Source organism: Macaca nemestrina, chromosome 6 (assembly GCF_043159975.1).
Source record: "Macaca nemestrina isolate mMacNem1 chromosome 6, mMacNem.hap1, whole genome shotgun sequence".
Lineage (NCBI taxonomy): Eukaryota > Metazoa > Chordata > Mammalia > Primates > Cercopithecidae > Macaca > Macaca nemestrina.
The window spans coordinates 162,851,525-162,995,703 of NC_092130.1; the positions used below are offsets into that span (position 1 = coordinate 162,851,525).

General features: G+C 36.3%; 2 long non-coding RNA genes across 11 annotated transcripts; both read left to right on the top strand.

Moving 5' to 3' along the window:
- Positions 1-16,667: 16,667 nt before the first annotated feature.
- LOC105492290 (uncharacterized) lies at positions 16,668-25,341 on the top strand. Its single transcript, XR_011624348.1, has 3 exons — positions 16,668-16,773; positions 19,724-19,877; positions 24,673-25,341. It is a non-coding gene; the product is annotated as an uncharacterized lncRNA (long non-coding RNA).
- Positions 25,342-28,174: 2,833 nt separating this feature from the next.
- On the top strand, positions 28,175-96,868 carry LOC105492288 (uncharacterized). 10 transcript variants are annotated; one of them, XR_011625107.1, is made up of 9 exons: positions 28,175-28,492; positions 47,654-47,745; positions 51,794-51,944; positions 55,576-55,688; positions 58,383-58,721; positions 60,345-60,498; positions 77,265-81,021; positions 93,001-93,134; positions 94,266-96,865. It is a non-coding gene; the product is annotated as an uncharacterized lncRNA (long non-coding RNA). The 10 variants fall into 10 exon arrangements; XR_011625114.1 differs by lacking the exon at positions 28,175-28,492 and adding an exon at positions 67,112-67,215 and having other exon boundaries at positions 47,623-47,745; positions 94,266-96,868; XR_011625111.1 differs by lacking the exon at positions 28,175-28,492 and adding an exon at positions 67,112-67,191 and having other exon boundaries at positions 47,623-47,745; positions 94,266-96,867.
- Positions 96,869-144,179: the final 47,311 nt, after the last annotated feature.

A 144,179-nucleotide genomic window follows, 5' to 3' on the forward strand; every position in this document is an offset into this window, starting at 1 on the left:
ACCTGCTCATTCAAGAACTTTAATGGAGATGTACTCAGAGATTAATTCTGTTTTCCTGCCTGCTAAGACAACATCCATTCTGCATCCCATGGATCAAGCAGTAACTTTGACTTTTGGGCCTTATTATTTAAGAAATACATTTAAGGCTATAGCTCCCATAGACAGTGAATCCTCTGATGGATCTAAGCAAAATAAGTTGAAAACATTCTGGGGAGGATTCACCATTCTAGATGTCATTAAGTACATTTGTGATTCGTGGGAGGAGGTCAAAATATCAACATGAACAGGAGTTTGGAAGAAGTTGATTCCAATCCTCATGAATGACTTTGAGGGATTCAAGACTTTAGTAGAGGAAGTAACTACAAATGTGGTGGACATAGCAAGAAAACTGGAATTGGAAGCGGTGCTTGAAGATGCAATTTAATTGCTGTAATCTCATAAAACTTTAATAGGTGAGAAATTGTTTTGTATGGATGAACAAATGGATGAATAATAATGTGGATGAATAAATAATATTAATCATTTTTATAGATAATTATTTTATATGGAAGTGATTTCTTAAGGTGGAACCTACTCCTGCTGAAGATGCTGTGACCATCGTCAAAATGATGACAACAAATTTAGAATATTACATAAACATAGCTGAGAAAGCAGTGGTAGGTTTGGCAAGGATTGACTACAATTTTGAAAGAAGTTCTACTGTAAATAAAATGCTATCAGACAGCATCACATGCTACAGAGAAATCCTTTGTAAAAAGAAGATCCCATCAATGCAGGAAACTTCATTGTTGTCTTATTCTAAGGAATTGCCCCAGCCACCTCAACCTTCAGCAACCACCACAGTGATAAGCCAGCAGCCATCAACATTGAGGTAATATACTTGACCAGTGAAAAGATTACAACTCACTGAAGGCTGAGATGTTATCATATTTTAGCAATAAAGTATTTTTAAATTAAAGGATGTATATTGTTTTTCAGATATAACTCTATTGTATATATTATAGACTACAGTATATTGTAAACATAATTTTTATGCAACAGGAATCCCCAAAATTTGTGTAACTTGCTTTTTTGCAACATTTGCTTTATTGTGGTGGTCTGGAACCAAACCAGCAATATCTTTGAAATATGCCTGTATATTAAACTTAGGTGAACATATGTTATGTTAAAGTATGATACATTCCTGTGCCTTTATTTTTAATTCATCTATTAACCAAGAAATTTATTTCTGCTTAGCTGATATATATACATATCTACATATATATATGTGTATATATATGAATGTATATACATACACACACACACACACACACACATATATATATGGCCCTAATAGTCATTTTACCATCCTCTCTCCCATTATAAGGAGAGGGAGGGTTATTTTCCATTATCTTGAGTTTTTCCTATCCTTGTCACTGATGTCCATCTGTTTAAATCGTAACTTGGTATCAAGTATCAATTCAAACACTGCCTGCTTAACATTTTTTATTTAATTGTCTCCATCTCTAATTAGATAAACGATTTGATACATGTCCTCAAGCATGCTATTTACCTTTCTGAGCCCTAGTTTTTATCTATGTAGAATTAGAATACTAAAGACATATAATCTGTATAAATGTTTGATTGTTTATCCATTCCCCTTTCACTCTAAACTCGCATTTAGCTCTCACAATAATGTATTTTAACAACCTATTGATAAGTTTTGGATTTCAGTAATTCCAAGGTGTAAATATGTGGCATAAATCTAGAACACTTCATTGTTGAGTTAAAAAAAAAAATGAAATGTTTTCATCATTTATTGGTTGGAGGGTTAAGGTTCCTTCCTGAAAATGATGTGTCCCACCCACCTACATCTAAAAGGATGGAAGACCCAGCTCAGTCTGAGGCTGGGCTAGGAGAGTCTCCTTAGTTTGGGGCAAGTTCTCGTTTTAGAATTAGCTGTGATTCTCCACTAAAGCACAAATTGAAAAGGATCTTTAAGTTTTCTTTTAGCTATAAAGTCCTACGTCTCTATAATTTTGAAGCATTTTGTAAGTCTCCCTTCCAAATTGATATTCTTCCTCTTTGGAACCCAAAGTACTTTGAAATTCTTTGTACTTTCTGGAATTTACCTTACTCCTAAAATGTCAGATTTGGGCAACAGTGTGAGGTAGTAAAAAGCAGACTTTGATAACAGAAAAAAAGCTGGTGTTCCAATAGCCTATGCTTTTGTTACTTTGTCTGTTTGACTTTCTGTCCTAGGACTTTAGGGTGCATGAGAAGCCTCACAAAGGGATGAGGGAAAGAATCAGCATGCATTTGCTAAAAGTCTAGACTTCAGGCACTGTCCTTGGTTAGCACTGGGTTGAAGTGGTATTTCTTAGCTAATTTATAGACCTTTGACAAAAACATTTCTCTCACCTTTAATCTAATCACAAGTAATAATGCCTTCTATATATATTTTTTTCTTTTCTAAGCCACAAATAGGCACACTAGTGCTGCCTGACAAAGAAATACATTTGGAATGTGAGAATGATTAAATATATACACTCATACATTTAAAAAGGCACAAACATTTCATATTATTTCTTGTTTATTGGCTTAGGGTTGAAACTCCTATGTATTTCTTATTGATCAATTTTTTCAGAGGGCTCAAATGTAAAAAGTCATTATTTAAAATATATTTTTAAGAGAACAAAATAAGAGCTGTTTCCCCCCGCCCCCACAGGGAAAAGATAATATCCTTAAACAGTCCACTCTGCGAATTAGAATTTAGATTCTATTCATATGAATTGATTCATGCAGTATGTATTCTATTTTATGTATGTGCTTCTTATTATATTTCAATTATAGCTCAATAAAGCTATTTAAAAATACATACTTTTTTATTTCTTCAAAAAAAAAAAAGAAAAAAGAAAAAAGAAAACCGGATACATGTGCAGAACGTGCAGGTTTGTTACATAGGTATATGTGTACCATGGTGGTTTGCTGCACCTGTTGACCCCTGCTCTAATTTCCCTCCTCTCTGCAACAGGCCCTGGTATGTGTTGTTCCCCTCTCTGTGACCATGTGTTCTCAATGTTCAACTCCCACATATGGATGAGAACATGCAGCATTGGTTTTCTGTTCCTGTGTTAGTTTGCTGAGAATGATGGTTTCTAGCTTCATCCATGTCCCTGCAAAGGACAAGATCTCATTCCTTTTTATGGCTGCATAGTATTCCACAGTGTATATGTACCACATTTTCTTTATCCAGGCTATCATTGATGGACATTTGGGTTGGTTCAATGTCTTTACTATTATAAATAGTTCTGTAATAAACATACATATACATGTGTCTTTATAGTAGAATGACTTATATTTCTTTGGGTATATATCCAGTAATGGGGTTGCTGGGTCAAATGGGATTTCTGGTTCTAGATCCTCGAGCAAATGCCATACTGTCTTCCACAGTAGTTGAACTAATTTACATTCCCATCAACAGTGTAAAAGCGTTCCTATTTCTCTACAGCCTTGCCAGCATCTATTGTTTCCTGACTTTTTATTAATCACCATTCTGACTGGCATAATATCATATCTCATTGTGGTTTTGATTGGTATTCATCTGTTGATAAGTGATGTTGAGCTTTTTTCATATGTTTGTTGGCTGTGTAAATGTGTTCTTTTAAGAAGTGTCTGTTCATATCCTTAGCCCACTTTTTGATAGTATTGTTTGTTTTCTTGTAAATATGTTTAAGTTCCTTGTAAATTCTGGATATTAGTCCTTTGTCAGATGGGTAAATTGCAAAAATTTTCTCCCATTCTATAGGTTGCCGGTTTACTCTGTTGATAGTTTCTTTCGCTGTGCAGAAGCTCTTTAGTTTAATTAGATTCCATTTGTCAATTTTGGCTTTTGTTGCGATTGCTTTTGGCATTTTGTCATGAAGTCTTTGTCCATGCCTATGTCCTGAGTGATATTGCCTATGTTTTCTTTTGGGTATTTATGATTTGGGGTTTTACATTTAAGTCTTTAATCCATCTTGAGTTAATTTTTGTATAAGGTATGAGGAAGGGGTCCAATTTGTCTTCCACATATGGCTAGCCAGTTTCCCAGCACCATTTACTGAATAGGAAATCCTTTCCCCATTGCTTGTTTTTGTCAGGTTTGTCGAAGATTAGATGGTTGTAGATGTGCTGTGTTATTTCTGAGGTCTCCATTCTGCTCCATTGGTCTATATGTCTGTTTTGGCACCAGTACCATGCTGTTTTGGTTACTGTGGCCTTGTAGTATATTTTGAAGTCAGGTAGCATGATGCATCCAGCTTTGTTCTTTTTGCTTTGGATTGTCTTGGCTATATGGGGTCTTCTTTCATTCCATATGAAATTTATAATAGTTTTATTTTTAATTCTGTGAAGAGTGTCAATGGTAGTTTGATAAGAATAGAATTGAATCCATAAACTACCTTGGGCAGAATGGCCATATTCATGATATAAATTATTCCTATCCATGAGGATGGAATGCTTTTCCATTTGTGTCCTCTCTTATTTCCTTGAGCAGTGGTTTGTAGTTCTCCTTTAAGAGGTTCTTCACATCATTTTTAGCTGTATTCCTAGGTATTTTCTTCTCTTGGTAGTGATTGTGAATCAGAGTTCATTCATACTTGGCTCTCTGATTGTCTATTGGTGGTGTAAAGGGATGCTTGTGATTTTTGCACATTGATATTGTATCCTGAGACTCTGCTGAAGTTGCTTATCAATTAAAGTTTTTAGGCTGAGATGATGGGTTTTTCTAAATATGGAATCATGTCATTTGCAAACAGAGACAACTCAACTTCCTCTTTTCCTATTTGAATACCCTTTATTTTTTTTCTCTTGCCTGGTTGTCCTGGCCAGAACTTCCAATACTGTGTTGAATAAGAGTGGTGAGAAAGAGCACCCTTGTCTGGTACCAGTTTTCAAAGGGAATGCTTCCAGCTTTTGCCCATTCAATATGATATTGGCTATGGGTTTGTCATAAATAGCTCTTATTATTTTGAGATGTTTCATCAATACTTAGTTTATTGAGAGTTTTTAACATGAAGGAATATGAATTTTATTGAAGGCCTTTTCCGCATCTATTGAGATAATCATGTGTTTTTTTGTCTTTGGTTCTGTTTATGTGATGGATTACATTTATTGATTTGCATATGTTGAACTAGCCTTGCATCCAAGGGATGAAGCCAACTTGATCATGGTGGATAAGTTTTTGATGTGCTGTCAGATTCAATTTACCAGTATTTTATTGAGGATTTTCTCCTCGATGTTCATCAGGGGTATTGGCCTGAAGTGTTCTTTTTTGTTTGTATCTCTTCTTGGTTTTGGTATCAGGATGATGCCTGGCTTCATAAAATTAGTTAGGGAGGAGTCCCTCCTTTTCAATTGTTTGGAATAGTTTCAGAAGGAATGGTACAAGCTCCTCTTTGTATTTCTTAGGTAGCACTGAGCTGTGAATCCTTCTGGTCCTGGGCTTTTTTTGGTTGGAAGCCTACTGATTACTGCCTCAATTTCAGAGCTTGTTTTGGTCTATTCAGTGATTCAACTTCTTCCTGGTTTAGACTTGGTAGGGCATATACGGTCCAGGAATTTATCCATTTCTTCTAGATTTTTTAGTTTATTTGCGTGGATGTGTTTATAGTATTCTTTGATGGTAGTTTGTATTTCTGTGGGGTCAGTGGTGATATATCCTTTATTATGTTTTATTGTGTCTATTCGATTCTTCTGTCTCTTCTTTTTTATTAGTCTAGCAAGTGGTCTATCTATTTTGTTATTTTTTTCAAAAAACCACCTCCTGGATTCCTTGATTTTTTTTTTTTTTTGGAGGGTTTTTGGTGTCTCTATATCCTTTAATTCTTCTTTGATCTTAGTTATTTCTTGTCTTCTGCTAGTTTTTGAATTAGTTTGCTCTTGCCTCTCTAGCTCTTTTAATTGTGATATTAGAGTGTCAATCTGAGATCTTTCTAGCTTTCTGACATGGGATTTAGTGCTATAAATTGCCCTCCTAACACAGCTTTAAATGTGTCCCAGAGACTCTGGTACATCATCTCTTTGTTCTCATTGGTTTTAAGGAACTTGTTAATTTCCACCTTAATTTCATTATTTACCCAGGAGTCATTCAGGAGCAGGTTGCTCAATTTCCATGAAATTGTGTGGTTTCTAGTGAGTTTCTTAATCCTGAGTTCTAATTTTATTGCACCATGGTCTGAGAGACTGTTATTATTTCAGTTCTTTTGTCTTTGCATATACTTCTAATTATATAGTCAATTTTAGAATAAGTGCCATGTTGCACTGAGAAGAATGTTTATTCTGTTGATTTGTGGTAGAGAGTTCTGTAGACGTCTACTAAGTCCACTTGATCCAGAGCTGAGTTCAAGTCCTGAATATCTTTGTTAATTTTCTGTCTTATTCATCTGTCTAATACTGAAAGTCGGGTGTTAAAATCTCTCACTATTATTGTGTGGTAGTCTAAGTCTCTTTGTAGTTCTCTAAGAACTTGTTTTATGAATCTGGGTGGTCCTGTATTGGGTGAATATATATTTAGAATAGTTAGCTATTCTTGAATTATTCCCTTTACCATTATGTAATCCCTTGTCTTTTTTGATTTTTGATCAAAAAAGTTTTATTAATCTGTAGATTTTAAACACATGAGAAAAATCCTATTTTACAGCAGTTTGACTATGTGACTAAAATAGGAGGAAAACTATTCCCAGGCAAAGACAGAAAAATTTCTCAAGGAAAAATAGTAATCATTATTAAAACTGATTTTTGATATGTAGTACACAGTTAAGCAAATTATGTAATAATTCTATTCTATTTTTTTGTGGGAAAGCATATTACAAAAATTCAATTGGTTTAAAGTCTATTGTGTCAGAGACTGGGATTGCAACTCCTGCTTTTTTTTGCTTCCCATTTGCTTGGTAAAATTTCCTCCATTGCTTTATTTTGACCCTGTGTGTGTCTATCTTTGCAGATAAGATGAGTCCTGGGTATAGCACACCAATGGGTCTTGACACCTTATCCAACTTGCCACTCTGTGTCTTTTAATTGGGGCATTTAGCCCATTTACATTTAAGTTCAGTATTGTTATGTGTTAGTTTGATCCTGTCATCATGATGCTATTTAAACTAATGCAGTTTCTTCGTGGTGTCACTGGTCTTTATATTTTGGTGTCTTTTTGCAGTGAGTGGTACCAGTTTTTCCTTTCCATATTTAGTGCTTCTTTCAGGAGCTCCTGCAGGGCAAGCCTGGAGGTAGTGAAATCCCTCAGCATTTGCTTATCTGAAAATGTTTTATTTCTCTTTGCTTATGAAGCTTAGTTTGGCTGGATATAAAATTGTGGGTTGAAAATTGTTTTCTTTAAGAATGTTGAATATTGACCCCCAAACTCCTCCAACTTGTAGAATTTCTGCTGAGAGGTCCACTGTAAGTCTGATGGCTTTCCTTTGTAGGTGACCTGGCCTTTCTCTCTGGCTGCCGTTAACAGTTTTTTCTTCATTTCAACCTTGGAGAATCTGATGATTATGTGCATTGGGTTGATCTTCTTGTGCAGTATGTTAATGGTGTTCTCTGTATTTGCTGAATTTGCATGCTGTCCTGTCTTGCTAGGTTGGGGAAGTTCTCCTGGATAGTATCCTGAAGTGTGATTTCCAGCTTGTTTCCATTCTCCCTGTTTCCTTCTTGTACTCCAGTCGATTGTAGGTTTGGTCTTTTTATGAAGTCTCATATTCCTTGCAGATTTTGTTCATTCCTTTTCATTCTTTTGTCTCTATTCTTGTCTGCATGTCTTATTTCAGTAAGATGGTCTTCAAACTCTGATATCGTTTCTTCCACTTGGTCCATTCGGCCGTTGATACTTGTGTATGCTTCAAGAAGCTCTCGTGCTGGGTTTTTCAGCTCCATCAGGTAGTTTATGTTCCTCTGTAGATGGGTTATTCTAGTCAGCAGTCCCTGTAACTTTTTTCATGGTTCTTAGCTTCTTTGCATTGGGTAAGAACATGCTGCTTTAGCTCATCGTAGTTGGTTATTATCCATCTTCTGAAGCCTACCTCTGTCAATTCGTCATCTGATCCTCCATCCAGTTCTGTGAACATGATGGAGAGACCTTGCTCTCATTTGGAGGACAAGAGGCACTCTGGCCTTTTGGGTTTTCAGCATTTTTTCACTGATTCTTTCTCACCTTCATGAGTTTTTCTAGTTCTGGTCTTTGAGGCTGCTGACCCTTGAATGGGGATTTTGTGAGGGCCTTTTTGTTGTTGTTATTGTTGATGCTGTTGTTGTCACTTTCTGCTTGTTTCTTTCAATAGTCAGGTCCCTCTTCTACAAGGTTGCTGCAGTTTGCTGGGGGTTCACTTTAGGCCCTATTCCTTTGATTTGCTCCTGTACCTGGAAATGTTACTCAAGGAAGCTGGAGAGCAACAAAGATGGGTGCCTGCTTCTTCTTCTGGGACACCTGACCTCGAAGGGCACCAACCTGATGCTACTAGGATCGCTCCTGTTTAGGGTGTCTGACGACTCCTGTTGGAGGGTCTCACCCAGTTGGGTTGCATGGGGAGCAGAACCCGATTTAGGAAGCACTTTGTCCCTTGGTTGAGAAGGGTGTATTTTGCTGGGAAGAAACCCACTCATCTCGGCTGCCTGGATTCTTCAGAACTACCAGGAGGAAAGGCTAAGTCTGCCATTCCCCCAGAAAGTGCAGACACCCACCCCCCTAGGAGCTCAGCCCCAGGAAGATCCTAATTCTGTCCCTGAACCTCTGGCTGGAGTTATTGGAGATCCTGCCAGGAAGCCCCGCCCACTGAGGAAGGATGGGTCAGGTGTAGGCCTGAAGAGGCACTTTGGCCACAGATTGCCACAGCTGGTGTTGGTGTTATGGGCTATGGGGACAAGTCTTGGGACCAAGCCTTACAGCCTCCCTGGCTCCAGCAGAGAAAAAGCACAGCCTGGAGCTATAGAAACGCGTGCCACCCTTTCCCCACCCAGGAAGCTTAGCATGTTAGGCAGTTGTGAGTCCCATGGCTTAGACAGCAGGCAGCCACAGGGCCTGCTGCTCTCGCCTCCCGCCAGGAGTTTAGTAGGCTTAAGCAGATTCCAGCTGAGAGGCTGTAAGAATCTGCACGTTCTGGGGTTGGGACACTAGGTCCCGGTGGTGTGGGTTCGCAAGCGGGATCTTTCAATCCGTGGGTCACACAGTTCCATGGCAAAAGCGCATGGAACTGCTGGGTGGTGCGCTCACTCACTGCCTCCCTTGGCTGGAGGAGGGGGTTCCCTTTCCTGTGTGCCTCTCAGGTGGGCCCTCTGCACCACACTGTTCTTCCTTCTCTCCATGGGTCATGCCAGCCTTCTGGTCAATTTTAATGGGAGAACCTGGATACCTTGGTTGCTGCTGAAAGCTTCACATGCTTATTATGGTTTTTTTTCGATGGGAGCCTCCCAACGCCGCTGCTTTTTTATATATATGTGTGTGTGTGTATATATATGTGTGTGTGTGTATATATATGTGTGTGTGTGTATATATATGTGTGTGTGTGTATATATATGTGTGTGTGTGTATATATGTGTGTGTGTGTATATATATATATATATGCTTCAGTGCAAGGCAGTGGAAAGTGAGAAAAATAGTTTTGTACAAGGAAAAAGAATGATGGAGGTTGTCCCTATTTCAGTAGGTGGTGACATATTAAATTACATTCTTAAATATTCTGTATGAGTACAGTTCTTAAGGGAATAGTTCTGTGCATTTCTAAATCATATCTATAGCAAGACACTTCTTTGTATCAGTAGGGATTCTGCATTTAACATAGGAATAAAATAGGCAATAATTTTCCATTAGTCCAGTCTATTTATATGTGTGTGTGTGTATGAATATATATACACACACACACATAACACACATGAATACATATAGGCAAGTGTGTGTGTGTGTGTGTGTGTGTGTGTGTGTGTGTATACTCATATACTTAGGGAGAATGTTTGATACATTTAACCTATAAGGGATTTATAATTGGCCTCCAATCATCAAGAAAAGCAACAACTTTACACACACACACATACACACACATATCTTGGATGCTTTGTATACAAAATAATTTTCAAGTGAACTAAAGGTGGAAAGATTGTGCAACATCGTTAGTGTTAAATTCGTCTCGAAGCCATACTTCCTACACCAGCTATTTAGAATATTACATTAATGCCCTCACCTAAATGATGTGCAGAATAAATTCCACCTACTAATTTCAGCAAAGTGTGAAGATTGTTCTTACATTCATTCACCTAGTCATTTAACCAATTCATTTAACAAAAAACTTTCAAAGATTATTATGAATCAGACGTTGGCTGTGATGGGTGGGAGAGGATAGTTACATAATCACTTATGTTTGCTGCACTGCCATACATGCTAATGTAAGATACACCCAGTGCAAGAGAATTCCCAAGACAACAGTTTCATCACTTCCTCTAGAGATCTGAACATTCATTATTGAGAGCAATAAAGCCATTAAAAAGGAGAACATATATAATATTTCAATAGAAATATAAAATTTGGGATTATTAATTCATGGAATTAGAAACAATACCCACTTCTACATATCTAGTGGCAATGTAATTGGGGAAGTGTTGACTAGGCCCACTTTATGAATAAGCAAAGCTGAAGTAACGGATAAAAATAAAATGTCTGACTATCTATCAAAGAAATAAAAATCTCACTTACTGCTGACATCAGAAGCCTGTTAATGATATCCTGAGGTTTTACAAAGTACAACTTTATAAAATGCTGAAGCCATTTCAGACTGCCCACCGAATGACAATGCTGTTTACCTGCTCTTGTAACAACCCCCACACCTTTAAAACATTTATCAGAATTATATTTGAAGTCCATACAAAGAATTTTTGTTTTGTATGGTAGGCACTGGGAATCTTAAATATTATTTGACCTGGAAAACAATATGTTCGTTAAATATAGTACTTGGAAACAATATTCTGCAAGAGATTTGAAGAATGGAATTAAAAAGAAAGAGATTGAAGTTCAGCACACAGTCAGTGGGGGTATTTCCGTACCATAAGTGCTAAGAAATAGAGCATGTTTCATATAGCAAATAGATACTAGAGAAGAAGCATTAAAATCTCTCAGAACCATTGATTCTGGATTACTGATAGAATAGTCAGATGAAAAAATGGGAATTAAAAAGAAAGCTGTGTTTGGATTTCATTGTTATTTCTCTTTTCTCAAGGACAGAAAATAATGAATTATTTTATTTGAAATGATAAACATAAGAGTGTTGAAGTATTTTGAGAATAAGAGTTAATATTGCCACAAACCTGTTTTTCAGATGAGTCAAGTGAAGCCTAAAGAAGTAATGTGTCCGGTGTTAGCCAACTCATAAGCGGAGGAACCAGGACTTGAACCCAGACATCCTTGCTATGAGAGATTCTGTTCTCATCCAAATTACCATCTAAAAGTAGAGCTTAGGAGAAGAGTCAGAGCTCATGAATGCATAGACTTTGGGAGGGAGGAACCATAGGAAGCAGCATAGTCATTTTTACCAGTGCCAGCAGGATGGACTAAGAATCCAAGGATCCAAATATGAGCAGAAACTGGCATTTCTATTTAAAAAGAAGATCTGTACGTGATTCTGATTCATTGACAGGGTGAGAATCACTAACGTGGAATGGGCTATGAAAGAGGGCAGAAATGTAAACCTTGAGAAATGTCTACATGTATTAGGAACACTATTTAAATTTTGTCATTTATTCTGTACAACATCCCCTACGTTTTAAATTTACCAGTGGAGTCACAGGGTTTAAGCCACATCCATAGGTACATACATTCTGAATATTTAACAGGATTCAACTTGAAACCTGATTTGAAAGTCCATATTTGTCCTACTAGAGTGGTATTTCTTTAAGACTGTGTTTTCAGAACCCTAAGGTCTAAAATGTTGCCTTGGGGCTGCCTTCCTGTAGGAAACAGAGAAGACTGAAAGGATGCAGAAGAAGGGTAGCTTGGAAATCTCACTCCCTTCTTATACTCCAGTCACAGAATCTCTGCACTTATGTAGTAGAATTCTGTCTATATTTAATTTAAAAGGGGTCCCAGTGACTAAAAATATTCGACTGTTATGAAGTTAACCAAGAAGACAAAATAGGAGTGATGTGAGCCGAAAAGGATGTTCAGGAGGTAGCCCTGTGATGTGCACGAAGACTCTATCTTTTTTTATTTTATGTTTATTTTTTTGAGTCAGAGTCTCACCCCGTCGCCCAGGCTGGAGTGCAGTGGCACCATCTTGGCTCACTGCAACCTCCACCTCCCAGGTTCAAGCAATTCTCCTGCCTCAGCCTCCTGAGTAGCTGGGACTACAGGCATGTGCCACCATGTCTGGCTAATAGGAAGACTCTATTTTTTTTTTTTTTTTTTTGAGACGGAGTCTCGCTCTGTCGCCCAGGCTGGAGTGCAGTGGCACAATCTCGGCTCACTGCAAGCTCAGCCACCCGGGTTCCCGCCATTCTCCTGCCTCAGCCTCCTGAGTAGCTGGGACTACAGGCGCCCGCCACCGCGCCCGGCTAATTTTTTGTATTTTTAGTAGAGACGGGGTTTCACTGTGGTCTCGATCTCCTGACCTTGTGATCCGCCCGCCTCGGCCTCCCAAAGTGCTGGGATTACAGGCTTGAGCCACCGCGCCCGGCCAGGAAGACTCTATTTTAACTAATTTATGCAAATAATAAAAATTGAAAGACTCACAACTAATATTAACAAAAGTATAATTGAAGAATTAAAGTATTCCCAATAAATCAATGCTATATAAATTGTTCCTTTTTATCAGAGAAAATATTTATACGTTTTTAATATTAACCAACATTTCTTCACAACTTGCTTCAGTTTTAAGATGAGATTTTAGGTAACCTGTCACCATGCATCGTGTTCTGAGGGGAAATCTTAGTACTAGAAGCTACAAACTGGCCCCCAGGTCAAAACAGACTCCTCTGCAATGTTTTAGTAGTGGGGTGACTGTGTGGTCTACCATCTAAACCCAGACACTTTAGGAAGTGAAAGGAGGAGCTATTAACCCATGGCAACAGGTGTGAAACACAACAGTCCTAGGCACACAGAGATGTATGATCATGCTGTCTGTTTAACCACTATGCAGGATAAAATCAATCTGAGTGTCCGCCATCAGGTCTGTCAATTCACCAAGTCCTTTCTACTCCCTCCTGCTCATCTTTGTGTTATCTACCTGATCCGTGTTTTCTATGAAGGAAAAACACAGACATAAAATCATTCCCTTCATAAGTAAAGGCTGGAAAAAGTGTGTGTGTGTGTGTGTGTGTCTGTGTGTGTGTGTTTAATCTATTCATACTTTGATTCTCCCATACAATTGACAATCTTTCCTCTGTGTCTCACCACAAAGATTCTCACTTCTTCCCTCAGACTCCAACTCAAAATCTTTTGTTTGTTCCCAAAGAAGCAGAATTCCAACTGACCACACAATCAATGCTGTTAATATGATTTCTATTACTTTTTATTGGGCATAATAAAATATAGGAATATTTGAAGTCCACATGAATAATTTGTATTTTGTTTGGTAGGCCCTGGGAATCTTAAATATTATTTGACCTAGAAAACAATGTGCTTATAAAATATAGTACTTGGAAACATTATTCTATGAGAGATTTGAAGAATGGAATTAAAGAGAAAGAGACTGAAGTCCAGAACACAGTCATTGGGGCATTTCTGTACTATAGGTGCTAAGTAACAGAGCATGTTTCATATGGCACTTAGAGACTAGACGAGAAGCAATAAAACCTCTCAGAAGCATTGAAAAACATACCTGAGGCCGATGAGTAAGAATCATAGACCAATACACATCTTAACACTTTGCCAAATTTCTACCATCTGATCTATATTGCGCTTTTAATGTGATCTATTAAAATGTCAGTTTTAATGTATGTGTGCTCCACAAAACAAATGAAGTATTATTAGCAAATCAGCCAGTTTAGAACATTCATGCACACAGAGCTGCTAAGGTTGCTACATTAACAAAACCTGTGTCCTGTTTTGGAGTACTAAATGAGCGTTAGCATAAAACCACAAACAAGAGAATAAGGATGAGAATAACAAATTATGAAAATCAGAATTAATTGTTCTTTCAGGGGTTTGATAGATTATTTTTTAAAGAAGGAGGAGATAAGAGCTGGTTTGTTGTTTGCGCAATGCTGAGATGAATTACCCAAGACCTTATATAAACCAAACGCTTGTATTGACCTGTTGAAATGGGAAAGCTTGTAACCATGGCAACAGAGGACAAGTAAAATAGGATTTTGCTGCAGTTATAAATAAGGTAGAGAAACCAGTAGACTTTTCCGCCCTCCATCTGTGATAAAGACAACACAGAAAATAAAAACCACCATTTTTCTGTCTACAGTTTTTCCGGTTATAAAATGCACGTCATGTTTTGGATGAAAATCTCCATAGAGGCAGACTGATCTGCAAGGTGCGGGGGAAGGGAAGTTAGGGGGTGGTGACTGAGGGAATGAAGAAGGGTGAGTAAAATGTAGCTCTGAGGCAATGCCAGTGTTTAAATCATTTATTCTTTCTTTGGAGCACACTATAGATAACTGCAGTTCAGAGTTGCACAGTGCAGAATTTCTAAATATACAGATCCAAGGTGAAGGGGAAAAAAATCATCACATGCTTTCAAACTGTTATGCTATATCTTTCTTTTAGAGTAAAAAAAGACATTAAGTGCAGTATATATTGAACTATATCTATTCTTACTATGTTTTAAAATCTGTGATAAATGAAAAATGATACATAAGGCTTCATGATATAAACCCATGCAGGTTAAATGGCAACTGTGATTAATTCTGTTGATTCTTTCAATTCAAAATTTTCATCAAATGTCTTTCAAAAATCAAAAACGTTTTCACCTAACACTTGGTGGCACTACTACTTCATAAGGCAAGACTGCAAAAGATAAAGATTTCCAAATCATGTGTTTCAAGGCTTTGGAAAAAACCTTGTCTCCCATTCTGCAGTGCAACCATTTGGGTATAATGCCTTGAATATGCCACACAAGGCATCTGCTGTGGCTACTGAAAAAGAATCTGTTACAAGCCCTAATTTTTCTTTTGTTTCTTTTTTTTCTTTTCTTTTTTTTTTTTTTTTTTTTTTTTTTTTTTTTTTTTTTGAGACGGAGTCTCGCTCTGTCGCCCGATCTGGGCTTACTGCAAGCTCTGCCTCCCGGGTTCATGCCATTCTCCTGCCTCAGCCTCCCACGTAGCTGGGATTACAGATTCTGGCCACCACGCCCAGCTGATTTTTCTGTATTTTTAGCAGAAACAGGGTTTCACCACGTTAGCCAGGATAATCTTGATCTCCTGACCTCATGATCCGCCTGCCTTGGCTTCCCAAAGTGCTGGGATTACAGGCGTGAGCCACCACGCCCAGCCACAGCCCTAATTTTTCTTACAGTAGGTTCATTGGGATGAAAAAATGAAGGAGAGGTACTTTTACAGAAGAGTTATTAGGTTGATGCTCTAGGGTTAACACTAGTTGATGAAACTCTCTGAGATGATGAAAATAGGTTATACCTCTGCTATTTAATATGCAGTCACTAGCCACATGTGGCTATCAATCTTGAAATGTAGCTAGTACAATGGAGAAACTGCAAATTTATTATTTTTTTAATTTCAATTAATCTTAACTTAAATTTCAATAGTCACAAGCAGCTAAGACTATTCCCTTGGACCACACAACCTGTGCTGTGCACTGTGTAAGGATCTAAACTGTTGGCTGAAGATGGTTGAGCAGGAAAGGATAGAAAAGATAAAAAATTTGATGACACTACCCTGTTTCCCTATCATTTAGGAAAATATAATGAAATAAAATTAACCAATCACTCATGTAATAAAGTCAGTTCACCGACCCTTTCCATTGTCACCTGAGAAGAAGTGGGGCTGGTTTTCTTTACAGTAATATATAAACTGATTAAGTTTTCAGTCTAAACATTGCTCATTCTCTGTATATTTTTTTCACCAGCATAAAAGTGAAGGGGGAAAAAACACATTTCATGTGAGTCAATTTCTATGGTGTAAGCCTAAGGGAGAGTCCCATGGAATTCCATCTTCAATTACCTAGCTAAATGCCAGCGAGGCTTTCCAAATTCATTCTCTTATCCCATTGAATGCTGAACAATTTGAAGACATAGATGTTATACGGCGAGTTGCACAATAAAGGAAATGATTAAAAGCTACAATCTTATTTCTCCAGAAATAAGAGCATATTGGAAAGGAGAATGAGAATGAAAATGGGATGTGGCCAGTTTTTCTGTGCCCTCGACCATCCTTAATTCTAACACTGATTTCTCCCTTTACTTCCTATGGAGCTTATTCAAATTTTATTAAATTTGATTCTGTCTCTCTCACCAGGAGTTGGGCTCTCAGAGGAAAGAGGCTTTGTTTTCCTTTTTTCTTTTTTTTTTTTTTTGTGTGTGTGTGTGTTACTTCTGGCCCTTAACTGTATACCTCTACTTTTTTTTTTTTTTCCATTAGCAGAGAAGGTGAAGGGATTAGGAGAATTGAGATGTCATAAATGGGAATTCCTCTATTATAAAAGTCATGTGTCAATAACGACCTCATAATAGTGACAATGCAATTACTCCACTGACAGCTATGGATGTGTAGGAATTACTGCCAGAGTCTTGCAAGAAATCCATTCTAGGTACTAAATATCAACAACTGTATTGCTGTGATAAGAAACACTGTGGCACATCAAGAGTGACTGTACAGGTGTCTTTAGTTATTTTTAAAAATTGTACTCTGCAGCTCTATTACTTGCATTTATTTAAAAAAATCTTTTTGAAATGATATTGTGTTTTTCACTCATCTGCTTCCTGTTTCCTTCTGGTGGTCAAAATCTGTACTCAATTCCCACGGACCATATGCCAAGACTACTCCCCCACTTCTATCACATAATTTTTTTCTTTTTTCTCATCCACTTCCCTATAAATAATCACTTCTGTTGATAACTCATTTATGGTTCAAAATGGGTACAGATTGGACTTGATGATTACTTCACATTTTCGCGATTATTTCTCACACTTTCACTAATAGTTTCATTGATCATTTTGTCTTTATCCTTTCTTCAATCATACATATCCGAGAAACGCTGAATTTTAGAACTTATGTGGATTTAGAGATCCACTGGTTACACTTTTTTTATTTTTATTTTTTTTGAGACGGAGTCTCACTCTGTCACCCAGGCTGGAGTGCAGTGGCACGCTCTCAGCTTACTGCAAGCTCTGCCTCCTGTGTTCACGCCTTTCTCCTGCCTCAGGCTCCGGAGTAGCTGGGACCACAGGTTCCTGCCACCAAACCCGGCTAATTTTTTGTATTTTTAGTAGAGACGGGGTTTCACTGTGTTAGCCAGGATGGTCTCGATCTCCTGACCTCTTGACCCACCCGCCTCGACCTCCCAAAGTGCTGGGATTACAGGCGTGAGCCACCACGCCCGGCCCTGGGTTAACTACTTCTTAAGCAAGAATTAATCAGCCTCCTGAAAATTAAAAAAAAAAAAAAAATTTATTTATGAAAGAATATTGATCAGTGACAGTCCAGTTGACTAAAACCACACCAGCTATTTGAATGGAGGGAATTCATCTGAGGAATCATTACCTAAAAATAAAACATAAAAGGTAAATGTTAAGTATCATTTTATCATGGAAGAAGCAAGTACAGAAAATAACCACAACCCCTAGTGCTCAGAAGAAAAAGAAACAATGGCATAAACTTAGGAACTTAAGGGAGGGGCTCACGGACAGGAAGTCCAGGAGAGGCAGATAGAAAGGGATAACTTTCTTCATTTTTATTGGCAAAGCCAAACAGGAAGTCAGTTGCAAAACAGAATGCAGTGGTCTGAGTTCCAGCTCCACAATGGCCCAAGCACAGTGGAGAAGGTTGGGCTTCAAGTTGACAGACAATGGCTTAATAATTGCCACAGATTTTCTACATTTTTATAGGGAGACCATCCATAGCTTTAGTTTCTCAAAGGAATGTGTGACCCTGAAATCATTAAGAATCATTGGGTAGCAGAAAAAAATAAAAAGAACCTCATGCTAGCAAGCTGGGGTCCTTCCCACTGTTTCTTCCATTCCTTGGTTAGTTACACTCCTATTAACGAGAAGGTATCTTAATGTAAATTTCAAAACATCATCATCCTCAGAACACATTAGGTGTAGGATGTGGTAACCAAAAATAAGAAAGAAGAAAAAACTTTATTCACAACCTATGTCCACAAGGAAATCCATACGATTTCCAAAACCAAATCATTATTTTTATTATAATAAAGTCTACAATTTGTCTTTTGTAGTCAAGCATTATTCTTCAGTTTTAAAAAAACATATAAAAATGTATTGGACCTACAGATGATTTAACAACGGCTTGGCATACTGGAATACATTTTAAATTAGTAATTTAAAAATCCTCTGATTTTTTTTCCTGCCTGTTAATACCTGTAAATATTCCTATGTAATGCTTGTTGTTATTCATGCATATATAGCCACTTGGGTATGTTGTAAAGAGAAAATTCAAGGAAAGAGTCTAGGTTAGGAGTGTTCGAAGTTTTCATCATGATCATTATATTAATATCCAAGACGGTTTAGCAACCTTGAACTTTTTTTTTTTTTTTTTTTTGAGACGGAGTCTTGCTTTGTCACCCAGGCTAGAGTGCAGTGGCCGGATCTCAGCTCACTGCAAGCTCCGCCTCCCAGGTTCACGCCATTCTCCTGGCTCAGCCTCCCGCGTAGCTGGGACTACAGGCGCCCACCACCTCGCCCGGCTAGTTTTTTGTATGTTTTAGTAGAGACGGCGTTTCACCATGTTAGCCAGGATGGTCTCGATCTCCTGACCTCGTGATCCGCCCGTCTCGGCCTCCCAAAGTGCTGGGATTACAGGCTTGTGCCACCGCGCCCGGCCGCAACCTTGAACTTAATATTCAAAAAGAGTTCAATAAATAACGTGTAATAAATTCATACTTGACATTCAAATGGAACTAATATAGTATGAGTGTTAAACAAACCTTTCTAGAGATAGAGATGCTCAGTAAGTTGGATGTGCTGTTATGTTTTGGAATCGGCCCATCGTAGGCAGATGCTGAGAGTTCTGGGAATAGGGTTGCCATTAAGGAGAGAGCTGGCAATAGTTAGAAAGTCTATTTGGTCTCAAGCAAATGGATGCTTTATCATAGCTTCTCTCGTCCCAAGGTAGGAACTGCAGAAGAAAGAGGAACTCAAGCAGAAGTGCTGTCACATTGACCAAAATAACTAAAAGGAGATTAAAGCAAAAGTACACTTGGCTCCTACTTAGTCGTCCAAGGCACTGGATATGGATTTTACCATAGTGAGATTCACTATCCACTGCTGGTGAGAAAGGGGCTTCTAATACATCATTACACCTGGTTTGTGATTTAGATTGAGCTGCAGGTAGCATTAAACAGAATTGAAGGAAGAAGGGACCAATGGTCATAGCATGAGATCCATGGAAAAATAACAGCTAGAATGGTAGATAGATCCAAATATAAAATGCAGCATCTCATTAAATGAAATGAAAAGTAAAACACTCTAGTGATGAGAATTAGAGTATTGCTTAGTTTGTTGCATAAGGTAAACTCTGAAACATTCCTTCACCTCAAAGGCAGAATAATTCCACGTGGACGTCATTTTATATGTTCTTCATATTATAGATACAAAGCACATGTACTATACATGTGAGTTTGCCATGGCAATCTCAATCCCAAGATTATGAAGAACCCCAGGGAAGGGCGTCCACTTCCTTCATCTTGGAATCCTCATTACCTGGCACCAAGCCTGGCACACAGGAGGCATCCATACAGTCGGGTGAGTTTGTTGAATTTCAATGTGTTTTCAAAACAGATTCAATTGAATCAAACAAGCAAAAATGTCCACTTGATCCCATTCAATTCTCATTACTCTGAGACAACAGATCCAACTTATCAAACGCTCTATTTTAAGATCTAAAAGGACCTGAAAAGCATCTATTTTACCGGTTCTTGAAATTCTAAGTTCTGTCTTCACCCATATGCATGTATACATACAGATACAGATATAAAGTAAATGTATATACACACATATTTACATTTACAGACATATATATTTATATTTAATTTGCATTTCTGGTGAATTATTTTTCTTAAATTTTCAATGATTTGTTTTATTCATTTGTTTAACAGATAAGCCTTGTGCTCAAATTCATGTTTAAGATGGCACAAAAGTTTCAAAAAGAGGCAATAATTTTCATTAGGCTTTAAGGAAATATCATAATGGCAACAGTTAGTACAGGCTATTTTATTTCATTCTCAAGCCAGAATATGGTACATCTCTTTAAACTCAGTACCCATTTGTGGATGCTGTTGACAACACTGTTACTGAGGATCCAATAAATAGATAGTAACATACCAATAAAAATGTTACTTTGAAAGTAGAAGACCAAATACATTGAGAACAAAAATAAAAATATATGTAAATAATAGTTACAGGCTTAACATTTACTTAAAGGTTTTTGTTAAAAAAAAAAACTTAATTTTATAAAGGAACTAGAAATTTAAAGTACCAATTAATCATTCTTATTGAAAATGCTATTCCCAACAAGCCACATTATGAGCCACTGTTTGGATAACAAATATTCATTCATACAGAAAATATTGATTGATAATCTAGCAAACAATTCATTCAATTCTAAGCATAAAGTGGTAAGCAAGACAGGCAGGGTCCCTGTACTCACTGAATTTACCTTTTAACGGGGAAAATATGTAACAAATAAATCAGCTTTACATGAATTAAGCTTTACATGAATTAAGTTCTGAAAATTATAAGGAAATTAACAGAATGCTATAATTCCAAACACAAGTTTATATAATTTAGGCTCAGGGATCAGCAAAAAAATCTAAGATAGGAAATAATTTGTGAGTATTTGGGTGTGTTGGAAGCTTAGAGGAAAACATGAGAGATGCTATGAAGTGGGGATGAAATGAGCTCAAACAGAGCCTTGTGGGCACTGGAATGGGCTTTGGACTTCATTCTAAAGGGAAACAAATAGAAACTTCTAAGCAAGAGCATGATATAATGTGATGGATGTTTACAAATAGGATTGTAGACATTTTTTGGAAACTACATTATAGGAGAACAAAGATAAAACTAAGGAGACCACACAGAAGCCTATCTCAGAAGTCTGGGTAAAAAGTAATTTGTCTTTCAATAATGTTCTGGCAGTGGAGATAGAAGTTATTAGTGGAACTGAGATTAGCCAGGTGATAGTGGCACACACCTGTAATCCCAGTTACTTGTGAGGCTGAGGCAGGAGAATCGCCTGAACCCGGGAGGCGGAGGTTGTAGTTAGTACAGTCAAGATCACACCACTGCACTCCAGCCTGGGTGACAGAGTGAGACCCTGTCCCTGCACCCCTTCCCACAAAAAAAAACACCTAATAAATGGTTAATTTAGCATGGAGTTACAAAGAAAATGAGTAATCAAGGATAATTTCTGATTATTAACAAGAGCTGGGTGAGATGGTGAATACAGTGAAACATATAGGTTTAAATGTTAGAAGATAAGATAGAGATATTATGTAAGAAGTAGGACATAAAAAATCAGGGGTGTCAAAGTCTGGAATGAGATAAACACTTACAATGTTTAAGCACATAGAAGATTGGGCAAGAGGATAGATATAAAAAGGATGTGATCCTAAACCTGGTCCTAGCGATTCCAAGACCTAGAAACCAAGTCATGCAAGATGCTCCATCACAGGAACTTGAGAAGAGAGAAGGTCATTGAATTGTAGTTAAAGCAAGGAACTATGGTGTTAGAGGATCCTGAGGAATAGAAGGTTTTAAGAAAAATAAAGGTTGAGATGAGGGGTGAATAGTCACAGCATGTGACGACAAAGTAGTGTCATTGGAATTGGAACCATTGGGATCAAATGACCTTTACAAGAACAGTTTTGGCAGGGCAACGAGGAGAGGCTGAACCTTGAGTGTTGAAGAATGGATATGAGATGGAAAAGTGGGGAGAGGAGTGTAAGCAGCTTTCTGGAGGATATTTTTGGTGTATAGAAAGTAAAATTGTGCAGGAGACGGAGAAGAGTGCAGGGTAGGGAAAGGGACACCGACTCCGTGTTCAACACAAAGCTCCCTAGTGAGGACACTGCGTGTAGCTCACATTCCAACCCCAGGCTATAGTTTTCAATATTTGTTCATATTGTTCTTTACAAGACCCCAAATATTGTGCCAAGTACTTTTCTGCTTCTCTGCCTCCTTTATCTTCTGGTAAAGGCTTATTCTGGCTCTGCATCTTAAAATACTATTTCATCTCCTAACCGCCTGTACTACTCCCAAACTCAACTCTCATCTCCTGTGCACCATGAAGGCTTCCCTGGGATTCCAATAGGTCATGAACTGATGGGAAATAATTGGTGAGTATTTGGGAAGCCTGGGTGTGTTGGAAGCTTAGAGGAAAACATGAGAGATGCTATGAAGTGGGGATGGAATGAGCTCAAACAGAGCCTGGTAGGCACTGGAATGGGCTTTGGACTTCATTCTAAAGGAAAACAAATAGAAACTTCTAAGCAGGAGCATGATATAATGTGATGGATGTTTAAAAATAGGACTGTAGACATTTTTTGGAGAAAATGTTCATGAACTGATTGGAATAATCAATGAACTCTCAACTATTCACTGCTTGCACCTCCTGGAAGTTAAGGTCTCAGAGAGAGAACTGTGCTCACAATTCCAGGAATGTCCAAATTCTACACTGCCCAAAACTTCTCTCTTTCTCTTTCTCCTTTAGTTGAGAGAGAAAGAAGATTGAGATATTTATTTATTATACTCAAGAAAAATTGTATAAAAGATCAAAATACTGCATTATATCTCATTTCAAGGCCTCAAAGAAACTTTGTAAGAGAATACTCCTTAAGTTCAAGAATAAACAGGGCCTCCTCTTCCCCTAAATTGAGACTACCTTACTCAGGATTTTCTGAGGTACGCAGAGGGAAAGAAAGAGATGGCGAAAGGGAGAGAAAGAAAAAGAGACACACACACAGAGAACACAAAAAAGAGTGAACCAGCTTTAGAGAATCCTGACTTTTTTTTAATCACCCCAAAGAGGTGGAAAATAGAACAAGAGACATTTCCTAGGTATCTTTAAGACATGGGAGCAGAAAATGTGAGATGGTATTTGCAGCCAAAAATACAAGTAGGAGAATAGAGTTTATGTACTTTGGAGCTCAGATTTTGATTACTTCTACTAGTAATCTCTGCCAAATCCATTTCTCCATTTCTAACCAAGAACATTAGCAAGTTTTCCTCTCTTAGTAAATGGCCAAGCCAAGATGGGTCTGCAGTAAAAGAAGAAAGAAACCCCCACCCCCATTCCTCTTTCTTGGCGACGTCCTCAATCTGCACCAACAGTCCTTATGGCAATTCATGTCTAATGTACTTTAATGTTCCATGTGTTTCTCTTTTCCTAAATATGATATAAACTTATCATAAGAAAAAAATACTAGATGCCTGCCTGTATAAGCACTTTTGTGTATTTTTATTTCTTTAGCACTATGTAAGTGAACGTCAGTGCAATCCATCAACATAGTTAAAAGATACAAATTATTACATGCTTGAAAACAAGAAATAGTTTCCAGTATAGTACTGGATGATTTATACTAGACTGAGTTTAAAGATCATACCTCTAGATTACATATCTCTTAGTCAAAGATCATACCTCTAGACTGCAATTATTTCCCTGGAACTACTTGAGAAGCAAGTTTTTTAGCATCCTCTACTTCCATGAGCTAGTAACTCAGGCAGCGTACCAATGTGCATAGATTGAGGGATGAATTGAAATGCTCCCTCAAGTAGGTTGGATCTCCTGAGATAAATTATATATATAAAGGTTAGCTATTCTAATATATTTTCTTCACAGTGTTCATCATCTCTTTCTGGGTAAATGTATCTACATGAATTAAGATTAGATGATTAAGAACTGTGGTTATAGCATATCAACCGGTTGAACACCCTAAAATAAAATTTAGAAAAGCATTTTCCAAATTGTAATTTCTAGGGATATTAGGTAGTCCATTAAGAAAATAAAAATAAAAAGGCTGTACATAAAAAATCACCCACCCGTGCTAGCAGACTTACAATGTACATTAGTATAGCACATGATCTGAGAAGAAATTGTTAGAAATGTTGACTTGGGAAAATCTCTTGGCCAGGTGTCGTGGTTCACACCTGTAATCCCAGCACTCTGGGAGGCTGAGAAGGGAGTGTTGTTTGAGCCCAGGAGTTTGAGACCAGCCTGGGAAACATGGGAGACCCTGTCTCTACAGATAATTTAAGAAAATAGTTAGGCATGGGGGTACACACCTGTGGTCCCAGCTACTCTGGAGGCTGAGGAAGGGGAGGATTGACTGAGCCTGGGAGGTCAAGGCTGCGGTGAGCTGAGATTGCACTACTGTACTCCAGACTGAGTGACAGAGTAAGACCCTGTCTAAAAAAAAAAAAAAAATCTCCACTGATAATCCCACTGATATTTAGATGGGGTCTTCTCGTCATTTCTAACTTTTCTTTGTCAATATTGTTCTCTTCATCTGGTCCAACTTCTCTCCCTCTCTGTATTTCTCAGGAGGAGTAAGTCTGTATCAGTGGCCTAACACCATATTCCTCTGCCAGAGAGGGTGACTCTCCAGGAGAGCTGTCCTCCCTGCGGCATTCCACAGCAGCAGCCTCCACACGACTCACCTACTTCTACCTCGTTGCTTGGCCATCTGACCATCAGACCTCCATTTTTGTCATGGCACTGGAAGAAGAAAACATAGAAAATTGCTTTGGAACTTTCAACTGCCTTATCTTGAAAGAGACACATACATTTCTTCTCACTTTTTCTGGAAAGAATTAGTCCTGTGGCCCTGCCTAACTTCAAGGAGACTGAAGTTTTCCTCCTTTGGCTAGGAAAAGAAAGTGAACCAGATATCGGTGAGGATTAGAAATGTTTACTGCCATCTACAAATCTTGCCCGTGTTTCCATGATTAAGTTGCCAATATATGCAACTAACTAATTTATTCCAGAAGCATCCTTGTCATGAATGAGTTTTGAGCTAGTGCTAGAAATGATTATATCATTTCTGCTCTGACTGGGTATAAAACTCTCAGCACTCACAATCCTACTCATTTTAGTTACTGCCTGAAGTACAAGTCTCTCCATTCGTCTACCATCTCTACTAATGTTATCCTATTTTTGTAACATCACTACTAATGTTATCCTATTTCGTAGTTACCCCCAGATCAAAGCAAATCTTCCACTTTTTAGAACCAGGTGAAATTGTAGCTAGGTCTGAAGTCAGAGGCCCTGATTTTGAATCCTGGCATCAATATTTACTAGATATGTAACCATGGGAAAATTATTCAATATTTCCATGCTATGAGTTCCTCATTTATAAAATTGAGACAATTTAGCATCTGCCTTATGGAGTGATTATAAGAATTAAATAAGAAAATATATGTAGATATTAACGATATTAGGAAGGGTGTTATATTTTAAGCCCTAAGATAGTTCTTCCATCTTCATATGTTAACCAAAAACTGGTATCACTCTATGAAGCTTGGATTTTTGTTTTTGTTTTTTTTTCATGTCCCTTTGTACCACGAGGACAAAAAGTTTGTAGAGTGTTCTTGCTCTTAGTTACCTCATCTAAACAATATTTTCTTCCTCTTCTTCCTCTAAAGAAAAAAAAAGTCTTGAAAGAGCCATATGCTTTCAAGAATACTACTCTTCTCTAATCTTTCTGTTTACCAACATCTTTGTCACTTTTCTTACATTAAAGACTAACTTGTGACTCCTAATACTTCCTGGGTGACTCTTTATCATGTACCTTTTCTCAGTCCTGTACCTCTGGATGTCAAATGACTTTTACTTTCATTCAGCCTCAAATTCTGTTCCCAAATTTATACCATAGAGATTTATATGCCTTAACTTGGAATATTTCATTCCTCTGCTGTCACCTCGGGTCTTTCTGATTCACATTTATATGTATCTACGTATTAGCAATGCTTTCACTTTACCAAGACACCCAATCCATTGATCATACCACTTTTTAAAAAATGTCAATAGCCTCATCCTATCTTCATGTTTCTCCTTGCCCAGGTTATATTTCATGCTCAAATATTACAATTGAGCCCTTGAAGGATCCTTAAATCCCTTACCTCCCTTTTCCTCCTTTATACCCAAGTAAAAAACAATCCTAGATGAGACCAAATATCCTCCTTTTTCGTTGCTACATGAAAACATCTACACATTTCTAAAGGAAATCATACAACTGACTGAGCAGTTTCACTTGAAATCCTTGATGAAAAACATCACAAGGGCTTCAACATTTCTTGGAAATGGTTTGTTAGCTTTTTAAACTATTATCGTTTTCCTATTCTCCTTTAAAATAATGCATCTACCACCACCATCCCCTACAGACACATTCAGTTAACAACCTTATCTAGTCCCAATGCCCCCAATTACAATAGCATGTGTCCCTTCTCTGAAGTTTGGTCAATATTTATGGGGTACAGTGTGACTTTTTATACATATATACATTGTATAATTATATCAGGGTAATTAGCATATCCATCACCATAAACACTTATAATTTCTTTGTAGTGAAAACATTCAAAAACTATCCCTTGTAGATATTTTGAAGTTTACAATATGTTATTGTTGGCTATAGGCCAACAACTCTGCAACAGATGAATTTTTAAAATGTAATATGTGTACACAATACAATGCCATTTAGCCATAAAACAGTGAAACTGTATCACTTTCAACCACATGGATGAAGCTAGAAGACATTATGTTAAGTTAAATAAGCCAGGCACAGAAGAACAAGTACTGCAGGCACAGAAGAACAAGTACTACATAATTTCAGGTAAATGTAGAATCTAAAAATGTTGACCATTGACCTCATAGGAGTAGAGAGAAGAATGCTGGTTGCTAGAGGTTGGGGAGAGTACGGCTTACAGAAGATTGGGAGAGATTGATCAATAGGTACAAAGTTACAGGTAGATAAGAGAAATAAGTTCTGGTGTTCCATTTATGTTTTTGACTCCTAATTGTAATACCCGACCTAGCCATTTCAATAATATTTAGATTAATATGCCCAACAGCCCTTTTGCCATCTCTACCAAACTGTCTTATAGATATTTCAATCTTATTATGTTCAAAACAGACTTTTAATTTCCCCACAAAATCCTGAGAATATCCCATTTTCCTCACCTGAGTTGTACTATGTGACTATCCAGAGATTCTCAAGTCAGAAGCCTTGGAGCCTTCTTGTTCTTCTCCTTCCCTTACTCCAACATTTCATCTATCAGCAAGCCTGATTGAATCTTTCTGAATGATATTTCCTGAATCTCCCTGCATTTCCCTAGATTCACTGTCACTTTCCCAGCTCAAAATTTCATCTCTTCCCAGCCCGGCAATAACATTATTTGTGTGCATTGTTTTATTCTCACACCTCTTCTAATCTATTTTCTTCCCAATATCGGAATGCTGTTTTCAGTATATATCAGATCTCATTGCTCTAATATTAAAAAGCATCTTTTAACTTATTAGTCCTCATAGGATAAAATGCAAGCTGCCTCATGTTCTACCAGGCCCTGCTTAAATGGGGCCAGATTATATACAATTATATACCAGTCTATCTGGTAAAATTATTAGCTTGGCTCATTTCACTCCTGGTGCATTGACCTTATATCAGCTCCATATCAACAATCAATTCCTTCTCAAGTCAGGATCTCTGCTAAAATCTAATTCTCACTCTTCCCTCACGTCTCAGTTTAGATGCCATCTCCTTAGAGGGGAAAAGGCAAATGAACTGGCATATGTTGCTAGAAATTTATGCAGTGATCTTGTTGCAATGATCAGTTTATTGACCTCAATAGAAAACAAATTGCTCAGTTAGGATTCATCTTATTTTTGGCATATTCATCAACTCTGTACCTTAAACTTCAATGCCTCAACTATGCTCCCTGATAGAAACTCTAAGAAAACCTTGACCTGAACATCTTTTGGTTACGTAATAATTGAAAACCCCATTACCAACGTGAGCACTGGCAGAATTAAGATATAGCACAATTCTAGGTGAATTCACATAATGATCATCTGGAGCCTCATCTAACTAAAGGCAGACAATTTTCAGACATCTCAGAATATATCTCAAAATATACACATATTTTAAATAGTTATTTGGAATGTCAGTGAAAAGAGTGGGAAAAAAATTGTAACCAATAAGCCTCGGCTAACTCAAAGTAGAGATAAAATCTGCCTCAACATTTGGATCCTCAGAATCAAGGAAAAGGAATCTTCTTTTATATACGCTAATCTAAAAGACATTATTTGGAAAATAAATCAAACGCTACCTTCTTGAACAAGATTTCAAGTCTGGGGAAGTATCTGCAAGGTGAGAGAACATTCTTGTCAGTATAAAGCATAATTTCGACCTATCAGATTAGAAATAAAGTGAGAGACCCAGAGTGAGGAAGAATGTTTATTTGAAAGAGGCTTTATTCCATCTTTTAATTTCTGATGATTAATCTCTAAAAGTAGTACAGATAATGTGAGCAATGCATGCTACAGAAGGGAAGCAGTGTTTATAATTTCAACATTGCATTTTGTGGTAAAGGAAGAGAATAGGAAAGAGTGATTTAGTAATTTTGACAGGCGTGCCAATAATGATTCTGTGGCATGGAAAGGGATGAGAGTGGACGGAGAAATTGATGATATAATAGAAACACCAGACAAGCTCTCATTCCTGTGTTTCTGGCCAGAGAAATAGTCAAATTCATTCTAATATTTTAGGAAATCTGTTCAGAAAAAACAGGAGGATATGAAACTTGACAGAGTTTACTGCCCACTACATAACAAAGTAGTTTCCTGAATAGCACAGAAGTGTTATGTGATTGAATAGGAAAAATAATGTCATTATTAAAATGATTGCTAAGGCACCACAGAGGTTAAATACAATTATGAAATTACCAGTTTCCACCCACTAACCTCTGTTCATCTTGAGTTAGCTTCAGTACGAGTCTACGTTTTTATAATCTCACAAGTGTGGCATGAGCTTTATTTCTGAAGTGATAGCATTGCATGTAAAATTTCATTAATACCAAATACTCCAGATGACATAGTGTGACAAAAGTCTTGGATAGTCAAGAGAATGCCTGAGTGAAAGAAATGACAGCTGAATACAAATGAACTCAGCAAGAGGTGTCTAAAATTTCAATACGAAAGAGGGCAACGTAGAGAAGCTAAAAATCAGAAAGAAGACATTTTGCTACTGTTTCATAATAAACAATGATAACCAGCTGCTGTTTACAACATGCATGATTCTATGAAAACTAGTCATTTTTTCATTACCTCTGGCATTTATTTCAACCCCTGCTGTGGTGGTGTGACATATGGAGGCACATCAAGTCTTGTTTTTTCTGTGATTTTGAGTCATTAAACATTTGAGTGCTAGTTGTTACTCAGATGAGAGCAAAAGCATTTGGCAATTAATAGCAAATGGATTTGGAAAGGGGTAGGGCCTCACTAGTGTAACTTTCTAAACCAGTATGTATAATACATGTAAATTTCTCCTGAATTGTAACTGTTTACATGGAAATCTAGGGTAGAGCAAGATCCTAAAATGTCCAAATGGAAAAACCCTAGAAAGACATCAATTCAATAAATAATTGATATTGATTTTTTACATTTTGTTATTGAATAGGTTTTGTAAGCAATGGATGCCTAAAACTGTGATCCTGTGATACAGTCCCTCAGACCCAGGCTCCTTTTAGTTACCAAGGAAACCATTTCATAGACATTCACATAAATAAACTGTAGACAGTGGGAGGAAACACCATAAATACAGAAACGGTTTCATTTGATTTTTTATTGCTATGAGAAAAACTCTCTCTTCCTGTGGCCATACATGCAACAAAAAAATACAGAAACATGAGGGCAATACCTTGTACATGACACATGCAGGTAGGGTAATTACTGCTTTTATTCAAAATGTGAAAATTAACATCGGAAATGTCACTCAAATTGCCAAAGTTTTCCAAATCTGACATGACCATCACGAAGACTTATTTTCATTTGAATGTTAATGGTTTTCTCACCTATATATTCACAAAAACAGGCCTTTGTATTTTACTTCTTTTATACACCTACATCTCAGGATAAAACAAGTAGAGACCTTTTTTTCTCTTGGAAATTTTTGTAATATTAGCCTAACAAAGAAAAGCTCAGGAATGTTGCAAGGTTGTATTCGCAAATTGTGTCTGAGTTGGCTGCAAGACATGATCTCAGGCTGTGATGATACGCAGACATTTCTATCTGATCTCTGAGAATTATCAGACATCTAAATATAAACCAAGCCAAATGGAAACAAAAACAACTTTTTAAAAAATCTGCTTTTTAGGTATAATAACAATTACATGAATTGATATTTTATCCCGCTCTTCAGTGATTCTGTGCCATTAGGTACCTACCTCAACCTATTGAATTAAAGGGTAGAGTGGACTCTTGTTTTGGCTGGCTTGCCACACTATCCATGTCCAGTGATAGTATATTCCTCTGTTTTCCTTCGTTGTACTAGCTGCTTCTTCATCCCAGGACATCATCCGGCAGGGCTGATCAGATGCACTGCCCCCAGGGTGTAGAGGTGAGCCTTGATCCAGTCTGCTTCTCCATCAAAGTGACACAGTTAGACGTTGCTTGGAGCCCAGTTCCTACTGCGAAAATCCCCGCTGCTTCCTCAGGACCCATCCTTCCCGAGGTCTGGCTTTCAGGGTTTTAAAAAATTCTACCAGTTCCTTTCCAGCCTTCCAATGTATTCACCTTTTCCTTTAAATTTACTAGAGTAGGTTTCATGTAAGTTGAGCCAAAGAACTCCAAAGGATAACCCAGCAAGGTGCTGATCACTGCAGGAACAAATGTTTTGTTTTAATCACAGTTACCATAGCTTCCTCATAATCATCAATGCAGAAAATGTTCTATATTCACAAAACTTTCTTGAATGACTTCATTCTAAGTCAGTGTATTATTTTTAACTATCATCGTATCCAGAACTAAATAGAAATTTTATTTAGTTTTAAGGAACACAACCTATTTCTAGAAGTCTAGTTTTGGAATTAAGATATATGTTCAGCCTCTTTATATCATTTATTACATTAAATGCTAAGATTTTACTTACATTCAATAGTGAACAGAGTGACAAATGCCCAGGAAACTTCCGATTGAGTCCCACACAGATTTCAGGGAAAAGAAAACCTCTCTATTTAGAAAATATTTATAAATCTAGGAAAAGATAATGCAAACTTATAACTATGCTGTGACTATATAATATATCCAGAGAGAATTAAAACAAGGTGATGTTTGCATTCGTTAAAACCACATATAGCTTTAACAAAAAAAATGTGTTTTACAAATATTACCTTATGTTCTTCTTCTCTCAATCATCAGGTATTTATCAAATGTCACTATGGGCCAAGCATTGCCTAGGCAGTGTCTAGACAGAGCAGTGAGCAAAAGGAACAAGATTTGTGTTTTATGCTTACAGTTTACAAAGAACTACAATATAGTAATAATATATTTACTTGTAGTAAAAACTTATAGTAAGACTTACTATATTTTTAGACTATACTATATATTTGTGATATAGTAAGAACTATATTATATCACTATAATATAGTAAGGACTATATTATATCCCCATAATTTAGTAAGGACTATATTATATCCCTATAATATAGTAATGACTGTAATATAGTAATAATATACTTACTTAAAAATATTAAGAACTTATAGTAAGACTTACTATACTTATCATATAGTAAAACTATATCTATCCTTATAACATAGTAAAACTATATTATATACTTATAACATAGTAAGACTATACTATATCCTTATAATATAGTAAGAAAATTCTATTTTGCTTAGGAGTACAAGCAATTACCAATATAGGAAGTAAAATGATCGCAAGTCCTAAAGGGGATAAAAGCAAGGAAGAAGCATGTCAGAGATTGGTCAAGGAAAGCCTCAGTGAAAGGGACTTTTGATTAAAGATCTGAACTAAGAGAAGGAGAGAGCCATGGGGACATCTGACTACAGATGGAAGAGAACAAACTTTATCATGCTATTTTACAAAAATCTGTCCTAATGCCAAATAAACTCAGTGATTTAAAAGAACACTGGAGAGATGCTTTTGACAGATAGAATGGCAAGGCCCTGAAGTCTTGAAGAGTTTAATGTGTTTGAAGGGAAAAGGGTCCAGGTGTGAAAGTGAGGATGGCATTTTAATAGAGCAGAAGGAATTTGAGCCTGAGATTAAGTGGGGAAGGAAGAAAGGGCCAGATTGCAAAGAACCCTGAAGATCTGTTAGAATACTATATTGCATTCTAAATGAAACGAGAAGTCATTAAAGGTTTAAAAAATAGGTAGGGGACACAAGGAAACATTTAGAGGTGATGGATATGTTTATTGTCTTGATTATGAGTGATGGCTTCACAGGCGAATATATATGTTCAAACCCATCAACTTTCATACGTTAAGTATATGCAGGGTTTTTGTTTTTTGTTGTTGTTGTTGTTGTTTTTTTGTATTTCAAATACATCTAAATAAAGCTGCTAAAAGTTTTAAAGCAAGGAAGTGATATAATTCAATTAATATTTTTAAAAGCTTGTTCTTCACCTTTCAGGAACTGGAAGTGAGTAGTTTAACAAAAGAACTGTGCAACCAGTTAGAAAATGTTCTCTTCAAGTCAGAGTTGCTCAGACTCACGTTGGATATTTAGTTTTGAGGGAAAGGTGTGGATGCAAGCTCCTTTTCTGAGAAACAGTCAATCTTGGTTCAACTTTAGAACACCAGAGAAGCCTTCTTTAACCATGAAATTGAGGAGCATCCAGCCAAACTCAAACCATTATCTATCAAGACAGATACTTTAATTTTCACAGCACTTATCACTACCTGTATTCATCCTTTTTTTTCATTGTATACCTCCCTTCACCGTAATACAGTCAATATAATGGTAGGAGCTCGTCTGTGTTATTCACTTTTGTAAATTAATATATTTCCTTTAAAGCAGTTTTACATTTACAGAAAAACTGACTACAGAGTACAAAATGTTCCTGTATACCCCCAGCACACAGTTTCCTCTATTATTAATATTTTGCATTAGTATGACATATTTGTTGTAAGTTATAAGACAATATTCAGTCCTTATCATTAACTCATGTCTGTAGTTCATATTGGGGTTCACTCTTTGTGTTATACATTCTATGGGTTTTAACAAATGTGTAATTACCTATGTCTACCATAGCATAATAGAGAACAGTTTTACTATACTCTGTTCCATCTATTCATCTTTCCCTTTGTCCTACCAACTTCCTGACAACCAGTGATCTTTTTTATTGTCTCTATAGTTTTGCCTATTCCAGAATAGCATATGGTTGAAATTATACAGCATGTAGTCTTTTCCGATAGGCTTTGTTCACATATCAATATGCATTGAAAGTTCCTCATGTCTTTTTGCTTCTTGATAGCTCATTTATTGTTATAGCTGAAAAATGTTCCATTGTAAGAATGTACCACAGTTTGTTTATCTCTTCATGTTTTGAAGAACATCTTGGTTACTTGCACGTTTTGGTAATTGTGAATAAAGCTGCTACAAACATTTGTGTGCAGTTTTGGTGTGAATGTAAGTTTTTAACTCATTTGGGTGAATATCAAGGTGTGTGAGTGATTGCTGGATCATATGGTCAGATTATATTTAGTTTTGTAAGAAACCACCTACCACCTTCCAGAGTTGCTATAACATTTTGCGAGACGGAGTCTTGCTGTCAGGCAGGCTGGAGTGCAGTGGCATGATCTCGGCTCACTGCAACCTCCACTTCCTGGGTTCAAGTGATTCTCCTGGCTCAGCCTCCTGAGTAGCTGGGATTACAGGCGCGTGCCACCATGCCCGGTTGATTTTTGTATTTTTAGTAGAGACGGAGTTTCACCATGTTGGTCAGGCTGATCTTGAACTCCTGACCTCATGATCCGCCTGCCTCGGCCTCCCAAAGTGCTGGGATTTCAGGCGTGAGCCACCATGCTCAGCCGAGCACTTTTTGTATGCTTGTTGTCTGTGTGTTTGTGTTCTTTTGAAACGTCTGTTTTCTTTCATAAGTAGCATTCCTAGTGTAAGACACCTGTCAAATAATTTGCATTTATGAATGTATCGCTTCCCTCGTATATGGCAGGATGACCCTACTAGCACAAAGATAACACTTTGAACTTCCTTTGTGCCAGATACAGAGCTAAGTGTTTTGGCTCCATTATCTGACTCAATCTTCATAATGATCCACTATCTCAGTTAATCTTTGCAATAATCCTAGTTTTCGTTACCCCTATTTTATATATAAGAGGATTGATGCCCGTGGAGTTTAAGTTGCACAGAAGCACACATAGAATGTGTTACAGTCGGAATTTGAGATCAGATCTGTGAATACTGACTTTTTTTTTTTTTTTTTTTTTTTTTTTTTTTAGCAAATACATCCATAAGAGATGCAATGAAATACACAGAAAAACATTTGGATATAACCTTTAGTCTCAAAAACTTGCCAAATGCTGCCTCCGTGTATAGCCTATTTTGTTAATCAGGGACAGAAAATCCATTTGTAGAAATTATCTACAAATATTAGGATTATTTGCCTTCCAGGGTTCCTTTATACAATTCCAACAAAAGAAAAATGTCACACTGCCAAAGGCTTGACGGGGCCCGGCAGATCCAAGAGGAGCTGGTTCTTTTCTTGATTCACATCTGTGTCTAATAATTCATGCCTGACTTTGATGTAGTCATTGGCAAACAATATTTCTCAAAGCCCTGAATTTAGCCCAAGAATAAAGTTTCATATTTTATGTTTTTAAGAACTTAACCCATTTCCCCATTATATCTCTTAACACAACTACATGTGACTAAAAGGACTCAGCATAACCCTAGTAGCAATGTATTTCATTTGTGCAAGTTGTTCTCAAGCCCTCTCTCCTATATTGGCTCTATTTATTTTTGAATGCTCATAGTTATTCTTCAACTTATTCTTGTAATATTTTACCCCATGAGAACCTTCGTAACAAGTAGCATTTTATTATATTTTTTTATCCAAACTCTACTCTTGTCTAAGCTTTATACCATCCATAATTAGGAGCAACTCACTTTCATACATTTATTCAGTCAGCAAACTTTTATGGAAAGCATAGAATTTTTCTGCCACTGAAAGGTACAAGAGATATAAAAGTAGATCATTTCAGATCGTAGAGGTGAAGGGAAGAAAAAAGCACGACGGTTAATAATAATAGCTGTAAAATGATAATACCCTATCATTTATGGGATCCACTATGCTTCAGATATATGACAAGGGTCAGAACTGCAACCTAGATGTTCCAGAATCCAAACATAGCTTCTCAGTTTCTTTGTGCTTTGCTCACATTCAGTAAACAGTAAGAAAATGAGAGTTGTAAGAATATAGGACACCTGAAAGGGAGCTATCAGGACAGGGACATGGGGATGTTGAAACCCTTCTAAAAAAGTTCTCACATTCGTGGAGCATATTTTAGATTTTTTTTCTCTATGTAATTTCTGTATATTCATTTTAATCTACCTTTATGTTTTTACTCCACTGTACTTTCATGATCTTTTCCATCATATAGTACAATAAATTGTAAGTAGTGTACAATGTTGACTGAAACAAGGTCTTCCAAATGGCACAACAGATCTCTCTACTGTTGCCATCCAGAAATTATTCTCCAGGTGTTGAGTATTCTTGCAACGGCACAGCATTTTATTCTTTATCTGAATTATACATGAGTATAAGAAACCTTGTCAAATCACTTGCTTGTACCTAACCTATGACATCCCATTAGGTCTTTGGCCTAATAAAATAAAAGTTGGGTTCCCAGCAACTAACACCTTCTCATTTTATTCCCATAAAACATTTCTTCACGAATGCTTATAATTCAAGCTCTATAAGGCTTTTTGTGTTTTGTTCAATGCTGCATCCCCATACTTATAAGAGAGTCTTGCACAAGGTAGGTGCTTGCCTACTGTTCATTGAAGTAAATATTTCCTGCAGTACATTTATTCCAACATGTAAAAAACGAGTTTATCTAATATTACTGCAATACGCCTTCTTGTTCATTTTTAATATTAGAATTAGTTGTCATTCTAGAATACTCTGATTCAGAGGAATAAGAGAGTTAATTCAGACTCGAATCCAGATAATATAAAAGCTTAGTAGGCGATGCAAGCCCTTTTGATGGAGATTGTGGACTAATAGACAAGCCAAGGAAATCAGCTGTGAACCCAATTCCAGTAGCAATGAGAAGTCTCATTTTTCTGAACTCTCTACTCGTAATAAGACTTATAAACATATCAGATTTGAAGTTTTAACCTCTTAAGCAAAGTTCTTTATTGGGGTAAAAGAAAAAGCAAGCAGTGGAACCAAAAGCCACCCTCCAATCATTTTTTTCCTGAGATTCTGAAGCAAGATGGTTAGCCACATTGTGTGTACTTGATATTAGGTGACACATAATGACGTCTCTCAGACTTTGCCTTTTTTACTCTTTCAAAGAAAGTCAGGGTCATGTTGCCTTAAATCATCATCTGAATAACAGACATGTACACTCAAACACCCTAATGTGTAGCAAGGGCTCAGGCTTTCGAATTGTGTTATCAGAAGTAGACATTCATGTTTCAGTGACCCACCTCCTGAAGGTGCTGGAACAGAAGCGAATCTTCCTCTCTTTTTTGGTAAAGTTGACTCTTGTAACCTTGAACGCAGCACATTTTTCAGGTAATAATTGTGGATGAGCATAAGATTTTGCTTATTTTCTCAAGAGAGCGCTTAGAGAAATGATATTTGCCCTCTCTAGTCTATTTCTAAAGAAGAAATAATCTCAGGCAGAAATCTCGTGTATATTTTTCCATTTGCAAGTGTCCTCTAATTTACAAAGATCTTTGAAGAGCGCTTATAATGGTTAGTATTCACATTTTCAGTTCCTCTCACTAAGGAAATAGTTAAATCTTGGTTCTCAGAACAAACTCCTTTCTCACATAATCTCAGCAAGGCTTGCAGGCATTGATTTCCAGCAAACAGTGTTCATGCTTCCTTTTATAATATGAAAATACCTTTCCTACAAATAGAAGAGGAAGAGCCACAGAAGCTAGAGAGGACTTCGTCTCTGTCATCCATCATGTCATAGCACTGGTGTGGTTGTCCACTTTTGAAATTTGTAAGATGTGTTGTTTCCTCATAGTCTTTTTTCACCCCAAGTAATTTTTAAAGCATCAGTTTGTTTTGAAATGTAGTGTTTCTAATGTTTTTTTGTGTATATAAACTACAGTACTATTTTTTTCCTTGAGCTAGAGTCTGAATTTCCACATTATAGATTGAAAAACCTGAAAACAAAATACTTCATTTCAATCCCTGGAATTTCTGGGGGGGACTCTTCTCTCATCTCAGTGAACTCTCCCCTCCTAAATTGTCACTACAGACTATAATGATACATTCTTATCTCTTCCTGGAAATCAGTTCTGATAGTCTGCCTCCAGCTCTGAGATTTTAAACAGTTTTACTCAATATATTGTTTAAAATGTTTTATCATATAAACAAGCATCAACTGGAAAAGACAATAAATTAATACTGAGAAACAAGTAACAATATATTTTTAAATGATATAACCAAATCAACAGTTTGAAAAAAATTGTTTTATAAAATTTTATAAATATCTGATATATTTTTAATCCATATTCTTAGTCTCATTGCACAGTTACATATACAGTTTTATAAATAATACTGCAAACTCAGAGGGTCACTTTGATAGAGTGGAGAGCTCTGAAGGGGTAGAGTGAAACATTTTGATATCAGAATTTCTTATTAACTATCAGTACTACTGCTCACTTGTTTGCCTCCTACCAATATAGCTCTCTTGGCTTCACTATATTCACCTGCTATGATCTGAATGTTGGTATTCTCCTAAAATTTGTATGTTGGAACCTAATACATGAGGTTCCACCCTTGTGAATGAGACTAGTGCCGTTAGAAAGGAGGCTTGAGAGAGACTATTTGCCCCTTCCATTATGTGATGACACATAGAAGTTTCCATCTTTGAGGCAGAGAATGACTCCTCACAAGACATCAGATCTGCTGACTCCTTGCTATTGAACTTTCCAGGTCTAGAATAATGAGCAATGAATTTCTGTTGTTTGTAAATTACTCAGTTTAAGATATTTTGTTATAGCAGCGCAAATGGACTCAGACATCATATGTAAAACATACTTTACAAACTGTCTTTAAAAAGGTAAAATATGTGAATGTTGTTTATTAAATTATGGAGCACGATGCAATTGCTCTTCCTGTATTCTCAAAAAATGTTCACTTGTAAATATCAAGTGTGTCTTCCTTGTATTCAACATCGGTTATAAATTGTTTTTCCTTTTTTATTTTTCCATATACATTGTAGAATCCTTCTATCACATTATACGAGAAATTCTTTGTGGCTTCAGTTGCAGTTGTGTTGGATCTGTAGATCATCTCCATTTTGGAAAACTTGGTATTTTAACAATATTGAGTCTTTCAATATGTAAAAAGATCCCTCTCCATTTATTACACCTTCTTTGATTTATCTCATCGGTATTTTTTGGTTAGCATATATACAAATCTTATATATATTTTGTAAGAAGTGTATTTCATTAGTGGTATTGATAATTGTCCTGATTTCATTTTAATTCAGTGACTATTGTTAGCATATAGAAGTATAATTGGCTTTGAATATTAATCTTGTAACTGGCCATCTTGCTAAAGTCACTTTTTTGCTTCAGTATTTATATATGTATTCTCAGGATTTTTTTGGTATATAATTTTGGAAAAGTGGTTATTTCTTCAAATATGTCTTCCTCATTCCTTTCTCTTTCTTGATTTCCAATTACATATATCTTGGTGCTATTTATTGCTTGATGTTTGTCAACCTCTTGGTTAGGCTAGGGGAGAAGGAAAAACATGTTCACTGTTGTTTTGCTTAATCTTAGGCACTGAGCCCTGGGTTACATGAGTAGGTTATTCTATCTTATACCTGGATGTAGCTCTGGTCCCAGCCTCTTCAACTGTCGCTCGCCAGTGGTAAGATTGTTTTGTTTTTCTGTTCTATTTTCCGAAATGCAGTTAAGTTTCACTTGTGCTTTCAAAGCACCATGTTCTGTTTTTCTTCACAAATTGTTTTAAGTCTCTATTTTGTCGGAAATGGGGGGAGAAGGATTGAAGCAGGGCTTAATGTCTTTTACACATTTACTGGAATTCCCTACAGTTCTTTTCTTCAAGGGCAGTGATTCTTTTGCAGGACTCTTACCCTGCCCGTAAACTTATTTGTGAGCACTGGATGAATGAGGTCCATGAAGAAAATCCTATAAGTAGGATATAATACTGGGGCCACATGGGATTCTGTATTCTTTTACTAGATCATACTCAACTCTGTGATTCATTAAGCTTTTTAAATTCTTACGAGTGTCTGGCAGTATCTGCCCCATGTAAGCCAATGCTCAAATTCATCATCCTGCAAGGCCTTTGCTTGGATTTTGCAACCTCAGTTCTCTCATGCATTCAAGAAAAGTTGTGATTAACTCAATTTAATCATTCCACAATGAATACATATGTCAAAACATTAAATTGTACTCCATCAATATATACATTTTAATTTGTCAATTAAAAATTAATCAATGTTTGAAAAATTAAAAACAAACTTGTGGTTCTACCGACTGTCTAAATGGTTCCCATTGTTGTTTTATGAAGGTGGGAGTAACGGTCTTTTCAACTTTCTACTTCCCAAGCTGAAAATGGAAGTTCCCATGAGGAGGAGTTTTGCAATCTTTTTTTTTTTTTTGAGATGGAGTTTCACTTTTGTATCCTAGGCTGGAGTGCAATGGCGCCATCTTGGCTCACTGCAACCTCTGCCTCCCAGGTTCAAGGGATTCTCCTGCCTCAGCCTCCCACGTCGCTGGGATTACAGGTGCCCACCACCATGCCCCGCTAATGTTTGTATTATTAGTAAAGACTGTTTTTCACCATGTTGGCCAGGCTGGTCTCAAACTCCTGACCTCAGGTGATCCACCTGCCTCGGCCTCCGAAAGTGCGAGGATTACAGGCATGAGCCACCGTGCCTAGTCAAGTTTTGCAATTGTAAAACCAGTTCATTTATAAAACAAAACAAAATTGGCAAAGTAACAAAACAAATAAATGGTGCTATTTCTATTTGACATAGCCCTTCCACATGCAGGTTCATTTCTTTCCTGTCTTTTACAGCTGAATATCTTAAGAGTGGACTGTTCTCATTCTCTCTATTTCATGTCACATTTACATCAATTTGTACAATTCAACTCCTCATCTCTTCCATTTTGCCACTAAAATAATTGATGTAGTCACTACTAAAATCACTACACACAATGGACACTTTTTATTCCCATCTTACTTGAACTCTCTCAAAAACATTAAGAATGTGACTTTCTTAATTACTTCCTTCTTTATAAAACTCTTTCTTCCCTTCACTTCCTGACCCCAACCTCCAAGTTATCCACCTACATCTCTGGTTTCAGCTTCCGAGTCTCTTTTTCAAGCTAATTTTTATCCTCTGCTAATATTTAATATTTAATTAAAGACATTAAATATTAGATTTCCACAGGGCTGGAATGAAGGTCCTGTTCATTTCTCATTCATTCACCCTATGGCTTCAAGTGCTCACTCTGCAACAAAGACTTTCAAATTTATATACCCAGCCCAGGCTTCTCTTCAGAACCCTTATTCTAATCACAATTCCTTTAGAATTTTGATTTAAGACAACATGTTTTCTTAATTTTACTTCCTTAATACCTTAGAGTTTGTCCTATTTACTTAAATTTTAAGTTTCATCTTATGAAATTCAATGCTCCCCATTACATCTCCAGTTCTTTTTACTTGATCCAGACAAGCCACCCATTATTGTCTCAAAACTATCATTCTCCCTTTATTTATAGAGCCTTTACCTATCCTCCTCTTTCTACATGTAGTATGCCCCTCCCTTTGGCCTCATTGCCTCATCATTGTATTCTAGATGAATTTTATTAAAGAGAATCTTTCCAAATACAAAGTCTAAATCAGGTTTTCACTTGCTAGATGGTCCCATAGAAAACTAACACTTTTCTTCAGAGACTGTATCACAATTTGTAACTGAACATTTAATTCATGCAATTAACAAATGTATGGCTGTCTTCCTCACTGTAGTGTAAGTTCCATGAGGGTTATCTAGAATCATCCTTGAGAAGCATTTATGGAATTTGCACTATCACAGAATATAACAAATACTTAGTATTTAATAAATGCTCGTTAAATGAATGCAGTTACCAATTTTAATTTAGATATAAAGAACTCCTTTTGGCAACAACAGTTTGGAAGACAATGTAAATTTAAAAAAGGGATTCATTGGATTTATTCTTGAGAATTCCATAGTATTGTCTGTGTGGTTAACTCTAAAGTATCACAGTAAATCTATATATAGAGCCCAAATGTTGCAGCCCTTGGGACAAGTCCTTCTACGCCCATTTATCTGCACTTTCTGCACTGTTGCTTTTGCACTCCATGACAGAGTTGAGAAATATGACCCACAAAGTTGACAATATTTACCCTCTGCTCTTTCATAGAAAGAGTTTCCCACCTTCTGCTTTAGTCCATCAATGTAATAAATATAAATTGGCATAATAAACTTATGTAATCATCCACAACAGTCATTAGGTGTTAAACATCTCTCATTAATGAGGTTTCTAAGCTCCTGATTTACTAACCCTTTCTAAGGAAGCAGCTGCTGTACTTGTCCAACTACCATTAAAACTAGATATTGGAGAAGCAGGAGACATCCTAACATGGAATCAGAACATGAAAACGACGTTTTTGACCCCTATTATATAACATCAGCTTCCCTTCCTCTATATGAGCAGGGTCTTTTAACTCTGCCACTATGGAGTACCTTTTTTTTTTTTTTTTTTTTTTTGCCTGTAGTCTTTTGAGACAAGGAGCCCAAAGTGACTTGGTGACAACCATAGCTTATAATTCAATGCTACTCTCAGTCTCCTTGACAGAAGCATTCCTCCTTTGGGAACCAGAATCTCTAAACCACAGAACCTAAAATTCTGGGGACTGCAAGAACAAAATCTCCAAGCAGGAGAGATGGTGAGCTGTGATACTTCTTCATCCACTCTTATTTCTGGGATCCATGCCATGCCTTCTACATAGTGAAGACACAGTACCATACAAAGGACACAAATTCACCACACACAGAATGTCCCAGAGGATGATGTCACCTTTCAGTCTCACAGCATCATCTCAAATAAATTACATGTGGTGTTATTGCCCTGTCCAGCTAACATATTCTGGGTGGTATTAAGTATGATAAGAAAACTGGATTCCACAATCATGTACCCCTGCCTCATCTCCTTTGCAATAAAATGGGTTTCTTATTCCTGGGAAATTATATGTAGAATCTCATGTCTAGGAACCAAAAATCACTATCCCCTAAGAAAAGCTCAAATTAACCAATTTTCTAACTGTCTTGTTAGTCATCTCAAGAAATAGTGCTACAATCAGAGACTCGGTGTTAGTCTCTTTGGATAGCAGATTGGTCAAAGAGCAGTGGCAATAGCTAATTAACCTCATGCCGATGGGAGCGTGAGGAGCTTATGAACGGGAGTTCATGCTAATGGGTCTGTTTAATGGATGGGTCTATTTCTATCCCTGACATTGGTGTATTGGTCTTTTGTATATTCATTGTATCAAAAATGGGATAGGTAATGACAGAGGCTGGTTGATGTCAATAGCCCATTACTCTGTCTACTTGGTTGCTTAAGACCTCCTCTTTTTTGGAGGTTGCTTTCGGTGGATGCTGACAAACCATACAAAGATTTTCACATTTTATGCTCATTCCAATAGCTTCATCTCATGCCTCTTGCTCAGCATTTCTTGTTTTTAGTCTTCTGATTTTTCTTCTTTCAGTCTTCTGATCAGTCAGATAAGACATTTGACACTAACAAACACTACCAAGATTTTCACACTTTGCTCACTCCAATGGGCTCGTCTCATCACTCCTGCTTAGAACTCCTTGTTCCTGATCCTCCACTTTTTCCTCTTTCAGTCTTTTGATCAACCAGGAAAGACATTTTGTACTGTCCATAAGCCAATGGGTATCTATATTTTGGCCATTTTTCTTTCCCCATAAAGTTAAGGAGAAGATATACTTCCCAGAGCTTTGTCTTATAGGCCCACCCGTTACTAGGGTTATAGTATTAGCTGTCTACTTTCGGATCACATTAACATACTGAGCCCACCATTAACAAACCAAACTCAGCCTTCTCCTCTATTCATATATCACTCATGAGGTAAACCTCATGCAACCATAAGATAGAGCTAAGTGAGAGTCCAATACAGGGCTGATTACCAGATGGCGGTCTGGGTCACTGTTTGGTAACTTACTTACACCTTCTGGATGTGCTCATGTCTGATTCTTGATATGCTTCTTCCATTTGTGATGATTTACTACTAAGGCTACCTATGTTGAGAACCTTGTGGGTCACTTATCAAGTCACTTGATAAACCATAATCAAATATCCCATCTCTACTAGGACCCAGAAGCATACCAACAACTGGTTTTCAAAAGCTATAGACTTTTTGATGACATGGCTTTGTCTTATAACTCTAAGTTCTATGTTGTAATTCTCCTATTGGCACTGGCTCTAAAATCAACACAGCATCTTTCTTCACCATGGGCAGGTCCAGTACCAGAGTGTCCACCTGATTTTATAACCCAAGCAACAGTTCTTATTGTTCCACAGCTTGGACTTGCTGCAGAATTGTTTCCCTATCTGGGTCCAATTCAAACTGGCAGAACTCCATGTCACCAAGTAGATGGGTTGGAGTTCTGCACTATATGCCACCTTCTGAACTAGGGTGTGCTTACCAAGCATCAGGCTTCATGGTGGTGGGAGGAGTGCAATGCAATAAGGTGTTTTGGTTTTTGTGTGGTTTTTTTTTGTTTTTTTTTTTTTGAGAGGTTGTCCCAGCAGACCTCATCCCGATGAATCCAAAAGTACTTAACTTGTGTGGCAGGCCCTGAACCTCAGTAGGGCTTATCTCTCACCTCTACAGATATGTTTTCCAAGGTTTTTTATATACTCATCATGTATTGCTCAACTGTTGTTAACTTGCATGATAGCAGTAATTGAGTGAAATAATGTGTTTTCTGCAGAATACCCAGAAGGCCCAGGTCATTTTAAACCACATTACAACATAAGCCAGGAGAGTAAAATAGCTCATAGTGCATATTAATTTGGAATCAGAGTTCAGCAATCATTGAAAGGTTTGTATATTCCCTTTCTACCATACACAATTATATGACTAAAAGACAATAGATCCCTTGGGAACATGGAAGAATTAATAGTGAATTTACTATGATGCTGCAAGGTCTTTTCTCATAGAGGTTCAGCCTTTCCTTTAGTAAGTGGATTCTGAGTCTGAGAACTTATTTAAAGCTGTACGTGGGCTCAGGACTTCTGATTTTCATTGTATAAATTATGGATAAATGAATTGTCTTCTGGATCCTCTCATAAAACAATCAGCTCAGCTCATGAGTGTTCTAGCCTTGCATGGGATATCACCCTGGAATGCCCAGTTTTAAGCATGTCCTTTCCACCTGGCTTTTCTATTTTACATAGCATGAGCCATTGCTTTTGCCACACTTTGAAGGGTCATTCCAGCAGCATATTAGTAACATCATCAGGGGTCCTTGTCAGAGTATTAAATCTTGCATCACAGAAGTATGCCTCTTTTTATGCACTCTCCCTTATTTATATTAATATTCTGCTTCACTTCATCAACACCTCCGAATTTCTTCCCATATATGCTCTCCCAGCTTTTGCTAGCACTTAATAGACATATTCTGAACCTTCTTCAATGTATAATATTCCTTTTCTCTTAGAATATCTCCCATCTCCTCATCTATACATTCCTGAGATTTGATCCCTATTATTGATCTGGTTGCCTGCAAGGGAGATAAGGTAGATCCAGAGCGGTGTGAGCATAACCTTGAAAGGTACCTGCCAAATCTGAGTACTTTCCATGATCTTCAAGTAAGACGTCAAGGTCAGGACTAGGGTGAGAACAGCGAGGTGCCTAGAGAAGCTTGGCACCCTAACGGCCCCTGTACTTGCACAACCTTGAGAGAGAGTGCCTCCTTAATGTTGTTCACTGATCACCTTACTTACTTCCCCCTAGTCCCAGCTGTGCAAGAAAAGAAGCACCGTCATTTACCGGGGTGTATGTATCACTTCTGCAAGCCTAGTTGGTTCAATGGAATCTAGGAGAACAAGGCTCTCAGCTGCATCTACCCAAATGTCTCCTTCTCAAGCTCCATGGTCCCACTGCCTCCCTGTTAGACTCCCAGATTTGGTGTAAGAAAAATGCCAAAGCTGAGAGCTCAACCTGCCCTGAAGCTCTGCTATTTTATTATTAAATCTTGAGACAAGTTCTCCATTTTGTATGCCCTCCAGCTGCAAGAAATTAAGGTTTCCTTAAATACTACCCAAAAGACTCTCTGCTTTCAGTTGCTCTTGAAATGTTGATTTATCACCCACACCCTGTCATTTTCTCTCTTCAATGAATCAGTGGTAGTCAGCAAGAGTTATCCAACTCCATTGACTCTAAGTTCAATTTCTCTTATATTTACCGAATACCAGAGATATTGTGCCAACAAATGAATTTCTTTTCACTTGCATCCCATGAAAATTTACCACCAAAGAACAGTTTAACAATTTTACTGTTAGAATATGTCAGGCACTATCCAAGTCCCACTGACTATCAAAGATGAGTCCTTAGTGTCATCCAAGGGCTAATATAGCTCTAAAGATCTATTCTCTAGGTCCGTTTTGTACTACTTTTGGTCGAGTTCCCCAGAAACAGAAACTAAGAAGAATTTCATGCAGGGGGTAGTCAAGAGTGCTCTTAGAAGCGTCATTTAAGGAAACAAGGGACTCAGAGTAAGCAAAAGGAAATTGTTAAGATACAACAATCCTAACAGATCACCTAGGTTGACCCGGAAGTGATATAATCTCACCTTACAGCTGAAAGTAATTCCTAGTGAGGAACAGCATTATGAACCACTCCAAACTCATATTCCCAGCAGCACCCTGAAGGTTAACTGTGTGAGTCCTAAAGTGGAGGTGGTCTGAGCAGACCACCTCAATTTCTATTTCCGGGAATATTTCATTATACAAAATAAGATTACATTTTGAATAATTTTGTACTTCTTCTGGGAGAAAAAAAGTTTATATTTAGAGGTAATTACTGAAAAATTCGATAAACTTTGAGGCAAATAGATGGGCAATAGGTAAACATTTTTCAAGTGTCAAAAGATTCAACTTTTGAAATCACAAGACGAGTATCAGCAGAAGGGTCGGGGGGTTGTGCTTGGTGAACCCTCAAGCAGGTTTCGGATTTGAACATGTTTCAAGTGATCATATCAAACTGTTCTAAGCAACTAGAAAGTGCAGAAAATGTGAAGCAACCTCTCAACTGTGGTATCCCTCCAACATGACAAACCTGTAGATAAGACAGTTAGACAGATAGCTCTCTAATTTCTAGTTTTGATACAACAATTTTTTTCAGTCTACCAGATAATTCATACTAAGTGTATAAGGTTACAGTTTGTCCATCCAGGATTATGCTTCTGTGAGAATAAAGGTCATAGTATTGAATAAAGTTGAAGCATCCTGTCCTGAGTTTTCCACCTAGAAATCCAAGGATTACTACTATCAATATGCCAGACTGAAAAACATAGATCAGAATCAATGAAAATGATATGTTGTTTTGGATGAAAAAAAAAAAAAAAAAAAGTGGCTTCCTTGATCTTTTGGAATAAACCACACATTTATGAGAAAGAATGCTGAAATAATCCTATTGCTAAACATAGCACTCATCTGTGACACTTGTTCTAACCAAGATTTAGGGAGATTAAATCAGATTAAATAACTGATATACAGTTCTTAGCATATACAAAGGAATCAATAAATATAGAAACCTCTTTCTTTAAAGAAATTCTGTCTAAATCATGTGTTAGTTAATGTGTAATTCCTGACAGTTACTTCAAATTGGGAGGGAAACTTCTGTGATTGAATCACAGCCCTTCTTTCTCTGCATTGAGAACCAATTAAGAAACAGAGGTATGAGGTGGGGATCCAAATAACAGCTTTGTTGAGCAGCTCGTGATTTGGAGATGCAGCTTGGATCAGATGGGCTTGCTGTTGCTTCATCCTTCATTTGGATTTAATTCAGTTTTAGGGAAGAAATGCTTTACCCCCAGTTACCTGATGGCACAAGCAAAACAGACCCATTCTAGAACCAAGAAGAGCCAAAGGAGGAAAGCCACAGGCCCTAAAAGCACAGCAAACATCACACTTTGCCTAAGAAGAACTGGACCAATAAAGGTCAGACTCCTGCCATCATGACAGTCAAATTCGTTATTTCTCTTCCAAGGAGGAGTACATGAAAAATGTAAAATGGCAAAGTGTTACTCCAATACTGTTCCTTCCTGGAAAAGAAAAGTTTTCTCATGAAAACAAGAAAAGGTAAGTAAGGTTTTTCCTTAAAAATGATCTGGAAAATGAAGCTGTCATTTGTTTCTAAAACTGAGACAATATGTCTATGAGCATCCATGCAGTAATATATCAGAAATATTCCAAAGTATATGATGAATGGCAAGTGGAAGGCAGATACAATTTTAATATAGGGGAACTCATGATATATTGTCATTTTAATTGCTACGATATTTGTGTCATTTTCTTCCCTTAATTTGTGTTTTTAAAAATACTTCCAAGAAAAAAACCTGTGCTGCAAGTTTAACATTAACTAAAAGTCACAGGCTCATATTTAAATCTTATCCTGTTGGAAAAATAATCCCAACTTACATAGTGCATGATGGTGAATTATAAATATATTCCTGACACAACATTACTAAGTTAGAAAAATTGTATGGTTCATTAAAAATAGGTCAATTTATTTGAATAGATAGATTTTTTAAAGAAAACTATAAAACATGGTATGAAGTTAGATTAAAATTGAATAACTTGAATAAAATGTTTATTTAAAAATTATTTTTAGAATACAGTAATCATAATAAAAATAACTTGGAAAGCTACCTCACTGACGTAGTCAAAATGATTTTAGCCAAATTCGCAATGAGACCAAGGCAGGAAAATATATCAAGAAAGAACAAATTTAAGAAAGCGTGAGTTGCTCTTGAGGAGGCCAGGATTTCAATGTGGACTTCAGGAGACATTTACTTGGAGGCATCTTAATTCTTGAAGCAGAAAGGCCCAACTTTGCCCTCCATACTGAAACAGAAGGTAAATTGTGACTGTTAAGTCAAACCTAACTTAGGATATCCATCCTCGAAAAATTTCTTTTGCATCTAAAGCTATGTAGACAGTTAACTTCTATTTCTTAAACATTTGTTTATTGAATTTGAATTTCAAATGTAGAAACAATCTGTGAAAGTAACAGGAACTCTCATTCATTGCTGGGAGGAATGCAAACTAGTACAGCCACTTTGGAAGACAGTTTGGCAGTTTCTTACAAAACTAAATGATCTTACCATACGATCCAGCAATCACACTCCTAGGTATTTTTCCAACTGAGTTGAAAACATACGTCCACATAAAAACCTGCCCATGAATGTTTATATCAAATCATAATTGCCAAAACCTGAAAGCAACCAAGATGTCCTTCAATAGGTGAATGGAGAAACAAACTGTGGTACATCCTGACAATGTAACATTCAGCTATAAAAAGAAATGAGCTATCAAGCCACAAAAAGACATGCAGGAAACTTAAATGCATATTGCAAAATAAAAGCAGTCAGTCTATAAAGGCTACATCCTGTGCGATGCCAAGTATGTGACACTCTAAAAAAGGTAAAACTATGGAGATAGTAAAACGATTAGTGGTTGCCAGGGGCTCGGGAGAGGGACGTATGAATAGGTGGAGCACAGAAGATTCCTAAGGCAGTGAAACTATTCTGTATGACACTGTAATAATAGACACATATCATTATACATTTGTTAAAAACCACAGAATGTACAACACAAAAAGTGAGCCCTAATGGAAACTACAGACTTTAGTTAATAATAGTGAGTCAATATTGGTTTATCGATTGTACAAAGGTACCACACCAATGCAAGATGTTAGCAACAAGGAATCTTTGTGTGGTCAAAAGAAGACATATGGGAACTCTCTGTACTGTCTGCCCAATTTTTCTATAAACCTGAAACTGCTATAAAAATATAAAGTATAATAATATTTTTAAGTAGCCATGAAAACATTCCAAGACAGTTTGCCGTTTTCCTTGTTCAAAGACAAAGATAACCTTTCACATTTTTATAGATATTATCTTATTCTAATATTCTTTGTCTTTTAAATTCAAATTATAAAAATTTCTGGCTTTCATATTCATAAGGATCAATAAAATGAATATAGTAGTAGAGTGTTCAAGTAAAAATTAATCTATTTTTTTCAGCCGAAAGCTATGCACTGTCCTCTCTACGGATAAAGTCTCTTGAGCTGTTCTTGAGAACTTCATCCACTATGCAGATAAAATGTGTAAAGTGACCTTTTGTTCAGGCCAGGAGAAGTTCAGCATAACCATTGTCATGAAGTGTTTGGGGGAGAGTATAGACTAATTTTATATCCAGGTTAGTGGGTACAGTAGGTATTAAAAATCTTCCAACACTTTTTCTCAGAGATTCACTGTTATGGAACTCTAATGTGATGGGATGTCATAGTTCCCATCCAGGTCTATGACACAAGAGCAGGGAGGACTTAAAGAACATCTACCAGAGAGCCCAAAATTATGGCACTTGGGGATGGATCCCGGCATTGAGTTAGAAGGGATAATGGGAGACGTTGATCTAGGTCTATGATGTGCTTGATGCTAGAACTTGTCTTTTATTAACCTTGAAACTGATTATATGTGAATCTTGAAAAAGCTGATAAAGCTGTCACACTTGGTAACTAAACCACCTAGGGTGTTAATTCTCCCACACTACAAATTACACAGGGATTGTTCTTGCTTGATGGACTGCAGCAACTGAAAGAGTTAGCAGTTACACAGCAGGCTTTCTTCACTGCAGCCAGACTCCCTGCCACCACAAGCCCATCAGTAGACAGATGTCCCGCTCATGCTACCTTGATCTTGTACTCTTCAAGTGTGGTTGGCTGAAATATTGACTAAGCATTGACCTTGAGGGAATTCATCCATTTAGCAAGAAGCACTTTCTTCATTGGGACATGAATTTGAAAAATTAACACGTATGAAAAGGGCTGCAAATGTGGCAAGATTTTTCCTAGCAACCATGGTAGTGTTTGGAAAATGGAATTCATCTAAAGCTTCAAACGGAGGTCTGTTGAGAACTACCTCTACTCAGCAAATAATATCCCTTAGCAAGCAGTGCATGGAAGTAAGACCCAATTAGACTGGGCTCCTCTCCTGTCCAGATGCTAAGGAGCTAGAGAACTGGGCATTTAAAGAAGCAGGGCTGTGTTAGTCTGCTCTTGCCTTGCTATATACATACATGAAACCTGTGACTGGGTAATTTATAAAGAAAAGAGGTTTAATTGGCTCACAGTTCTGCAGGCTGTACACAAAGCATAGTGCCGGCATCTGCTTCTGGCAAGGGCTTCAGGAAGCTTACAATCCCAGTTGAAGGTGAACAGGAGCCTGCATGCCATATGAGGAAAGCGGGAGCAAGAAAGAGAGAGGAGGGAGGTCCTAGACTATTTTAAACAACTAGATTTAGGGCCAGGCATGCTGACTAACTCCTGTAATCCCAGCACTTTGAGAGGACGAGACGGGCAGTTCACTTGAGGTCATGAGTTCAAGACCAGCCTGGCCAACATGGTGAAACCCCGTCTCTACTAAAAATACAAAAAAAAATAGCCAGATGTGATAGTGCATGTCTGTAATCCCACTTGGGAGGCTGAAGTAGGAGAATTCCTTGAGCCAAGAAGGCAGAGGTTGCAGTGAGCCAAGATCTCACCACTGCACTCCAGCCTAGGCAGCAGAGAGAGATTCTGTCTCAAAAACAAAAAACAAAAAACAAAACAAAACAAACAAACAAACAAAAAATACTAGATTCAGGATGAACTGAGTGAGAACTCATCACCAAGGGGATGGTGCTGAGTCATTCATGAGGGATCCACCCCCATAATGCAATCACCGCCCACCAGGCCCCACCTCCAATATTGGGACCACATTTCAACATGAGATTTGGAGGGGACAAACACCCAAACCATATCAAGGCATTATATCATTTTAATATAATGACTGATTTTACTTTGTTTACTCAGTAGTGGGATTGCTGGACTGAATGGTAGTTCTATTTTTAGTTCTTTGAGAAATCTTCATACTGTTCTCCATAGAGGTTGTATTAATTTACATTCCTACCAACATTTTATAAGCATTCTTTTTTTCTGCACCCTTTTCAACATCTGTTATTTTTTGTCTTTTCAGTAATTGCCATTCTGACTGGTGTAAGATGACATCTCACTGTGGTTTCGATTTTCATTTTTTTGGTGATGTTGAGCCCTTTTTCATATGCTTGTTTGCCATTTGTATCACAGCACTATGCACAATAGCAAAGATATGGAATCAGCTTAAATGTCCATCATTGGATGACTGGATAAAGAAAATGTAGCATATATACATCATGGGATATTATGCAGCCAAAAAGAATGCAATCATGTTTTTTGCGCAACATGGATGAAACTGGAGGTAATTATCTTAAATGAAACAACTCAGAAACAGACAAATACCATGTGCTCTCAATTAGAAGTGGGAGTTAAATAATATGTACACATGAACACATGGTGTGGAATGATAGACAATGGAGATTCAGAAGAATTGGTGGGTGGGAGTGGGTGGGAGGGGGTGATGAGAAATTACTGAATGGGTACAATATACATTTTTTTGATGATGGATACACTAAAAGCCCTAACTTCGCCACTATACAATATATCCATGTAACAAAATAGACTTGTACCCTTTAAATCTTTACAAGTTAAAAAAAAGAGAGATTGGGGGTTTGAAAGTGTCTCCAGTGACTCTCCAGTCCTACATCTGGAGAAAGCTCAAGGATTGCACCTGGAATTGGACGAGAGCACTTTATTTGCACTCAACGCTAAAAATAGATGGCCCATGATGTACATGAACAGAAATATATTCAGTGTGTCAATACGGTTGGCACCAATTTAAGACAAACCGTGTTGAACAGATTTTCTACTTTTAGTCACTAATGACGTAGAGTACTAAATCAGGGACATTGTTTTTAGAGAATTTTAGTTTAAATTTTCCTATTATCTACAATTGACGCTTTCCCTCAACCCATATGGAAGACAAATATATCCTGATAGATCAAATGAGTGACATGTTTCTCTAAAATTAGATTCAGGCCAAAAAGTGTATGCCAGTGAGGAAGAATTGAGATCAAAAAGTCCTGTGTGGTCTTTGGAATGAAAGGTAAAATAAAATAAAAAATAAAAAAAAGGACTTGGAGACAAATGTTCATGAATGACTCCTGATGCAGACAACTGCGCTGAGAATAAATGAAATTAGTCAAAGTAAATTTTCAGTATTTCACTTTGGATATATATCACTAAGGATAATTGACCACATTTACTCACAATTATTTATGGGAACAAAAACACATTGTAAGTCCTCAATCGATCAGGTCTTCCTTAGTGTGCTATTTAGACTGGGCTAAATAGATACAGGATGGCACTGAAAAGGGTGAAAACCAAACCTTAGCGTAAATCTGTTTTTCTTGTTTGTAGTCATTTGTTTTTCTCCCTCTGGACAGCACCTGAAGCTTCCAGTAATGTCACCAATTTGTATTAGTACTGCAGATCTTCTTAGACTTTACACCCGTACACAAAAGGACATGGGGTATTTAGGAAAACGTGTACTTCCAAACCTATTTGTTTTGGTACTGGCAGTAGAATAAACAGAGATATACCTGACTAACTGGGAAGCCTGGAGCACATTGCCAATTTTCTCTGGATTTCAGGCTCCTCACCTATTACATCTCTCCATCTACTCAGAGATTAGACTGAATAATGATTTATAAGACAATTTTCAGTTTTAGCGATCTGTGATATTTTGAATATAATCCAGGCCTTTGAGTCTGCCAGTAGGCTTTTTTTTTTTTTTTAACTTTGAAATGAATCCAAATTTCTCTTTCCTCTTTTCCACTCTGCTCCCAAAGTACTTTGTTTTTCATTGCTGGCTGAGATACTGAGAAGATACAGCATATGCACAATTTAGTTTTGAAGACAATTATTCAAATTTTCCAATAGAAATCTTCTATTTTAATATTTTAAAAGTACTTTGGAAGTAGCATTTCAGATATAAATGGAAAACTGGTAGTGTAAGGATGAATACAGTAATTTTAAAAATTTCAAAGAAAATGATTTAACTTATTCATGAGAAAGCAATTATTTTAAATATATTTAAGTTCAAAGATGTCATTTACTATCCATAAATGTGAATCATGTATTCATAATTATTATTTAATGAACATTAATAATAAAGCACATTATTCTGAAGTCTAATCCTGTCTCTAATATGAATAAGGAAAATGATAGCTATAGCAACAAAAATTTCACATTGTAAATTTATTACCGATACATGAAGCATTTTGAGATTTTCAGTCCCAAAACTGTGTTTATCTAAATTTGAGCAGGGTGTTTCTTCTGAAAGGATCGTTGGTTAACAGAACAAGGGACTCCTCTGTTCTAGATTCAAGGAATGCAAAGGTAAACATAATTCTGATTCTAATTCTCAGTGAAAAAATTCCTGTCACTGTTGCCTTAGTTTCCATAGAGAATCTGACACAATTTCCATAAACTCCATCCTCAAACACACAGATAATGTTGACTTTCTCTAGCTGTAGCAATGTGAATTTTCCCTTAGATTGGAGAGATCTCAACCCTTACGTTAGGTTCTGTGTTTCCATGGCTTAGAGGTGGCTAGGCAATGGAAACTTCATATTGCTGTTTTGAAGCGGTAAGTACACCCCATGAGTGTATTAAACATTATACCCCTGTACTAGGTCGAATATTGTCTCCCCTAAATTTATGTTTCCCAGAAACTCAGAATATGAATTTCCTTGGAAATAGGGATTATATAGATATAATAAATTAATCTGAGGTTATACTGAATTAAAAGGGGTCTTAAATCCAATATGACTGCTGTCCTCATAGGAGGAAAATTGGGACACAGAAACACAGACATAAGTGGGAGACGGCCCTGCAAAGACAGACGCAGAGATCAGTGATGCCGCAGCAAACCAAGGAAGGCCGAGGAGTGCCAACCATCAACAGAAGCGAGGGAGGGGCAAGGAAAGCATCTTCTCTAAGAGCCCTCCGGAAAAGCATGGGTCACTTGACATTTGATTTTAGATTTCCAGTCTCCAGAAATGTGGGAGAATAAATTTCTAATGTTTTAAGCCACCCAGTTTGTAATATTTTCTTATGACAGCTCTGGAAAACTAATACACCCTCTCTCAATAAATTAGTAAGTTATGTGTTATACAATTAAAATTAATTGTATTTATAAGTTTTTAAGTATTCACTAAGAACATACAAACAAAGGAAATACATAGCACATACAAGACAAAAATAATGGACAAGAGATATAAAGTGAATACTAGAGAAATAAAGAAAATAGAATGTTGCCTGCATTTTGGAAATTTCTCCATCATATCTCCCTCACCCAGATATAATTGCTTTCCTGAGTTTTATTTCAATTATTTCTTGGATATTCTTTAGTTTAACACCTTAGCATGTATTCCTAAACAATATATTTTAGTTTTAACTCTTGGATGACTTCATGTAATTGAAATCATAAAATACAGTCATGTACCACATAACAATGTTCATTCAACAATGAATCACATACACGATGGTAGTCCCATAAGATTATCATACTGTATGTATTTTTACTATGAATTTTCTATGTTTATATATACCAATAACATTTTATTACAATTGCCTGCAGCATTTGGTACAGTAATTTGCTGTACAGATTTGTAGCCTAGGAGCAATAGGCTATACCTATTATACACCTATAGCTTAGGTGTATAATTGGCTATGCCATCTAGGTTTGTGTAAGTATACTCTGATGTTGAAACAGTGATGAATTTATCTAAAGACGTATTTCTCAGAACATATCCCTGTCTTTAAATGACATGTGACTGTACGTGTGTGTTTTCACTGGTTGACTTTTAAAGTTTATCTATGTTATACATGCTGCCATATGTTCATTTGCATTAATGTACTATAATTCTGAATGAAATGTACCATTATTTTCTTATCCATTCTACTGTTGAACATTTGGTTTGTTCCAGAGTACAGCTATTATGAATAATACTACCATGAACATTCTTGTACATGTCTTCATATGTGCAGAAATATATAACTACTTACTCCATACCTAAATTAAAACTACACCATCAGTGAGGTATGCATAACTTAAAATTATTTATCAACACTCTTATACCAGTTTTCACTCCTCTCAGCAGTACATAAGTCTCCATTGTTCCATAACCTTTCAGACACTTTACATTGCACAATATATTTCACTGTGTGTGTTAGGGTTCTCTAGAGGGACAGAACTAATAGGATAGATACATAAATAAAGGGGAGTTTGTTAAGGAGTATTAACTCACACGATCGCAAGGTCCCACAGAAGGCCATCTGCAAACTGAGGAGAAGGACAGCCAGTCCAAGTACCAAAACTGAAGAACTTGGAGTCTGATGTACGAGGGCAGGAAGCATCCAGCACAGGAGAAAGATGTAGGCTGGGAGGCTACGCCAGTCTCATGTTTACACATCTTTCTACCAGCTTTATATTCTAGCCATGCTGGCAGCTGATTAGGTGGTGCCAACCCAGGTTAAGGGTGGGTCTGCCTTTCCCAGCCCACTGACTCAAATGTTAAACTGCTGTGGCGACACCCTCATGGACACACCCAGAATCAACACTTTGCATCTTTGAATCCAATCAAGTTGACAGTATTAACCATTGTACTGTGGTTATGATTTTAATTGCTCTAAATTAGTAATACGGTTATGGAGATATATAACCTTTGCTCATTTATTTGCCTATTCCAGATTTTTGCTCATTTTTTTCTATTGAATTTTTTGTTTCCCTTAATGACATTTGGAGTTATTTCCATATTCTAGATACCAGTTCTTTATTGGTTATACGTATTGCAGCTACCCTCTCTCGCAATATGAAGGGTCATCACATACAGTGGTATGTGTCATGCCAAAAACAAGGGCACCCAGCCAAGCTGGTGAGTGAGAGCTGAATCTCATCTTGTGCTTCACTCATGGAGCTGCTCTTATGAAACTGTAGTACCCAAGGAGGTTGCCTTTTTTTTCCCCTCACTCTATCGCCCAGGCTGAAGTGCAGTGGCATGATCTCAGCTCACTGCAACCTCCGCCTCCTGGGTTCAAGTCATTCTCCTGCCTCAACCTCCTGAGTAGTTAGGATGACAGACACACACCACTAAGCCCGGCTAATTTTTGTATTTTTAGCAGAGACAGTGTTTCACCATATTGGTCAGGCTGGTCTTGAACTTCTGGCCTCGTGATCCACCTGCCTTGGCCTCCAAAAGTGCAGGGATTACAGGTGCAAGCCACTGTGTCTGACCAGAGGTTGCTTTTTTAATCTATAGTGCTCTTATCTCACCGCCTGTCCTTTCACTCTTAGGTCTTTTAACGAACAGCAATTGCTAATTTTAAAGTGGTAAATTTTATCAATATTTTTCCTTATGGTTAGAACTATTTTGTAGCTGGTTTAAGATGCTTCCCTGTCTTAAGGGATCAAATAACTTCTCCTGGATTATTTCAACTTCTTTATTACATTTAAGTCTTTAATGTAAAATTTTATTTTAATTGGATACCCAATATTCCCAGCATGATTTAATAAAAAGCAACAATTGTGTTTTCCATATTACTCTATAGTAAGACATTTGCCAGAAATCAAATGCCAATTATTGAAGATATTGTTTCTGTATTTGATTCTCATCGATTGGTGTGTTTGCCCATGAAACAATTCTAAACTAGCTTTATTACTATTTTTTATATTATGTTTTGATATATTTATAAAAAATATAAATATATTTTTTATATTATGTTCTTCCAACTTTTACTTCTCCAAGACTGTTGTGACAATATTTGGTGCTTCACATTTCCATATAGATTATAGACTGTTAGGTTACACAAGATCACACACACACACACACACATTTGAAATTCTGATTTTAAATCCATACACATATTTGGAGAAAATTGAGATAATGCAAATGTCCCACTTTCTATTCTGTAAACATGGTATATTTTTTAATGTATGTGAATTATTTTATGACCCTTCTCTCCAGGCCATGAGTTTGCAGAAACAGAGGAGGGGAAGGTTCACTTCTGGTTCATGCTTAGTCTGAATAGCCTCTGATTTTCAAGTAAATGTGGGAAGGATCTCTTATAAGTCTCCTTACCTTGATAGTTCTGGGCCCTGAATAGTTTCTACTTTCCTAACTGAAACTCCATTGTGAGGTATTAGAAAATGATCTCAAGACAAAATCAGCTGCGATGCTCTCACATTTTTTGTTACCTGAGTTCATAATTTTCTACAAAACCTGGCACAATTATTCTGCACTATTTTTAAGCACTTCTATGCCATTAAAAAATTAAAGAAAATATTTTGAGCATTTATAAAGCAAGATAATTGATCCTACGAAACTAGCTCATTGCTACAGGAAATGGAATGTCAAATATACATTTTATAAAAGACTATTTTAGGCATTTATTTTTAAATAATAAAATATGGAGGGCATGTAAAATAACTGGAGAATTCTTAGGATGTTTAATGTTAACCTGATGTTTTAAAATTATTTTATATGTACTATATATCAGTTAATTCATATTTCATGTTATTTGTCAATATATTAATAATTTAAAGACAGAAAGCACAAGCTTCATGAAGAAAAAGTTAATCCCTCAAACGTGGGTTTTAAACTTCATGTTTTGAATGCCTTCATTTCTCTAAAGATCTTTCAAGCATTGCTATGTAGGAATAGGTGAAGAATAAATGAGCCCAATCAACAAAGCTCACTTTACAAACAATAATTCTGTGTTTTTTTCTCCTTATTAGGTTGGAATTTGTAATGAAATTTAGTTGAAAGAATAACTGCCAAAAAGAAATACTTGAAAACCACTGGTCTGTAAAAATAAAGAAGATTCTCAAGTATGCTGATTAAATAGTACCTGAGCTATTGTATTATAATCTGAAAGCCATACCTCATGAAATGTATCCAGTGGAGAGTCGCCTCAATTAATTCTAAGGAAATCTGAACTGCATTATATAAGAGATTATCATTCTTTCAGCAAGTATTTATTTACCAGATTTTCACTAATCCACTGGGCACTGCTGATACAATACTGAAGAAGAGGAGAAAAGGTTTTATGGCTGATGAAGCCGACATTTTAGTGGGTGAGACAGGAAAAAACATATAATAAAATAATGGTCAATACAGTACTGGCAACGATAATCCATATTTTTCAAGTTGATGAGTTCATAAAATGTGTCAGAAAAAAGTATAAAAATTTTAACTAATACATACAATTGAAATACATCTGAAAGCCTTGAAAGCCAAGCAGCCAACTCCTATTCTTAATTTAACAAGTACATAAAATTTACTTACATAGGGATGTTTTCAATTGGCAATTGAATCATAAGTTAGTATAAAAGATTAGTAGCAAAAGGGAATCTCCATCTCTGTATTCCTTCTTTAACTTTATATTCAAGATCTTCTTCAGATCTTTTTCTTTGTATTTTTTCTTCTCCCTATCTTTGGACATTTATCATGTTGTCTCTGTAATGCCCTTAAATGTTTAAACAAAAATGGATGGTGAGAGGCAAGGGACTGTGAAGCTCATTAAAATAACCCACTCTTCCATTTTGCAATTTGCAAAACATAGGGACATCTTTTGTGAAATTCAACACTTCTGCCTCTTTCGATTTATTAGATCTTGCCTCTGGCCTGTAACAAAAGTCAAAGACACTGGAGAAACCATAAAAGACCCCTCCACTGTAAAAGTCAATGAAATTGTTCCAGGGCAGGGAATTATGTGTCAAGGCAAGCTGGCAGTGGCATCTGCTGCTGTATTGACTGTCCGCGTTTGCTCAAATGCTCTGGCCAGCTGAATGGTGTCTCCTTTCTCCCCCACCTAACCACATGTGTTCCCCTAAGGCCATCTTCTAGCTGAAGGCATACGTGGCAGAAAACCAAAGTAGCAGTCTTCTTTAATGTGAGGACATTACTTGTGAAATTTTCTGCTACCACAGCTGCTGGCATAATCAGAGAGAGAGGTCCGTTTAGTGCAGATAGGAGGGGCCAGGACAGAGGGAAACATAGAGGAGATAGGAGTGCCCTGATGCTCTGAAGGGAGCAGCCTGCCCACATTGATGTTTTTTAGATAGTTTTGATTTTTCATTTATTTTAATGGCTATACAAAAAAATATGTTTTTTCCCTTTTTAGTTTCTCACTCAACTTTGGTTCCGTCTTCAAAAAATCACTATGTATATACAAATGTTCAGCTTGTAATATTTTGTCACCCATCCTTTTAATTCTGTGAAATAAGTGTTACCATTTTCAGTTGATTTTAAAAAATACTATAATGTTCTAGATGAGTTTGTATTTTAAATATTATTTCAACAGCCTTACTGTATTTTTAAACTTTGACCAAAAATTGTGCTATTGAACAACTCAGATTTTTGAAATTCTACATGAGTTTTTAATTAGTAAAAGATAAACAGGTAGTTCTTAAAGACATAAATACAAAAATATTCTGTGATGGACAATTTAATCCTATGAGACTTTTTATTCATTATATTAGAGTAAGCATGATACTGATGAAGTCTATTCTATACATGCTTCTATAGATGTATGCACATAGATATGCATTTGCATATTTTTTACTAGCCTGAGGAAGAATTTATGGCTCATCTGTTTTCCTCTTCATTATTACCAGCACAATTTGTATTTTAAGGATTTTAACTTTCTACTACCATGTTTCTCTAGCTCATTCTGATTTATGATTCCATATATACAGGTTGAGTATCCCATATCTGGAATGCTTGGGACCAGAAGTGTTTGGGATTTTGGAATATCTGCATATATATTATGAGATTTCTGGGAGACGGGACTCAAGTCTGAATAAGAAATTCATCTATATGTCTCATACATCTTATATGCATCACCTGAAGGTAACTGATTTTTCCTTTGGTGACACTGAATAAATTGTGTTGTATGTGTGCACTTTGACTGCCACACCTCACACAGGCTCCAGTGTGGAATTTTTCACTTGTGGTATCATGTTGGCACTCAAAAAGTTACAGATTATGGAGCATTTATGACCAGATTTTCAGATTAGGAAATGTTCAACCCGTAAAACCTATTAACTTCCTGCTGTTAAAGACAAGGATTTATTTCACTTCTGCCACTCCCAAAATACTCTACCTGCCAATTATACCATTGTTTCTCTACCAGCTGCCACCATAATTTTAAATAATATGTATAGGCTTCTACTTTTGATTGCATTAATTGGAGACAATAGTTTTTGACTCTACCCTTGATGATAGGATAGATGAGCAAATCAGTTCTGTAACCCTTCTTTCTCCCTGCTTGCTTGTCATTCCCAAATCCTATTGAAAATAAGTTTGCTTTTATGTTACCATTGCTGGTATTCTTCTCCGTCACATAGTTTCCTCACACTGTTTTCTTAGGTTGTGTATACAAGTTTAAAACCAATAGAACAATATAAATTATTTTAATTGTATCTAATTATAATTGTTAAACTAATTAATTTTATAGTATGTAATTATATTAATTATCAGTTCCAACATTTTAGTCTTGTGCAACTTTAAACTAAAAATCTTCAAAAACATTTTTGTATGCTCCACCAATTATTTACAATCAGGCTAACATATTAGTTTGCTTCTTACCTGAATTACACCTTTCTCCACAGTTAGGAGTTGCTTTTGCTTTTTCTTTTTTGCTGAAGTCACTATCCTTTATTGAAGGTAAATTTTTTAAATTTTATAACAAATATCTTCCAGCTCTTCTTTGTCTCTTGCTGAGAATCTGATGAGACTGATGTAAAGCTCACCAGCATCTGATCTTGAGTAAATTGTTTTGTATCGGGGGAAATACATTTTTTGTTGTTGTTGTTGTTGTTTTTTGTCTCTCTTTTTTTAAATCTGGAGTACCCAGTTACAGGTAGTTTGTTCATGCAGTTGGTCTTAACAATATAATAAATTTCTTATTATTGTCTATTGTAACATCTGACTTTTGTTCCTGAGTCTGCCTTACAATTCTGAACTGGACTTAAGCCTCTGCAAACCAATGGCCCAACTCCATTCTTGGACCCTTGTTCTCTGTTTTCCTGGATTGGGGCCACCACCACCTCTGACTTTCACTCCATATTGCTGGATCACTTTCATAAGGAATTTCCTAAGAGCACATGGTAAAAATGTTCTGAATCTTAAAACGTCTGTAATCTCTCAGCATTGACTAATATTTTGACTGGCTGAAGTACAGGATGAAAGTAACATTGAAAGCACCCTATTCTATAAGCTTTTCAAAACAAATCTTACATAAAACTGATTCTTTCAGTAGGCAGATGGATAATTTTCTATCCTTCTACACTACAGCTTTTTATCATCTATCTACAAGGTAATAAATTTCCAATTGATGTGCCTCAAACTCTTGTTGTTTACCATTCATCATTCTTTGAATTTGAAGACAGATGCATCCTGTGAACTCTATAAAACTTTCTTCTTTTATCATTATGGAATGTTTCTCTCTCCATTGCCACCGCTTTATCTGTTTGCAACTCCTACCATGGCACCTCATAGATTATCTCTGTTGTTCTTCCAGCTTTCTATTGCTGCATAACAAATAAACCCCAAGTTCACATATTACTGAGGTTGTGAAGAAACAGGAGTTCTCACACAAAGTTGATGAGAACGTTAACTGGCACACTATTTTTGGAAGGCAATTTGGCAATTTAATATGACATACCCTTTGATTACTATTGTACATATTTATTTTACAAATATATTTTCATAAGTGCTCAAACACATATAAGTATAGGCATGTTAATTAGAGAAAAATCTGGAATACTAAAATTCTTTTTTTTTGAGACGGAGTCTCACTCTGTCGCCGAGGCTGGAGTGCAGTGGCGTGATCTCCGCTCACTGCAAGCTCCTCCACCTCCCGGGTTCATGCCATTCTCCTGCCTCAGCCTCCCGAGAAGCTGGGACTACAGGCGCCCACCACCACGCCCGCTTAATTTTTTTTGTATTTTTAGTAGACACAGGGTTTCACCGTGTTCGCCAGGATGGTCTCGATCTCCTGACCTCGTGACCCACCCGCCTCGGCCTCCTAAAGTGCTGGGATTACAGGCGTGAGCCACAGCGCCCGGCCCTAAAATTCTTAAAAAGAGATAATTCAATAAAATACATTTAACCAATAAAATAACTTATGGATATTTAAAAATGAGCCTATAACTGATGTAAAAATTAGTAAAAATAAGATTACAAGCAAAATTAATGTTCTACATTCTTATGAATATACAAGCATGTATGTATATACACATGTATATGTATATATATATCCCCCTGAAATTTATGTGTACAAAATAAATTGTAGCTATCACCCTGTAATTTACATGTACATAGAAAATATATAAAAGAGTAACTATTAAAAGTTATTTCTTTTAGATATGAGGTTAGATGAGGATAGAAAAGATGTAAGAAACATTTTTTACCTTTTTATGACCGGAATTATTTTGTTTTGTGGATTATTTTTGCAATTAAAAACACAGTAAATAATTTTTAAAAGGGAAAGTGATCAATAGAGGAATAGGGGATGAGATAGCATGCTAAATAGGAAGCTATGGAAGCATTGAGAAGGTAGACTCAATCTGCTTTGAAGGGAAGAGTGCCTGAATTGGTTGCATTGGCAGAAAGGATTTATTCACGCAAATAAAGAAGGAATGTCCTGATCAGACGTGCATTTTATAATAATCATTCTAACTGAATGTGGTTGATAGAACATAAGGTAAGATTGAACTTAGGCATTTCGCTGTTCATTTGTGGTAATAATTAAAGTCTAAAATAAGTAACGCCTTACCCAAGATTTATGACACAGTGGGAACAGAAAGGACCAGCTGCTTGAATGGATTGCATGTGGAATGGGAAATACAGATATGGCCTTAGTTTTCTATCGTTGCTGTAGCAATTTACCAATAACATAGTGGCATAAAACAACACCCATTTATTATCTCACAGGCATCTGGGTAGACTGTAAAAAGTCAGGCATCGGGTATGTTAGGCACCTGGGTAGACTGTAGACAAGGTGGATCCTCAGCTAATCTCACAAGGCCAAAATCAAGGTGATGAAATTTGTTTCCAGAGGTTCTGGGGCTGAATCTGCTTCCAAGCTCACTCAGGTTGTTGACAAAATTTAGTTCCTTGCAGTTGTAGCAATGAAGTCCCTATTTCCTAACTGTCACTTGGGGGCCATGCTTTGCTCCTAGAATCTGTCTGCATTCCTTCACACACTTTCCGTGAGCCCTTCCTCTAGCAATGGCAGGCCAAGTCACTCTGTCATTTTGATTGTCTATGACTTTTCTCAACTTTTTTATTATTTCCAGAGGAAGTTTACCACTTTTAAGGACTCATGTGATTGGGTTGTGCCCAGATAACCCCCGATTGCCTCCTTATTTTACTGCCTATGATTTAATTACATCTACCAAGTCCCATTTGCCATGTTACATGACATATTCAAAGGCTCCAGGCATTAGAGTGTGGGCATCCAGGTATTAGGGTGTGGGACATCTTTGGATGTTCATTATTTAACTTATCACAAATGTAATGTTCCTGGCACACAGCAGATAATTGATAAATGTTGGCAAAGCCAATCACTTTTCACTATCTCGACTTCTACAACTTATCCCTCTAGTCCGAACCATCATCTGTTACTAGACTGATTAAATAATCTCTAAACTGATTTCTGTTCCCACTCTTGCTTTCCTAGATTTTATTCTTCACCTAGCAGGCAGGAGGAGTTTTTTAAAACATAAATACTAGTCTTAGCTTAAAACCATCTTCTAGTGTCCCATTGCAATTAGAGTAAAATCTAGTCTTGTTACGGCTTACATGATGTGAACACTTCTGTCTGACACCATGTGGCTCTACTCCTGCTGTGGCCACTAAGCTTTAGTCACAGGAGATTTCATTTTATACTTTACCAGACACATATTTAATTTGTAAGATTTTTATCTCCTCTTCCTTTTATCTAGAATGGCCCTTCACCAGAATGTTCTCCATTAAGATTAGTTTCAATATTCCTTTGTCAATGAAGTCTTCCTCACTTTCCTTATCTGAACAAGAACATCCTTGCCTTACTCCTGCCTATAGAGTAATTCTATATCCCATTACCTGGTCTATATTTTCACAGCACTTGCCCCTATCAAAAATCCTCCTTCTATATGTTCATTGTAGATGTTACAGTTAGGATATTAGCTTGGAAAGACCAAAGGCCTGATCTGTCTTGATCACAGACTTCTCATCAGGATCTTAAACAGTGCCCAACATAAACTAGATGCAGAATAAATATCTGTTGTATGAGTGGGTAAATTGTTGAATAATTTGCTCTTTATGTTCCCCTTCTACTTTAAAGAAAAATTAAGAAACAGAAGTAACAGGATTTGAGGATTATGTCTTAAACTGTGTCCTCCCCCAAAAATAGGTTCAAATTCTAATCCCTGGTACCTGTGAGGTAAGGCAACCTGTGAAATGTTTATCTTATTTCAAAGTAGGGCTTTTGCAGCTATAGTCAAGTTAACATGAGGTTATATTGGAGTAGAGTGGGTACTTAATCCCTTATGACTGGTGTTCTTAGGAGAAAAGAAGAAAAGACATAAGGATAGAAAGAACACTATGCGACAATGTAGGTAGAAATTGTAGTGATGTATCTACAAGTCAAAGAAGACCAAGGATTGCCAGCAGCACTAGAAGCTGAGAGAGAGGTATGGAACTGATTTTACACTGGAGTCTTCAGAGATTAACACCCTGTTTACAGCTTAATTTAGTACTTCTAGGATCCAGGACTGTAAGCATAAATTTCTGTTGTTTAAGCTACCCAGTTACAGCCCAGATGCCAACTTCACTACAGCAGCCCCAGAAAGTAACACAGAGCTATTTATTGAGATGTATGTTTGCAGGTCTGAAATGATGGCTTCAGTTTTAAATATGTTAACTTTTAAATGCTTGTAGGACACATGTTGAAATATAACAAAGAGTTAACTTGTTAAGGCAGATTCCTAGGACTCATAGACACTATCAAACACTAAATTGTACTAATGATTCACAATGGGTATAAGCAAAACCCAGGCACAAATGCAATATTCATCTTTGAAGGAGCCCAGGCCCTGTCAGAGGCAGGTCCCTAATGCTGTTGTCTTTCATGGGCATGCATTGGTATTGGAGTAACAGAAGGGCACTGACAGTATGTCTATGAGATCCAGCTGGTCCAGAGAACATTGCTTGGGTTCAGGTTTTCTTAGTTATTAGTTTTCTAGGGCTGCCATAACAAAATGCCACAGACTGGAGGCTTAAACAACAGTAATTTATTTTCTCACGTTGGTGGAGTCTGGAAGTTCAAGATCAAGCTATTTGAAGCTTTGGCTTCTCCTGAGGCCTCTCTGCTTAGCTTGTAGATGGCTGCCTTCCTGATGTGTCTTCACATGGCTTTTCTTCTGTATGTGCACAAGCCTGGGGTCTCTTCCTCTTCTTCTTATAAAAAACACCAGTCACATTTGATTAGGGCCTCAACATAGACAACTTCATTTAACCTTAATTTCCTCTTTAAAGGCCTTATCTCCAAACACACTCAGAGTAGGGGTTATGTCTTCAACATATAAATTTTAGGGGGGATATAATTTCTTTTATAACATTTTGTTTTGCTTTGGTTAGTCATTCATGAGTGAAAATACTGCATAAGTAACTTCCATTGACAAGTTAGTTATATCTCACAAGTTCTATTTTTTTTTTTTTTTTTTTTTTTTTTTGAGACAGAGTCTCGCTCTGTCGCCCAGGCTGGAGTGCTGTGGCCGGATCTCAGCTCACTGCAAGCTCCGCCTCCCGGGTTCACGCCATTCTCCTGCCTCAGCCTCCCGAGTAGCTGGGACTACAGGCGCCCGCCACCTCGCCCGGCTAGTTTTTTGTATTTTTTAGTAGAGACGGGGTTTCACCGTGTTAGCCAGGATGGTCTCGATCTCCTGACCTCCTGATCCGCCCGTCTCGGCCTCCCAAAGTGCTGGGATTACAGGCTTGAGCCACCGCGCCCGGCCACAAGTTCTATTTTTTTTCTGTTTTGTTTTGCTGTTGTTTGTTTGACAGTTTCACTCTTGTTGCCCAGGCTGGAGTGCAATTACACTGTCTCGGCTCACCACAACCTCCGCCTCCCGAGTTTAAGTGATTCTCCTGCCTTGGCCTCCCAAGTAGCTGGGATTACAGGCATATGCTACCATGCCTGGCTAATTTTGTATTTTTAGTAGAGATGGGGTTTCTCCATGTTGGTCAGAGTGGTCTCGAACTCCCAACCTCAGGTGATCCACCTGCCTCGGCCTCCCAAGGTGCTGGGATTACAGGTGTGAACCACTGTGCCCTGCCCAAGTGTTTTAACAATAAGCAATGTTGACAATGGACATTTCTAGAAGGACAAATAGTCAATATCGTTACTACTTCTTGCACCCAGAGATGAAAGGAAAGGAGTTACACACTCACTGTGAACTCTCTCCTTCCTTTCTAGAATCTCAAGTGGAATAATCCAAAAACATTTGGTAGGAGGATTTGAAGTTCAGGAGAGAGATCCAACTTAAATACACAAATGTAAGAGTCATCACTATCACTGTGGTAGGTGAAGCTATAGGAATGGACAAGCTCATTCATAGAATTCATCTAAAAAGTGCTTACTACTTACAGTGTCTTGCACATAAGCACTTGATTAGTGTTCACTGAGTGAACTTACAGGCAGCTCCACTTAAAACTGCTAAATTATCAACAAATTTGGAGAAATTATGTAACAGAATACACATGGGAATTCCAATTTTTAGAATTTCAGCTAATTTGGAACAATAATCATTGGAATCTCCATAATCTAATAAGCATGGTAAGAAGCTAACAGATGTCTGCTCAACGGCTTACTAAAGGAGACAAAAACAGACCCCGTGATGTGCACTGCACTGCCCAGGCAATATGTAAGGTTGGTGCAAAACTAATTGTGTTTTTTGCCATTGAAAGTAATGGTACCTCTACAAGTACTCTAAGTCCCCAAAGCAGCAGAGTTAGGAGAAGAAAAAGTCAATGAACAGCATCTGCCACTTTCCCTACTGAATCAGGGAAGGGAAAAAGTTTTGAATGAATAGGGAGAATGGAGGCAAAGGCTGAAATTGTGCAGAAAGAAATTGGAAAGCTATAGAATCTGACTATGTTTCTATTATTGTTAATAAGACTACATGCAGAAGCTTATGTGTTTGTAGTAACAAAATAGCAATTCAAGTTCAACAAAAATATTACAAAGCAATGATGTAAATATTTTGCACGAATACATATATATGCATACACACACCACATATACACATATGTATATGTCTGTATTATAGGTGTATGTATACATACAAATATGCATTTGTAGAGATATACTATGTATTATACATATTATATATATTACTTATTTATGTACATGAAAATATACAATATCCATTTAATTATTTTAAGGCCAATCTATCACTTTCTTTTGATTACTGTTTTTTAGGCCTTTTTTAAAACAATTTATTTTTCAGAATTCAATTTAATTTAAACATTATTTGAATGACTTATGAGCAAAGACATTTTCTATGTATTATATGCAAAGATAAGTGAAACAAGACTTTTCTTCAAGAATTCAGGCACTGAAATGAAAGCAATGATACAAACTACTGAAATTCAACAGAAGTGCCACAAATGTATAAAGCAATGTATAAATATCAAAACAGAAAAGCATGTCCAGTAGTTTGGAATTAGCAAAAATTTAGCGCAGGATCAGGAGAAAAAATCTATTTGCAAGGATGACAGAAGTAACATTTGGAGAAAAGAATTAGTGCATGAAGGTCTTCAATCAGAAAGTAAGGTTATTTATGCCTTAAAAAAGGTCTCACTGAATGTTAGACCACTAAAATGAAGCTGAATAATTTTTTTTAATCAAAAGGGATTTTCAACAAAATAATCTTTAATAACTTGTGATAAGTATCATCAAGACAACTTATAAAGGAACTCACTAACTTTGTTAAGGCACAAGTTCAGGTATTCACTATACTCTCCCAAGGTTTCAAAACTTTATTGAATTTCAGGAAAATGGAAGGGCAAAGACTGATCTTGAAGGGAAAGTAACATTGAAACAAACTCAATTTCTGTAGGTTCAACTACATGAAATTTTCAATATCTAGACATTTTACCTATGAAAGCCAATCTTGTATGGTTCAATCAATAAATAAAATTCCATTTATAAATTATAGTTGTGCTTTCCAAAATATTGCATTTAGGATATATTGTAAGTTCTACAAGCAGTTATTCCTTGTAAAATGTCTAAGGCAGTAACAGAGCAATTATAATTTGAAACAAAATCCTTGTGATTTTAACATGCTGATGTTAAAGTCATCTAAAATATAATACGGTATGCATTTAATGCAGTGTAACATTGACTGGTTTTTACTGTATTCTGAAGGATAAAATGTGGGTATAATGAAAAAATTGAAAAAATAATACATCTTAGAGTAATCATAGACTGGTACAAAATTTTAACAGAAGCAGCTTTCATTCTCCACCATTGCCTGTTATATTTTTAGCTAGCTCATGTAAGAACTGACGACATCTCAATAAAAATATCAGAGGCATGGTGTTCAAAGTACATTAGCGTTGTGATGTTATAAACCAATTTCTTTGCTGGGTGCACATTAGTCTTGCAGGATCGTGCAGCTGGCAAAGGATGAGATGCTATGAAACAGCTATTTAAATGTGAATTGCTCTTCAGGCTGCCACTGGTAATGGTGAAGTCTAAAAGAAATTTTCTCCATTTCAGAAAATTAACAATCTCTGGGGAAAAATATTCTCCAAGAGTCACTTAAGATGCAGGGTACTTTCCTTTAGTTTATAAAAATTATCACATCTTTTAAAGCATAACACCCCACAGATATATCCTTGAGCCTTTATATTCTCATAAACTTTATTAAATTCAGTGACTTCAAGATCTATTCAACCATACAACCTTAAAACAAAGAAAGTGATTTGTTTTTTCTCCTTTGATACACCTAAGCATAGGTATAGAAATATTGCTAGACGTAATAACTCTGGAAATTGTAAGCAATTTTATAGTCTCTACCTTTCACAGCCTTAAGAATAGGTCGTTGTTAAAAGAGGCCAAATTCAATAACACATTTTTAAATCTGAAAATATGCATTTAAGAAAACTAGTGCTATTTGAATCTATATGATTAATTTACCACGGGAAAGAAAAAAGTAAACATAAAGAGGAAACCCTGAATAATTCATTTATATTAATTCATAAATGGAGTAGGTGTGCTATCATTGTACTTTCACCGCCTTTTTTAGAAGCTAGTTTTGAATTACCATATAATCAATCGAATATTGCTGTTCTTATTTAAAAGAATATATTAAAATTAGTAATGCCTTATTTGAATCAATTTTATGTTAAAAGTGGACAATGATTTCTTTGAATTTGAAAATACTCCTTAGTGGTCACTTTGAAAGGCTGCCCAATATATTTACCCTTTTTTGAGTTTGAAGAATCCCCCTGCCTTTTACTGCCTGGGCAAAGGACAGAAAATGTTTCTCTTGTAAGTGCTAAAAATACCAGATACCTGTTTTCCCAGCCTTCACTTGGGATGCAGGCATGTGACTTTAGATCCTTCAAGCAGGTAAGGCGCTAAAGACACAGGTGGAAGGCACTCCGTCTCTATTTCCCTCTGACACGTGTTCTCTCTCATTGTCTCTCTCTCTCCTTCTCTCTCTCTCTACTTCTCTGTCTCTCTCTCTCTACTTCTCTGTCTCTCTCTCTCTTCTCTGCCTCCCCCTCTCTCCCCTTCTCTGTCTCCCAGAGAGATCATCAGTCTCCTGGAGAGGAAAAAAAAAAAAAAAAAAGATGTGTGAATGCATACGCAGGTGCACTGGCATTGAGTTTCTACAGCAGATGAGGTAGCAGGGTAAACTAGCATCCAGTGTTTAGGGAACTGAGCAGCTATTTCCCTTTCAGAATGTTTTTTGGTGTGCTTAGAACATTGGTTTGGAAGTTGTGTACTTCACCAGTTCTTTCAATTTCTTAGTGACTCAGGAGTTACCCAATAAAATTCCTTTTCTGTTTAGTCAAAGAAGTCTTCATTCCACATAGCTATGAAATCTGAATAAACAACATGTTTTTTTTTTTTTTCTATACATTCTTTGCCCATTATACTCTTCTGCGTTTCCTCTTTTATATAGTAACCTATTGGTTCCCAGCAGTGGCATGATTTTTGTTAGCTTGCTTAATGGTGGACATTTTAAAATCAAGATCTATAAAGGAGTTCAATATCTAATGCAGATTTTTAAAGAGCTTCTCTGGTTAAAGCTAGAATGGTGGCTTTGAAGATCTGGTCCCTTGGCCACTTCTTGACATACAATAGCATTTCTTAAGAAATGTTACTGAAGAGTTGGGTTCAGGGTAGCATCTTAAGAAACCACTGCTAACAGCATCCTTAGTTTCTACCCAGTAAATGCAAATAGACATCCTCTCACCCCACCTTAGCCAGCTGTGGTCTCCAGATATTGCCAAATGTCCTGTGGGAGGAAAATCATCCCGACTTCGGAACCACTGATTTAAATCATCAACGATGTATGGAAGTCAATTGCTTACAATGGCTCTGACCCCATTCATTTACTTAACTATAGTGAAGACATGGAAAATGAGAATGAAAACTCAGTTCCTACTCTCAAAACTGTACAATCTTGTAAAAATAAGAATGTAACAGGTGAAAATCTTAAGCAAACTCTTTTTTAACAGTTTAAGGTAACAATAACAGACCAGGATACAAGAATAAATAATTATCAGCAAAATATTATAAAGAAATAGTTTCTTGAAGGAGGTAATCCCATCAGGTAAGAGAGGTCAGGGAATTGCTTTGTGGAAAAGGTGGAATTTGAGTTGAGTTGTGAGGAATTTTTCATTCCTGTAGTAATGAAAGATTGAGATAATATTTTGGGTAGTACACCAAATTCAAATGGTTCAGGAGACAGTGACAAACTAGTTTGACATGTAAGTACAGTGTTAGTGGGGGAATGTAGAAACACATAGCTAAAACCTTGGTTTAGGGTCAGATTAAATACAGTACTAGAGTTTTCTATGAGAAAGGAAGGCAGGAGCCCTAACCTCCATCTGAGGCTGCGTTTGCCTTGCAAAACCTTGCTTTACTTTGATAATAGTTTGGCTGGACAGTTTGAAGCATCAGGTGGCGAATTAAAGAGAATGAGACCCATCCTCAAGCCTCCTCTTGGCACACTGCTTTTGTAGCAGGTGGTGACAAATTTTGAGGGCCAGGCTAAGGAATTTGAATGCAGGACAGCAATTTAATATTTTTGAGCAGAAGAAAGACATAGGCAGGATTTTAAAAATGTGAATCTGATTTAGTGTGGAGGGGATAAGAGGAAGAAAGAATGGACATTCAATGTCCATTAAAGAGGTTACAACAATCATCTAGATGGAGACAAAAGGAGCCTGAATTAGGAGCATTACAACCAACAGGGAGAAAGGATTGAAATGAGAGAGAATTAAAACTAAGAGTCAACTGAAGTTGATAATCCATAACAATTATGAATATAGAGAAAAGGCACTAAGGTTGCCACTATGTCTTGAAGGTGAGCACCACTAAAATATTTATACCATTAAGCAAAATGGATCAATAAATAATAGGAGTTGATATTAGGGGAAAAAAGAATTAGATAATGTATCTATGAAGTCCTGGATGACATATAACAAAATGCCCACCAGTCACATAAAAACATGAAGCTGAGAAGACAAAGCTAAAGAAATACATTTGAGATTTTTTGGTTTTTTTCCAAGACAGAGTCTTGCTCCATCACCCAGGCTGGAGTGCAGTGGCAAGATCTTGGCTCACTGCAACCTCTGCCTCCTGGGCTCAAGCAATTCTCCTGCCTCAGCCTCCCATGTAGCTGGGATTACAGGCTCCTGCCACTGCACCCGACTAATTTTTGTATTTTTAGTAGAGACAGTGTTTCACCATGTTGGCCAGGCTGGTCTCGAACTCCTGACCTTGTGATCCTCCTGCCTCAGCTTCCCAAAGTACTAGTATTACAGGCGTGAGCCACCATGCCCAGCCGGGAATATTTTTGAATGACACATTCAGTGATTAGATTTTAACTCTTTAAAGTTTCCATAAATTTAAACTAGTAATGAACATTTAACATACTGAATTATGAAAACACTAGTCAAAGCAGAACAGTATATTATAGTTGGATCATGGAGAAGGTCCGGCAACACATGTCAGTAAAATTGCATTGCTCAAGAATATTCCAAGCTTCAAGATGAAGTATAAAGCAGCTCCATAGAATCAAAATAATTTTGTCACACGTTCTAACCAACAGAGTATCCTTAATATTCTGCTCTCTTGAACAACCATCATGACCTCTTTAGAGATCTTGAAACTCTTAAACTCTTCTTCATTCCCATTACCTGACTTTCTTTGCAAATATATAATTGAGTTTTGTTTGAGCTATACATTTTGCCTCAATTACTGTGACTCTTCTTGTTTTCAGATTCATATTTGAACATCCTTTCAAATGTAATAATCTTTTGAAGTTTATCTACGTGTGTACCTCTGGAAGGTGTGGTGAATACATTTGGGAGAGGAGAATGAGAAGCTTGACTTGTTCTCTTGTGTGTAACAAACTGTAAAATGGATCTGTCAAGGACTGAATTGTGGTCTCTGGCCTCAGGCCTAGAGTTTCTCTTACTTCTTGCATGCAGATTTTCAGTAAATGACAAAAGCCATATTACAGATTTATAATTCCAACTTTTATCCACATAAAAGTCAAATTCTGTTGCTGTACTCTATTGATTGCTAAAATCACACCCCACTTTATTTGATCATTTTTTCCTAAATTTTATAATTGATTATATTAGTATGTTGAAAAATAGGCTATATGCCTTTTTCATGAAATTCCTAAGATCTTTCAGTTTCCTAATGATACTGTTGCCCTTGACTTCTAATGGCTTCTTTTACAGAGCTCTCACACTTTATCTCTAGTTTGGACAGATTGCTTTCTAGGACTGCAGCACAGCTGTCATCCTAGCCATTTGTTTTCATTGCATATTTTAGTTCATCTTTTCTTAGATTTCACATTTTGCTCCCTCAAGAATTTGTAGTCCCTTGTTCCTAATAGCTGTGATTATTCCCTTTGTTTCCTGAGTTTGTAAAATGTTGACCTGTAGAGATTTTGCATTTCTGAGAATACAGTATTTTACCCTATTGTTAAACGAAATGGTTGGCTGGAGAAATAGAAACCTGTGTATGTTCGTCCCCTGACTCCCAAAACTTGAACTTTCTAGTATCCAGCATTGGTAATAGCAAGTGTGGGAAAAAACTGATTATTGATCCTTCCTGGATGATCTTTTTGATTGTTTCTTAATGGAACCCTCTTTTGTGCGGTGAAATTTTACCATTTTCAAATTTTACAATTTTGTGTTCTGATATTTTACAAAGAAATGCCTAGGTGACAGTATTTTTATTCCATTTTGCTACGGGTTTTGGTGCCCTATCAATATCAAAACTCATGTCTTATTTTAACTCTCAAACTTTACTCCATTTAAACATTCTCCTCCCTTATTCTTAACATTTTTTGATATTTGAAATCACCTATATTAATACTCTAGTCTCACATTTTCCATCTTTGACTTGTTGGTAAATGTTCTAAGAAATAATATTTTTTAAATCTTCCTTCCAGGCATTCTTGGTTATTTTTACCTCTGCAATCAAATTTCTGACATCAGAACTCTATCTCGATCTCACTTTGTATTTTTTCAAAGCTACCATTTTACTTCATCATCCTGAGTTCTTTGTAGTATACTAAATAGGAGAAGATAAATGTTACGTTCTATGAAATGTCTATTTGATTTGAATAATATTGTTTTTAGGTTCATCTTGAGCCTAAACTTCTAAAATGCTAGTCTTTCTCAAAACTCTGGCTATCCTGGCTGATTTCTCACTTATACAAATGGAGATTTAGGCTGATTCATGTTGCTATTGTGTTGGTGTGTTTTCCTACACTGCTTCTCTTCTGAAAGAGAGAATGGAATTAAATATTTGTGTACAGGAGTGGCTGAGGACAGGATTTATGTTGAAGTGTCACAAGGGTCAAACCAGTATTGTGTGCTGTGGAGAAGCATCAAGTCAATGAGTGTCTTACATTGGAGTGCCAGCCAGACTATTAATGACCCTGTTCTTCTAAAAATTGGTTCAATTTCTTTCTATAAAAGTTCTCAGGCTATAATGGCAGAGATGAACACTTATGGTAGATAATCACTCCTTGCACCTGGGGGATGTGGTAAGGGACCAGTTGTCACTCACGTTCCCTAGAATATTTAATTATGCATCCTGATTACTTGCCACATCCCAAATCTGCTCCCAATTTCTCTCACTCTGATGCTGGAGTCATTCTATGGTTCTGCCAACAAAACCATCTCCTACATCTATGGTAGCCTTCTCTGAATATTCTGGCTGTGGCTGCCTTCTTTTCTGTCAGATATATCACCATTATTCCATTTTTTTTTAATTTTCTATTTTTATCTATTTCTATCCACATATTTCATTGTTTGATGGTCCTCTTTCTGTTCACGTTTCGATCATTCTTTTCAAGTTTTTCCTGTCCAAAATGCCAGTTAAAAACCACTTACTGGGAAAACAGAGAAGCTCAACATTATGTTTGTTGAGTTTGAATCCTGAGTGGAAGGTAGTAAAGGTTGTTTTGTAACTCATGGCAAAAGATGAGCTTCCAAAAATAACTGGTATTTTGAAAAACCAAGACATGCATGCGCATGCACACACGCATGTATTACCGGACAGGAAACAAACCTGCTTATTGCTCCTGAGGGAGACACTAGCTCTATCTCCCAGGCTGTTCATCATGCAAATATCTTTGAAGAGACTCTAAGAAGATACTGGAACAAAGACACACATGCCTCTGTAATAGAGACAAACAGTAACAGGAAGTCTCACAGAAAATTGTCTCCCAGCAGTGTTTTGGCCTAAGCACTAATACATTTTTCTATTGAAAGAATATGGACCCAAGTATCCACCAGGACCCTCTCTACTGGAAAAAGAGAGCCTGACTTAGAACCAGTGCAAAGTTAGCAGCCTATTGGGCCTTCTGCTCCAGGCTGAGCCTGTTTTACTTTTTCACTTTAATAGGACAAAACATCAGGCTCAAATATAAACAACCCAAGAAATGAAGGGGGAGAATAAGGCCACATGCCCCAAAAAGGTTTATTGACATCATTCTCGTTAGTCCTCCCATCATCTTGAGGTTTAAATGTGCCAGCAAACAAGTGTCTTTATCGAGTCCTGATGAAATGTGGAAAGGATACGTAACTCTTCTAGAAACCAATTAAACTTTTTCTTTTTTTATTTTTTTGCACTGTCCTTAAAGGATGCATCAAATTTGGCTTTGTATCATAATTATCTGAGTTGATGCCTTTATCCTCTGATTTCTTAACTTCTTAAAAGCAAAAATGATGTCTTAATTATCTATCAGAGCTATGTCCTAAAAGACACTGTTTGGAAACAATACGTTAAAATCAGTTAAAGTGAAAAAGTGCATCTCAAATAAAAGATGTCTCTAATAAAAGACAACTTTTAAAACTTGACTGGCAATCAAAATATACATTCTTTTTCAATATGTATCAAAATATTATAATGATATTAAATAACATTTTATTATGCTTAGTCAGCATTTCATTACATTAAGATAAATACTTATTTGTTGAAATTTTATTCTTCACTATTTAAATATAGAAAAGTAAAATTTTATGAGAATCCCATAACCTTGCAGGCATCTCAGAACAGAATATGGATTTTATATCAGTGTGCTTCAAATATGAAAAATACTATCCTTTGGTCAATTATATCATACAATTTGAGAAAGAATAAAATCTAATACAGTTTTCTGAATATAACTCATAACGTGTGATATATTGAAAATGACCATATATTGTTATATAGAAAACAAGTATATATTCAATGATTTGATTCAATGTTTATGAACAAAAGAAATTTATAACATTTGTGGTTATATTATACAAATAAAATTGTAAACCAATATGCCATAGAATCACAGAAATTAAAGAAGTGTGTTCGTTTGCTTAATGCAGACACATTGCTTTGAAAATTGAAGAAATAAGCACCAGAGAAGCTGATGATTTCACCACAGTCCTCCTACAAGAACCCAGCAAAATTAAGACACTAATCAAAATCTTGTGACTCCTAATAAATTATTTTGTCATAATAACATGAAGTCTCTTTTGCATAGCTAATGAATTTCAATAGATGTTGAGCCTATTTTCAAAACTAGAAGGGGAAAGGGAAATATTTTAAAAGTTACAAATATGATTAGGTCAAACAGTCACTAAGAGGGCACATCTATTAATAGAACAGGAATATAGGATGCCATATGCATCTCAAAAATCCCAGGAACTTTGGAAAACAATAGCATTCTCTACACACCTACTTGCAAAAAAAAAAAAAAAAAAAAAAGTTAGCATTGTCAACAAGTATCTACTTCTTTTTTGCACACGTCTTTTAGTTTAAAGAGAGTGTTTCTTTATTGTGATAGAAACAGCTCAAGTAGTGTTCTCCCATATTACAGATTAAGAAGATGAGATCCAAAGAGGTGAATGACCTACCAACAAGCCCAAAACTAGCAAATGCAACTGCAACAACAAATCCTGATAACAGGCTAAGTATTAAATCACTAAACTAATAATTAAATCACTTGCTCCATAACAACATAACTATTCTTAAAACTTATAAATAAATTTTCAAATTAAAAATAAGTGATAGTCAAACAGATTCCTTTCTATCCCTCTAAGGATGCATATCCATAATTGTTTAAATTTATTTGATTTTACCTTTTGCTATATGCCTTCTCTTATGTTTGGACCTTTCTCAGGTTTTCTTCATAATAACCTTGTTCCAATCACAGCACAGTAACCTTTACCACTGTTTCAACAACAGAGTCTCATCAACCATTTTCATCTGATAAAAGGAAGCCCTCCTAGCTGACCTCAATATTTACCATCTTTACTGAGTGAAAGCTGATGATCTCCAGCCTATGTTGACTTTGCTCCAAAGAAGCTTGTGTACACCTGCACTGTACATTAGCACAACCTGGGAGCTTTATAAAAAATACCGGTGCTAGAGCCTAAAGCCAGAAAAGTCAGATGTTTGAAGATTTAATTTTAAGCCTCCCCACTTGATTTTGATGTGTTACTGAAGCCACTCGGTCTAGGGTACTTTGTTATATCAGCCCTAAGACACCTCCTCTTTCTTACAGCTCTTCACTTTAATATTCCAAACTAAGTATTTTCCACACATGCACCAAGCCCCTACATTCAAAATTCCATAGGCTAGAACAGAAGTGTTAGGGCCAACGATGACATTCTAAGAAAAGAAACCCCAACATTTCTTAAGAACAATGAACCTATAAACCATTTGTATGTGTTTGACTGCTAAAGAGCAGGTATTCAACAAACAAATATTGAATAAGGGAAAAATAAATGCAGTAATAAATGAAAAACAGAAAAACAGAGTAATATACCAACCGATAAGGGGTCCTTAAAGTAAGTGTGTTTAGAACTACACCTTTAATTGAATACGGAACATGAGATGTAGGATGGGATGCCAGATCAGGGAACTATGTTGAGGGAAGAGCTTCATTAACAAAGCATTTATTAGATTGAACCATAAGAAATCAATAATATTTGACTACTATGAACTACAAAGATGGCAGTTTCATTTTACAACCTAATAATTTCTTATGAGTGGCTCATGGGTATTTCACACTGTTCATCATTTTCATTTATTTGATTTACAATTAGTTATTAATATTTATACTTATGACATTTTTATGGAAATCAAACTAAGCAATGGAGCTTAAAGCACAGAGATGGAATATTTTACTTAAAATTTTAAAACATGTGTAGATGAAAAACAGAGTAATACATGTATGATTGTAAAAATTTAAGGTTGTTCTTCAGGGGTAAATCTCAGCATATTTTTAACATATGGTAGTGACATAGCCTCAGGACATTTTAGTATCACATTTTTCTGTGACTATATGAATTTCACAAACCCAATTGCTACAGTAAACCAATTGTACCTCTGGGCAATTAGAAAAAAAGTGGCCCTGCCTGCGGAGGACATAGCTTTAATAAGGTCAAACGGCTTGAAGAGCAGAGTCCAGGTTTCATTTCAGCTCCCACTTGCCACCTTGCCCTAGTGCACTTATGCAGTGAACAACCTGCACAACCATATATGAAGAACATATACTGTTGACTACCGAACAACATGGGTTTGAACTGCAGGGTTCCGCTTATATGCAGATTTTCTCCCATCTCTGTCACTACTGAGACAGTAAAATCAACACATCCTCTTCCTCTTCCTCCTCAGCCTACTCAGTGTGAAGACAACCAGGAGGAAGACCTTTATGATGATCTACTTCCACTTAATAAGTAGTAAATATATTCTCTTTTCCTTATGTTTCTCTTAATCACAGTTTCTTTTCTCTAGCATATTTATTATATGAATATAGCATATAATAATATAACATACAAAATATGTGTTAATCAACTATTGATGTTACCAATAAGGCTTACAGTCAACAATAGGATATTAGCAGTTAAGTTTTTAAGGAGTCAAAAGTTATAAATGTTCAACCGTGCAGGGAGTCAGCAACCCTAACCCTCACATTGTTCAAAGGTCAACTGTGCATAATTGTCTAAATCAGAAATTATTTCATTTTCCTAGCCAGTCATGACTTTATTGCCATAAGAAATGAGGCAGACATTACAGGATAAGAACATGTTTAAAAACCAAAGTATCACTTTACTAGTTAATGATTGCTTATATAAAGATCCACTGAACAGTGTTCAAGTAGCACCACAGGAGATTTAGGCAGTGAAATTACTTGTGTGTGTGCTCATGTATGTGATATGCCCAAGCATATCTAGAGCCACTACTTTTTGATATATGCATGGTATGGCTAGACAAGAAGGACTTTACCTGCAGCTTGGAGTCTGCTTCAATTGTGACCCCTTTAAAACCTCTCCAAGGACAAAAGTAATTGGCCATAATGAGATCCAATAATTACTTCATTTGAAGCCAATCAAATGAACAAGTACCTGCCCACAATTTAGCTGAAATATTGAAATCTGACCATTGATTTTGATAAGAGAAGACTCCCAGGAATTCTGTGAAATACATTTCTTTTTGGAAAGGAAGACAGAGATTTTTGAAGCCACATACTTGAAAGCAATCATAAATGAACACAATATGTCACTCCCAAGTTTTCCCCAAGACAGGAAAAAATAATTAACTAAGAAAATAAATAGTTAAATAAATATAAGCATTATACAATAAGTACGAAGGAACTTCAGGCATTAAAGACATAGGAAGGTGAGACTCTGAACTGCCTGGGCCAACATAAACAAGTGTTCTTATCCATAACACTGAATTTTGAAATGGTCACTGTAATTTTGGAAGTCTAATGTGCTTTGAAAATTAATTTTTTCACTTTTACTAAAAGTTATGTATTACTCAGAAACTATAAACATTTGTCTCTGGCTAGTGTTAATTTATTTTCTTAATGATACTTAATAGTCTAATATCTCATTCAGCTAAATGAGTTTAAACTAAACTTTAATAGTTTAAAAGGGGATTATGCTATTTCAAGTAATACTAAATATCCAGAGGAAAAGCCACCATTCCAGAAAAACTTCACAATTTTAATTATATTTTATGACTATAATATTGTCATACACATTTATAGCAGAGATATTGGTTTCCAGGGAAAAACTCTGCAATCTTAATTTTAAGAACTAACAAAATGCACCTGCTTGTCTGCAAGAAAAAATCAATGTGGTCGTATGTTATTCTTGAAGGTATTGCTAAATTTAAATTATCTTTTTATTTTAAATATCAACATTTCAGGATTCTAAATAGTAAATAGTAAATTCTAAATAGTAAATAGCTTTGCAATCAAAAGATATTTAGGGAAAAACTGATTTCAAATATCTTTGAATAGGAATGTCTGGTAGTGAAGTCCTAAACTTTCTACAAAAAGTTACAGTCCACCTACAACAGTTCTGGTACAAAGGTAACTTCTTGAATAATTAGACTGGCTTTGTTCTTTCCTGGAATCATCTATTAGGCAGCTAATTACCAGTCTAGAAAATTCTTCAGGAAGCAAAGCAATGGCCAGTGGGTCTTATCTATAGTATTAGAATGTGATCACGCATGCCTAAGAGGTGATTTGATATTTAAATGTTTATATATATTTCTATATCAAGGTGACTAAAATGAGGAGGAAGCTTCATATGACTACAATATCATACAAGCCAAAACAGGTATTTATAAAACGGCATATAGAGATGAAATCTGATCTCCATACTAGTCCCTCTATTGTGCAATTGACATTGGTATTATTTTCCTTTATCAGAAGAAAACATTTGGTTCTCATGTTGACTATGAAACTTTTAAGACCTAATTTTAATTTTGCTCATTGTGTGCATGTGTACAGTTTTGGGTTGGGTATTTGTAAAATGTATGTAATTTGTCTAGTCTCTAAAAGAAAAAAAACTATTTTATGTCGTTTTACAGTTTTTATACAATAATTTACATATGTGTTATCGAGTTCATATACTAACATATACTTAACATGAGAAAAATCAAGCTCTACAAAATAAGAATTTTAGAATATTCTACTAGAAAAATTACAAAAAGTTGATTGAGCAGAAAAACAAATGTTATCTTGCCAATAAATCAAGGTAATTTTAAAATGTTCCTGGAGTGATGGTTTTAAGAGTCAGTCATATCAAACCATTTTGGAACAGAATATTCCACTTCTGTTGATAGCATTTCAATATAGAATAAGAAAAAAATGTTTCAAAACCATTTTATGAAGCTTTGATATCAGAGTTTATATGATGAATGTCAAAACCCAATGAAACTCCCAAATATAGATTTAAACCTTAAAAATAGAGATGAAAAACTGCTAGATAAAATATAACCTGAATATGTTGAAAGATATAGTCCAAAATCACAAAGGGCATATTCCAGAAATGAAAAAAATGAGTGATATTAGAACATCTATCTATATAACTCATTACACCTCTAGATTTAAAAATTTTAAATAGTATTTAAATATATAATAAAAGGCATTTGAAATTTGAAAGTACATTCTAATAATGATTTTTGTAATACCCTAGGTAGAAATATGTTTTATTTTTATTATGAAGGTGTTTATCTCCAATTAATAGCTAAGAATATTTATAAAGATGAAACATTACAAGCATTTTTAGCGATGGAATCTCAAAAAAATGAAAAGACAATGAAAAAGGAGAGGATGGGAGGGGAGAGAAAAGAGAAGGGAAAAGATCAAGAAATTTAATTATGTAAATCCTAAACAAACAGTGCTGTCTGGGCTCACAGGAGAAAACACATAGGGTATCACTAAATCACTTAATCTTGCTTCCTAACAATCCCCACCCACAAGATGGCCCTGAGTAATCCGAGGGTTAATTCCATTCCCTGTTTGTGGCTGATTCAGGAACACAGGTGTAAGCCTTATGCCAAAGAGTTCATTAAAAGGAGAGTAATTCGGGAAGAAGACTGTCACTGGATCAGGGAGCATGAGGTTAGCTGAGGAAGGGTTCCACAAACCAAAGACAAAACCACAGGAAGGAACAGCTTCTTTATCCTCCCTCTGGATATTACCATCTGCGCTGTGAAGCCTTGAAATCTTGAAGCCATCTTATTGTTTGAAGATAAAGTTGGCCCACAGAACTCAGCATTGCAGCATTAAGACAATCCCAAAGCCATTTTCCTCTTGGATGTCTATTTATATGAGAGAAGAAGCCAGCTTTCATTGGGTTTTCTATTCCTTATAATCTAAGCGGGGGTCTGCAAACTTCACAAAATGTCCTGTTAGTAAATATTTTAGTTTTTAGTAAAACTAAAGGCTCTGTGGATCACACAATCTCTGTTATTGAGCTCTACCATTTCATTGCAAAAGGCAATACGTAAACAGAGTCACAACTGTTTTCCAGTACATCTTCATTCACAAAACTAGGCCATTAGGATATGCTCCCATGTTTTCTTCTGTAACTTTTGTAGTGTGAAGATTTACATTAAAGTCTTTGATCCATTTTGAGTTAATTTTGGCATAAAAGACAAGGTATGGGTATGATCCAGCACCATTTGTTGAAAAGACCATTCTTTCTCCACTTAATTGCTTCTGTCTTTGCCAAAAATTCATTGATCATATGTGTATAAGTCACTTCTGGATCCTCCATTCTTGTACATTGATTAGCCTTTTAATATTACACTGCTGATTACCATAGATTTTTTTTAAATCTTAAAATTAGATCGTGTAAAAGCCTTCCAAATTTGCTCCTCTTTTCCAATAGTATTTACTCATTGTCATATAAATTTTAAGATCAGTTCACCAATTCCTACCAAAAAATTGAGAATTTTGATTGGAATTGTGTTGAATTTATAGATTATTTTGGGGAGAACTGTTATCTTAACAGTATTGAGTTTTTTGATCCAGGAACATGATATAGCTAACAATTTATTTGCATTTTCTTTTATTTCTGTAGGTAGTGTTTTATGGTTTTGAGTATACAGGTCTGACACATCTTTTGTTAGATGTGCCACTATGTATATAATATTATTGATGCTATTATAAATGGTATTTTAATTTTCAATTTCTGATTATTTGTTGCTATTATATAGATTTTTTATATGTCAATCTTGTGTTCTATGATCTTGCTAAACTCACTTTTTAGTTCTAGTAGCATGTTTATACATTTCACAGAATTTTCTACATAGATGATGATATCACCTATGAATAGATTATTTTAGCTCTTATTTTACAATCAGGATCCTTGTAATATCTTTTTCTTACCCTACACACTGTTTAGGACCTTCCAGTACAGCATTAGATTTTCTGTATCTCTCTTACATTTGCACTTCAAAGATATACACATTCTCCAAAAGAACCCTACACTTAGAATTCAGAAGATTTCTGTTGCTGAAACTGACCAGTATTAATTGGGAATTAATTAATCAAACTAATTTTACCTGGGTGTAGCTTATTTGAAATTTTGTATGTTATTAAATGAAAAACATTGTACCACAGAAATACTTATTTGTGTGTGTGCATGTATGTACAGAGAGAAACTTATCTCTATGTTTTAAAAAACATGTCTGAGCATGTTATGCAAGTATCACTGTGGGCCTGTGTGTGCTCAAGCTCTGTCTAGCTGAGTGTGCCAAAATGCACTCTACATTGTGAACTCTATTTACCTGAAGAGAAAGAAGTATTATTAGAGGTGGGGCATAGAGAAAAATCTCATATTTTACAACATAAAATTTAATATATTTTGACCTTTTTATAATGAGGCTTATCAGTCCTGCAATTTAACATAGGCATTTAAAAAACAAAAGCAACAAAATAGACGGAAGTTAAACAAATAATAGAGAGTGATTTTTAAAGAGGGTGTCTCAGGAAAATATGTTATGGTATATTTCATGTTCTTCTATGTGATCCTCTGCATTTTTTTGTTAAAATGAACATGTATTGTGAAAAGAAAAGGTCTTTTCCTTAATTCTAAAAATGTGCCCATGAGAAAGTGTCAATGCACCAAAAACACTACTAAAGATAAGCAATATTATCCAGATTGCCAACACGAGCTGATTAAAGAAAACTAAATTCTAAGCTACTGGAATAAACTGCCAGAATCTATTTCCAAAACCTGAAATGCTTTCTCTGAAATTCAAAGTAGCAAAACGTCATCCTAGATTCTTACGGGGATTTAATTTTAATAAAACACACTGACCTTCAGTCAGCATTCATTTCTACACTGACTCTTTTATAAAGGTTTTAGAATAATATCAAAAATATCCAAGCAAAATTAACATTCATTTCTCGTGTATTTTGAGTAAAGCTATTCATGTCTTCTAAATGCACAATCCTTGTTATACATATAACATTTATTGCTATATGCCTCTCTAAAAACAAGTAAAAAATAAAGATTCTACTTTTCATTATATGGCTACTCTTTAATTTTTTTAATTTAAATACACACACACATTCATTAGTCTTATTGATTAGGGTCAATCAAGGTTGTCTTAGGCCATAGTAATGCAAGGTGTAATGTTATTGCTATTTTTGCAAAACCTTTAGAAATGTTACTCTTTCAGTCCTGTCTTTAAACAACACATTTCCTGAACTTCATGTGTATTACTAGCATTGCTTTTTAATGTTCAAAACTACATAGAACCAACACAAGGAACTGTTTCTGGCTCATTCTGTACCTGCTCTTGGCATCCCAGGCTACCCTTTCCTTCAATGTAACCTTGACATTGGCTCATATGCATAATGTTAGATAATTTTTAAATTAGGAGTCTTAGATCTCAGGAATGGTTTGAAAGTCAAGATCAAAGTGTGGATTTTATTCCTTTAAATACCCAGGATTTCTAAGCCAGTGCTGGTGTGAAAGCTCTCGTCTACAAAATCTCTGGGGATCCTGGCTCCTTTCAGGTCACCGTGCCACCATCCCCAAGGTTATCCCTCTGTCTTGGTGTTCAAATTTGGCAGCTTCATAGTCCAACCACCCAGAGGAGAGGGAAGAATGATGGAGTGGGACAAAATGTTTGCTAGAAAGTGATATGACATTTTCTCTGACATTCCGCTAGCCATAATTCAGTCACATGGCCACACCTAAATGCCAGGAAGACTGAGAAATATAATCCTTATTTTTGTTGTAAAAATTAGCGAAAATTCTACCAAAGTGAAATGAGGTACTGATTAGTATCAGGGGGAAATATTACCCTGCCCCTTTGACCCACTTTTACTTCAAGACTTAAGCTTATCCATCAACCTACTAATTCAGTGATTCAGCCTGTCATCTTTCACTGTGTCTTATTTATTTATGTTCTATGTGATCTGACTTGGTGGTTCCACAATGGGTCCTGTGTACCAGGACTTTCTAGAGATTTTTAAAAATTATTATTATTCAGCTTCTTGAACTGTCCCCAAACCTGTTGAATCAAAATTTCTTGGGATGGGGGAAGACAGTTTGCATTTTTAAAGGGTAACCAAAACGATTCCAAGGTAACCAAACTCCCTGCCTGGCATGGACACATACAATAACACTGTTCTAAATTCCAGGTGGTTAGGCTCAGCTTGATGAATAATATCATCATACCTACATCATGATACTAAAGAAAATAAAATCTCAGGCTACCGTCTTTGCATCTATAAAGTTTGCCTAATATGACCCAAAACTGAATTTTTATCTCCCTTGTTTTGTTCCCCTTTTCTCTATGGAATTCTCACTGAACTTGAGGAGTTTTTCTTATGTTCATGTGAATTACTTCCCCAAGAATGTTCCCTTTCCCTTTTTAAGACTTGTCTAATAGTTACCTAGTTATCTAGGGCTGGCCTGTCTCCAAGGTATCACAGATATGTGCCAGAACATGAGAAAATACTGACATGTGACCACTTCGGTGGCCCCTAAAACCCTACCAAAAATGATCCCTGTAATTAAAGTCCGATATATCATGAATGTGGATGTTTTAGTATGACAGCTCCTTACACAAACAAATACCATTAGATGAAAGTCAAATGCTTATTATAAAGCAAGAGTTAGGCCTGCAGTGTAGACCTAATCTAGCTCCTTATAAAATTTAGACCAAAGGAAAAAATTTCCTGAAGATTGAATAGACATTTGTTAAGCTATTCACCATACATAATTCAATATAGGAGAAGTTTGCATTGAAAGTAGATATTCTCTGCTACACCACTACTAAAAACAACATAAATAATTTAGTATGTTTTTTATGTGGTCATGTATGTTGAACTGGATCTACTTTGCTGTTCTCAGGTCCAGGTGAAAAAAATTTCATTTATTGAAAATTGGTATTAAATTATACCAGGCCACTGTTCCCAATGAGTTATACTAACTCCTTGATCAAGGAAGCAGTAGGAACTTTAAAAGGGTCAAGAAAGATTTTCTTCATTTTCTTTGTATCCCATGCTGGGGTTTACTGAAAGCACTCTGTGGACCTCTTGTTATTTTATTATTTTCAGGAAAATAAAAAGCAGCAGAGTTCTCTTCAGGCTTTATTTCTGTTTAACTTTTTAAAATTATTTTCTTCTGTGAATTGCTTCGGGGCCCAAATGCTTAGCCCAGCAATGAACTATTAGAATATTTTAAATGATATTTTAATACCAGTAATAAGGAATACCAGTAATAAGGAATCACCTTGATTTAAAAAGCCAACCAAACTCATCATTAATTTGCTATCAATACAATATATATTTCTTTCTATATCTAATGATCCCATGGCCTATCTTCAGATTTTCCTTCGTTCATGCCCCTTCCTTCTCTGATTTTGGAAGAGAAACTATAAAAAACAAAGAAAGTATGTTTAATCTTGTAGCTAGATGTTGCAGGTAAGATAATAAAACTTGGACTACTAACAAAATGAATGGGTTGTGAAACACAAAGACTCAGATTCTTTGGAAGAAAACATAAGGAAGATCAACAGTCCTGAAACTTTTGGGGAACAAGGACTGGTTATGTGGGAGACAATTTTTACAAAGGCTAGTAGTGGGAGGATGGTTTCAGGATGATTCAAGCGCATTGCCTTTGTTGTACACTTTGTTTCTATTTCTATTACACTGTAATTTATAATAAAATAATTATAACAACTCTCAGTCATCTAGAATCAGTGGAAGCCCTGAGCTTATTTTCCTGCAACTAAATGATCTTGTCTGGGGGCGATGGGAGACAGTGACAGATCATCAGGCATTAGATTCTCATAAGGAACCCACAACCTAGATCCCTCACATGCACAGTTCACAATAGGGTTTGTGCTCCTATGAGACTCTAACGCCAACTCTGATCTAACAGAAGGCGGAGCTCAGGTGGTCATGCAAGTGACACGGAGCAGCCGTGAATACAGATGAAGCTTTGCTCGCTCACCTGCCCCCCACCTCCTACAGTGTAGCCTGGTTCCTAACAGGCCACAGACCAATACCAGTCCATGACTTGGGGGTTGGGGACCCCTGAGGTATATAATCCAGGAAATTTGGGAAACCCAGTTTACTATCTTGTATTATTGGAGACTATCAGTGAGTATCAGCTGATAAGAAGAGGTGACATATTTTCCAAGTGGTTCAGAGTTCAGACTTCGATTTTGGTCTGCTTTGGACCACCTACCTCCTTCAGAAGTTAATGTCTATGTAAATGCAGGCAAATAGTTTTAACCTTTCTAAGTATCTTTACCACAAAATAAGATAATAATAACACCAACCTCATAAGACTGTTGTAAAGAGCATGTGCAAAACTTAACAGTGTCCTAACTCACAGCAAGCACTCAAAAACATTAGCAATTACTTATTTAAAACACTGAGAAGTCTCACAGTTACACAATAAAAAAAAAAAATTTGTTTGACCTGTATTTCCCAAACTTACAAATAACAATGCCCACTCTGTTTTTTAAACAGAGCATCTAATAGCAACCAATGGAATACACTTGATAATATACTAGATTAACCTAACTCCTGGATATTTTAGAAAGTCAGTCAACTTAGTAAATCAAAATATATTTCCCCAAAAAAAAAAATTCAATCCCTACTCTTAACAATTGCAGAAGATCTGTATATCTTTTTCCCTTAAGTACCATGTATAGAAGTATATTGTTTTCAGAAGGAAAAAAATCCCATTTATATCTCGTAATCTATATTTGGCAATTGAGCATCCACACTTTCTAGACAGCAGCATATGCAAACTTGATTGAATTCCACAGATTTTTTTTCTCTCTCCTTTTTTTAAAACCAAATGTCACATTTCTGAGTTATGTTTTCAGTCATGCAGCCTGCATCTTCAGAAATGTATGTTTTTAGTCTAAGAAAAAATACAGTCTTTAATTAATACCAGTACACTTCCTAAAAATTTAAATTCACAATATCTAACGGTTATTTTTTTAGTGTCACAAAACTGACACATGCAAATTCTTGACAATAGCAGATTTGGAAACTTCTATAGCAACCAAGTGGATGAGCACACTGCATCTGTTCTAATAAACATATGAGATCACCTTATTCTGCTCAACATACCACAGAATTTAAGTCATGTGTTTTCAAAAAATATTGAAGAAAAAAATCTAGCTAGCCATATTGGCTGAATTTTGCAGAATGATAGAAGAGTACTTGCAATATTTTATTCCATCCAAACAAATACATAATATAGAATTAATATTTTTATATACTTTCCAGTCTTTATTATAAAAAGATGTACGAAATACATATATGAAGATATATATGTGTATGTGTACATTTATATGTATGTCTCCGGATATATAATTATATATTGTTTATACAAGTTTGGATATATAATTATATATTGTTTATACAAGTTTATGTCTTACATTTATATAAACACTATCACAAATGATTTCCTATTATACTGAAATTTACAAAACCAACATTTTAAAGGATGCAGCATATTTCCTCATATAAAGATCATTTATATCTACCCTATTTTTAGGAATCTGAATTGTATTTAGTTTTTAACTCTTATAGAGGAGAACATTTCAGCACACAAATCTTTGGTGTAATTACTGTTCTTAGGGCTGTATGCTAAAACAGTAATTACCATTTAAAATTACTTACCAAATGAAGTTAAATTTCATAAGCATTTGTTGAGAAATTGCTTTCGAGCAATGATAAACTTATAACTCCATTAGCACTGAGGTATTTGCAGCTCTTGTCACCTTTAGAAATATTGAAGGGAAAAATCTATTTTTAATGACTTCAAATATTAGAGAAAAATCTCATCCGTTTTGGTTTTCATTTTCTATTACTACCACATTTGAATAATTTTCTAAGTTTATTATTTGGTAGTGTTTCTCCTGCAAATTGAATTTATGTCCTTTCTCTTTTTGGGAAGGTAGAGGAATCTTGCTTTTTTCTCTACCATTTCTATTAATTCTTACAAACATAAAAATTTGGAGTCTTGGTTATTATACATATTTATCCAGCTGTTATATTGCTTTGTTTTTAAGCATGACAAGATGACCTGGAAATTCTGCTGCCTCTTTGTTTCTAATGTGATAGAGTTTATATCCTTTACTATCACCTTCTTTTATTCCAGTTTACTAATATACCCATGCAACATCCCTAGTACGTTCTTACCTAAAAGTGTAAATGCCCTCTCCTAATCACTAGCTCAAAGTTGCCCCAGAGCAGACGATAGTGTAAATCAAAGCCTAGTTATCTATATTTGTCTGTTCTTGCACTGCTATAAATGCCTGAGACTGGGTATTTAAAAATTTATAAAGAATTTATAAAGAAAAGAAGTTTAATTGGCTCATGGTTTCACAGGCTATATAAGAAACAAGACTGGGGAGTCCTCAGGAAACTTTCGATCATGGCGGAAAATTTAGGGGAAGCCAGCAGGTCTTACATGGCTGGAGCAGGACGAAAAGGAGGGGGTGAAGGGGTTATACACTTTTAGTCAAACAGATCTCGTGATAACTCACTACCACAAGAACGGCACCTAAGGGAAATCATCCCCATGATCCGATCACTTGCAACCAGGCCCTACCTCCAACATTGGGGATTACAATTTGACGTGCAATTTGGGCAGGGACATAGACCCAAACCACGTCAACATCCCAAACCTGTTTGCATTATGATTTCACCAGTTGGTTTCCAAATGGGAGTCCAAAATCCCTTGTCTAGGCACAAAATGTTAATAGAATAATTAAATTCTAAGTTTTTTTATGAACTCAATATCAGTTATAGAACATTTTGTAGTACAGATCTTTGTTCCCGTCTCTTTCATGAGTCACTTGTGATGCGTATTGACTAAACGGCACATGTTAGGATGACCAGCAAAAACAATGTATCTCAAAAAACCAATTTTGCATCATTTTATCTTAATACTGAGAGCAAACCAAACTCGTTCCCCTAAACAGAAATAGCCTCTCATTCAGCCATAGAAAAGGACATTCTGCCACTTGCCACAATATGGGTAGATGTGAAGAACATTGTGCTAAGTGAAATGTGTCAAACATAGAAAACTATTGCATGATTTCACTTACATATGGAATCTTTTTTTAAAAGGACAAATATACACAGAGAATAAAACAGTGGTGGGAGACAGGAAATGTGGAAATATAGTTCAAAGAATACAAAGTAGGAAATATGTAGATTTTAGCTGCTCTTGTCATACACACCAAACTTGGTGAAATTATGGATATGTTCATTTGTTCACTGTAGTAGCCATTTTACTATCTATTTGTATCCCATGTTATAAACCTCAAATACACACTATAAAATGTATTTAGAAAAAAATGCCCACTCCCTTTTGCATCTTTTAAATATTTTGAATATCTTTATACTGATACTGAGGATTATTAGACTTTCAACTGACTTTTAAAGTCCTCATTGTGTTGTATTCTATTTGTGTCAATGTCCCCATGGATCTCCTGTCTACCCTACTTTACCCTGAACTCTGCCTCAAGTGGCTGCACTTTGAGATTGCATCCCCTGGACCATCTTGCTCCTGGTTCCACTTTAGTTTGGCCAATGGGAGGCAGGAGAGAAACTGGGGAACTTCTTGGTGAAGTTCCTTCGTATCTGCTGTCAGCTACCCTCTTCTACAGGACTCAAGGATATTGGCCAACCAATTCTGTTCCTGGCCCCTTCCGGCTTAGGGGTGATAACAGTTTCCTGCTGCTACTCATCCTTGGTGCCACACCATCTTTTGATGGTTCAATTAATTCTGCCCAAGTCATTATGAATATCCTTTCATTAAACTCTTCAATAACTCCTTAGAGGAGCCACCTGCTTTTTCCCTGGCTCCTGATAGGGAGAAAGCAGATGGCTCCTCTAAAGAGTTATTGAAGAGTTTAATAAATGATATATTCAGATGCTGATGTAATAAAATATACAAGTTTATTAGGTGCTAGAATTTATCAATGTCAAGGACAAAAAAAGTATTGGTTGTGTACCCCCTGATAAGGGGATAGAATTATCAGAGTTTTATATTTAAATTTTCCACCATTTAAAACAATTATTTATGTGACTTGAGAGATTCTGGTCACATATTCTTATCTTTACTATTACTATTCTTACAAAATAATTTGAGAATTGTGTAAAATATTTTCAGTCAGTTGGGTACCATCAATTCACAGTTATTACTATTTAGATCAAGCAAGATGTTTAACTAGCTTCAATATTTGTTTTGACTCCCTTATAAGGCTACTTCCTCATTCTCGACTTTCTACTTTCATTTGCCCAGCCGGTAGACTTCAATATTTTTTTGAGGGGTAGGGTATGTGAATGGTATGTTATATGGACTTCTTTAAAGCAGAGAAGAAAGTTTTGTTTGCTTCTACACATGCTCTACAGAGCTTGCTTTCATACCACAGATTTTTGTCTCAATTTTTTGACCACCATGCCATAGTTCTTACATGTTGGTGTTGTGACAAAAAAAAATGTATATATCCGAGCATTTTGACTTGTTTTCATAAAAATGTTGTTCACAAGTAATTTTAAATACGTTTTTGAAATATGATATGGAAAAATCCCCAGAATATGTTTAAGATGGGCTCAGTTTTACTTATTTTGATTAGAATCATGGTTTGGGCACTTTCATACTGACTATCTTTATGTAAAATGTGATCTAAGAAAGTTATAATTAGATCTGTATTTGCAATGATTTCTTCCCTTATATGTGTTCTCAAACTTCCCCAAAAGTTATCTTCTGATTTTCTATGTTCTGTGATCCTTATATACCATCTTCTTCATTATTTCTATTTTTTAATTATTCAAATACAACATAAAACTCTACTTTATTATTGTTTGCTTGTGATATGACCCTATTTCATGTTTTGTGTTTTTCTCTCAGCCTAAAAATCTGCATTTTCATCTAAAGTTGTATTTTTTGGCTATTTTTGTATTAAGACAACTTTCCTAATGTTTTACATCTCAAAATTCAGTGATTTCTAAAGTCTATTTTCAAAAGCAGTCTTTTTCAAAAGTGTTTTGTATTTATGCTTCCTAGCTCTCATGCTTTGTAATATTTGGTAGGTTCTACGTTGGCAAGTTTGCATTTACTTATTTGAAGTAAGACAGGTGTAATCAAGCCATTCCCTTCCATGACCTCTAGTTAAGGGGTATCAGTCTTACAGCCAGAGTTCTAGTCACTTGTCCTTGCAGTGAATCAGTGGATTCAATGGAAGATGTTTTTCTCTGATCTTGGAATACTAAGTATATTTAGGTGTCAAAAATTTATTCATCCCAGGGAAGAGCCAGTTTGGATCTGAATTGATGTCTCCATGAGGATCAAGAGGCAGCAAACACAATGACCTTATTTGGCTGACTGACATGGCAAGAAAACACCTTTGTGCTGTACACTTTTATGCTTCTCAATATCCGGTATTAACTGTATGCTTCAATTTTCAACCCCTGTCCATGTATGTGTCTAGATTATGTTTCACGAATAAGACAGGCAGCCGGGCACAGTGGTTCATGCCTGTAATCCTGGAGGCCAACGCAGGCAGATCACTTGAGGACAGGAGTTGGAGACCAGCCTGGCCAACATGGCAAAACCCCATCTCTACCAAAATACAAAAATGAGCCCAGCATGATGGCACGTGCCTGTGGTCCCAGCTACTTGAGAGGCTGAGGCACGAGAATGGCTTGAACCCGGTGGGGTGGAGGTTGCAGTGAGCTGAGATCCTGCCACTGCACTCCAGCCTGGGCGACAAAGCAAAATTCTGTCAAAAAAAAAAAAAAAAAAAAAAGAAGCGTGATGTTGCTCTTGTTTGATGAGTTGGTGGTGCGTACTTACCTGTGTTATTTTATGCCACCGTCATTTCAAAAGATAAAAGAAATCAAAAACCGCAGGTTCTCACTTATAAGTGGGAGCTAAATGGTGAGAACACATGGACACATAGAAGGGAACAACACACACTTGTGCCTATCAGAGGGTGGAGGGTGAAGGGTGGGAGGAGGGAGAGGATCAGGAAAAATAACGTAATGGGTACCAGGGTTCATACCTGCGTGACGAAATAATCTGCACGACAAACAGCTGTGAAACAAGCTTGCCTATATAACAAACCTCCACATGTACCCCTGAACTTAAGTTTTTTTTTTTTAATGAAAATTGTTAGGCAATCAAATTTTAAGGGAACAATTTACATTTGTGTAGCTGAATAATAGATTCATCAATTTACGGTAAAAATTTGTATAGAAAAATAATGAGACTTAATGTTGGAAAGGTATAGGGAAACATATGGCAATTTACAAGTGCAAATTTAAGGAGCCTGGACTTTATTTTTCTAGGAAAAAAACATTTTGTCTTGTGTGCATTTGGAAGTGTTAGGATGCAAGAACAATTTCTTGGGAAGCAGGGACCTGAAAAAGAGGCAACTGGATGCATGAGAAAAGAGAAGAATGGGCAATATTTGGAGACATAGAGAGGTCGTGACATTGGTTGGAGTTAGAATAATATAATCTGTAAATTGATGCAAATTACAATAACTTTTTTTTTTTTTTTTGAGACAGAGTTTTGCTCTTTTTACCCAGACTGGAGAGAAATGGCACAATCTTGGATCACTGCAACCTCCGATTCCCAGGTTCAAGCAATTCTCCTGCCTCAGCCTCCTGAGTAGCTGGGATTATAGGCCTGCGCCACTACACACAGTTAATTTTGCATTTTTAGTAGAGATGGGGTTTCTCCATGTTGGTCAGGGTGGTCTCGACTGCCAATCTCAGATGATCCGCCCAACTCGGCCTCCCAAAGTGCTGGGATTAGAGGCGTGAGCCACCATGCCCAGCCTAACATATCATTTTTATAGGAAGTTAATAGTACTGTTATTCTTTAAAGACTTTTCAAAAAACTGAAAGCATACATTTTTCCTGTGGCTCTTATTTCATATATTAATAATTCTACTTGGATGTTAGTGCTCGCTACATGAAGACAATAAGCTCCTCAGGGAGCAAGGCTGTATCTAAATCATCTTTGTATCTTCTAAATTTAACAAGATGCTTTATAAGAGGATCTTTAAAAGTAATAATCATATATAATTATATTAATGGAAATAAGAGCTTGTTAGTAATGATCTAATCTAACCCCTTCATACCAAGATAAGGAAATTACAACTCAAAGAGTTTTAATATTTTCTTCAAGGTCATGAAAAGAGTTTACTGAGCTGGAATTGGATGTCAAATTTTCTAATTCCTAACAGAAATCAATTTCTATTATAGCTTGCTTAATTATTGAGAAAATAATAAAGCTTTTAACAAATAAAATACAAATATATTTGAATATAATTATAAATTACAAATTATTTTCTAAAGTCTGGATGTTTGTCTAAAAACAAGTAGCCTTATTAAAAGAGCTGTAGCATGAAAATATTCTTAAATATTAAAAGCTATGTGTGATCCCAATGCACAGGATTGAGGGTAAGTCATAGTTTAAAATTTATGTGCAGTCAAAAAATATTAAAGATGGAAAAATATTCAAGTTGGAAGGCCTTAGACACTAGGCAGAATTATCTTGAGCAAAATACCATTACTGCTTTCATATTTACCCATTCAATGTGTTTAAATCATGGCACATTATATAGATCATTATATACCATTATATGTAAATATATACGTATTAGTTGCCATGCTGAGAAATTACTCAATTAAAAAAAGGTTTTCTGAGCACTTTTTAATAGAGAATTATATTTTATAATTTAAAAAAAAATCTTTTGAACCTAGCCATTATTGTGAATAATGACTTAATATTTGGTTCAATGTTTATTTTAATGCCACTTTTTAATAATAAGAGCCTAAATGCTACAAATTAACAAATGCATTTGTGAGGTAACAGTAATTATATTTGACTCATATTTATGAGGAATGCTGCAAGGATATGGTGGCAGAAATCTAAATACCATAGTTTTAAGTTCAAGAACATTCAATAGTTCCTGTAACCCTGCTAAAGGATACAAATACTTTAAATCGGTCAAATTGAATGGAAATGTTAACCCCATTAAGTTCCTGACAGAAAAATTTGTATTATGTTTACCATAAATTTCTTATTAAATACACTCATAAAATGGATGTTTAACCACCGTACAATTTTATATTTCAATTACTTAGTATACATTTAATGTAAAACAATCTTGAAGACAATACATTCAAATATAATTTTTATTCAAGAATCGGTATTGTAACTAGAGGTAATAAAATGAACCTGATATCCCTCAAAAGAGAAGACAGTGGGCTGACAATCGATATCCCCAAGCCCAATCTTCCCTTTTGAGAAATTGCATGCCTCCCATTTTATTCTTTCTTCTTGTATAAGCTAGATTGTAAAAAAGAGACAAGATCCTAGGGAATGGAAGAGCAAGAAGAGAGAAGCTGCCGGGTTTCTGAATGATCACATAGAACTGAGTTAACTGTTTCACCCCGTACCACCTAGTTGGCTTTGAATTAGTACATAAGAGAAACATTTGCAATGCTACGCATCATGGCCATTTGTTACTGCAGTTTGATCTCTACAATAAATAAAACAAGCAACGACAGTACATAAAGTTGAATATGCCAGGAAGTCTGGCAAACATAGGGTATGTGATAACTAGTAGCATAAAAAACTTAACATATATCTGTTTCCTTGAAAGTAGGCAATAGATTACATTAATAAATACTAAGACTTCTTCATATGTAAGAATGCTCAAGTTGAATCTATTCAAACTTAGCAGGACTATTACTGAGAAAACTTAGCGAAAGCTAAAATTGTATTCTTATGGGGACAACCATAATGGATTTCACTGCTGCAAAATTCAAGACAGATGTATCTGTGATCACCATTAAAAGCCGCATAATAGCAATGTAAGAGATGAACTAAAATTCATTATTTCCTCCCTGAGCTACAATCACAAGAGGTAGGGGTAGCAAAGGTCAAACTTTCATAATGACTATAGTCATAGAAAACTTTTTAGGTAAAATTTTAGATGATTTGCAAGTCTCCAAACTAGTTTTATATTAATGTGACTGACAAAAATGTGCATCATAAAGAGTGCAATAATTTATCCAGTTAGTCTTTTTTGTTAGTTCTAAAATATATCTTGGGAAACTGGGCATACTCATAATTGGCTATAAATTAAGACACTCTCTGTTTGAAAGCCATTCATTTGCAGAAAATTTATTATAATAAAATTAGAAAGGCATGAAAAAAATTCAACATGTGTTCCCAGAAGTCTAACAGATTCTAACTAATCCACTCAGTTAAACAATTAGTTTCAGTTTGTAAAATACATAGTGGTTAATCCGTTTTTTTGCCAATGTATCATTTTAGATGTGCAAAGATGCATTAATAGTGTCATAAAACATGCATATCTAATGACTCCATGGAATGCTTTATGATCAGATAATTTGCATAAAGGATAAACAATATGTGAGGAGGATGGATATAATAAATGTTTTCTCTTGAGGGCTGAGGTTACCTAAAGTACAGCAAATAAAAAATGGTTTGTTTCACATCCAAGTTTTAACTTTTCACATTTGGGCTGTTAATTATAAGCCATTAAAAAATTAAACTAAAAATGTTAAGAAGAGCATCCTCATAAAGTTGAAGACTGAGCTATAGTAGTATATGCTTTTTTTTATTAGTGTGACTATTCAATAAGACAATGGATGTGTGCAGCTCACAAAAAATTGGACATAAATTGCTTAAATAATATCCTTGAGCCTTTGCAGCTCAAGAAATCATTGAAAAATGTCATCACCCTAATGTTTGTGCTCAGGAAAAGCTCTGGTTTCAGCTTTGGTGTGCGTTATTGTCCACCAAATAATTAGCAAAATAAAACAGCTTGACTCAACAGCTTGGAAGATACTTAAAATATGCATGAGGTTGATATTGCCAAGCCAAACCAACAAATCAGAAACATACAAGCTATTTCCAGATTTGGGGTCTTTAGGAGTAGGTTATTGAGGACCCGTTTTGAGAGCTACCTTGGAAATATTTTCAAAGACTCAGTGTTTACTGTAGACATTGAACAGCTGCAAAAAAGACAGGAAAATTTCCCTCATCTTGCTAGAGAGGTAGACATCCAGATACAAGAAATTCAGAGAAGATCTGGAAGATACTATACATGATGAACATCATCAAGGCATGTAGAAAAAAAACAATGCCATCAAAAAGTGGACTAAGGACATGAACAGACAATTCTCAAAGAAGATATACAAATTATCAACAAACATATTTAAAATGCTCAATATCACTAATGATCAGGGAAATGCAAATCAAAACCACAATGTGATCCATCTTATTCCTGCAAGAATGGTCACAATCCAAAAAATAAAATAAAAAGATAGATGTTAGCATGGATGCAGTGAACCGGAAACACTTCTACAGTGCTGGTGGGAACGTAAACTAGTACAACCACTGTGGAAAACAGTGTGGACATTCCTTAAAGTGCTACAAGTAGAACTACCATTTGATCTGGCAATTCCACTACTGGGTGTCTACCCAGAGGAGATGAAGTTATTACATGAAAAAGATACTTGCACACACATGTTCATAGCAGCACAATTCACAATTGCAAAATTGTGGAACCAACCCAAATGCCCATAAATCAGTGAGTGGATAAAGAAACTGTGGTGTGTGTGTGTGTGTGTGTGTGTGTGTGTATACACACAATGCAATACTACTCAAACATAAAAAGGAATGAAATAACAGCATTTGCAGCAACATAGAATAATAATCTCCAATCTCATCTAAGTGAAGTAACTCAGGAATGGAAAACCAAACACTGAATGTTCTCACTGATATGTGGGAGCTAAGCTATGAGGATGCAAAGGCATAAGAATGATACAATGGACTTTGGGGACTTAGGGGGAAGGATGTGAGCAGGGCAAGGGATAAAAGACTGCAAATAGGGTGCAGTGTATACTGCTCAGGTGGTAGGTGCACCAAAATCTCACAAATCACCACTAAAGAACCTACTCAGGTAACCAAATACCACCTGTACCCCAATAACTTATGGGGAAAAAAACAAAAAATACATGAACTCATTTAAAAATTAAGCTATGGTTTTAAAATATTTTCAGTGTACATTTCTGAAAAATAATTATTAGCCACAATATATAATAACCAAAAAAAAAAAAGCAATTTTAAAAGATAAATCTTCCAAAAAGAAACTGGGAAAAAGGTATATGAAAATAAAATTTAAAGCATAAAAGATCAATATGGCCAATTGACATAGAAAATATGCTCACCCTCAGTAACAAGCAGCAAATTAAAATTGAAAGAACCATGCTCGGTAGAACAGACCCCTGAAGATGCCCAGGTCCTAATCCCTGGAAATTGTGAGTATGTTACCCTACATAGAAAAAATGATTTTGCAGATGTGATTGAGATTTTGTACCTCAAGACAGGGAGATTATAGCCTGGATTATACAGGTATGTCCAACCTTAATAAACAAGACCTTAAAACCAGAGAACTTTCTCCAGCTAGAATGATAGAAAGAAGATAAGTAAAGCTTGAGAAGTTCAAAGTGTGAGAGGGCCTTGAACCTCCATTGCTAGAGGTGAGCCACATGGAAAGAATGAGAAGAATTACAGACAACTTCTAGTAGCAAAGACTGTCACTGGCTGCCAGCAGAAAGAATTTGAATTCAACCAATAACCTGAATGAGCTTCCAGAAAGAAAGAAACCTGTAAATGCCTCCATTTTGCCCTTCTATGATTCTGAATGCAGGACCCAGCTGAGCAACACATTATACCCAGACTTCTGCCCTACAGAGCTATAGAAAATAAATGCTTGTTATTTTTTCTTTCTTTCTTTTTTTCCAAGACAGAGTCTTGCTCTGTCGCCCATGCTGGAATGTAGAAATGATTGTTATTTTAAGCCACTAAATGTGTGGTAATTTGTTATGGCTGCTGTAGAAAACTACTAAAGGAACAGTAAAATATTTTACATCTATCGGCTTGGCAAAAATCAAATAAAGTGTTAATGAAGATTTGAGGAATGGGAAAATATACACCAGTAGTACATTGGTCAGTATAAGTTGATACAAACACCCCAGACAGCAATTAGTCTCCTTCTGGTAAGATTTTTAAAGTGCCTATCTTTAGACCTACAAATTCTACTTCTAGGGCTCTGTCCTGGAGACTGAGCATGTGATCATGGAGACATGTTATAATGTTTTCTCCCTTACTTTGGCAATAACTAGAAAGGTAAAAAATAAACAAAACCTAATGATTACTTGGAGAATTTAAAAAGTGGTTTATCCATTGAATGGAATGCTAGGCAACAGTTGTGACTGCTTCACATCTCATTTAATAAAAATAATACAAAAACAGAAAAACATTTAATAGCATTGAGCGCATACTCCAAAAAAGGCAGTGTTCTAAGCACTTGATATATATTAGCTCTTAATCTTCATAGCCATTGGAAGTAAAAATAATTACTCTTATTTAAAAAATGAGAATATCAAGACCTGTGGAGACTAAATAACCTGCCAAGATCATCAGTAATGGAGACTCTAGTGTTGACCATTTACCTTTTGGGTTATATAAATCGTGCTCCCTGGAGTCAAGCTGCAGTTAAGCCTTGGGGTCCTATGTGGAGGTTCTGAAGGCTTTCACAGTTTACAAGCATTAAATCCTGGACTCCAATCCAATCAATGTGGCTCCAGAATTCATGCTTTTAACTGTCTATGATTGTGTGGGGAAAAGAGAGATCAGACTGTTACTCTGTCTATATAGAAAGAAGTAGACATAAGAGACTCCATTTTGTTCTGCATTTGAGATGCTGTTCATCTGTAACCCTACCCCCAACCTTGTCCTTGCAAGAGACATGTGCTGTGGTGACTCAAGGTTTAATGGATTTGGGGCTGTGCAGGGTGTGCTTTGTTAAACAAGTGCCTGAAGGCAGCTTGCTGGTTAAAAGTAATCACCATTCTCTTAATCTCAAGTACCCAGGGACACATACTATGCGGAAGGTTGGGTCACAGGGACCTCTACCTAGGAAAGCTAGGTATTGTCCAAGGTTTCTCCCCATGTGATAGTCTGAAATATAGCCTCGTGGGAAGGGAAAGACCTGATCGTCCCCCAGGCTGACACCCATGAAGGGTCTGTGCTGAGGAGGATTAATATAAGAGGAAAGAAGGCTTCTTGGCAGTTGAAATAGAGAAAAGCATCTGTCTCCTCCCCGTCCCTGGGCAATGGAACATCTCAGTGTAAAACCGGATCATATGTTCTATTTACTGAGAAAGGAGAAAACCGCCTTAGGGCTGAAGGTGGGACGTGCTGGCGGCAATGCTGCTCTTTATGCACTAAAAAGGTCTATGGAGGTGTTTGCATATGCACATCAAGGTACAGGACTTTTCCTTAAACGTATTCATGTCACAGAGATCTTTATTCACATGTCTTACTGCTGACCCTCTCTCTACTATGATCCTATTATCCTGCCACTTCCCCTTTTCCGAGATGGTCAAGATAATGATCAATAAATACTGAGGGAACTCAGAGACCGGTGCAGGCGCGGGTCCTCTGTATGCTGAGGGCCGGTCCCCTGGGCCCACTTTTTCTTTCTCTATACTTTGTCTCTGTGTGTCATTTCTTTTCTCAAGTCTCTCCTTCCAACTAACGAGAAATGCCCACAGGTGTGGAGGGGCAGGCCTCCCCTTCAGCTTGCTTCAGTACAGTGTTGCTAAAGTCCCTGCTGTATTCCAGGCACTGTGAGAATCCCTGGAATGTCACAAGCAGCATGCAGGTGAGGGCTGTGCCATGTTGGAATATGTGGTCTGGGAGAGGCCAATATGCCGTTATAACACTAACACTGTATGACGGTGTTCACTCGAGGATGTAGTGAGTGTAAAGGAAACACAAGGCAGGAGAGATCCCAACCTAGGCACAGGCAGAAGGTTGGAAAAGGCCTAAAACAAACATACTGCAAAGAGTTCCAGAAGAAGGCAGCTTCACAACAGACAGAAAATACACATTTGTAGCTTTCATTTAAAAAAAAAAAAAAAAATCAGTCAGATATATTATTCCCTACAGACAGACATCCAAACGAATCACACATAATGTCAAAAGGAAATAATTGACATTAGCGGCAGGTGCTTCCTGAAGACTTTCAGAAAACCCACAATCTCAAAGACAGACCATCACCCAGGGCTTTTGTTTTTAGAAATGGTTTAAGCTAAATTGCATTACTTTTCCCACCACTGGAGCTGGAATTATGTGTATGTGTTGAGGGGGATAATTTTAACAAAGAAACAAAGGCGGGTTTTTTTTTTTTTTCTGCTTTGGGTTTTTTGTTTGTTTGTTTGTTTTTAGGTTCAGAAGAAAGAGCACCTGTGTAGACAGAAATCAGGCACATGTAATGAGTACGCCTGGTGGGCAGCTAAGTTCACTCTCAAATACGTGCCTCAAAACACTTATGAATATAGATAATGGACAATAAACAATATCACTCATGAAAACCTGAAGCCCCAAATAGTAAATCTGCAAATACCAAGAGACTATAGAGTAATATTCAGGACTTTTAAAGGAATCATTTTATGTTCTAAATATAGTAATTATAATAAATAAAAGATCCGAAATTGTTGCACAATGATAATATGAAGCAAAACCTCACACTTGATAAGTGGGGTAATTTTTTATTGTCTAAGATAGGTATTTGAGTTTAACAACATTTCAAAAATGGTTATGTAAAATGACATCACTGCAAATACTTGGTTTTGTTTTATGTTTTAATAATGGATGTGGGGAAAAGAGCTTTGGGACTGTGGTTTTCTTCCATTGCCTAGCAACATGGACAAATATGGATCTGTAGATGCAAAGCCAATGACCTTTCTGTTGTGTCTGCCTCTAATGTGTTTAACTGGTTTTGACTGTGACAGCATCACCTACACATTTAAGGGGCACTCTAGACATGGACAATGTATTGTATTGTCTCATAGTGTGTACATTAAATGAACCAATGAGCCCATCTATTCTCAAGAAAAAAAAGTAATAGAAAAAAAGAGGCTGGGTGCAGTGAGTCACGCCTGTAATCCCAGCACTTTGGGGAGGCTGAAGCAGACGGATCCTGAGGTCAAGAGATCGAGACCATCCTGGCCAACATGGTGAAACCCCCATCTCTACTACAAATACAAAAATTAGCTGGGCATGGTGGCAGGCGCCTGTAATCCCATCTATTCAGGAGGCTGAGGCAGGAGAATCTCTTGAACCCGGGAGGCAAAGGTTGCAGTGAGTCAAGATAGCACCACTGCACTCCAGCCTGGAAACAGAGCGAGACTTCGTGTCAAAAAAAAAAAAAGAAAGAGAAACAAAAAGAGTATACTTTAAAAATTAGCATCCATAATTATTATTGCAGTATTTTTTTTTTATTTTTTTTATAGAGACAAGGTCTCACTTTGTCACCCAGGCTACAGTACAGTGGCATGACCAAACGTCACGGCAACTTTGAACTCCTGAGCTTCAGAGATTCTCCCGCCACAGCCTCCCAAGTAGCTAGGACTGCAGGCAAGTTCCACCACACCTAGCTAATGTTTTTAATTTTGTAGAGATGAAGTCTAAGTTTTCCAGATTGGTCTGGAGTTTCTGGCTATTGCAGTAATATTTCTGACTTTAAAAATGTGGTTATTACACCATGCAATATGAGAGGCAAATCTGCAATATGGATTTTTAGGACAATGTGTTAATACTCTATTTTACTATGAGAGTATATTAGTAAAAGTCTTTCCCAGAAAACTGAAATATCACAAAGAAGTCTTAGTAGAAGATTAATGATTCAGTTAGTACAAGATTAGTGATTCAGTATTTAGTTCTTTTTCTGGGAAAGTTGGCTGGTATTTTGCATTCATATTTAGTCATTAGATATTTTTTGTAATCATGAAAATATATTGTTTTTCATGATCATGAATATTTTTGTGAAAATACAGAATTAGCCAAGAAAAATTTTCATGATTTACATTCATAACACCTAGGTAGGATCAATAGCTTCTTATAGTTAGTTGTGTGATCTTGGAACAATGAGATTTTTCATTTTTATTGCCTATTGAATTCTACTGAAGCACTCAAGCCGTGTATATATAGTAAATATTCTTGAACAATGGGATCTTCCTTTTTTATTACCTATTGAATTCTGGCCGAAGAATTCAAACGAACTCAATGGAAAATTTGCATATGCAAACTGGTCAAAAGTATGCTGTGATTAAACTCATGGAAAGATGTGGGAGGGGGGCCGGAGTGGGTAAGGGCCCGGAATTCCATCGTTTCACCACTTCCACCAACAGCATCTGAGTGTGCTCTTCCTCCCCCGCCCCCCATGCAAACCATTGCTCCATCACTTGATACGTTACTTAAAGTGGCTTAAATGAACATCTGGCATGAGAATTTGCTTTCACTGTTTGTCCACCCCGCTAGACTATGAACACCACTTATCTATTCATCTTTCCACCTCTAGCACTCACACATTCTTGGGGCTGACACTTGGTGTCCTTTAACATTTCTTACATGTAGTACTGATAGTTTCTTGGTGGAATTAGGAACCAAGACACACAAAACACCTTGACGGTTCAACTGGGAAAAAAAGAATAACCTCTATTAATTTAACAGTCTTAGCTCCTGTTAGCCACGGTCGGTCAGAGTTGGGAGGCAGGAAGGCAGGAACTCCGAAGGTTCTAAAAGAGGACTCTAGTAAGTGTTGCCATTTAGAGAGGTTATTCCACTGGACATATATCCAGGAAACTCCTTTTTGTTTTTTTTTTTTTTTTTTTTTTGAGACCAAGTGCCTCTCTGTTGTCCAAGCTGGAGTGTAATGGCATGATCTCGGCCTCCACCTCTTGGGTTCAAGCAGTTCTCCTGCCTCAGCCTCCCAAGTAACTGGGACTACAAGCAGAGGCCACCATGCCTGGCTAATTTGTGTGTGTGTGTGTGTGTGTGTGTGTGTGTGTGTATATATATATATAGTCAGGCCTCTGAGCCCAAGCCAAGCCATTGCATCCCCTGTGACTTGCACTTATACATCCAGATGGCCTGAAGTAACTGAAGAATCACAAAAGAAGTGCAAATGCCCTGCCTCACCTTAACTGATGACATTGCACCACAAAAGAAGTGAAAATGGTCAGTCCTTTCCTTAAGCGATGATATTATCTTGTGAAATTCCTTTTCCTGGCTCATCCTGACTCAAAAAGCTCCCCCACTGAGCACCTTGTGACCCCCACTCCTGCCCACCAGAGAACAACCCCCCTTTGACTGTAATTTTCCTTTACCTACCCAAATCCTATAAAACGGCCCCACCCTTATCCCCCTTCGCTGACTCTCTTTTTGGACTCAGCTCGCCTGCACCCAGATGATTAAAAAGCTTTATTGCTCACACAAAGCCTGTTTGGCGGTCTCTTCACACGGACGCGCATGACATATATATGTATAATTCTTAGTAGAGATAGGGTTTCACTATATTAGCCAGTATGGTCTCGAACTTCTGACCTCAGGTGATCTGCCCACTTTGGCCTCCCAAAGTACTGGGATTACAGATATAAGCCACTGCACCTGGCCAGAACTCCATTTTGAAACACACGGTAGCAACCTGACTTCCCCCTCTTCTCAATTCAGCTCCTCTATTTTCATAGCATCAAGTCAGCTTCTTTGTTTCCCCCAGGGCTTAAGGCTACCCACTTCATCACTCTCTTCCTTTTCATCTTTAATTCTATTAATTTCAAACCTCTGCTTTTATTTAATTACCATTTTTAAATGAAGAAATGAGGGAGGTGGTATATTCAAGTAAGTCTCACTTAATTCAATTAAATGACTTAAAAAACACACTTCTACCATTATAATTATTCCAGCATCCCAGACCCAAGACCATACCCTGAGGAAACATCAAAATGTAGTGTATTCATCTGTTTTCATGGTGCCAGTAAAGACATACCCAAGACTGGGTAACTTAAAGAGGAAAGATGTTTAATTGACTCACAGTTCCACATGGCTTGGAAGGCCTCACGCTCATGGTGGACGATGAAGGGGAAGCAAGACGAATCTTACAGGGCAGCAGGCAAGAAAGTGTGTGCAGGCGAACTCTCATTTATAGAACCATCAGATCTCGTGAGACTTATTCACTACCAGGAGAACAGTATGGAGGAATTGCAGCTCCCCTCCCCCACCCATTGATTCAATAACCTCCACCTGGCCCCACCTTCGACAGGTGGGGATTGTTACAACTCAAGGTGCGATGCGGGTGGAGACATAGCCAAATCATATCATGTAGGGAGTGAGATTTTTTAAAAATATCAAGAATAGCACGGGTATTTTAAATTTCACAAAGAAAAGCACATTTTCACAGGACTCAATAAAAGGAAAATATATTTTTATCTTATCATTATTGTGAAATTCTAATAGAAATCAGGAAAGATGAGGGCTGAGAAAAGATATTCCTTACTTCAAAATGTGGACTTAGTTGCTGCTTCGTCCATGTTCCCATTGCAGTTTGTTCATCCCATCGTCATAGCTTGTACAATGTCATCTTTTAAGAAGTCAGGCTTTCTCCTGAGTTCCTGGCTCCCCAGCTGGTCCATACTACTCTTGTTGTTTCAGTCTTGTGACTCAGTCCCGGATCATGGAATGAGAGCAGAAGAGAGGTTTGCATCTTCCAGATCACTTTCTTCTTGTCCACAGGCAGGGCCATGGCATGATGGTGAAATGCTATCTTCATCCACTGGTGTGGCCAAGGCCAAGGGCATATCCTAGAGGATGCTCAGTCCCTGATTTAATCACCCACCTGCCCTGGGCAGTGCATACAACCCCTTGAGTTAGAACAGCTTGGTCTGTACCACAAGCAAAATAAATTATACACTACTTCACTTTTCTTCATGAGCTTTGCTAATCATTACTATAAGTCAGAACATAACATGTATCAGAAATGTTTGCAAGCTGAAATTGTCGCAACAATTTCAAAGGCAATTCGAAAAGATCCATAATGATGGAGTCAGTCTCTGTGCAGAAAGTTTACACACAGCATGTTATAGACCACTCAAAACAACACTATCAAATTGACACTTTTCTCTAGATTTTATGGGAAATAAAAACAGATTCTGAGAATTTAAGAGTCCTCAATATCAAAGAAAATAAAAAATAGCAAAGGCACTAACCACATAAAGAAACTATAACTTTAAGATTCCAAAACGGCTGTGCTTTTCCACTCTGCTACGCTGTCACCTCCTCCAAACATTAGATGTCTACAGTGAATGATACTGGTCTACTGCTACCTTTTTCCCAGTTGCACTTATTAGGTGGCTTCATGGGAGAGCCCTTGAATTTCAAAACTGGAATCAGCCACATCGTATCCTCTGTGGGAAGAATTCAGTCATGACATTGACAAGTTACTCCAAGTTACATTTGCTTTAGCAATGCAGCAGGATGTAAGGAGGTCTGTGGTCTTTTGCTGAACCTGGTTATCAATCCGTTCCTTAGATGAGTGTTCAAGTAACATTTTAATCCTTTAGGAGAAAAAAGAACTTACATTGTCTATCTAATAACATTCCTTCTTTGTTATTTGGGCTCCCTCTAACAATCCTTTACTGGTTCCTCCATACCTTCTGAAGGTATGAAAATCCTGACAAATGAAAGGCCAATACTTATTTTTGATCCACTGCATGAGGAAGGTACTTTCTTTTTTGCTCTACTCCGTGGCCTCATCCAAATTGTCCCTGGACTTCAGATTTTCCTGCCCTAATCTTGTTGTCACTTCTTCTTCCCTTCCACAATCTGCCTGCAGTGTTCCAACTCTCCAACTACTGACAGTTAAATCATCCCCCTAGTAGATGCCTCAGCTAGTTCTGTTCCTGGTTCTCATAGGAAACAAAGCAAACCATGCTCTTTTACATTAAAATACAACCCCAGCTTCTCTGGTATCTGCCTTTAATTCTTTCATTAAAGAGGCAGTAAAGACTGCAGATTCTGTAACCAGAATATCTATATTCAACTGGATCTACCAATTACTACCTGTTTGACCTTGAATAAATTACTTAATTTCTCCGTGATTTGGCTTTCTTATCTGTAAAATGGGGTGATGTAATCATGCCTAGCTCATAGCATTTGATAAGAATTAAATTGTTTAATTCATGTGCATTACTTTATTAGAAGAGTGTCTGCACATACTTAGCCCTGCTCCTTTCTACTGCATTAACCTCATTAAACAACTCGCATCAGACTGCAGGCTCCTATTCCAAAAACACTCCTGCTGAACCTCACATCCTCAGCCCTTTTTTACATTTTAATCAATTCTTTTCATTTTTATTGTTGGCAGATGTTTCTCATTCTCTCATGATTCTGTGATTCATCCTTGATTTTTATATTCTTCCAGAACTAATAATCACTTCCAATTTCAATTGACTAAGAATACACAGAAGAAATGAGAATTATAATGTCCACCTTGGCAAGAGCAACATCATCCTCCAATACCTGTCTTATAGCAGACTGCATAGAGTTAAATTGGCTTGCCTTGCCTGGGTTTTTACTTTCTATCCAAACCAACAGTGCTAGAGAAGGAAGGCAGACAACTGATAGATAAGCATTTATCTCACCTGTCTCCTCCTTCTGATCCCAAGAGCTGCACATTGCAACCAGCTGTCTTTATGACTTAATGGTAACAGCTTACACCTGGTCTGCAATAGTAATTGAAAATGTGCTTCAAATCAATCTCAAATGTAGTTTGCTTTCAATTATTTATTTTACTGTTATCCTCCTGATTTCCTTGGACGTGTATATAGTATATTAATGCCACCACATTCTGAGTGACTGAAAGGCCATTTTAAAAATTCTTATGCTTCCACAGAATTATAAATACCCAGAAGTTAATTTAATCTTTTATGACCCATAATTATCAAAAGGACAGTAATACTAAACACATTTATTCTACACTAAAAGTAGAGTGTAAACACTATGATTTAGAGTAATTGACATCTTAGTGAAATCCAAACTGTCAAGTAACTGAAATTATGATTTAAAATGCAATATATAATTAGTATGACTTTTTTAAAAAAAATGGATATAGTCTTACATCTCAGAATCCCAACAAAATGCTATTTTTAAAATATTATAAATCATGAATGTGATTACTCTGCATGTTTTTTTTCTTCACAGTATACAGTTTCTTAAATGTCAGATACTATTGGTGGAAAATAAATATTGGAATTTCCTATTATTTATTTTCTTCAGAATTTACTTTCGCCTTGTCAAAAAAATGTTTTGTTTTTAGCAGCACATTTATATACTATTATCATCACAAAGGCAGCCACCAAAAATAATATACCATGACAACAACAACAACAAAAATACCTAAAACACATACATTGCTGATATTTTAGTAACTCTATATATTATACTTTAATCAATATGAACATAATAGTTTCTCAGCAGCAAATGTCAGATTTTTCTTTGTAAATTTAAAACCGGTCTTAGAAAACACAAACTAACCATAAATGATATACAGAAACATTGTTATAGATTGTTTGTTACTAATGTGGTAGAAACCAATAGTTGTCTCCTTATGGCCACTCTCACATTTTCTATAAAAATAGGCTCAAGTTTTACCTAAACATATGACTCCCTAAAATGAAAATTGCATATCCCAGCCTCCCATGTATCTGGATGTGACCAAATGATTCAATTTTGACCATTGGGAACAAGTGAAAACAATGTGAACAGCTTCTAGAAAATGTCTTTAAAAGGGTGTGCCTGCCTCCTTCTTTCCACCTTTCGTGCTGTCCAGAATGTGGATCTAATGGCTGAATCCTCAGAAATCATCTGAAGCCATGAGATATTTTTGGTAATAAAAATGATACATAGCAAAACAACAAGAAAGAAGGCAGCCTGGCTGATTTAAAATTCCACATTAGGCCGGGCGCGGTGGCTCAAGCCTGTAATCCCAGCACTTTGGGAGGCCGAGACGGGCAGATCACGAGGTCAGGAGATCGAGACCATCCTGGCTAACACGGTGAAACCCCGTCTCTACTAAAAAATACAAAAAACTAGCCGGGCGAGGTGGCGGGCGCCTGTAGTCCCAGCTACTCGGGAGGCTGAGGCAGGAGAATGGTCTAAACCCGGGAGGCGGAGCTTGCAGTGAGCTGAGATCCGGCCACTGCACCCCAGCCTGGGCGACAGAGCAAGACTCTGTCTCAAAAAAAAAAAAAAAAAAAAAAAAAAAAAAAAAAAAAAAAAAGTAAAATTCCACATTAGCTTAACTATGAAATTCTTTACATTTTCATCATCAATAGAATATATTAAAATTTTGGTAAATGTACAAAATGGAATCCTAAATTTAAAAATGTGCTACAACTATATGTATAAATATGATTTTTTTCACTAACAAAGCTGAGCAAAGCAAACAAAAACAGTGTAATAGAGTATGATTTCATTTCCTATATATTTTTCTAGAGTTTGGATTACCAACATATATAACAAACATATAAAACAAAGTAAGAGGGTTAACAAAAATTCTATAAATAGAAAATATTTCCATATCTAAGTAACATGTAGTAACAGAAAACCAATTTTCCTAGTTCAATTATTAGAAAGAAATAGATACATTTTGAAAATTCATATTTTAGAGATATTAGAGATCTGTGGAAACAAGAAGAATGTGATAAACCAAAATCTCAGGCAAGGGAGACCCTTATATAGCTGATAATCACTGGCTGCTTTCATCCTGTAGACCTTAATTAATTTGGTGCATGGGTGAGGCTCAAGCTAAGCCCTAGTAGACGTCCTCTAACAGAAGACAACAGGATCCAACAAAGCTATTTCTTATCTCATGAGGCTGACCTGAGACATGGGAAACTAAAGGAACTCCAGACAGTAAGTTTTCCCCACAGGACATGTGCTGAAGAAAACGGAGACTGGGGTATAGGTAAGAGGTTTTTTAAAAGGAGAGTAAAATATCCCACATCCCCACAATGCATAGGAGAAGAGTTGTACAAGAGAATGGAAGACCACTACAAATACACAGTCAGTCTCCCCCTTGATACACGTGCTACAATTTGCGTAGGAAAGAAGACTAAAGAGTTAAGCTGATAGTTATGTAGTTAAGTTGTAGTTTTTCAGCACTGAGGAGAAAGAGATCAGCCAGAGTTTTAATCAAAACCCGGAATGGCCACACCCCACAAATATACCAGAAAGAATGTGAATCTTTTTAAAACTGCAACACAACTAAAAACTTAGCCCAATCTGTGCAGCATCCAATGGTTCTTTTAAAATATTTTGGAGCAAATAATGAAAAATTAATAGATATATGAAGTAGTACAGAAATTTGACCAATAATATAAAAAACAAAACATGAATCATACAAACAGACTCACAGACAATCCAGATACTGGTGTTGGAGGATGAAGAGTTTAATATAATTATTATTAGCATACTCAAGACAAATGAGGAAAAGACAAATAAAATGAGTGTAAATGTGGCAATTTTAGCAGAGATTCATATACAATAGAAAATGAAAATTCTAAATCTGTGAAGCAAACACAGGATCCTCTGTATACTCCAATTAAATAGTAAAGATTGTTAATCTAAATGACAATAACAAAACCCAATTATATGCTGGCTTTAGCACAATTTAAACACATGCTTTAAATCTTAGGACACAGATAGTTTAAAAATAGAATTATAAAACATAATGTACTATACAATTCTATCACCAACAACAATGAAGAATCTCTGGCTGTATTCCTACTAGACAAAATAGATTTAAAACCACGAGGTATTAGAAAAGATTAAGAGAGACAATTCGTAATAATAAAATGATCAATCTTTCAGGAAGGCACAGCAAATTAAATACACATTTACCTAATCATATAACTTCCAAATTTATGACGTAAAAACAAGGAAGTCTTTAAAAAAGGAAATATCAAAGTTGAAGATTTTAACATTTCTTCTTTAGAACACACCACATTGACTTAATAGACATATATAGAACCCTGTATCCAACATCTAAAGAATACACATTTTTTAAAGTGAAGGAGGAGTATTTAGCAAAATTGAATGTATACTGAATAATCCCAAAATATTAAGAAATTAAGTTAAACACTTCAAAAATGTTTGGGTCACAGAAGACATCATAAAGAAAGCTTATATGTAGGTGAATTGAATGATAATAAAACGTATTCAAACTTTTGGCATATAGTGACATAATATCAGACAAGTTTTTAGCTTTCAATTATATTTTACAAAAGAAAAAGATTGAAATGAATACTATATGTTTTCATGTCAATAAACCACAAGAAAATCCAGCAAATTATTCCCAAGAAGAAAGAAATATCAACTATCAAAAATCAGTGAAAATACAAAGCAGACATAGAGAAAAATTGACAAAGCCAAGTTCTGATTCCTAGAAATTATTAATAAACTGATAAACTAGTAGCAAAACTAATTACAAAGAAAAAAATAAGGAAAGCTCAGAATAGTAGCCTCAGGAATGAAAATGGGGTATCATCAGTGATCTTTTTAAAAAGATAATAAAAGGATACCATATTCATCAATATATTAAAAGAATAATAGTATGCTCATAAATTTGACAACTTACTTAATATAGGCAAATTTCTTGAAAAACATAATTTAACAAGTCGGACTTGGTAAGAAATACACACACACACACACACACACACACACACACACACACACACACACAGAATTTTTTCCTGCTCAAACATTTGAAAGTAAGAAGTAGGCACCATGACACTTCATCTCTCAATATTTCATCATGCACTTCTTAAACTGGGACATTCATCTATATAACGACAATAACATCATCGCACTCAATAAATATTTAGATAATATTATTTTAAAAACAGCTCACGAATTTCTTTACTCATCTCAAATTTTTTCTTAACTTTTTCACTATCCAAGATCCAAACAAGGATCACACGCCACATTCTGTTTTCCTGTTTAATATTGTTTGATCTAGAATAGACAGTCCCGCTTTCTTTTCATTTTATACAATTTTGATACTTTGAACCATCATGGCAATTGTTCTTGTCGAATATTCTATAATCTGGAATATGTTCACGTAAATTGCATCGGGTTAAACATTTTTGTCATGCTACAACACAGGTGACAATACCAGGAATGATACTTCACAATGCCTTAAACTATGAGCCATACAATATCAGCAAATCACATGTTGTGATGCTGAGCTTGATGACTTGCTTAAGATGGGCCTGCCAAATCTGTTTTGTAAAGTTTCCATTCTCTTCGTAGCTGTTAAATAATCTGTGTGGGGCCGGGCGCGGTGGCTCAAGCCTGTAATCCCAGCACTTTGGGAGGCCGAGGCGGGCGGATCACAAGGTCGGGAGATCGAGACCACAGTGAAACCCCGTCTCTACTAAAAATACAAAAAATTAGCCGGGCGCGGTGGCGGGCGCCTGTAGTCCCAGCTACTCAGGAGGCTGAGGCAGGAGAATGGCGTGAACCCGGGAGGCGGAGCTTGCAGTGAGCCGAGATCGCGCCACTGCACTCCAGCCTGGGCGACAGAGCGAGACTCCGTCTCAAAAAAAAAAAAAAAAAAAAAAAAAAAAAAAAAAAAAAAATCTGTGTGGTAATATTTTTAGACTTTCTGAATTATTTTTTCTCCATCGACTTTTCATCCAATGGTTACAGTAACCACCGGTGGATCTTGCAGGAAACAATTAATACCATGTTGTTTTCAACATGGCAATCTTTCTAATCCGACCACCCCTTTCCTTTTGACTAGCCAGTAAAACTTATCAATTCCTTGTTATTTGATGTGGTATAATTCATTACCATCATTTTTCTTTTCTGATGTTCAAATTAGATGCTCAGTGTGGGAGCCCATTCAAATCAAATCCATGTTGTTTCAACAGGAATTCATTATTCTTTGAACACCTCTTGTTCTCTGGCATAATAAGATATCCTAGGCTCACCTCATCATTTATATGTAATGTATTTGGAATCAGATGCTTCTCTAAGGTGAGTGGTTTCTATTAGCGGAAGCAGATTTTTAGAAAACACCATCTGCACTAGCTGTGTTTATGTGGTTGCTACTGTGGTTATCGCTTCTAGGCACTTTCAGTGAACATAAATGATAAATATATTGTTCTAAAAGTAAAGTGTTCATTCATGTTATCTCGACTGAAACCCAACACCGCAGGGTTCTTCAATTTCACCCACTCCTGATTTGCATAACCTTCTCCCACAGTAAGAATCTGATTTCAAGCATCAGAACACATTCATTTTCCATTAGGTTGGTGCAAATGTAATTTCAATTTTTGCCATTACATTCAATGGCAAAAACTGTAATTAGCAACCTAAATATATCCATATCATACATAAACTGATAATTTCTACATAAATACCACCATCCTCAAACCCACTAAGAATATTTTAAGAGTTCTTTGCAGTTATTTTTGTCCCCAGTTTATATTCTAACAAATCTGTAAAATTAGAGTAATGTGATCCAATGTTACCTTAATTAGTTTAATTTTGTTTACTTATGTTATCTATTTGATATAGTGCTAAGATGGATTTCTTGAGTGAGAGAGAAATAATCTTGTATTTTTCAGGTCACTATTGTTTGAAAGTTTTCTCTTAAAGTTAAAATTAATCCTACAGTTTACATTAGGCATGCTGCCTCAAATAATTGCTCTATCTATCTATCTGTCATCTATCTATCCGTCTATCTATCATCTATCTATCTACCTATTTATCTATATACTTTTTAGGATAATATAATTATATTGTTATAAATCTTTGATTTAACTAATTTTTTTTTTTTTTTTTTTTTTAAACGGAGTCTCACTCTGTCGCCCAGGCTGGAGTGCAGTGGCGCGATCTCGGCTCACTGCAAGCTCCGCCTCCCGGGTTCACGCCATTCTCCTGCCTCAGCCTCCCGAGTAGCTGGGACTACAGGCGCCCACAACCGCGCCCGGCTAATTTTTTGTATTTTTAGTAGAGACGGGGTTTCACCGTGGTCTCGATCTCCTGACCTTGTGATCCGCCCGCCTCGGCCTCCCAAAGCGCTGGGATTACAGGTGTGAGCCACTGCGCCCGGCTGATTTAACTAATTCTTAAAAGCAAAAGGCTAAGTGACATTTTGACTTCTGCTTTTCTGAGAGTTAGCTAATCAAATTCTTTATTTGAATATCTCCTTATTTCATAAAGTGCTGGGAGGAAATACGTGTGATTTTAACATCTGTGTCTCAGTTACTTTGAGTCACCCATAAGAGTATTAAAGTCAAATCCCATTTTTAAAGAAACCTATAGAAGTAGCTTCCTTAAAACGAAGAAATAAGTAATAAAACAATCTGAAAAACTGGAGATTCAACATGAGAAAGCATTGAATGGAGTCTCCAGTGTCACGACCTTGAAAAGGCCTTGAAAGCAGTCAGTGCTAGTGTAGACTCAAAGCAGGATGATGAAAGACATGTAGGAAAATATTGCTAGCAATAAAAAGGATCAGATACATTGTCAGAGAAGTTATTAGAAATATTTTATTGAGAAGAACTTGAAAAGGTGGTGGAAGGGTTAGAAAGGCTTGTCTAAAGGCTCAAGGAAATTGAAAAGTTACATTACAGAAAGTTCTAAAGAAAAAATATATATAATCATACTACTTTCATCTAGCCATAATAATGAAAATACTGAGTAACATTTTAACATTAAACGAACATATAAATTTAATGGGAGAAAGAAGGAAAGAATGTAGTTTAATTGTATTAAAATCCTTATCTATCCTAAGAGGAAGTCAATAGTGTTCACCATTTGTAGATCTATAGATTGTACTGTGTGCATAATATTTCGAAAGATGAAGTTAAGTGTCAGGGGAAAAATACAACTAACAATGTATTTTAGTTGTCTAAACTAAATGTCTCAAGTTCTTTCTATTGAGAATCAGTAATGGGACTACTGGTTAGTATATGAATACTTTTAAACCATGCCTCCATTTTAATAAAAATTTAAATTAATTTTAAAAAATAAAATATTTTACTTCCCTTCTTCATTCTGTTTCTTTCCTTATTTTCAGCTTTTCTGTAGCTGTGGTACAATGGCAGCCACCATGCTATTGATTTTTATCTAAAGCATCATTAGCATGAACATTGCTCTCAGATGCCATACGTGAAATAGCTTTGACATATTTCTCCCCTAAAATGAAATGAAATCTTGTGTCACTCTTTGAGTTAAAGACTGTGATTGCTTTCAAGAGATTTTCTTCTCATTTTGAGCCCAAGGTGTATACAGTGAAGAGAAGAAGGGTGGATGGCTGAGTTGCATAGCTGGCAGACTTTATGGAGTGTTGAGTCCACACTCACTTCTGAAATTTTGTGAAATGCACTCATTCTTCCTAGTAAGGGCTTTATGTTTCCACCATGTTGGGATGCATTTGGACTACAGATTGTTCCCACAAATCAGTGGCAAGTCCTGAAACATTGTGAGCCCCTAAAAGTTTCTTCTTTTATTGAAGGATTGTGTGACTGGTTTATACTATAGAATCTTTTACGGGCCTATTCCCCTGGCTGATTCTTTTACTCTTCAGCTTGCCTCTATTCCATTTAGAAGGTTTGAAAAGCAACAGTGCGAATTTTGTTAACTCACTGACTTTATCTGCTATCACCTGTGGAAAGTGAAGACAGAGTGAGGAGGTGTGCCACAGCATAATTGAATTTCCCGCTATTTTTCCCATGGCTGCTACTTTTCAGAGTTTATGGCCTGTTAAAAGGAGATGTATTCTTATTTCTTGTATTTTTATTGTTACTTGTGAGGTTTTGTTCTCCTCTTTACTTCTGGATTTATCTATTTGTTTTTGTTATTCTGTTACATTTTAAGTAAATAAAATTGTGTAATTCATCATTACTTTTCAAACTTTCTTCAGAAATCTAACACATTTTTAAAGAAAATAAAGCATAAAGGAGTCAACACAGATTATGGTTAGTTCTTATATATTTATTACAGTTGGAAGAAATTTTCTTCCCAGCTAAGGTTTTAGTTAGGGGCAGTTCAGTTTGGTTTTAGTTAAGGTGACTCTGTGTCCAGTTTGGACAATTTGTTGTCCAAATTGTTGTCCGAATTGAGACACGTTTGAAAATTAAAGTGGGCAGAATTAATAAATACACTTGGCCAATAAGTGTGAACAAGGATTGTCCAGAGCACACCAGGATGTATAATCATTCAAGGTTTAGTGGAATATACAGAAGTCATTTGCAGTCACTTCTAAGTACGCCTAAGCAATTGCTGTCATCTCAGAGGAAGCATGGCTTTCAGCAGTACCCCTACTGCCCATGCCCACTCTGCTGACGAAGCCAATGTTATGACATGAAGGTTCAGGGCCAGAGGTCATAATGCACTGTGATATAGCCAGTGACTGTGTGGCTTTGTGAGAAGCAGGTGGCTCCTGGGGAAAAAGAAGAAAATATCAACAGCAAAAAAGAAAGAAAGAAAGAAAGAAAGAAAGAAAGAAAGAAAGAAAGAAAGAAAGAAAGAAAGAAAGAAAGAAAGAAAGAAAGAAAGAAAGAAAGAAAGAAAGAAAGAAAGAAGGAAGGAAGGAAGGAAGGAAGGAAGGAAGGAAGGAAGGAAGGAAGGAAGGAAGGAAGGAAGGAAGGAAGGAAGGAAGGAAGGAAGGAAGGAAGGAAGGAAGGAAGGAAGGAAGGAAGGAAGGAAGGAAGGAAGGAAGGAAGGAAGGAAGGAAGGAAGGAAGAAAGAAAGAAAGAAAGAGATACAGGATATGAAATATATGTAAAGAAAAGCTCTTCTTTAGGAATGTTTCCAATTATCATATTGTAGAATTGTACATGGAGATTTTGGTTCCCATCCAGGCTTAGAAAAAACAGAAGCTTTCTCCTGTCAGAGATACACGAAGTTCATAAAATTATAAATTAATCATGTAGGAACTATCTAAAATAAAATTTGTCAGAACATTCTTGGTAGGGCACACATCTATAGCAAAAGTAGAGTGAGTTCATTTATTATGAAGTTGCACATTTTATGCATCCAAATATTGAATTATAAATAATAAATTTTATGTCAAATAACAGATGCAATTAATTTTATTTTGCATCTGTAGGAAATAAAAGGATGAAATACTTGTCAAAAGACAAGTCATTCAGAGATGTTTGCTAGGTCATTAATAAAAAATAATTTTTCCTGATGTGATGTTTGCAGTATTTGTTGGCTTTTAAAAATTTGTAATTTGTTGTGATTTCTTTTCTTGTAGGTACTTATATTTGCACCTAACTCATTGTTTGTAATTTCACATTCTCTTTTGTTAACGGGTGGCCCTCAACGTTCCCTAAGCTTCGGATTTCGCAAAACCTGAAATTGTCCTTAAGTGTAGCCTACTTGCTTTGGGTTCAGTCTTAATTCCAAATCCAACTCTGTTTTGTATTGCCCAGGGTTAATTCATCTGAGAGCCAATTCCTTCCTTTGCAAAATGGGGATTCAAATAATTGTATGTGTACAAGTGTATGGATAATTTTGTTCTCAACCAGATACCTACCCCCATGGGGTTGTATAAGTTAAATATTTCTTGAAAAATGCTTAGATCAATGCCTAGCAATATCAATCAACCTAAAAATTGTAGCTATTTTAACGATTACTAATCAAATAAATAAAACACTAGTACATATGATGACTGCTCCCCAAACTTGTCTTCTTTTCACTAGCACATCCTGCTTACAGTTGAAAAGGCCAAACCAAATCAAGAATGCAAACAAAAGAGGGATATTAACAGACCAGTCATTTCCATCAACTATTTATTAGCTTCCTTGCTGCTTTTGTTTTTCCAGTTATGCTATAATTTCTCCAAAACTACGGAAAAAAAATCCACATTTCTCATCACTAAAGCTTGATCATTTATTCCGAAAGCTAGAGTAAGAAAAGTGGGTGATATTTTCGAGAAAATAGAGCCCTACCTAACACAGAGCAGAAATAAACTTTATTGCCCTGAATATATAAAAGTTCTCATCTATTCCAATTAATATTCTCAGAATATTTGTTCTGCTTTAGCTAGTAAGTGTAGAAGAAAAGTGCTTTATACTAACAAAATAAGCACATTGAAATAAATTTGCCAATTCATTTTCACTGGCTGAGATAGGTTAAAAAATCAGAAAAAAAAAAAAAATAGAAGCCGGGCACGGTGGCTCACGCCTGTAATCCCAGCACTTCGGGAGGCCTAGGAGGGCGGATCACAAGGTCAGGAGATCAAGACCATCCTGGCTAACACAGTGAAACCCTGTCTCTACTAAAAGTAGAAAAATCAGCCAGGCATGGTGGCGGGTGCCCGTAGTCCTAGCTACTCGGGAGGCTGAGGCAGGAGAATGGCATGAACCCGGAAGGCACAGCTTGCAGTGAGCCGAGATTGCGCCACTGCACTCCAGCCTGTGTGACAGAGTGAGACTCCATCTCAGAAAAAAAAAAAAATTGGAGAAATATTTCTGTCTTTCTGTATTCTTTATATTCTCTTCAGTGTTTGCAATTTTACAAAGAAAAAATTTTTAAAAAAATTTATAGAAGTCAATTAATGTATCAAAAACTTTAAATTTTCAACTATAAAATATATTAGTCATTTCCTATAATTGAACCACCCAATAAGTTGTTGGCTTTCAGAATTAGTTACATGTATAATGTTTATTTATTTATTACTTCTTTCAACAGGACGGATTTGAATATTGGCAATTATGTGAGAATTTGCATGCTGAAAATTGGCAGAGAACTGGCTCAAAATATTTGTTGAATGAACGGGTGATTTAATGACTAGATGAATAAATAAATAGAATAAATTATTTCAGATATACTTTCTATAAAATTGGATAAAATAAAAATTAAATTCTCCCATACTTATCTCTCAAATATTTGTTCAGCTATGCTCTGTTTTCATTTTTCAAAATATTTTAGATCTATTTTTATTCTAAAAGAAAATTATGCAAATCATACTTAATCACTCTATAAAACAGTTCTGAATGAAGTGTTTCCAGTTATTCACAATTAGTTTGATAGCTAAGGTTATTAAACCAGTTTCCATGCTTATTTCATCTTGCTAGTTTATGCACTCATTTGCAATTTTTGAGGTTTTCATAGTAATTATAGGGGAGGAAAATTGTTTATAATATATTGAAATACTCTTCAATAAAATAATTTCTTATTGCTGGCCATATTTGCCTCAAAACCAGACATGCAAATAAAACCCCTATGGATAATTTTATTCAGTATCATTTGGGGCTCAGAAAAATACCTAATGAAGAGCTTTTGGTCAAAATATTAAAAGAATATTTAGTCCTTTATTTTGGTAAACTTATGGCATTTATGAGTATAGCTGTAAATCACAACACTTGAATCTCTATATTATAATTATAATTACACTATAATTAGTCTATACTTAAACAAGTTAAAATGTCCCCTACTCTTTATAGAGAAAATAAGAACAATTTTTTACTCTTGGTAAGTAATGTTTCTGAGAGTTCCAGTGTTAATTCACCATTTACTCCCACCACCATCCTTCCAAATCAGCCCATGCGTGCACACACACACACACACACACACACACACACACACACACGCTCTTTTGAGTACTCTCCTTAGGTAATTTTTCTTTGTTTATAAATCATTTATGCATTGAGGCTGGGATTTTAACTCACTTAGGTAAAATATAAACATTTTACCTGAGTTTCTTAGAGCAAACCTCAGCAACTATTAAAATCATTCAGGGAGTATATGGAGTATATGGAGAACATTCATTGGGACAAAAGCCCCACAAAAGATTTTAAGTATGAATTTTCAGACTTTCTGCTCTGTTTTCTCTACATCTTTGTGGTTTTATCTACCTTTGATCTTTGATGTTGGTGACCTACGGATGGGGTTTTGGTGTGGATGTCCTTTTCGTTGATGTTGATGCTATTCCTTTTTGTTTGTTAGTTTCCTTCTAACAGACAGACCCCTCAGCTGCAGGTCTGTTGGAGTTTGCTGGAGGTCCACTCCAGACCCTGTTCGCCTGGGTATCACCAGCGGAGGTTGCAGAACAGCAAATATTGCTGCCTGATCCTTGCTCTGGAAGCTTTGTCCCAGAGGGGCACCTGCCTGTATGAGGTATCTGTTGGCCCCTGCTGGGAAGTGTCTCCCAGTCAGGCTACACTAGACTTGAGGAGTCAGTCTGTCTGTTATTGGAGCTTGAATGCCATGCTGGGAGAACCGCTGCTCTCTTCAGAGCTGTCAGGCAGGGATGTTTAAGTCTGGAGAAGCTGTTTGCTGCCTTTTGTTCAGATATGCCCTGCCCACAAAGGTGGAATCTATAAAGGCAGTAGGCCTTGCTGAGTGCAGTGGGCTCTGCCCAGTTCAAGCTTCCCTGCTGCTTTGTTTACAATGTGAGCACAGAACCACCTACTCAAGCCTCAGCAATGGTGGATGCCCCTCCCCCCACCAAGCTCCTGCCTCCCAGGTCAATTTCAGACTGCTGTGCTAGCAGCAAGCAAGGCTCCAAGGGCATGGGACACCCTGAGCCAGGCTTGGGAGGGGATCTCCTGATCAGCCAGTTGTGAAGACCATGGGAAAAATGCAGTATTTGGGCAGGAATGTACTGCTCCTTCAGGTACAGTCACTCATGGCTTCCCTTGGCTAGGAAAGGGAAATCCCCCAACCCATTGCACTTCCTGGGTGAGGTGACACCCTGCCCTGCTTCAGCTCACCCTCCATGGGGTGCACCCACTGTCCAACCAGTCCCAATTAGATGAACCAGGTACATCAGTTGGAAATGCAGAAATCACTTATCCTCTGTGTCGATCTCTCTGGGAGCTGTAGACCACAGCTGTTCTATTCGACCATCTTGGAAATGAAGGCAAAAATAAAGATGTTCTTTGAAGCCAATGAGAACAAAGATACAACATACTAGAATCTCTGGGACACATTTAAAGCAGTGTGTAGAGGGAAATTTATAGCATTAAGTGCCCACAAGAGAAAGCAGGAGAGATCTAAAATTGACACCATAACATCACAATTAAAATGACTAGAGAAGCAAGAGCAAAAAATTCAAATTCTAGCAGAAGACAAGAAATAACTAAGATCAGAGCAGAACTGAAGGAGATAGAGACACAAAAGCCCTTTAAAAAATCAACGAATCCAGAAGCTGGTTTTTTGAAAAGATCAACAAAATTGATGGACTGCCTGCAAGACTAATAAAGAAGAAAAGAGAGAAGAATCAAATACAATGAATCAAATGCAATAAAAAATGATAAAAGGGATATCTCCACTGATCCCACAGAAATACAAACTACCATCAGAGAATACTATAAACAACTCTATTCAAATAAACTAGAAAATCTAGAAGAAATGGATAAATTCCTGGACACATACACCATCTCAAACTAAACCAGGAAGAATCTCTGAATAGATCAATAACAGGTTCTGAAATTGAGGCAATAATTAATAGCCTACGAACCAAAAAAAGTCCAGGACCAGAGGGATTTACAGCCGAATTCTACCAGAGGTATGAAGAGGAGGTGGTATGATTCCTTCTGAAAATATTCCAATCAACAGAAAAAGAGGGAATCCTCCCTAACTCATTTTATGAGGCCAGCATCTTCCTGAGACCAAAGCCTGGCAGAGACACAACACAAAAAGAGAATTTTAGGCCAATATCCCTGATGAACATTGATGTGAAAATCCTCAATAAAATACTGACAAACCAAATCCAGCAGTACATCAAAAAGCTTATCCACCACGATCAAGTTGGCTTTATCCCTGGGATGCAAGGCTGATTCAACATACACAAATCAATAAATGTAATCCATCACATAAATAGAACCAATGACACAAACTACATGATTATCTCAATAAATACAAAAAAGGCCGTCAACAAAATTCAACAGCTTTTCATGCTAAAAACTCTCAATAAACTAGGTATAGATGGAACGTATCTCAACATAATAAGAGCTATTTATGACAAACCCACAGCCAATATCATGCTGAATGGGCAAAAACTGGAAGCATTCCCTTTGAAAACCGGCGCAAGGCAAGGATGCCCACTCTCACCACTCCTATTCAAAGTAGTATTGGAAGTTCTGGCCAGGGCAATCAGGCAAGAGAAAGCAATAAAAGGTATTCAATAGGCAAAGAGGAGGTCAAATTGTCTCTCTTTGCAGATGACATGATTGTATATTTAGAAAACCCCACCGTCTCAGCCTAAAATCTCCTTAACCTGAATAGCAACTTCAGCAAAGTCTCAGGATACAAAATCAATGTGCAAAAATCACAAGCACTCTTACACACTAATAACAGACAAACAGAGAACCAAATAATGAATGAACTCCCATTCACAATTGCTACTAAGACAATAAAATACCTAGGAATCCAACTTACAAGGAATGTGAAGGAACTCTTCAAGGAGAACTACAAACCACTGCTCAAGGAAGTAAGAGAGGACACAAACAAATGGAAAAACATTCCCTACTCATGGAGAGGAAGAATCAGTATCTTGAAAATCACCTCATTGCCCAAAGTAATTTATAGATTCAATGCTATCCCCATCAAGCTACCACTGACTTTCTTCATAGAATTGGAAAAAACTACCTTAAACGTAATATGGAAACAAATAAGAGCCCGCATAGCCAAGACAATCCTGGACAAGAAAAACTAAGCCGGAGGCATCATGCTACCTGATTTCAAACTTTACTACAAAGCTACAGTAACCAAAACAGCATGGTACTGTGCCAAAACAGATACAGAGACCAATGGAACAGAACGGAGGCCTCAGAAATAACACTACACATGTACCACCATCTGATCTTTGACAAACCTGACACACACAAGCAGTGGGGAAAAGATTCCCTATTTAATAAATGGTGTTGGGAAAACTGGCTAGCCACATGCAGAAAACTGAAACTCGACCCTTCCTTACACCTTATACAAAAATCAACTCAAGATGGATCAAAAACTTAAACATAAGACCTAGGACCATAAAAATCCTAGAAGAAAACCTGGGCAATACCATTCAGGACATAGGCATGTCTAAAACACCGAAAGCAATGGCAACAAAAGCCAAACTTGACAAATGGGATCTAATTAAACTAAACACCTTCTGTGTAGAAAAATAAACTACCATCAGAGTGAACAGGCAACCTACAGAATGGGAGAAAATTTTTGCAATCTATCCATCTGACAAAGTGCTAATACCCAGAATCTACAAAGAACTTAAACAAATTTACAAGAAAAAAAGCAAACAACTCCATCAAAAAATGGGCAAAGGATATGAACAGACATTTCTCAAAAGAAGATATTTATGCAGCCAACAGACATATGAAAAAATGCTCATCATCACTGGTCATTAGAGAAATGCAAATCAAAACCCCATTGAGATACCATCTCATGCCAGTTAGAATGGCAATCATTAAAAAGTCAGAAACAACAGATGCTTGAGAGGTTGTGGAAAAATAGAAACACTCTTACATTGTTGGTGGGGGTGTAATTTAGTTTATTCATTGTGGAAGACAGTGTGGCAATTCCTCAAGGATCTAGAACTAGAAATACCATTTGACCCAGCAATCCCATTACTGGGCATATACCCAACAGATTATAAATCATTCTATGATAAAGACACATGCACGTGTATATTTATTTCAGCACTGTTTACAATAACAAAGACATGGAACCATCCCAAATGCCCATCAATGATAGACTGGATTAAGAAAATGTGGCACATATATACTATGGAATACTATGCAGTCACAAAAAAGGATGAGTTCATGTCCTTTGCAGGAACATGGATGAAGCTGGAAACCATCATTCTCAGCAAACTATCACAAGATCAGAAAACCAAACACCTCATGTTCTCACTCATAAGTGGGAGTTGAACAATGAGAACACAAGGACACAGGGAGGGCACACCAGGGCCTGTGGGGTGTGGGGGGGCTAGGGGTGGGATAACATTAGAAGAAATACCTAATGTAGGTGACGGGTTGATGGGTGCAGCTAACCACCATGGCACATGTATACTTATGTAACAAAACTGCGCGTTCTGCACGTATAACCCAGAACTTAAAGTGTAATTTAAAAAAAAAAAAAAAAAGATTTTAGGTATGAACTATCTAGATCTTCTACTTTAAACTATAGAGCTAAGAATGCTGGGGAGAAGAAAACTAACATAAAGAAAGACTTTTCATGGAGAGATTTGTGAATTCTGTCTTTTGTCTAAAAAAGTAAACTCAAAAATATTTATGGGAGACCTACAAAGATTTTAGGGGAATTATATTGGTGTAAACACCATTAGCTTGGATTTTAAAAAGCAGAAACCGTTCAACCTGAAAATAGGCCTTGGACCAAAACTTCTATAGACGGAAAACAGGCTAAGACACCTGCTCACCTGTAAACATGGGCTATCCTTTATGAAAAAGGAAGAATAATGAAAAGTTGAAAAAGTGGAACCAAGAACCCAGAAGGTAAAGCCAAGAGCTGTGGAGAGTTGTTACGAAAGAGCAGTAGAAGTGAGTCCTAATCAAGGAACTTCCAACCAATGTGCAGCTGTATTTTAAAAGTGCTACAGAACAGCAACTCCTGTGTGCCTCTTGCTTTTTCTTGTTGTTGTTTGTTTGTTTTGTTTTTGTTGTTTTTTCTTTGGAATAGTATAATAATTATGCAATTTTTTGCCACCATTTTGTACTGAGAGTATGTCAGAAGGGGATGCAGATAACTCATCTCTATTTTATAGGCCTTTTGGTTTTAAAAAGCTATGCTTGCAAAACTATACTGTAGGTAACACAATCAAGGAGTTGTATCTGTACCTGGATCTGGGTTAGATGATGAGATTCTAGACCTAGAACTCTTGCCAAGATGAGACTTTTGGGAGCCTTGGAAAAATTGAGAGTATCTTAAATGTGAGAAGAACATAAATTATTGAAGTCCAGGGTGCAAACTATGATAGGCATTCCCCAGAATGGACTGCAACAATCCTAGCCTCATAGTGTTTATACATCTCAATAGTTTCCTTCTTCCTTGAGTCATGGATGGTTGTCTAATGTGACTAATAGAATACATATCCACACTATTAAAATTATTGAAAGACCTACATAGTTGAATATAATAATAATAACTTATTTCACTTCAAGTCCGTGTAATGAAAGCATGAAGGCTTTTACTTCGGCAAGGCATCGCTCACTCTGGAGGAAGCTGGCTGTCATGGTGGGAGGGTGCAGGGGCAACCTGTGGTGAGGCTCACATTGGAGCAAAAGCCATTTGCCAGCAGCTACTTGCCAGCCATATAAATTGAACACTCCTGCCCTAGGCAAGCATTCAGATATCTCTAGCCACAATCAGTTTCTGATTGCAAACTCACAAAAAACTCATACAAGAACTTTACCCACTGGATTTTTCCTGAATTCATAACGCACAGACATTGTGAGAGATAATAAATGATTATTGTTGCTTTAAATCACTAAGTTATGGCGTACGTTAGGCAGCATTAGACAACTAATATAAATTCTTAATTTATGATGTCATTTATATAAAATTTATAAACATTGCAAAACAAAATTACAGGGTTTAGGGTTGCATAGTTAAGTGGTAAAAATACAAAATTATAAATAGCAAGAAAATATTCATTAAAAAAATAAGCTCATGGTTTTCCTTGGAAGCAGGGAGAATCTTGCATTTTCTTCTCCTTTTCTTTTTTAATAGGGGTGGTGTCTTGTATTGCCAAGGCTGGTCTCAAACTCCTGAGCTCAACCAATCCTCTTGCCTTGGCCTCTCAAAGCACTGAGATTACAGGAAGGAGTCATCATGTCCAGCTTGCGTTTTCAAATACCCTATCGCATGTAACTACACTTTTCAAAAAACATTTTAATTAAAATAAATGAAAGGTAAAGTAAAATACAGGATGATACATTTTTTTGCCTGATATATTTTAGATACTAATGAAAATTTTCTGGAGGAGCAAGGACCATGAGTGAATCTTGAAAGAAAGAGTTAAACAAGAATATAAAAACTAAGCAAAGAATGGAAGAAGGATGTTCTCTGCACTGGAAACTGTAAATTAAAATGCTTAGAGACATATAAGAGTTTGAGAATTCTTCCACAGGCACTTGTGAGATATTAAGATTTTACATTCAGGCATGATAAGAAGAGATTTGTGTTTTCAGAAGGAAAAAAGCTAGTGATGTTATGGTGAGTAGTTTGGAAGATGTCAACAGTAAAATAGACAAATCAATGAGGAGGTTTGTATAGTTCTCTATGGAAAAATTATGAGGGCTTGAATTAAGAAAATGGCAGTAGCCATGGAAAGTATTTGCCATACCAGTTAGCGATAACTCTTTCTAATTTCTGAAATCAAAAAGGTAGGTATTATTGACTATTCTCTCCCTCTTTCACACCTCATAGCTAATACTTTGCAAAATTCTTTGCCAAATATTTTACTTTCAAAATAGATCCATATTTCAACTACTTCTCACCACCTCCCCATTTACCACCCCTGTCCAAGTCACACTTATCGCTCCTTTTGGCCATTACTGTAGTTTCTTAACGGTTTTCCTGCTTCCATGTTTGCCCTTCCTCCTTCAGGCTATCCAGAGTGACCTTGTAAACACAAAAATTAGATCCTGTCAATCCTCTACCCCCAAACCCTTGAATGGCTTCGGATATGGCTCAAGATAAAAGCCAAAGTGTTTGAAGTGGCCCTATACATGCAGGTCCTCCATAACTGTCTTTCACTCTTGTTTACTTTAGTGCAGCCATCCTAATCATCTTGCTCTTTCATCCCTGTTTCAGGGATTTTGCAATCTCTGTTTCTCTCCTTTCAGTGCTCTTCCCCCAAATATCTGTAAGGCTCACTTGTTTGCCTCCTCCAGGTCTTTACTCAAGTATCACTTTCTCAGACAATCCTTTCTAGAACATCTTATATAAAATTACAGTTCTTCCAACCTCTTATATCCCCTCCCCCACCCTATGATTTTTTTCTGAAATGTCATCTCATTTATTTTATTTAATCATTGCTATTTATAAGTTGTTTATCCCACCTCATCCATGGAAGCTGAAAATTTATATACAAAGCTTATAGAAAAAGGACTGGCACATGGTAGTTGCTCAATAAATTTGTTCAATGAATGAATTAATGGATAGATTTAAAAGGTACATTTTATTATTTTTGTGATGAATGAGGACAGCAATGAATTCAAAGTTAGGTTCTGAATTTTGTCTGTGTTAGAACTATCCAGGACCTCTTGCCACTATATACAAACCATATACAAACTCCTTTTAGTCACGGGTCCTGAAAAGTCCATGTCAGTTAAGCTAGAAACAAAAGTCTTAGAAAACTGAAATCTCCTCAAAATATTTTTCTATTTCTACAAAATTTTAAAGAATTGTCTAAACTTCATTTGGAATTTTTTATAGCTAAAACAAACAAAAAATAGTTAAATACATCTGTTCTATATAATTTTTAAATTATATTGAGAAGAAGAAATAAAGAGTGGTAAAACACACCTGAATATCTAGAAAAGACTAAAGAATGATGTCAGCAGCACGGCAGAATACGAGGCTCCTGACTCTCACCCCATGCATGGAAGCACTGAATAAACATCTATCCCTAGACAAACTCCCTCTGAGAGAAATTCAGAAATGAGTCAAGAGACTCCTACCAATTGAACAACTAAAAAACATCCATTCAAATGTGTAGGAAAAGCTGAGGCACACTTGGGCATGGGCCCCACCCCAGCCACTGTACCATTCAATCTGGAAGGAGTTCCCAACACCCAGCTTCTCCCGGAGAAGGGAAGGGTTTGAACCATACATATAGTACCCTAACTCTAAGTTTATTCACCCCTTGGCTCTGAATTCACCAACTTCGAGAGTGGAGGAGACTAGGCACACACGTGTCTCTCTAGACTACAGAATAAAATGGCGGTTTTATGTCGGCACATGGACACTTCTAGGGGCTGGAAGTAAGGCAGATAAGGGGTTTAAAAATGCAGCTTCCTTTTTCTGCCTAGGAGTTTATAACACACTCTTCCAGTGTCTACTTGACAGCCTGGCTTCTAACTACCGCGCATTGGAGAATTGAAGAAGCAGACAACAGTAGCCCTCTGTCAGCCTCTAAACGCAAATTGGCACTTCGTGAGTATTGGGCCCCCAACCCCCGGCTGGCTTCTGAATATTCCACTTCCCGGGTATTCCCCCTACAGCAAGAACTCCCCGCCTACCAATCCCTCCTGAAAATAGCTTATGCACTTTGAGCTCCCTGACTTTTATAGATACGACAGGGGGAAAAAAAAGAGAGAGAAGACACAAATAAATAAAATGAGGAATAAAAGCCTGGACATTACAAGTGATGCCCCAGAAATTCAACAGATCATAAGAGGCTACGATGCACAATTACACACCAGCAACTTGAATAGCCTAGAAGAAATTAATGAATTCTCACAAACATATCACCTACCCAGATTGAATCATAAATAAATCAGAAATATGAACAGACCAATAATGAGTAAGGAGATTGAATCTGCAATAAAACATCTCCCATCAAAGCACAAGACCAGATACCTTCATGAATGAATTCCACCAAAGTTTGAAGAAGAACTCACACCCATTCCTCTCAAAAGCTTTCAAAAATGAAAAGGTAGGGCCAGGTGTGGTGGCTCATGCCCGTAATCCCAGGAATTTGAGAGGATGAGGTGGGAGAATTACTTGAAAACAAGAGTTTGAGACCAGTCTTGACAACATAGAGAGACCCTGTCTCTACAATCAATCAATAATCAAAAATAAACAGGAGGGAGTACTTCTAAACTAATTTTAAGAGACGAGTATTACCCTGATAACAAAGTCAAAGACCCTACAAGAAAAAAGAAAAACTATAGGCCAATATCACTGATGAACGCAGATGCAAAACTCCTCCACAAAATACTAGCAAACCATATTTAACAGTCCATTAAAATGATCATTCACTGTGATCAAGTAGAATTTATGCCTGGGATGTAAGAATGACTCAATATATGCAAATCAGTAAATATGATTCACCATATTAGCAAAATGAAAGTCAAATGCCATATGATCATCTAAGTAGATGCAGAAAAAGTGTTTGACAGAATTCAATATCATTTTATAATAAAAACTACCAAACTAGTATATGACTAGCATAAACTAACTAGTATGGACTAGTATTATTTGGTATAAAAGCTTGTTATAGAAGGAATGTATTTCCACACAATAAAGGCCATATATGACAAGTCTGCAGCTTATATCATACTCAGTAGTAAAAATTTGAAGAGTTTCCTTTAAGATCTGGATCAAGAAAAGGATGCCCATTCTCACCACTTCTGTTCACTTCTGTTCTAGCTAGAACTGGAAGTACTAGCCAGAACAATTAGGAAATTTTTAAAAATAGTAAGAGGCATTTGGATAAGAAAGGAAGAAGTGAGATTGTTTCTGTTTGCTGATGACATGATCTTACATATGGAAAACCTAAAGGCTCCACACAAAAAATAATAAATGAATTCAGAAAGTTCCAGGATATAAAATCTACATACAAAGATCAGTAACATTTAGATGCACTAAAAATGAACTATCTGAAAAATAAATTAAGAAACCAATCCATTTATAATAGCATTAAAAATACCAAGGAGTAAGTTTAAGGGAATAAATGATCTGTATACTAAAAACGGTAAGACATTGGTAAAATAAATTGAAGGTGACAGAAGTAAATGGAAAGATATTCCATGTTCATGAGTTGGAAGAATTAATGTTAAAATGTCCATATGACCCAAAGCAATCTACAGATTCAATGTAATCTGTATCAAAATGCCTGTGTAATTCTTCACAGAAGTAGAAAAACAATCCTAAAATTTGCGTGGAACCACAAAAGACTCCAAACAAACAAAGCAATCTTGACCCAAAGGAACAAACCTGGAGACATTGTGCTACCTGATTTCTACACTACAAAGCTATATTAATCAAAACAGCATAGTACTGACATGAAAACTGGCATATTGACCAATGGAATAGGATAAAAAGTTTAGAAATAAACCCAGATATCTACAGTCAATTGATTTTCAACAAAGGTGACAAGAACACACAATGGGGGAAAGGACTGACTTTTCAATAAATTGTGTTGGAAAGACGGGCTATCCCATGCAGAAGAGAAAAACGGGACCCTTGTATACTCTGTGTACAAGAATAAATGCAAAATAAACAACAACTTTAAATGTAATACCTGAAACTTTAGAACCACTAGTTGAAAACATAGGAAAAAAGCTCCATGACATGGGTCTGGACAGTGATGTCTTACATATAACCCCAAAAGCAAAGGCAACAAATGCAAAAAGTAAACAAATGGGAGTGTCTCAAACCCTAAAGCTTCTGCACAGCAAAAGAAACAACAAAAAGATAATCTACAAATTGGGAAAATGTTTGCAAATCACACATTAAATAAGGGCTAACATCCAAAATAAATAAGGAACTCAAAGTATTCAATAACAAGAAAATAAATAATGCTATTAAAAACAGACAAAGGACCTGAGTAGACATTTCTAAAAAGAAGATACATAAATGGCCAACAGCTGTATGAAAAAAAAAAAAAAAAAAAATGCTCAACATCACAAATCAGAGGAAGGCAAATTAAAAACTCAATGAGATAACACCTCACACATGTTATATTGGCTAATATCAAAAAGATGAAAGATATGTAAGTGTTGGCTAGGATATGGAGAAAAGGGAAACCTTGTACACTGTTTATGGTATTGTAAGTCAGCACAACCATTTTGGAAAACATTTTGGAGGTATTTCAAAAGTGTAAAAATAGAACTACCATCTGATCAATCCAGTAATTCTACTTCCAGGTATATATCCAAGGAATTGCAATCCATGTGTGAGCGAGGTATCTGCACTACCATGTTCATTGAAGCTTCATTCACAATAGTCAATATATGGAAACAACCAAGTGCCCATTAATGGAATAGATAAAGAAAATGTGACACATATATATATATATACACACACACACACACACATACACACACACACACACACATAATGAAATACTATACGCCCTTTAAAAAAAAGGATATTTATCATTTGCAACAACATGGATGTACCTAGAGGAGATTATGCTAAGTGAAATAAGCCAGGCACAGAAAGGTAAATGCCACATGATCTCACTTATATGTGGAATCTAAAATTGTCAAACTCATAGACATAGAAAGCAGAATGATGCTTACCAGAGACTAGGTTGGGGGAGGAATGCAGGGAAAGGGAAGAAGTTGGTCAAAGAGTAGAAAATTTCACTTTGACATGAGGAATAAGTTCTGGTGTTCTACTGCCCAGCATTGTGACTACAGTTAATAATAACATATTGTATATTTCAAAATTGCCAAAAGAGTGGATTTGAAATTTTCCTATCACAAAGAAATAAGTGTGTGAAGTGATAGATACATTAATTAGCATTACTTAATCATTCTGCAAAGCATAAATGTACCAAAACATCACTTTGTACCCTGTAAATCTATACAATAATTATTTATAAATTAAAAATAACATTTAAAAAAGTAAAGCAAATGACACATTTGATTAGTTTCAGTTAGAAAACTAGAAAGACAATGCATTCTATACATAATAATTTTGTCTATGTCTCCAAGATGTCTAACATATTAATTTTTATTCCAGATATATAATGTATCTGAAGAATTTTCAGGAAATTGTTATAATAATGTAAAAGTTTTCAGAATTAAGTTCTTGAGAGTCATAGGCAAAGGAAATTGCCAAGACTTTTTCCTTCTAGTAAAACTATTTCCTACATATATACATTGATCATTATTGTAAGTAAAATACTTTGCTTGTCTTAGTCCACTATAACCGATTAAATTCTCAATAATATTTAAAAGACTATCAGTCACTTTTTATGTATTTCTCAAAACTGAGACATCTAAAAGAAAAAAAAGTTCACATAGTCTAGTTGCAGATTTCTGAAGAGTCAACGTGCTATTAATATTATGAGATTATTTGGTAAATCTCTGTCAAATTTTGGCCAACATTTCAGAGTTAAGTTGCACTCTTGGCGCAGGAGAATCTCTCATGGGAATCAAGTACAAGAGCATCCATGTGGATAACGAATGCTGGTCTATTTCCCAGTTGTATAACAAAGCTATGGAGAAAGTGGAGTCAGCTCACACTTCAAGCACAGTCTATTGATTCTGGTGATTAAATGTAATTTCCTCTCCAATATATTTTTCATACTAGTGTATGCATTTGACTTGTAATTAATACATCCTGGAATAATTTCTGGTTTATAATAAAGATCATGTAGTTTCACCAAATTTTAACATGTAATGTTTTTTAAAATAATAATTACAAGTATTTTTAAAAGTTTGTTACCAGGACAAAAATCCCAGATGCACTTGTTTTGTTTCACCTATAGCATTTTCTGGGTTTTGTACTTAGAGCACAAAATACTAAGTTTTATAGGACACTGAGGTGAATTTGAGTAAAGCAACTCAACATTTTTCCTAGAAATAAAAATGTAATTTTAAAATATAATAAATATAGCTGTGCAAAGAAGAAATCTAAAAACAAAAGCAATGGGTCAGCTTTAAAATTACGAGGTGGTTTATAAAATCTTAAAATTGCTTTTTGAACATCTAATAATATTCATCTTGGCAATTACATCAGAGTGCAATTTTATGGAAATGCATATGTACTCTTTTTGTAGTCAAGTCAAATATATCTTTCAGATCTTGAATAGTCATTTAATATCTGCTATCCTTAACAGTTATAATCATTTTAGCACTGTGTACTCATGTTTTGTGTTTTTATTGTAAACAGAGACCTAAAACCATCATAAATCATAAATCATCATAAATAGTTCACTTTGGCAAACAATTAGGCAACTTATTTTCAAGTTAAACACAAACCTATCATGTGACTTAGCAATTTCATTTCTAGATATTCAGCCAAGAGATCAGAGAACACTTTCACAAAAGAAAAAAACTTGTGTGAAGATGTTTATAGCAATTTCTTTTCATAAAGGCCTCCAATTGAAAATGCCCAAATGTCTATCCGTCAACAAGATAATGAAAAGATTATTTGAGATATTTTCATATAATAAAATACTACTTGGCAATAAACAAGAACAAATGAGTGAAACATAAACAACATAGATGAATCTCAAAAGCATTATGCTGAGTGAAACAAATCAAATACTACAAGTATATTATATGATTCCTTATATCTGAGGTGACATAGAAAAACTATTCTATTGTGATAGAAATCAGAACAATGGCGGCCAACTGTGAGTGGTGGTTGACTAGAACAGAATGTGAAAAAACACATCTGAGATGAAGGATATTTATGTAACTTAACTGAGTGTTGTTTACTAGGTGTATACACTGATCCAGGTTCATTAAATTACACACTTAGGATACGTGGTTTTCATTGTATGTAAATTTTATTTTAAGGAGAAAGTAAAAGAAAATATATCAAGTGATAAACAGGTATGAGGATGTTACACTTCCTCAAGATTCCTGAAATGTACATAATTTTTATTCCAGGACTTGTACTTCTACCTCCTAGGGAAGGTATATAAAATATACCTCCTCATTGGTATATAAATAAAAAGAGCTATATCCACTTATTAATTTAAACTTAAATCATTATATATTAGTGAAAATTGGAGCTAAATTAAACCCTCATTTATGCATTGAAACACTAAGCAAGCTGTAATCCCAGCTACTTGGGAAGCTGAGATGGGAGGATCACTTGAGCCCAGGTGGCAGAGACTGCAATGAGCCAAGGTCTGGCCACTGCACTCCAGCCTGTGCAACAGAGCCAGACCCTGTCTCAAAAACACAGAAAGAATTTTTAAAAGGATAGAAATAATTTCCCAATATATATTTTACACTCCTAAACTCCTTAACTTTGTTACCTGCTATCTGTGAAACCTTACCAGGTTACTTCATTCTCTCTATAAATTGGTGATAACAATGATGTCTCATTGAGTTTTGTGAATATTAGCTATATTTAAAGCACATAAAAGTGACATGGCATACCTAAGAGGTTTATAACATAGTTACTAGACTTATTATTATTATTATTGTTACCATGAGATTTGTAGGCTACATTGAGCAGGAGTGGGTCCCAAACAAAATTAAACTTTTTTTTAGGAGAAATGGAATTTTCAGTGAGTAGTTAACTGATGGTGTCTTCTACCAATACTTACTTCTTAAGATACTCTACTGAAATGTAAGAGATTGATTTATTTTTAAAGATCGTTAAGGCTGTCACTGATTGTATAACTTATAAAAAGTACTTCGATGAAACTAACAACTCCTTCCTTGGTTAGTCATTCAGCTTTTTGGTCATAATGGGGCTCATACGCCTTTCCTTAATCTTCTATGTAAAAGGACAAAATGGTAATGAGCAACTTTAAATCTGACTCACACAAATAATAAATTATTACAGTCCATCTGGTTTCTTCAGCTGATCATTTTAGAGAATTAAATATAAAGTATTTGAAAAAATGAAAAAGGAGACTTTCAATACATGAGGTTGACTTTGGTAAGGAGAATAACAGCTTAAAATCTGTCATCATTTAAAAGAAATAAATTAATAAATTAAAATTGAGTGAAGATTGTAATTTCAGCACTTTGGGAAGTCCAGGCAGGCAGATGGCTTGAACTTACCAGTTCCAGACCAGCCTGGGCAACATGGCGAAATCCTGTCTCCACAAAAAATAAAAAAGTTAGCCAGATGTGGTGGTGTATGCCTGTAATCCCAGCTACTTGGGAAGGTGAGATGGGAGGATCATTTGAGTCCAGGAGGCAGAGGCTGCAGTGAGCCAAGGTCTTGCCACTGCACTCCAGCTTGGGCCACAGAGCCAGACTCTATCTCAAAAAAAAAAAAAGAATTTAAAAAATAATATAAATAATTTCTCAATGATATATTTTATACTCTTAAATTATATTAACTTGCATAAATTTTTATTAACTGAAAAATAAGTATCCATAAAAGGATAATGGGACCACAATGTTGGTTTAAATCAAGGTTGACTTGGAAAATGTCTAAGTTCCGGCCAATAGTCATTTTGGGAAATACGTTGTACTTAAGAGTTGCAAATTACTTAAGAAATTAATGAATGTGTATTATGGATTTAAAAATCATAATTTTAAAACTATTTTAGCTAAGTCCAGTTTACTGAAAAAAATTTTCTATATTCACCACTTTTTATTCCATAAGATTCATGCCTTAGTGCACATAAATGTCTACCTTTTAAAAGGCAGTTCATTTCCATTGCTACCTTGTATAACGCGAGATCAGATGAAGTGTTTGCGTGTGGTAGCAAGTGTTGTGGTATAAGTCGTTTGTTTATTCAAAAAGTGTGAATAAACCAGTCACCATAGCAGTCATTGGGAATACAAATTTCAAAAGAATCCACTTCCTTAAATAACTTTGAGTTTGATGCTGAGAATTAAGATTGTCCCACACACTATCACAATAAACTTAACAAAAAAGCTGTTCGTTTTTCTTTACTGAGGGATGAGGGGAAAGAAGATTCAAGGGGAAGGGAGCAACACACTCTTTTAAGTGTGGTAAAATAATATCAAAATTGAAGGCTTAGAATAATTTCTTTCCAAAATTGACCAGGCAAGTTAATATTTAAAATGGATTGATTAATTTTAATAAGTGGGGACATTTTCTTCCCCACATCCCATGAACACCAGTACCCTTTTACAAGTATATATACCAAGATCCACAGAGATTAATTTTTCGTAGGCTATTTTTGTCTTTGTCCTAAAATATTATTTTGTGAATCAAAAATATAATTATTTGTTAATAACATGTCTTGAATCCCATTAGATTGAAACGAATTTTGGCCACAAATTATGTATTATGCTATCTAGGCTTTGACCTCAATGCTTGGAGCCACAGTTGAAGCAGAGCCCTCCTGCTGAATGTGATCAGCCTCTCTCCTCTACTCCAATCGCTAACCCTATATATCTGGATACATTTCTTGACTCCATTATCTACTTCAAATGCTCACATTCAATCAACCATCATATGTAAGACTGCCACATGTTTTCTTTGTCTCATGAGTGTCCAAAGCTCTCCATCCCCAGTAGTACCACTACTGTAGTTCTGAAATGTATCATTTCTCTCCTAGATTTCTACTGCAGCCTTCATTCCATTTCTACTGCAGCCTTCATTCCATTTCTACTGCACAAGGGTTGGTGCCAGCATGGAAAGCCCTGGAAGCTTGCTACTTTGGTCAGGCTCCTTTAAACCAAAAAGGCCTACACTCGAGGCATTCCAGCTTGTTGGCATTTGATATGACTGTCTTTTCAGTCAATAATTAAAGCCTTATTAAAACTTTACGTTCCAAATCTCAGACAATAGACCTTGAAGTAATGAACAACAGATCTTTTTTTTTTCCTTTTGAAATATAGTTATTTCACCTGTTACTTGTGATAAGGTAGAACCCTCATATTTAACAATTAATAAAAAAGAAATCACATAATATTTACAAAGTGCTAATTTCTGCAGGGGATATTATGAAGGCATTGATTGTATATTGAACAGCATGGCTTTTATTTGACAGAAGCATAAAGTATCTCCTATAAGAAAAACAGTATTAAATAGAATGAAGCCAGCACACACCAGCAGCCCGGGATCTGGCGAGGCAGCACATTAACAGCATGGAGTCGGCCTCAGCATGCTGTGAACATATTCATAGCAGCCTCATGAAAGCCCCAGGACTGCTGGGCTAGCAGCTGCTCACCAAGGAAGCTCCTGTTATTATAGGGCAATCTTTTTCAGTTATCCATACAATCTTTTTATAGCACGGGGCTCCATTGCCACAAGGGCTCATCACCAGTAAGGGACTGATTGAACAGAGAACTACTAAACATAAATAGCATCTAGTTAGGTGGACACACACATAGCCATGAAAAAAGCAATCCTGTATATCAATATAGCAAGCACGTTTCCATTTACATCCAAATCCAGTCATGGCAAAGATGTCTGAACAATGCAAATTAACCAGAAGAATTTAACCACATTTTAAACCCTTAAGAAATATATACAAAAAGTTGATTAGGAAAATAATTATTTTAAAGCACACTTCATCACACATTTCCTGTCACTCTAAAAAGAAAAAGATAAATTGTATTCCTGAATATTTTATGATGCCTTTCTCAGTCAAGAGAAAAGAGGATATATTTTGCAAATTTAGTGTAAGATTAACTAATACTTCCAGAAATGGAAAGAAATCAGGAGACATTGATTCCCCGATGTTCCATAGATAATCTAGGTGACTTGACACAAGTCACTTACATGTAAAATAAAGATAATAGCTGCTCTACACTGATTACATCAGAATCGTTTAGAGAGCAAATGAAATCATGCAGATGAAGCCCATTGTATTTTGTAAAGAGCTATAAAAATATAAGGTTTTAATACATGCCTATAGCTAAAGTAATCCCCTGATCCTGTTAGAACAATCGCCTATATTGTATATCTGGGATAACATATAATTAATATACAGTATAAGACTAAATAAACATTTTATAATATTTTTCAATTTTAGAAGCTAAGGAATACCACCTATGTATATACAAAATACACTTATTTGGTTTTTGAAAAATATATATAGCCTGCTTTTTGCTTCCATCATGTAAAATCTTTATATTTTGGCTGCTTCATATACATACGTTATTGTGTTTGTAGTGCCTGTATTTCCAAGTCTGACTACATATCAATCTCATGCTCTCACTAATTTGCCTTAAAATATTCTCCTTAAAAACCTGCACAATTAAATTTTGTATTTCTGTCTCAATATAATGGTTAACTCTCTTGGTGTTAATTTTATAACCTACAAATGAATCCAAACATATATGTTTCTTTTTATAGCCCTGCATACATTAACCAATGTTTCTAGAATATGCTAGGTGAAACTGACATTTTTGGAATAAACTGCTATAAGAGGGATTATTACAAGTATCTCTCATGTACATGTACACACCTGTACATGCATGCACACACACACGCACACGCACACATACACACCACAGAGCAGAAAGGGTGTGATCCAGCTCTCTTTCCAAATGCGCATCCAGTTAGCATTGCATGTAGCAATGCTCCCTCTCACAAGCTTATTGTACACAAGGGACAATCCAGAAAATTTAATTTAATTTTTTAAATTAAATCTTCATTTCTATTTAATTGCACACTACACCTTCTTCAGTGCTGAAACATAATGAGCAGGAAGCAATTTCAAACCTGCTTGAAGGTCTTGCACTGCTCCAATGTGGAACTGGTTTCCATAGCAACTGGCATACCACCCTCTATTTATTCCAAATAAATGACAAATCAGAAGTGCAGCTGTAATATCGGGGGATTCCATTTCTCCCAACACAATATAAAGCTACACATACTTCTAGTAGTATGGTTGCTGCCTGCTATAACCTAAAAAGTGAAAAAAGGAGGCTTCAAAACACAGTCTGTGGCTGCAGTTTTCTGCAGTGTGACGCCCGTTATAGTAACCTTGACTTGTAATTCTGGAGAACGCCCTTGGATGAGAAAGCAAAACAGAAGGCATTATTTTAGATATTTTACACTGTAAATGAGATTTGTTTGTCTTAACCTAAGAAGCAAATCAGATTCCAGATTACATCATCTAGTAGCTACTGCTGCTAGATGCCCTCATTGGGATTATTAATCTGGAAACCCAACATCTGCAAAATGCTGACCTGGCCTATTAAGCTAAACAAAGGCTTTAAGGATCAGCTGATCCCATTTCGTCATCTTCATCATGCTTTCTGTTAAATGAGTCTAACGTCGAAAACAGGAAAAGAGGTTGGTGAGAGGCCATCAAGCTGGTCAGTGACAGTACAGGTGCGTATCAGTCCTATCTCATGGAAAATCTGCATTCCCTCACACTCATGCACATGAAATCCTTGCCTTTTGTGTGCAAACACACCCACACCCACCCACATACTCTCTCTCTCTCTCTCTCTCTCTCCTTTTGAATACCTGAGCTATAGTGCTTGAGAAAAAAAAATTCAGAATTTTTAATTTATAACTCTCATAAAATCTAAATGTTATAAATGTTCAAAGGATACTTTGAAATAGAAAATGAAAATAAATTTTACACCATTTTCTCATAAAAGCTGACAATTTATACTCAGAAATATTGGTATCTTTATTTGTTGAAAACTATACTTAAAGATTTTAGGTATAAGACAGCAGCATAATTCTGATGAGATTGTTTGTGACCAGTTATTACCAAAAAAATCTATTTTTCACCTACAAATTGGAAAGGTATAATTATTAATTAAATGCTAATTAAAACACACACACATACATAAACCCACATACTCATGCATTTTGTTGTAGTTTATCAGCAATGAAAGCTAGGGGCCTCCAGAAGAACTCGGGGCTGTGGCCTGTTATCTTCCGCCTCCTCATACACTGTGAAATGTGGAACATTCTGGTGGCAGCCATACAGCACTATGTGCATTTTGCCCATTGTGTGTCTGCAAGACTGTCCTTTGTTCATATGCACAGACGAATTAATGAAACTATTTTACCAATGGACTATTAATCCCTTTATAAGTGTTCAGCATTACTGTTCTTGACACTCTCACTTGATTTTCTCACAGCAATAAATGCAGAATATCTAGAGAGAACACAGTCCATTGTGAGATTCTTTAAAAATGATTGTCAAAAGTCCTAAATATGCTAAAAATTCTATTTCTTCATAAACAGTAGTTAGAACAAAATATTCTTTACTTAAAAATGAAGATGGCACATAAAGCCATAAGCTCATATTTAGCAAAGTCTCTTATCAAGACTTGGCAGAATATCAACTCTATGCTAATAAGTCATTAAATATTGATTTATCGCTAAAATAGTGTGTTAAGATTTAATCAAATAGCAACAGATAAATCAAGTTGCCATATAATTAACTAAAAATTACATAAGCATCCAATACTTACATTTAGCAAAATCTTGTTTTTAATTAACCACCTACACCTATGTTCAATTTAATGAAAATTGATATAAAATTCTAGACTTGGCTATTTTACAAGAACAAAACTGAAAGTTACCTTTGAATTGTCTATTTTTAATGGAATGAATGTAAACAAGATTGCAGCGGGCATATTTAGTTAACACAATGAAAGAGATTTTTATTTAGTAAATGAAGCAAATTTTACATGCAAAGAGTTGCTGCTACCCATGGATTCAGTTTAGATCCCTGAACAACTGAGGCTTTTGGCGTCAGTTCTTGCTCTGACACTAAGAGGCTTGGTTTGTTTGAGCAAGTTCTTTAACATCTTGTTATTAGTCACCTGCTCTAGAACATGGGGTAAGAAATATCTGTTACAGTGTTACCGTTATGAGTAAGTGAGAAAATTGAGTAAAGCATCTTCACAGTGCCTGGCACGCCATGGGCAATTAATGAGGTTCTGTCTCTGTTTCCTGCCTTTTTCAAATGGAACCGTAGCCCTGGCCAGAATTTTAAAGTTATTGAAATTTATTCTTCCTAAACTTATATCTTGTCCCTTCTCCATTAGCTGTCCTACTATTTCTCCTGTTCTATCCCATCCTCAAAGATTCTTTCTCCTTAAAATTCGTTCATAGGCTTCATAGTCTATGGGACGTGGAGGAAGTAAGGAGATGTTTTTGTTTTTTAACAACAAATTTAGACATAAATTTTACAAAAATAAATTCAAGTAAAACTAAGGTATATGAAGTAAAACGTTCATATGCTCATTATACTTGCTCTTTAATTGTTATCTTTATCATGATTATATAAGTACATAGTTTGAAAATATCAAATTAAGTATATGACAAAAAAGAGTAAACTTTGCTGAATATATGTAAATATATATATATAAAATCTACCTGTGTATTTGCCATAAGCAATTATTTTCAGCTCTTTAATTCCTCCATTTATTTACGGCCATGCTGTTCATAATTGTGCTTCCATTGTCATCTTTATCTTTTTAGTTTTCGATATTAACATATTGATTCCTTACTAAGGAACATGAAGATGTCAATGTCTGTTTTGCTACCCCAACCCTATACACACACATACACATCTCCTCTGCCCAACCTCCAAAATAATTTTACTGCACTTTTGGTGAATTCAATACCTAGCATTTATTATTTAATGTTTATACAACTTTGTGTTGTCATGGGGATTTAACATTGTATCTTCTGTGCTTTGCCTATTTACTATATCAAATGCATCAAGAAACTGATTTTTTTTTTTTTTCTTGGAGATATCTTTTCTGGAGGCTCTTTCCTCCTATTCAAGTTAGGATGGGACCTGTATCTGTCCAAGCGAGATGCATACTTGCAGAGGTGCAGTAATCACCACTGAGGCGCTTCATCCCTGTGCGGGATTACTCTCTTTGTCTCTCCCATGATTACGTTACATTGAATAAGACTCTCCTTGCTAGTAGACCTGCTCTTGAGTTTCTCCATGCTGTGCAAAAAAAGAGGCGGTGCTGGAAAAGCTCGTGTAGCTAGGGCAGGGTTAGGGTGAGGGTTAGGGTGAGGGAACTGGGCTGCACAGCAGAAGGTGAGTGGCAGGGGAGGGAGCATTACTCCCCTAAGCTCCGCCTCCTGTCAGATCAGCAGTGGCCTTAGATTTTCATAGGAGCGTGAACCCTATTGTGAACTGACCCACACATGTGAAGGATCCAGGTTGCACGCTCCTTTTATGAGAATCTAATGCCTGAAAACTGTTCCATTCATTTCCCGCCCCCACCCCCCAAATCCCACACCCCTACACACCCCCACACACCCCCATCCACGGAAAAACGGTCTTCCATTTTGTCTTCCACGAAACCGGTCCCTGGTACCAAAAAGTTTGGGAACCTCTGGGCTAGGGATTACGGTAGCCTTTAGGAGCTTATGGAAGGCTCTAGCCAACAGCCAATATCCTCGGTTCTACAACTATAAGTGAGGAATTCTACCAACAATATTAGTGTGTTTGGAAGCACAGTCTTCCCCAGTCAAACATAAGGATGTAAATGCAGCCTAGCTAACATCTTTTTTTTTTTTTTTTTTTTCTTTTTTTAAGACAGGGTATTGCTTTGTCACCCAGGCTGGAGTGCAGCTGTGCAATCATAGCTCACTAAAGCCTGGAACTTCTGGGCTCAAGCAATCCTCCTGGCTCAATATCTCGAGTAGCTGGGACTACAGGTGTGTCCCACCACACCCATTTCCAACTGACATCTTGATTGTAGTCATTTTAGACCCTAAACTGAGGATCCAGCCATGCCATGCCAGGACTGCTGACCCACAAAAGCTGCAAAATACCACATATATGAGCTTTTAGCTAGTAAGTTTGTACTAATTTGTTAGCAGTATAGAAAATGAATACTTCTTTTCTTTCCAAATTCTCTTTCTTATTTGTCCATTTTGACACCTACATTGAAATTAAAGGACTTTTTTTCAAATATCACATGATCCTCAGCTATTTTCTTATATTTAATCATTCCCCAAAAAGATGAGAGAATTTGCACATATAAAGTTTTTTGAAGCTTTGACACAATGTTCTCACCACCACCCTAGAGCTGGGGAGATGGCTCTATCCAGGAATAAAACACTGGTTTGTTCAAGCAGGACACTATGTGATATTAACTTCTCACTTCTATTTCAAGGTTAATCCACAGGGATGATAGAATAAAGTATCAACTCTGTATTAAAGCACCTCTAACTAACATGCCAGGAGAAAGGACTTCAGATGGTGCAATATCAAGGCCACATCCTAATCATCATTGTCCTTACTTATCCTAAATAATGGCTAAATCTTTCATCTTGAAAATTATTTTAGTCAGTATTTGATAGAGTATGCTTCAGTAACAAATTAATCTAAGTAGCACTACAAAATATTACAAAAGATTAATTCTCATGGACACATTATATGATATAAGTGAGGTGATGTGATGGGTCAGTAGTTTTCTATGTATGTAATATTCGTATCTTGTTTGTGGAAATGTATATGATATAGATGTTTTGGAAGACAGTTGACAGTTTCTTATAAGGTACTTCTTTTGTGAGTTTAAAAAAGCAGACTCCTAGCAATGACTCAAGAAAAATGCGTAACAAAAAGACTTGTCCACAAAAGGACTTTTTTATATGATGTCCATGGAAGTTTTGTTTACAATAGTCAAACTTGGAAACAAACCAAATGTTTATCATCTAATCAATGAATTATTCATACAGTGGAATATAGAACTCCACAATATAGAGGAATATACTACAGATACATATAAAAATAGGAATGTGCCGGGCACGGTGGCTCACGCCTGTAATCCCAGCACTTTGGTTGGCCAAGGTGGGTGGATCACAAGGTGAGCAGATCAAGACCATCCTGGCTAACACAGTAAAACCCCGTCTCTACTAAAAGTACAAAAATTAGCTGGGCATGGTGGCGTGTGCCTGTATTCCCAGCTACTTGGGAGGCTGAGACAAGAGAATCACTTGAACCAGGGAGTCGGAGGTTG